This window comes from Cyclopterus lumpus, chromosome 5 (genome assembly GCF_009769545.1).
Source record: "Cyclopterus lumpus isolate fCycLum1 chromosome 5, fCycLum1.pri, whole genome shotgun sequence".
Taxonomy (NCBI): domain Eukaryota; kingdom Metazoa; phylum Chordata; class Actinopteri; order Perciformes; family Cyclopteridae; genus Cyclopterus; species Cyclopterus lumpus.
In genome coordinates, this window is record NC_046970.1 from 93,766 (window position 1) to 237,944 (window position 144,179).

The 144,179-nt window shown below is 46.9% G+C and overlaps 6 protein-coding genes across 9 annotated transcripts; 5 read left to right on the forward strand and 1 right to left on the reverse strand.

Annotated features, from left to right (window-relative positions):
• Positions 1-2,137: 2,137 nt before the first annotated feature.
• On the forward strand, positions 2,138-25,804 carry LOC117731222 (RNA-binding protein Musashi homolog 1-like). The gene is made up of 14 exons (XM_034533424.1): positions 2,138-2,345; positions 2,784-2,824; positions 3,370-3,451; positions 3,653-3,737; positions 10,060-10,101; positions 10,451-10,543; positions 15,642-15,690; positions 16,006-16,088; positions 16,215-16,332; positions 19,031-19,111; positions 19,273-19,329; positions 20,087-20,146; positions 22,874-23,028; positions 23,146-25,804. Exons 1-14 carry the CDS (start codon positions 2,281-2,283, stop codon positions 23,185-23,187), a joined length of 1,053 nt encoding a protein of 350 aa, XP_034389315.1. The 5' UTR covers positions 2,138-2,280; the 3' UTR covers positions 23,188-25,804.
• Positions 25,805-26,357: 553 nt separating this feature from the next.
• LOC117730359 (transmembrane protein 233-like) lies at positions 26,358-27,663 on the forward strand. The gene is made up of 3 exons (XM_034532036.1): positions 26,358-26,525; positions 26,944-27,101; positions 27,549-27,663. Exons 1-3 carry the CDS (start codon positions 26,358-26,360, stop codon positions 27,661-27,663), a joined length of 441 nt encoding a protein of 146 aa, XP_034387927.1.
• A 14,627-nt stretch (positions 27,664-42,290) lies between these two features.
• Positions 42,291-67,039, reverse strand: dnai1.2 (dynein, axonemal, intermediate chain 1, paralog 2). Its single transcript, XM_034533408.1, has 20 exons — positions 66,905-67,039; positions 66,741-66,806; positions 66,528-66,626; positions 66,348-66,428; positions 66,087-66,213; positions 65,787-65,842; positions 65,555-65,701; positions 65,354-65,413; positions 65,119-65,247; positions 64,862-64,952; positions 64,661-64,778; positions 64,451-64,494; positions 64,096-64,343; positions 63,847-63,936; positions 63,542-63,629; positions 63,306-63,385; positions 60,780-60,928; positions 51,788-51,887; positions 46,344-46,529; positions 42,291-42,570 (listed from the first exon to the last, which is right to left on the reverse strand). The coding sequence occupies exons 1-20, from the start codon at positions 66,938-66,940 to the stop codon at positions 42,469-42,471; spliced, it is 2,097 nt and encodes a 698-aa protein (XP_034389299.1). The 5' UTR covers positions 66,941-67,039; the 3' UTR covers positions 42,291-42,468.
• On the forward strand, positions 66,530-93,695 carry fam219aa (family with sequence similarity 219 member Aa). Of its 4 annotated transcripts, none has more exons than XM_034533440.1 (8): positions 66,533-66,603; positions 79,126-79,351; positions 79,683-79,881; positions 86,899-86,995; positions 87,444-87,537; positions 88,932-89,012; positions 90,990-91,044; positions 91,412-93,695. In XM_034533440.1, exons 3-8 carry the CDS (start codon positions 79,858-79,860, stop codon positions 91,568-91,570), a joined length of 510 nt encoding a protein of 169 aa, XP_034389331.1. In that variant the 5' UTR covers positions 66,533-66,603; positions 79,126-79,351; positions 79,683-79,857; the 3' UTR covers positions 91,571-93,695. The 4 variants fall into 4 exon arrangements, with proteins under 4 accessions (XP_034389328.1, XP_034389331.1, XP_034389330.1 ...); XM_034533439.1 differs by having other exon boundaries at positions 66,580-66,603; positions 79,786-79,881; XM_034533437.1 differs by lacking the exon at positions 79,683-79,881 and having other exon boundaries at positions 66,530-66,603.
• Positions 93,696-95,729: 2,034 nt separating this feature from the next.
• On the forward strand, positions 95,730-100,264 carry zgc:109965 (uncharacterized protein LOC619266 homolog). Its single transcript, XM_034533415.1, has 15 exons — positions 95,730-95,883; positions 97,136-97,326; positions 97,520-97,664; positions 97,743-97,840; positions 97,912-97,989; positions 98,069-98,172; positions 98,277-98,365; positions 98,443-98,582; positions 98,666-98,844; positions 98,950-99,037; positions 99,142-99,180; positions 99,667-99,839; positions 99,922-99,975; positions 100,042-100,120; positions 100,208-100,264. The coding sequence occupies exons 1-15, from the start codon at positions 95,730-95,732 to the stop codon at positions 100,262-100,264; spliced, it is 1,668 nt and encodes a 555-aa protein (XP_034389306.1).
• Positions 100,265-103,678: 3,414 nt separating this feature from the next.
• Positions 103,679-112,288, forward strand: myorg (myogenesis regulating glycosidase (putative)). The gene is made up of 3 exons (XM_034533410.1): positions 103,679-103,768; positions 107,891-108,243; positions 108,391-112,288. Exons 2-3 carry the CDS (start codon positions 107,981-107,983, stop codon positions 110,180-110,182), a joined length of 2,055 nt encoding a protein of 684 aa, XP_034389301.1. The 5' UTR covers positions 103,679-103,768; positions 107,891-107,980; the 3' UTR covers positions 110,183-112,288.
• The last annotated feature ends 31,891 nt before the right edge of the window (positions 112,289-144,179 follow it).

The window sequence follows — 144,179 nt, forward strand, 5'->3', positions numbered from 1 at the left end:
TTAAGGAGCTTGTAGTACCATATTGCCCCACTAGAGAGCTGATCACTAAATGCGGGGCTACTTGTGGTTCCTAGAGTCCTAAAAAGTAGGATGGGAGCCAGAGCCTTCAGTTATCAAGCTCCTCTTTTATGGAACCAGCTTCCACTTTCAGTCCGGGAGGCAGACACAGTCACCTCATTTAAGAATAGACTTAAGACTTTCCTCTTTAATAGTGCTTATAGTTAGGGCTGAATCAGGTTTGCCCTGGTCCAGCCCCTTGATATGCTGCTATAGGCTTATAGGCTGCTGGGGGATGTTTTAGGATACACTGAGCACCTCTCTCCTCTTCTCTCTCTCCTTATAGATGAATTTACATCTCTCCATTGCACCTTATTAACTCTGCTTCCTCCCCGGAGTCGTTGTGACTTCACGTCTCATAGGGTCCATTGGACCTGGAGGTGTCTGATGCTGGTGAGCCGGCCTCCCATTGGCCCTGCTGATGCCCCCCCCCCCCTCCTCTCTACCTCCTTCTGTTTCATGGATTGGAGTTCCATTCATACATTGTCATATTCATGTAATGTGTTTATGTAACTCTGTAACTCTGTTCATCTGGTCACATGACATCTATTCATCTGTCCATCCGGGGAGAGGGATCCTCCTCTGTTGCTCTCCTGAAGGTTTCTTCACTTTTTTCCCTGTCAAAGGTTATTTTTGGGGAGTTTTTCCTGATCCGATGTGAGGTCAAAGGTCAGGGATGTGTACAGATTGTAAAGCCCAAATTTGTAATTTGTGATATTGGGCTGTACAAAATAAACTGAATTGAATTGAATAATATAACATAACATATAACATAAGATAACATAACACAAGATAACATCATATAACATAACATAACAGGACATAACATAATATAACATAACAGGACATAACATAAGATAACAACATAACATATAACATAACATAACAACATAACAGGACATAACATAATATAACATAAGATAACATACAACATATCATTACAGGACATAACATAATATAACACAACATATAACATAACAGGACATAACAATATAACAGGACATAACATAAGATAACATAATATAACATAACAGGACATAACATAACACAAAATAACATATAACATAACATAAGATAACATATAACAGGACATACCATATTATAAGATATAATATAACATAACAGTAAATAACATAATATAACATAACTTATAACATAATATAACGTAACCTCCATGCAATCAAAGAATGACTTAATATCCATATCCTGTTTTATATTATATATGTGTACAGTTAGGTATAATGGAGCAGTCTCCTGATGCCTCAGCAGACCTGTTACCATGACATCATGTTCATCAGCAATACTAAACTACAACTATATAGAAATATATGTCTAACCACCGAGAGGCTCCAGCGGGCCACACCGTGCTGCACGGAGACCGGACATGTCTAACCACCGAGAGGCTCCAGCGGGCCACACCGTGCTGCACGGAGACCGCACATGTCTAACCACCGAGAGGCTCCAGCGGGCCACACCGTGCTGCACGGAGACCGCACATGTCTAACCACCGAGAGGCTCCAGCGGGCCACACCGTGCTGCACGGAGACCGGACATGTCTAACCACCGAGAGGCTCCAGCGGGCCACACCGTGCTGCACGGAGACCGGACATGTCTAACCACCGAGAGGCTCCAGCGGGCCACACCGTGCTGCACGGAGACCGGACATGTCTAACCACCGAGAGGCTCCAGCGGGCCACGCCGTGCTGCACGGAGACCGGACATGTCTAACCACCGAGAGGCTCCAGCGGGCCACACCGTGCTGCACGGAGACCGGACATGTCTAACCACCGAGAGGCTCCAGCGGGCCACACCGTGCTGCACGGAGACCGGACATGTCTAACCACCGAGAGGCTCCAGCGGGCCACACCGTGCTGCACGGAGACCGGACATGTCTAACCACCGAGAGGCTCCAGCGGGCCACACCGTGCTGCACGGCGGGGAAACACCACCGAGAGAGCGCCACCGGCGGCGAGAAGAAAGAGGCCGGCAACGTGCAGGGGGGCGGGGGGATGGGAGGGGGCGGGGGGATGGGAGGGGCGGTCCGAGGCCGGGGTAGACTACGGGAAAACGAGGTAGAGGCGGAGCTTATCTCCGAGCGTGCGCGCATGTACGTTCGTGTGTGCGTGTGTTTCCTCGCCCCCCCCTCGGCTTCCCGCCCCTGAGTCTGGAGCCTCGCTGCCTCTCCTCGCCTCACTGTGCGGGAATAAACCAGCGGAGAGCGGAATGGACACGGAAGGGAGCCCGAGCAGCCTGTCCTCCGGCACGGACAACTCCCCCCACGACCCCTGGTAGGAGCCGCCGCCGCGCGCCGCGCGCTCGCCCCTCGGCCCGATCCGAGTTCACCTTGGACTTTAGTGGAGTTCAGTGCGCGAGCGGAGCCGAGACAAAAGACGAGCACGCTGCGTGTGTGTGTCTGTCCGTGTGTGTGTGTGTGTGTGTGCGTGTGTGTGTGATGGATCCACTCCGCCGCTTTCCGCCTGTTTCCCCGGTGTTTGTTTATTTGTCCCGGTCGTCCTCCAGAAGGCCACATTGCAACTTCTCCCCCATCCTCTCGTGTGTTCCTCCTCTGGGGGATTATAACGGCCGATGGGTGACTTCAAACATGGCCGATGCTTTCTTCTGACTTTATTCATGCTATATTACACACACATCCTCCAGCCCCCCGCCCCCCACATGCATGTGTTGTTTATTACGTGTGACTTACAGCTTGTGTTTCTCTCATTCAGCAAAATGTTCATCGGGGGTCTGAGTTGGCAGACAACACAAGGTGAGCTGTCCCGCACGCTACTTTAACTACTCCTTGTTTTCTCCCATGCACACGCACGCGCACCCAGCGTCCATATGGAAGTTGAGGAGGAACCGCGTGAATAGTTCAAATCAAAGCCGGATTCTCTGGCGTTATTTTGTGATGTCGGTGCCCGCGCGCGACGGCTCAACACCGGATGGCCGTCCGCGGTGAGACGCGGTCGATCATTCGGCGTTAGAGCAGAAGTTCGGCTCGTAGCGATGGCCGGCGCGCGTGCGTGTTGTTTTCCTTATTGTCCATTCATTTATTGTAAGACGCGCGCGCGCAGGCTGATGCACGCACGCGGTGTTGTCGTATGCAAGTGTAGCTTTGTTTGTGGTCCGTGGGGCCTAATGGGCTGTTATGCTGAATGGCCAGATAGCCCGAGTCCAGTCTCCGAGGACCGGGGTGAAGAGGGGGGGGGGGGCACAACGTGGTCCGCCAGACCCCATTGTCTCTCTCCGGCCCCGGCCAGCAGCTCGCCCGGGCCCGTGTGGTTCATTCCCCCGTGCTGTGTGTCTCCGCAGAGGGCTTGAAGGAGTACTTCTGTAAATTCGGCGAGGTGAAGGAGTGCATGGTGATGCGGGATCCCGTTACCAAGCGGTCGAGGTAAGGAGGAGGCGTGTGCGCCCCGCCGGCCTATCACCGGGGGCCTCGTGCGCCCCATGCTCGTGCAAGATGTTGCAGAGTTGTAATGTATTCTTATATATATATATATATATATATATATATATATATATATATATATATATATATATATATATATATATATATATTTATATATATGTGTGTGTTCTCTCTTCCGCGCAGGGGGTTCGGGTTCGTAACGTACGCAGAGCAGGCCGGCGTGGAGCAGGTTCTGGCGCAGAACCGACACGAGCTGGACTCCAAAACGGTGAGTTCCACCTCCGAGGAGCCGGAGCTGCTCCGCGACTTGTGTTGGGCAACTTTTCCACACTTTTTTTTCTTCCTCCCTCTGTGCATTTTGCCTCCCACCCTATGGCTTGTAAAGTTGATGAGCCCCCCCCCCCCACCCTCTCTGCTCATTTCCCCTACAAATCCCAGTTCAGGGCACCAACATGAAAGCGTTCTTTCTTGGTCTTCATCGCCATGGTTACCTGGGGGAACTGAATGGGGTAGCAGCCCCTGCTAAACCCCTTACAAGGTATATGCAGACCCCTTGCAGGCTTTATGCAGACCTCTTGCAGGCTCTATGCCGAGAGCTTGCATGTTTTTCCTTCTTCATAGAAAATATCAGCAACAGTTTTCTAGTGGCAGCTCTCAGAGGAGAAGAAAAACAAACTTTTGAGGGAAGGAAGCCGTCAGACAAGCTAAAGCCGGGGGGAAGTCTGTGAGGTCCACATGAGTCGAGGTTTTGTTTGAACACACTTCTGTGATTTCCCCTCCTACACATCTTACACGGGGGTAAACGTGGGGTAAATGCAACAAACGAGATGCCGGATGGAGTTCACAGGGCTTCTGGGCTCGGCTACATAATCCAGACCCACGGGGACGGGGACTCGTAGGCGGGTGTGGATCCCTGCGTTGGATTCAGAGCCGCTGACTCGGATCAGAATATCGGTGACGGTGTACTTGTTGCTGTCTCCGTCACGTAGGTTAGTGGTGGAAATGGGGACTGGGTGTGTCACACACACACACACACACAATAGGATCATTTGAGAAAACCGGTGGCACAGAGAGGCAGCAGGGCCCAGGGGTGGAGAGAAAGGTGGAGTTGGTTAGTTGTTGGAGCAGGCCTGTTGCTCGGGTGACGCCAGCCACAGGAGACGCTGCACAGCCTGATGGGATTTATGTCTCCATAACAACTTCTGAGCTATTTAGAACTAACTTAAGACACTTGGCTCGGTTGGGCAGCGGAGCTTTGACACACACACGCACACAGATAATGTTTTATTACGACAGAATGTGTGCACGATCAGGGATGTTATTTGTGTGATTTGAGGTTTTTGAATGTTTGAATTTAATTGCGAAGCTGGATCTTTCTGCACAGTTGCTGTGAGGTTTATTACTAAATATGTGTTGCTGCTGGTAATTTGTCTTTTTTTTTTTCTTCAGTAAGAACAACTTACTCAGTGAGTCATATTACCTATTAAACCCAGGTAAAGAGCCAGAGCGTGCATGTGTGCCGTGCGGGGTTCAGTTGCCCTGTTATGAACCAAAATACAGCATAACAATACTAATGTGCAGCTTCGGTTGCTCCGGCTGTTGTGGCAGCAGTCTGTGGGGGAAGCACACCGGGGCAACGCTTATCCACCCGGGCTACGGTTGCCATTTTGTACTTCCATTTTTGGAAATAAGAACCTAGATTTCTGTCCGGCTCTCACATTTGCTCTATTGTTGAAGACCATAATAATGTTTTGGTATATATTGCATGTAGCTTAATTCTACGACGATACCTCAAATATGACCGATTCAACACGACAGCGAAACAGCTCATTCCTCAACAGCTCAACACGGCTTTGCTTCTGCTTCTGAATAATTAGGAATAAAGCCTTTCTATAGTATTTTTTATTTTATTTTATCAAAGCTTAGAGTCAACTGTGGGTCAAAGTCTGTGGCGTTGGAGCGAATATTTTTAATAACATGCGTGGCTTTATGGGATCAGTGTCAGCCTCTCTGTAACACCTGTCCCAGTTTAATTATTTTCCATATTTATTTATTTCCATGCACTTTGTGTGTGTCGTCCCCCCCCCCCCCCCCCCCCGTAGTTAGAGGAGGACGGACATTATTTGATCGGGAGATGTGAGAAGGACATTCCTCTCTGGAATGAGGACGGATATTCTGTGATTTTTTTCCCCTTCTTCTCGTGCGAAGCCTTCTAGTTTTGTGAGTAAAGAGGAAGACGAGGAGGGTGAAGGGTGTCATGGAGCAACAGGGTGAGAAGTAAATGCCGTCACCCGGAGCGGCCAGCTGAAGTGGAGTTACACACTTAGACTATTGTTTCATCCTCCATGACAACGCACACCGGACCTTATAGTCACTGTCAGTACCTGTTGGGGGGGGGGGGGGGGGGGTTGTTTTAGAGCGAGGTGGTTGTTTTGGTCGCAGGTTAGATTTCCTGTCGGCCGAGTGTGGCCTGAGGCCATGTTCCTCTGGACAGAGAAAAAGGGCACAACTGGTTCTGGTTTTCTTCAGGTGATTTTAGGTTATTTGTCGTGCAGTTTTCAGCTCGTGGCAATTTGTGACATGAAATCTGGCAACACACTTTTTCAGATTCTTTGTGTCCTTTTTTTTTTACGCCGTGTTAACTGTACAGAAGACGGTACTTGATGACGTTTTATCATCTGTAATATAGTATTCACTCTTTTTGTAAAGGCCAAAAATAACCCCGACACACATTACTTGAAAGAAGGCAAAAATAAAGGAACATGCAGAAGATAATTTGGCTTGGGTTGAGACCCAGTCAGCGTGTTGCAGTGGGAAGTAACTGGTCACCAGCGTGGTGTTAATGGAGCGGCTTTCTGCTGCATCAGTGCACCGTAGCGGCGAATGCCAGCGCCGGCCTCAGTGGACCGCTGCCGGGGCTCCTGGTCCAACACCTGGTACAGGGTTGAGCCACTCGCTCCCGACTGGAGATTAGCGGCAAGTGCTGACGTGGACAAAACCGGAGATGGGGGATGGAGAAGGTGGAGGAGCTCCCGTGTTGTAATGAGTATAGATCTGAAGAGGAGCTAATCCGATTGAGGGAAACAAACTGGATTGGGTGTCCGAGGTCTACGCTTGGCCTCAGATCCGGTGATAACGCAGAGACCTGCTCTGAAGGTGGATCCAGGGTTCTCTCTCCATGCCCCACCCCCACCCACCACACATGACCTGATGAGGCAGCAGGGTTACAGGGGTGGGGTGGGGGGTCCTCATTAGTGAGCTTCGTTAACTAATTACTGTGCCATTGTTCAGCGGTGCAGATTGACCCCGTTGGCCTGAGCCCAGACCCAGTCTCTCTCTCTCGCTTGTCCTGCGTGCATTGACAAGCCAACTGCTGTTGTCTCCTCTTGTTTATGGCTTTTTGTTTAGCTTATATTGACTATATCGCCATAATGGGGCGGCCTGTGGTGCCTTTTTGTTTTGTTTTTTATCAGTGGGGGGGTGTTATCCATTTTGGCAGATCGGCCAATGAGCACAGACGTCTATATGTCTGTGATGGCAATACACTTGTTGTTGGATTAGTGTGTATGTGTGTATAGTTTCTTATTTAATTACATATATCCGTCACTTTGTATACATGTGTTGGTGTGTGTGTGTGTGTGTGTGTGTGTGTGTGGGGGGGGGGGCCTCTACGGGCCCATCTGTTTTGTACTCTTTGTCCTGTTAATTAATGAAATCAGAGGGGCTGCCTGCTGGGCCGGCCCTGCCACACTGGACCGGCCCACTTTCTGATGGGCGGACCCTGTTTTCCAAATGAATGCCTGCTCTTTCCCCTGTGCTCCCTCATGTTCACTCTCTCTCTCTCTCTCTCTCTCTACTCATCTACCCATTGATTTGACTTCCGATCTTTTTTATTTTTGTTTTCCAGTCTGTAACGGTGGTGGACGTGCCGGGCCACACGAGGTGACTATTGGTCGTAGATTAGTCTCAAAGCTAAACCACTAAAAATCACATTGTCGGCTGTGCCGTCACCACGCGGCTCTCGATGGAGCGGAGGTTGGATGTCATGAAGCAGGACGTCAGTCAGACCAAGAACACTCAGTCATAACTCTTCGTCGGCAGTCTGGGGAGAGACACTCATTTTCATTCATGCAAATGTTTAACCGGCGATCGGCAGTCGGTACGTTTCCACCGGTGTGGATCGCGTCGCAGAAGAGCTATTTCTGAGTGTTACGGTGACCTGCGTCATTCACTTTGTGGCCTATCTGTCCACCTCCGGGCTGATAGATGCTTTAGTCTTCATCCATTATAGCCTTCCTTTGAGCACAGGCAGATTTAGAAATTAAATGTTAGATAGATTCTGTTTTTTCGCTGAAGTGGAATGATTTCTTAACAGCATGGCATGACTAGTAGTAGCACTACTACAGATACTGCATTAGGCTAACCTAGTCTAGTAACTGGTAACCTTCTGTTTTTTAGGAGCTTATGTTGATTTCAAAGCTTTGAAATATTGGTGTTTTGACATGTGAAATATGGGTGGAAAATATAAAGATATATACGACGAGACTGATTTTTAATGTGTCCAATCACATGAACAGGACTGTTGCTTCAATGTGATGAAGTCAGGTGTTTCATCTACCATATAAGGCAAAAAGAATATATATTTTCGAGGTTTAAGAAAAGTATACCACTCTATACTGTATACATATTTTTTTATATAATCACTAGTGCACGCCGTTTCCTCGCAGAACTGAAGAAGAAATATATCTCACAAAGACACAATAACATTAAATGAGACGGCTGCTGTGTGTTGGTCTGCGTTCGGCTCGGTGGAACCGACCCGGTGTCAGATGAGTTGGATTCTGACCGGCAGCCTCAGGGACAAAGCAAGGCGGTGTACACAGATATGTATTTACAACACATTTAGTCCTGAGGAGGAACGCTGCAGACATCTTCTCGTGCCCTCTGCAGCGTCTCCTTTCTTTTGTTATCGCTCGCTGTGTTTCTACCATGAAGTGCACGTGCGGCCTGGAAACAGGTGCACGAGACTCGTGCTGTAAACCGGGAGACTCGAACTATATAAAAATGGCTTCGTCTGCTCTTTCGCTATCATCTTTGCTGAAAAGCAGGTGGTGAGGTCACTGTCTGGGTAACAATCACAGAGACGAAGCCTGTTGTGTTGCGCTGTGATTGGACGCCCGCTTGTTGCACTGCTGTTGCCGATAGTTGCCGGTGGCGTTGCGTGTCCTTGTCACCTTTGTCTTTGTGATCAGACCAGCTGGAGGTGACACCACTCCTCTCGTCTTTGTGCCCCACTTCAAGGTGCAAAGACCTTCTGCAATCCCTCCCAAGGACGCTGCAGCTGCATCTTAGTGACGCCCTCAAAGCAGTGCTAAAGCTGGGGTACTTAGAGGTCCTCCTGGGGTATCTGTGTCCGTACATGTGTCATCAGAAGCAGGGAGATGAAAGGATTGTGAGAATATTGAATGAACACCCTCCCTTGAAATGTGTGTATTGTTCATGTTAAAAAGTACTTATTTCTGGCCGGTTGATAAGGCTCTCTTTAAGTTGCCAATATCAATTCAATACCTCTGATAGCGGCGGTGTGAGATACGAGGGCTTCACTTCACACATCCAATTATTAGAACAAAGATGGAACCCTAAGACCATAATACACTACAAGGTCCTGTGACCTGAAACCATCTCTCACGCAGGATTCCTCACACATTTAAAATGCCAGGCCAGGCTTTGCATATTTAGCATTATTAAAGGCCAGCTCATTCAAAACTCATTTGCTTCTAATTTTATCTGTAACCTTGACCACTGCGGAGACATTCCACTCGGGAGAAATATGGATACAGTCAAAAAGGGGCTAATCCAAAATGGAGGTTGTCTGGATTTTGTGAGATTTGCAAAATACATATCCCGTCTGCGATGTATTCAAAATATGAAATGCTCATTTTGGATGCCGGGCGGCCCCGCGCCGTCTAGTTAGTGGCGGAGATGCATTTAGTTTAGTCTCACACCGTTTAGAGAATGCACATATTCACGTCTCGCTGTGTATTTTGTTGGGCTGGTTTTTGGGGCTGGCATAAACAAGGGTCTACTATACATACGCACAGATTAGCATGCGTTCTATTTGTGGACCTGCAGGCCTTCAGATGGGCTCAGACTTACAGGCTCGTGTTGTAAGTCATTCTAGTTAGTTAACACACACAGCTACTGGACGCCTTGTCTTTGTTCTATTGTTTAAAATGGCAAAATTAGGAATATGATTCTGAACTGATTGCATGTTTAAAAAACAATAATAATTATGACACATTACTTCTCTTTGTGGTCTAAACTAAAGAAATTATGTACTGTACATTTATTAATGCATCTATAAAATATTTCCTTCCTGTGGTTTAGTGACAATGCATTTCTCTTTTTATACATTAATACTTTCTCACATATTGTATTTTAATAAAACAACACACCCTTCCTCCAGCAGTGGGGTCGACATTGAGATGTCAAAGCAGGCGTCAGCAATGTGTCACGCAATGAAGACGTTGTTTCAAGAGCAGCAATGTCCTCCTTTTAAAAACTCACCTGGCCTCGTCTCTCCCCTACAGATCGACCCGAAGGTGGCGTTCCCCCGCCGGGCTCAGCCTAAGGTGAGTGCGCCCCGAATGGGTTAACAGCCAGACGAGTAGTAATGATGTCATGGTGTGCGCCGCTCATCGCTCAGCCCTGGTTGGCTGGATTAGAGTCAGACAAGTGACCTAAAATGAGCGGCAATCCACTTGCCTGACCCCGTGACCCCATGACCCCATGCCCTGACCCCACCCTGCCCCCATCCACCAGCAGCCAATGTCACACACACACACACACACACACACACACACACAGAAAGGTATCAGCCTTAAACTGAAGTGAATTGAGACGTCTCTTGGTCTCCATCTTGGACCCCTTTGCCTCACGTGGTTAGTGGTAAACGATTCTTAATCCTTCTTCGTCCTCTAGCTGGTGACCCGGACAAAGAAGATCTTCGTCGGAGGACTGTCGGTCAACACCACCATCGAAGATGTGAAGCATTACTTTGACCAGTTTGGAAAGGTAACACTGGCACACACCTGGCGACCCACTCTGATAATCTCAGGTCTGTCACGTCCACGGGACACCCTGTTAGAAATGAGTATTATAAAGATTATAATTATATAAAGGTGGATATGATAATGTTGCAATCATTTTTCATTGATTAATAGGTGGGTTTTGTTCAGTTAGCATGTGTAGCTGTTAGCTATATTAGCTTTATCCATAACTATGAGCTGGTGTTCAATACTTTGAGCCACATGCTCACCTGTGCACACACTTAGTTGCAGCGTTCAGGTGCAAAGCTGACTCTGTATATCGTCGTGTTTTTTTTACAAATGAAAGCAAAATATCTTATTTGATCAAATTGCTTAAGCTACTCCGCAATCTTTCCCCCTGCTGACTGGCAACAGCAGAAGTGCCCCCTGGGGTCCAAGTACTGCAGCCCTGGTTGGGAAGCACCGCTCTAATGGACTGGACACCTTTGATGGATTATATTCATCTGTCGGCCCCTTTCATATCTCTTTGCTTTTAAAAAGCTTCTTTTGCTCCTTTTTGTTTTACTCCTTTTTTTCTCTATTTATTCGAGGAAAAAGTGCAAAAGAGGCCGAATGTGAGAGAACAAGCAGCAAACATTTAGGGGTCCGGAGAGAAAGAAAAGACCAAAAACTAAACGGATGAAATGAAACGCTCTTTGGTCATTGAGGATCTTCTTTGCCAGCTACAGTTCTAGTTAGTGTGTTAGTTTATCTCTTTTGTTCACTGCTTTGCTCTTTTACAATCACATCTTAGTTTCGGGGGGCTCTTCATTTGTCCCGCTCAGCTCCTCTGAATGAAACGTGGTGAAAGGCAAACATGCTGTGGAGACAGATGAGGAGCCGGGGAGGACGGAGAAAAGAAAAGAAAAGCTGCCAGAGGAGGGGAGGTGGTGGGGGGAATGAAAGGGAAGAAGCAACCCCCCGCAGAGAGAGAGGGAGGGCCGTTAGGAAGGGTTGAAGGGCAGAGAGAAGGAGGAATGTGGATATAGAGAGGAGGAAAAGTGAAAACAGCAACCTGAGGGGCCACAATGTATCAACGTGTCCCTCAAGCTAGTCGTGAGCTAACAGTGTGTTGAGTTCAGGCTCTTCAGCGTGAATTAATCAGATACAACAGCTGCTCCTGTAACCGCCCCCCTCCCCCCATCTCACCCCAAACCACGACCTAAGACACCAACTCCCCTCCCATCCCACACACACACACACACACACACACACACACACACACACCATGCTCCGGTCCCTCTCTGCTCGTTGCCGTGGTGACCTGCTTTCACCCATTGTCCCGCTGTAATCCAGTGGGGTGTTTTTTTGTTTTGTTTCCTTTCTTAAAAAAAAGGAAAAATGTGTAAGAAGTGTGCATTTGCATGAATGGAAAGAAGGGTGTGTGCGTGCATGAGAGTGTTACAGTGACACCGGCCAGCTCGCATACATTTGCACTGAGTGAGGCCCAGTGTTCACACACATGAAGTGTGTGTTCGTGCTGCTGGTCTGAACACCAACATGGCTTCAGAGTGTCCTCTCAGCTGGCCTCTGAATCACCGCCATGTTTCGGGTGCTGGTTCAGATTCACATAGTCTGGGTCCTGTAAAGGTGCTGTGACACTCGTATCTAAGACAACACTCCCTCCGCACAATGAGGGAACATTTGGACTGTTTGGACACGTGAGACCAAAGCTGTATCGTGGTCAGCGCCGACTCCACAGCGCATTCCTACCGAGCGGGAGGTATTTCTTGTTTATTATCTGAGACTGGTTACAAGCTGCAGGTTAGGATGGAGTGGGACTGCGAGTCCTGTTTGTTTTCATAGCGCGGCACCGCCTCGCAAAAGGAAAACACAGAATGCACTGTGCATCGGCTGCAGCTCTTTGATACTCGCCGTGGTTTATTTTCTGGAGGCCGGTTCTGCAGGCACACCTACACAAACTTCACGAGGCCGGACTGAGGCGGCCGCTCGGGGAGACGCAGGTGTCCAAGACGTGTGTTGATGTGAGGTATCCTATCGGAGCTCCTGGTGCTACATGTCTTCAGGCCGGCAGCCATGTTTGTATGAGAAAGGAGCCTGAATCCGGAGGTCTGGAAATGCCTTTCAACCTGTAGAGGGTGAAAACACCTCACTGGTTTTGGCCCGTGTGGGTCAGAGAAATGTGTTTTTTAATCAGGCAGTTAGGTAATATGATAATTAGCATTTCAAGCATGTTGTCCATACAGTCAGTTATGTGTAACCCAAAGGTTGCATGTGTAATTCTTTGTTGCCCTGCTTCTCTTAAACCCCCTCTTCTGAAATCAAGTGAGAGAATCAGAGCCGTGAGCAGAGGAAGGAGCGGATAAGATGAAAAATGCAGCATGGATGGGGCAGACGGGGAAAGTTGGGACTCCACTCACCCATGTGAGCTGGCGATTAGGAGGCTTGACTGAACACTTTGTCTGCTGGCCTGTTTAGAGAGCGATGGCTGGAGAGAGGGAGGGAGGGAGAGAGAGAGAATGAAAGAGGGAGATGTGAGGAGACAGAAGGGGGAACAAAATGTGAATGCCACCTTTCATAATCCCGCAGAAAGTGTAATGAACTTGTCAGCAGACGCTTGTTCTTTCAGACAATGGCTGCACGCTTCACTACAAACTGGATATTTCCAATGTTTCCCCGCGTATGATTGTGGCGGCTTCAGTGCATCCCATAATGTCACAACTTCATGAAAATATGACCGTAACTCTTCTTCGCCGCCTAGTTAGCGACCGAGCCGCCTTGGAGCCAATCTCAGACCCCCACGGCTTTCCAATCAGATTGTCTTACAGCACCCCGGGCGGCGGACATCGGAGAGCGTCTCCTTATTAGCTTTGGCAAGGGCGCGAGGGCCGGTGTGCGACCGTGGCGTACGCTCACGCACGTGACGCTCACGCACGTGACGCTCACGCATGTGACGCAATATCTCCCCAATCAGCACACCACCGTGTCGGCGTGACGGTGCAGCGTGTTGTCTTTGCTCTGGCTGCAAAGACGTGGCTGCACAGTCCAAAAGCTCGGCAGTGCTGACCGTCGGCCATCTCTTCCCGGATAGATGTTGCTAATGCTAACCCGCGCGCGCGCAGGGGGAAGGGGGGGGGGGCAACTCTACTCTTATGATAACATGTTGGCTTGCAGCTGTCTACTTACTGTCCTGTTCCCTCACTCGCTGCTGTGTCATTGAGTTTGGACGACCGGAAGGGTGGAAGGCATGAGAGGAGAGGACGGGCAAAAACTGAATGAAGGACAGAGGGAGGAGGGGGTGCTGTGTGTGCGTGCGTGTGTGCGTGCGTGCGTGCGTGCGTGCGTGCGTGCGTGCGTGCGTGCGTGCGTGCGTGCGTGCGTGCGTGCGTGCGTGCGTGCGTGCGTGCGTGCGTGCGTGCGGCTATATGGAAAAAGGAAGAGCGTTTAGAGGGTCAGGAAGGTTGTAGAAGCCACCTTGATGCTCTCCGTGTTGTTTATCCTTTACATTTAAAATCTGCGTGATGTGTTTCACGTCTCAGAGTAAAGGTCAGTACTCCGGTGGCTGGTCCTCCAGAGGCCTCACATTACAGCAGTTTGAGTTTCAGGGCCTGCTGCCCCATGAAAATAGCTGTGTAGTCATGCTGCTCATGGCTCTATGGGATGGAGGAAGATCTGTGAAGCAGATCATTGTGAATGTTGTCGCCATACTTAGAAAAAATAAAAAATGTCCGGTACAAACATCTCTCTCTATCTGTCTCTCTCTGTCTCTCTCTCTGTCTCTGTCTCTCTGTGTCTCTGTCTCTCTCTCTCTGTCTCTTTTTCTCTCTGTCTCTCTGTGTCTCCGTCTCTCTCTCTCTGTCTCTCTCTGTCTCTGTCTCTCTGTCTCTGTCTCTCTGTCTCTCTGTCTCTCTCTCTCTGTCTCTCTCTGTCTCTCTGTCTCTCTCTCCGTTTCTCTCTCTCTGTCTCTCTCTCCGTCTCTCTCTCTCTGTCTCTCTCTCTCTGTCTCTCTCTCTCTGTCTCTCTGTGTCTCTGTCTCTGTCTCTCTGTGTCTCTGTCTCTCTCTCTCTCTGTCTCTTTTTCTCTCTGTCTCTCTGTGTCTCCGTCTCTCTCTCTCTGTCTCTCTCTCTCTCTCTCTGTCTCTCTCTCTCTGTCTCTCTGTGTCTCTGTCTCTGTCTCTCTGTGTCTCTGTCTCTATTTCTCTCTCTCTATCTGTCTCTCCAGTGAAGAACAAGTGAGGGAGGGAGGAGAGAGGGTGAAAGGGGGAGGAGGAGGAATATGAATAGGCCGCGGAGTGAGAGTGGAGGGACAAGAAGAATGAAAGGAGAGTTGACAAAGAGTCTCGTTCACTTTGTTCTGATCCAAAATGTTCATTTATCATCAAAACTTCACCTGCTATGATTCTTCAGCTTCCCCCTTTTCTCCTCCTCTCCTCCTCTCCTCCATGCTTTCTTTCCCTCTACTTTTCTCCTTTCTCCTTTCCCTCCATTCTTTTCATTGAAATTAGTTTGCGAGGGAATGGGGGGGGGTCTAATTTAAATTCTTTACAGGGTCTCCATGGGAATAGTAAAGTTTGTTGAGAAGGAAAGAAAGACAGCAAGGGTGGACGAATGAGAGGGAGGGGGGGAGGGAGAGAGAGGGAGGGGGAGAGGGAGAGAGCAGAGAGAGAGGGAGGGGGAGAGGGAGAGAGCAGAGAGAGAGGGAGGGCGAGAGAGGGGGAGGGAGAGAGAGAGAGGGAGGGATGGGGGAGAGAGAGAGAGGGGGAGAAAGAGTCTGAGAACGACAGACGGAGCAAAGAATAGGAAAGAATTTCCTCCAGCGCCTCGAATGGGAAACTTCTCCTTCACCTTGATAGATTGTATTTCGTTTTATTTTTATACACCCCCCCCCCCCCCATTTCCACATCGCTTTCCTCCTTTCTCTCCTCTCATTCTTTCTTTTTTCTTTCCTCCTTTGTCACCTGTCACCCCTCCCTCTCCACCCTCTCCATCTGTTTTCCCCTCTTACCCCAGTGCTAAAGAGGGACAATGGCACCCCATGCTGTGTGTGTGTGTGTGTGTGTGTGTGTGTGTGTGTGTGTGTGTGTGTTAATATGTCGTAGCTCATCTTTGCTTTCGTTGTCACAGGTCGATGACGCCATGCTTATGTTTGACAAAACAACCAACAGACACAGAGGTACGTATGCAGTTATGACACACACACACACACACACACACACACACACACAGGAGGTCGGGGGGTGACTTCAGAGTCGGGTGGAGTGAGGCACATTGAGTGTGATGATTGGTAGAAGAGGGTGAATCCGGGCCACGCCCCCTCCCAGCTCCTCCATGATGCCAACGGCTTGATTGACAGGCGCCCTGATGTCTTTTAGCTCCCTGTGTTAGAAATGGCTTTTGACTGGTTTCTGCAGCACTTTGTATTTGTTTAATGGTCTTTGACCACAGCACACACTGGGAGAGGACTGAGAGTGAGTCTTTGTGTCTTCAGGCTTCGGCTTCGTCACCTTTGAGAACGAAGACGTCGTGGAGAAAGTGTGTGAGATCCACTTCCATGAGATCAACAACAAAATGGTACGCACGTCTGCAGCAACACAAATATGCCTCGCACACATTGATCTACTCCGGGGTGTGTGGATTTGAGTCTTCTGCCAGGTGGTGTTTTAATTATTATTAATAAACGCTGCTGCTGTGACTCAGGTGGAGTGCAAGAAGGCCCAGCCCAAGGAAGTGATGACGCCGACCGGTTCAGCCAGAGGCCGCTCCAGAGTGATGCCCTATGGGATGGATGCCTTCATGCTGGGCATCGGCATGCTGGGTAAGATTCAATATCAGATGTGCGTATCAGAAGCTTAACATAACAGACACATCAGTGGGTAGTTTTAGCTTCTATGTCTTTATGTAATGCCACATTTAGTCTGTAACTGTTTAAATTAAAGGGTAGTTAGGGTTATGACTGGGGGAGGAGGAGGGGTGGGGGGGGTCTACATTTCAAATGTTCATAATAAATATAGGCCGGTTTCCAGGCTGCAACAGAAATGAGTTGACGGCTAAATTTGATGTAAATGTGAATCGGTTTTATGTTCTGCTGCAATACAAAAGCTCCACGATGTCCTCTGTGACTCCTTCAGTTCTGGATTTCTTGACCCATTAAATGTTGAGGGGGGAAAGAAATCCAGTTCACTTGAACTAAAATGAGCTTCTTAATTGTGTTGATATGAATATATGAGCTGACTTCTACATGCTCATCTCCAGTGAATAAAACTAGGATCTACGGTTTCAAGATTTAGAGGTCACAGACTGAAGGGCGATGGAGGGAAATTTGAAAAGCATCCTCATTGAGAAAAACAACCCACCATGTGTCATGTGTGGTTGGTTGGCGCCCTCTAGTGGGTGTTAGGTGGTAACTCAGGAGGTTGTTGTCTGGTCCAGTGTATACAGTATTTTACATGTACATTACATTACATTACATGTCATTTAGCTGACGCTTTTATCCAAAGCGACTTACAATAAGTGCATTAAACCATGAGTCCAAACTCAGAACAACAAGAATCAAGCAAGTACAATTTCTTCAATAAAGTTAAACTACAAAGTGCCATCAGTAAGAGACATTTAAGTGCTACTAGAGTGTTAAACTACAAAGTGCTATCGGTAAGGGACATTTAAGTGCTACTACGGCTCTACCTTCCCTATTCAAGGTATAGTCGAAAAATGTGTTTTTAGTCTGTAGAGACTTCCTGTCCTGATGTCAATGGGGAGCTCGTTCCACCAATGAGGAGCCAGCACAGCAAACAGTCTGACTTTGAGTGTTTAGCTCGAAGTGAAGGAGCTACAAGCTGATTGGTAGAGGTTAGACCATGTCCTGGTGTGAGGTTAGACCATGTCCTGGGTGTGAGGTTAGACCATGTCCTGGTGTGAGGTTAGACCATGTCCTGGATGTGAGGTTAGACCATGTCCCGGGTGTGAGGTTAGACCATGTCCTGGATGTGAGGTTAGACCATGTCCCGGGTGTGAGGTTAGACCATGTCCTGGATGTGAGGTTAGACCATGTCCCGGGTGTGAGGTTAGACCATGTCCTGGGTGTGAGGTTAGACCATGTCCTGGGTGTGAGGTTAGACCATGTCCTGGATGTGAGGTTAGACCATGTCCTGGGTGTGAGGTAAGACCATGTCCTGGGTGTGAGGTTAGACCATGTCCTGGGTGTGAGGTTAGACCATGTCCTGGATGTGAGGTTAGACCATGTCCTGGGTGTGAGGTTAGACCATGTCCTGGGTGTGAGGTAAGACCATGTCCTGGGTGTGAGGTTAGACCATGTCCCGGGTGTGAGGTTAGACCATGACCATGTCCTGGGTGTGAGGTTAGACCATGTCCTGGGTGTGAGGTTAGACCATGTCCTGGATGTGAGGTTAGACCATGTCCTGGTGTGAGGTTAGACCATGTCCTGGGTGTGAGGTTAGACCATGTCCTGGTGTGAGGTTAGACCATGACCATGTCCTGGGTGTGAGGTTAGACCATGTCCTGGGTGTGAGGTTAGACCATGTCCCGGGTGTGAGGTTAGACCATGACCATGTCCTGGGTGTGAGGTTAGACCATGTCCTGGGTGTGAGGTTAGACCATGTCCTGGATGTGAGGTTAGACCATGTCCTGGGTGTGAGGTTAGACCATGTCCTGGGTGTGAGGTTAGACCATGTCCTGGTGTGAGGTTAGACCATGTCCTGGTGTGAGGTTAGACCATGTCCTGGGTGTGAGGTTAGACCATGTCCTGGGTGTGAGGTTAGACCATGTCCTGGGTGTGAGGTTAGACCATGTCCTGGTGTGAGGTTAGACCATGTCCTGGTGTGAGGTTAGACCATGTCCTGGGTGTGAGGTTAGACCATGTCCTGGATGTGAGGTTAGACCATGTCCTGGGTGTGAAGTTAGACCATGTCCTGGTGTGAGGTTAGACCATGTCCTGGTGTGAGGTTAGACCATGTCCTGGGTGTGAGGTTAGACCATGTCCTGGGTGTGAGGTTAGACCATGTCCTGGGTGTGAAGTTAGACCATGTCCTGGGTGTGAGGTTAGACCATGTCCTGGTGTGAGGTTAGACCATGTCCTGGGTGTGAAGTTAGACCATGTCCTGGTGTGAGGTTAGACCATGTCCTGGTGTGAGGTTAGACCATGTCCTGGGTGTGAGGTTAGACCATGTCCTGGTGTGAGGTTAGACCATGTCCTGGTGTGAGGTTAGACCATGTCCCGGTAACCAGTGAAGGTCGCGGAGGAGCGGAGGATTGTGGGTAAATTTCGGGAGGTTGAAGACCAGTCGAGCAGCTGCATTCTGGATGAGCTGTAGAGGTCGAATGGCATTAGCAGGTATATAAGGACATATGTGACCTCATAGAAGGAAACAGCTGATGGGAGGCGGCTCAGCAAACACACTAAATGATGCACAGGTTCATGGTGAAAGGAGGAGGCAGGTTTTTGAGTTGAAACTAGTTAAAAGTGCCCTAAAGTCTCCGTTATGTTCTGCCTCCAACAGGCTACCCAGGGTTCCAGACGACTACCTACACCAGCCGCAGTTACTCTGGGATTGCACCTGGTTACACTTATCAATTCCCAGGTAATTCCAAATGCATTCACATTTCTTGCACTCTTTGTGTGTCTTCTCACAGGTCGCCTATAAGATACAGGCTGTAGCGTGTGTGTGTGTGTGTGTGTGTGTTTATGTGTATGTGTGTGTGTGCACGTGCACTCAACGCTCTCTCTCTTCTCTGTTTCTAGAGTTCCATTTAGAGAGGACCCCCCTCATGACATCATCACACCCCGCTGAGCTGGCAGGTCAGTGGCAAGAACGTGAATCAGTTTACATTTAGATTTAAATTTCATGTAAACTGACAAAGCCATTGATGAAAATAGTCAGCGTGTTAATTTTTGAGGTGATAAAAGTGTTTATTCAGCCTTTTTTTAAATGCATCTTTAGAAACGCTACAAATTATCTTTTAAAATGACTTTCTGCTTTTTATTCCTGTGTTAACAAAGCGCCATATTTGACCACTAAGTCGTTTGAAAAGGTTTCTAGCAAAGTAAAATGTAATTAGAATAATCATTTGAATTCAATTTAAAACAAAGATTATAAAATAAATTAAATTATAAATTATATTTAAAATAAAAAATATTAACTCAAATAAAGTCAAACTTTAAATATATATAAAAAACATAACTTTATATTATATTGAATTAAGTCAATACAAATAAAACTTTAATTACATTACATTGAAATAACATGATCACTTTGACTAATTAGGAACAGGCCTTCACTGCCTCTAACATAATTCAGCCAGTGAGGAGTGTGGTGCTCTGTACACTGCCACCTACTGGCTTTGAGCTGAACTTGTTCTTATCGTGAGCTTTATTTCCTTATTTAAAACATACAACGTCAGATTTTATTGGATGCGATGGTTTTGATCCGTTGGATCTACCAGCTGGATTTAAACCGGGTGCCAGATGTTTGCACAGATGTCGAGTCGTGAGCTGCAGATCGTGATCTGATGTGAGCGCCACAGTGACGATGATTTGGTTTGTTTGTAACCCTCAGCCATTCCCCTGACTGCTTACGGACCAATGGCAGCAGCCGCTGCAGCCGCAGTAGTTAGAGGTATGTGTGTGGTGTTTGTGTGTGTGTGTGTGTGTGTGGTGTGTCTGTGTGTGTGTGGTGTGTCTGTGTGTGTCTGTGTGTGTGTGTGTGTGTGGTGTTTGTGTGTGTGTGTGTGAGTCTGTGGTGTGTGTGTGTCTGTGTGGTGTGTGATCTGTGAGTGTGTGTGGTGTGTGTGTGTGTGTGTGAGTCTGTGGTGTGTCTGTGTGGTGTGTGTGTGTCTGTGTGGTGTGGGTGTGTGTGTGTGTCTGTGTGTGTTTGTGTCTGTGGTGTGTGGTGTGTCTGTGTGTGTGGTGTGTCTGTGTGTGTGTGTGTGGGGTGTGTCTGTGTGTGTGTGGTGTGTCTGTGTGTGTGTGGTGTGTGTGTCTGTGTGTGTGTGTGTGTCTGTGGTGTGTATGTGGTGTGTCTGTGTGTGTGTGGTGTGTGTGTGTGTGTCTGTGTGTGGTGTGTCTGTGTGTGTGGTGTGTGTGTGTCTGTGTGTGTGTGTCTGTGTGTGTGTGGTGTGTCTGTGTGTGTGTGTGTGTCTGTGGTGTGTATGTGGTGTGTCTGTGTGTGTGTGGTGTGTGTGTGTGTGTCTGTGTGTGTGTGTGTGTGTCTGTGGTGTGTATGTGGTGTGTCTGTGTGTGTGTGGTGTATGTGGTGTGTCTGTGTGTGTGTGGTGTGTGTGTGTGTGTCTGTGTGGTGTGTCTGTGTGTGTGGTGTGTGTGTCTGTGTGTGTGTGTGTGTGTCTGTGGTGTGTATGTGGTGTGTCTGTGTGTGTGTGTGTGTGTGTGTGTCTGTGTGTGTGTGTGTGTCTGTGGTGTGTCTGTGTGTGTGTGTGTGTGTGTGTGGTGTGTCTGTGTGTGTGTGTGGTGTTTGTGTGTGTGGTGTGTCTGTGTGTGTCTGTGTGTGTGTGTGGTGTTTGTGTGTGTGTGGTGTGTCTGTGTGTGTCTGTGTGTGTGTGTGGTGTTTGTGTGTGTGTGTGTGAGTCTGTGGTGTGTGTGTGTCTGTGTGGTGTGTGATCTGTGAGTGTGTGTGGTGTGTCTGTGTGTGTGTGGTGTGTCTGTGTGTCTGTGTGTGTGTGTGGTGTTTGTGTGTGTGTGTGTGTCTGTGGTGTGTCTGTGTGTGTGTGGTGTTTGTGTGTGTGGTGTGTCTGTGTGTGTCTGTGTGTGTGTGTGGTGTTTGTGTGTGTGTGTGTGAGTCTGTGGTGTGTGTGTGTCTGTGTGGTGTGTGATCTGTGAGTGTGTGTGGTGTGTGTGTGTGTGTGAGTCTGTGGTGTGTCTGTGTGGTGTGTGTGTGTCTGTGTGGTGTGGGTGTGTGTGTGTGTCTGTGTGTGTGTGTTTGTGTCTGTGGTGTGTCTGTGGTGTGTGTGTCTGTGTGGTGTGTGTGTGTCTGTGTGGTGTGTCTGTGTGTGTGTGGTGTGTGTCTGTGGTGTGTGTGTGTCTGCGTGGTGTGTGTGTCTGTGGTGTGTGTCTGTGGTGTGTGTGTGTGTGTGTGTGTGTGTGGTGTGTGATCTGTGAGTGTGTGTGTGGTGTGTGTGTCTGCGTGGTGTGTGTCTGTGTGTGTGTGTGTGTGTCTGTGGTGTGTATGTGGTGTGTCTGTGTGTGTGTGGTGTGTGTGTGTGTGTCTGTGTGTGTGTGTGTGTGTCTGTGGTGTGTATGTGGTGTGTCTGTGTGTGTGTGGTGTATGTGGTGTGTGTGTGTGTGTGTGTCTGTGTGGTGTGTCTGTGTGTGTGTGGTGTGTGTGTCTGTGTGTGTGTGTGTGTGTGTCTGTGGTGTGTATGTGGTGTGTCTGTGTGTGTGTGGTGTGTGTGTGTGTCTGTGTGTGTGTGTCTGTGTGTGTGTGGTGTGTGTGTGTGTCTGTGTGTGTGTGTCTGTGTGTCTGTGGTGTGTCTGTGTGTGTGTGTGTGGTGTGTCTGTGTGTGTGTGTGGTGTTTGTGTGTGTGGTGTGTCTGTGTGTGTCTGTGTGTGTGTGTGGTGTTTGTGTGTGTGTGGTGTGTCTGTGTGTGTCTGTGTGTGGTGTTTGTGTGTGTGTGTGTGAGTCTGTGGTGTGTGTGTGTCTGTGTGGTGTGTGATCTGTGAGTGTGTGTGGTGTGTCTGTGTGTGTGTGGTGTGTCTGTGTGTCTGTGTGTGTGTGTGGTGTTTGTGTGTGTGTGTGTCTGTGGTGTGTCTGTGTGTGTGTGTGGTGTTTGTGTGTGTGGTGTGTCTGTATGTGTCTGTGTGTGTGTGTGGTGTTTGTGTGTGTGAGTCTGTGGTGTGTGTGTGTCTGTGTGGTGTGTGATCTGTGAGTGTGTGGTGTGTGTGTGTGTGTGAGTCTGTGGTGTGTCTGTGTGGTGTGTGTGTGTCTGTGTGGTGTGGGTGTGTGTGTGTGTCTGTGTGTGTGTGTTTGTGTCTGTGGTGTGTCTGTGGTGTGTGTGTCTGTGTGGTGTGTGTGTGTCTGTGTGGTGTGTCTGTGTGTGTGTGGTGTGTGTCTGTGGTGTGTGTGTGTCTGCGTGGTGTGTGTGTCTGTGGTGTGTGTCTGTGGTGTGTGTGTGTGTGTGTGTGTGTGTGGTGTGTGATCTGTGAGTGTGTGTGTGGTGTGTGTGTCTGCGTGGTGTGTGTCTGTGTTTTGTGTAGTGTGTCTGTGTGTGTGTATCTGTGGTGTGTCTGTGTTTTGTGTGGTGTGTCTGTGTGTGTGTCTGTGGTATGTCTGTGTGTGTGTCTGTGTGTATGTGTCTGTGCTGAAGCCTGACCTTTCTCCTCCATCTCTCAGGCTCCACCCCTTCACGCACAGCTGGTTTCCTGGGCACCAGCAGCCCTGGACCAATGGCTGAACTGTATGCTGCAGCCAACCAGGACTCAGGAGTCAGCGGCTACATCAGTGCCGCTAGCCCCTCCCCCGGTGCAGGGTTTGGTCACGGTCTAGGGGTAGGTCATATGCCCCCCCCCAAAGCGCACACACACACACTTCAATAAATGCACGGATGCACACATTATTCACCAATCTAATAGAAAGTATATCCCCTCTTGTCCATGTACCCCCAGGGCCCGCTGATCGCTACTGCCTTCACTAACGGCTACCACTGAAGCTGGGAGGGGCCTCTCTTCTGCTGATGAGCCAATCAAAATGCTGGCTGCCCTCTGATGGCACAACCTGATTGGCCGGCCACAGGCTCTACTGGCTCCCTGTGGCTCCGCCCACCGACTGAATATCTTTTTGAAATGCTGAACTGTTTTGCTGTACTAATCTCACTTCAACATAACGTCCCCCTCCCAGTTTGTCCTTATGTAGTGTTATAACTAGGCCCCGCCCCCTTTGTTATCCATTACTTTCTTTTGAAGCTAAGAGAAGAAAACTGAAAAAAAAGACAAAAAAAACTCTGAGGTTGTCATCTTTGACAAAGCCACAGAGGACTATTGTAAGTTTTTTTTAATTATAATTTTATTTCAATGTGATATGTCGCGTCATCATGAAATCCTTCAACGCCGTTATGTGAACAGAGAAGAAGAAGAAGAAGCGACATGTTTGTTTGTCTGTTTTTAACAAAGGAAGAACAAAATCCCTTAATGTCTCTTTTTAACTGAGCAGAAACATGGGAAAAAACAACCTAAAATGTATATTTTGGTAGTCTTTAAAAACAAAACATTTGTAATATTGTTATTAATATTGACATAATAATAATAATCTGTAAGGTATTTTATTCTGTAATTGGTTTTAAAGCAATGTTTTTATGTCTTCCTGTAAGATATTGTACATAGACGTTGGGAGGGGGGAGAGGGGGAGGGGGGGTTACCGAACCAGCTCGCATGTCATTGGTTGGTTTTAAGGGGTCAACAGCTGATTGGCTGTCATCTACTACTATGTGTGGTCATCTCACTTTTATCAGGATGCATCTGGAGGCGTGTGCACGCTGTCTCCAGCAGCTCATCTACACAACAGTTCAGATACACAACAGTTCAGATACACAACAGTTCAGATACACAACAGTTCAGCTACACAACAGTTCAGATACACAACAGTTCAGCTACACAACAGCTCATCTACACAACAGTTCAGATACACAACAGTTCAGATACACAACAGTTCAGATATACAACAGTTTTACTACACAACAGTTCAGATACACAACAGTTCAGATACACAACAGTTCAGATACACAACAGTTCAGCTACACAACAGTTCAGATACACAACAGTTCAGATACACAACAGTTCAGCTACACAACAGTTCAGATACACAACAGTTCAGCTACACAACAGTTTAGATATACAACAGTTTTACTACACAACAGTTCAGATACACAACAGTTCAGATATACAACAGTTTTACTACACAACAGTTCAGATACACAACAGTTCAGATACACAACAGTTCAGATATACAACAGTTTTACTACACAACAGTTCAGATACACAACAGTTTAGATATACAACAGTTTTACTACACAACAGTTTAGATATACAACAGTTTTACTACACAACAGTTCAGATACACAACAGTTTAGATATACAACAGTTTTACTACACAACAGTTTAGATATACAACAGTTTTACTACACAACAGTTTAGATATACAACAGTTTTACTACACAACAGTTCAGTTACACACTCGTCACTGCGTCTGTTTTTGCGTCGTCTTCATAATTCGATTGCCGTGACGACCCAGATTTCATCTTCACGACACTTCAGATTAGGGTTAGGGGTCACGGGGTTTGACTTGACTTCCTCTTTTTTGAAAATATATATATATTTTTGCGCGATTCACTCCTTAATGTTTGTGTTTTTATTGTTTTCTTTTATTTTCTTGTCTGCGGTGTTCTGCACCGTGAAAACAAATGAAGGACATTCTCAGAGAAGCAATTGTAGAAAACATCACAATCCTGCGTGTCCTCTTCACGCCGGTGAAGGTGCACGTGATGACGTGCACGTGATGAGCGTGTGCACCACATGTCATATGGAACTACTTTTGGCAACGAAGGAGCATTTCGATTGCCAGTTTTTTTTGGTACTGAAAAAAAAGATGCCCCTGTTCCATTGAGGCTCCGCCCCCATTTCATATTTAGGTTTAATACATTAGTGCAGCTCTGCGACCGACACGTTATTATTGTTTCTATGGGGGGGGGGGGGGGGCAGAGATGGAACAGGGTCTCGCTCCCAGCCGGCTCTGATACAGGACCTCAGTCCAGATGCCGCTGGCTGGCAGGAAAATAAATAAAAATAAAAAGTTGGAACAAATCCAGCGTTTGCAAAGCGGGCTATTTGTGCCGCCTGTTCGATGCCCGGCTTCCTGATCCAGCCGGTAGTTTCTCCGTCAGACCGCCTGGGACGCGACATAAAAAACTACTGCTGGACACCAACACTGTAACTTTTTAACTTACAATAAAGCAATAAGTTATTTTTTACCGTACAAATGAAAATAGTACTATTATTGGTAAGAGCAGACGACGTGTGGATAATTCTGCGGCATTAAGACTTATTTTCAGAAGAAAAAAAAAAGAAACTATATTTTTCTGTTTTGAGATCTTGTTCCACTTGTATATTGATTTTAATGATGTCTTCTGTTGTGTACGGGCGTGGGCTCAGTTGAAGTTTAACATTCGGGCTGTTCTCCGCCGAGCTTTACAACACTGCTTTTCTTTTTCCCCTTGTTTTATTTTTCTGATAATTTCAATTTTAAAATCCTAATAAATTATTCTAAAGTGTTTGATTTTTATTGTTTTTATTATTATTATAATAGAGTTGCCTTTATATGCTGATGTCACACGTGTTAAATCCAACTGGATCCAACTGAATCGAACTTCCTTCTGTCATCAGAGATCCTTTAAAACAAAGTGCATGAAGACATTCAGGATGTCTCAAAGGGTTAATGTGTGGCCTGATGGTTTCAGCAGTTTTAAATGGGACTAACTCAGAGAGAGGAACCTGGTCCAGCAGAATCTGAGCCACCGTGTTAACAACTCATGCATGTCTAATGGCACCGACCCACATCCAGGGATCACTTCCATGGACCGGCATGCCAGTACACAGAGTACGATCCCTCACACTTGGTCCTGGATGGAGGCCAGCAGGGAGAGCTCTGCCCACAAAAAGGACCAGCACTCAGCACATCACACTTATCAAGCAGACTTTTGCACTTCAGACATTTTGGTTACAAGTTGGATTCCATCTCTCCTTTTCCGGTTCTACCTCTTTTGCAGCCGGTCATCTTTTCATAATTTCTAGTTTCCTCCCTGACTGTTTCCTTCCTGTCGGGTACGATGGCTCTCGAGGGGCTCGATTCACACGGTAAACATTCCCTGAATGGAAGTGTATTTTTCGAACCTCCACCTTCACCTCCACTCCGCAGCTACCTCTGTTTGACTATTTTCACCTGTTTCTGTCCTGCTTACCCCATCAACATTGTGGCCCTGGTCTTCTCTATCATGGTAAGTGTGGCATTTCCTGAATATATATATATATATATATATAATGTACTGCTGTCATTAAAAATAGTTCTCTCTCGATTACTGTGATTCAGTTTCATAGTGTTAATGAATGTGTTAGGCATGAAGATGACACACACACACACACGTTCTGCCCATCAAAATAAACCGACTTCATCCTCCATTTTGGAAAATGAAACAAAATGTGCATGTTGCTATGTTTGATATGAACCTTCAGTGATGTTTCCAGTAATGTCTGCAGACCCGTTGAGTGTTGTTTTACATGTAAAGTATAACGTGTGACCGGGTCCCTTTAGATTATTAGACACCATAAAGTTTAAACTGATCATTAAAGCCATTCATTGTCTTTTTCATTTCTGTGACTGATCAAATGTTTTCTGTGTAACTTTCTTCTTCTCAGTCTAGGAACAGCTATTATCAGGGTGACTACGATGGGTCGAGGCGGCTGGGCAAGAACGCCCGTTTGGTTGCTGTTGCCTCCATAATCATTGGCCTTCTCATCATCGCTATCGCCTGCATCGTCCATTTCACCACCGTAAGACACTCCCAGGCTATATTGTGACCGTTACCATACGTTATCCTTCCTTATACCACCGTAAAATGCAGCGAGCAGGATAAAGACACCGTGGAGAAGAGAAGTCTCCTCGTATTTGTAATATGTATGATATAGCGTTATGCAAGACAACATATATCTAATAATAATCCATTTAATTAATATAGCGCTTTTCAAGATACTCAAAGACACTTTACATTATACACCGTAGAACAGCTACGGGGAGCAATGCAGGGTTAAGTGTCTTGCTCAAGGACACATCGACTAGGGCGGGGATTGAACTGCCAACCTCTTGATTGAAAGACGGGCATGCTAACCACTGACCCACAGTCGCCCCACAACACATGGCCTACACATATATATAATCATTTTGTGATATGACTCTAGCAAATGTGTCTCCTGTGGGTTCCGAATTTAAAAGATGTTCTTTAAATGTTCTGTTTGTGTTCCAGGGGGATTTTTGATGTTGTGGACGTTGAGAGGGAGAAAGCTGTGATGCCGTCTGGAAGGGCTCAGCTGGCTCGTCCTGAACCATCTGCCAATGAGAGGACTGTGACCTCATGTTGACTTCAATCTGTACATAACTTCCTCTCATGTTCAATATTCTTCATGTGGACACTATACAACGGGTGAATGTACACATTTTAAATAATGCTTTGGTTTTCACTGTTGTATTTTATCAGAATACCTATTTTATCCATAAAGAAATACTTGTATTTCCGTTAATATTAAGTATTATTAGACATATTTAGTAATTTAATCGATATTTCATGTACGCTATTTCTATTCATTGTTATTAATAAATTGATGAATAAAATAATGTACAGAACATATTTTTGCATCTAACCCACTTAGAACTGCCTCCAACCAGCAAATGAACTACACTTGTTGCATGTACCATTATCATTAAGAGAGGCAGACGAATAGCTCTACATGAGACACTCTGAGCAAGAGGGAGGGGGAGAAGAAAACATCACAAGCTGCTAAGCAGGCAACCGGAAGAGATGCAATACGCTTACCGGACGAGAGAGAGATGATGCGTTCAGGAGCACACTCTCCGATGTGAATGGACATGCCATGGCTCTTGGATCCAGACGTTGCCAAATTTGGCACAATATTGATATCATTTCCTATGAAAGTAAACACAAACCAGAAGATCACATTGCATATTAAGTCTTAGAGATTCACATCACCTGTTGCCTCTTACACCTTCACACCCCACCCCTCCTTCAACCTTTAAAATAGGCTTAAAGAATCATGTACAGAAACAGACTTCAGCCTATTTGCAATTTTTATTTTTCACACAAATTAATCCAGAAACCTCATTTGAACCCTGAAGTTGCCTTGCTGAGACATGTTTGTGTAGTTGTATATGTCACAGCATAACCCCAACTAAATATAGACCCCTGGGAGGTTCCCCGTCACATGGTCCAGCAGAACCGACCCTGTTGGAGGTAACTGAAACATATGAAGTGTCAGGAAATACAGAGATGGTTCAGATTGTTCAAGCAGGAGGGTCCTGATCCCGTGTGGCCGTTTCAATCACATCTCACTTGTTTACTTTGTTGCTAATAAATACATTCAGGCTCTCCATGGGCACGAAGGAGCTCTGCTGTGCTGAGCATATGAAACGGTAAGACCTTCAGGAACTTGTTGAGTCCCCTGAGATCTAGTACTGGGCGCAGTCCGCCGTCTTTCTTCCTTACGAGGAAGTAGGTTGAGTAGGACCCCCTGTGCCTACTTCGGCTTTTGCCGGGTCGGCGATGGTGGTCACCTTAACCCGGCTGAAGGCTGGGGGCCGACGTCGGAATTGAAGTTTGTAGCCCTGGGTTAGGGTGGAAACCACCCAAGGGTCTGGAGCATGAGCTGCCCAGTAGCTGATATGCTGCTGGGAGAAATAACCGACGGCGAGCCCAGAGACTTAATTTTCTGGCCCCCCTGACCCAGGGTCTGCGGGGTGCAGGCATGTTCCTGCGAAGACCAGAGAACTGCTGCCTGGTCTGACCAGCTTGCATAGTTCGCTGAAGCGCCTGAAGAGCAGCCGAGCCAAACAGCTCCCCGTTCTCAACTGGGACAGCACGGAGGATGCTTCTACAGATCTCCGACAAGGGTGACTGCGCCAGCCAAACCTGGCGGCGGGTTTGTACAAGGGTGGGCATCAAGCGCCCAAGTTCCCTGGACATGAGCGCAAACGCCTGCAGTGAAGAGTATCACTGAGGCTGGTGGCAGAAGCGTCGAAAGTAGTCTGCTGCAGAGAGGCTGAGAGGGCAAGCATGAGATGAGAGAGAGAGTTTCCAATACGGCCCATGCTCGCTGCCGTGTTATAAGCCCGGGAAAGCTGGTCATGTGTGACCCGACACTGGGGTCAAGGGCACCTGGCCTCTGGCCTCTGAGTCTCCGCAGGGGGCACTATGAGGGACGCAATAGTCGGCTCAATGGCTGGCATGCGCTCAAGGCCATATTTGGTCGTGTCCTGCATGGACGCCAGGGTTCGGCCATCCGTCGTGAGAGCATTGGTGTCCCTCCAGCATACGTGCAACTCCCTCAGATACTCCTCAGAGGGACAGAAAAGGTGGCAGGGGTGGGAACGTGCCTAAAGAACGCACTAGAATGTGGGGGTTCCGGCTGCTGTATATCCAGCTGCAGGCGTGCCAGTGCCACGCGAATGACAGGCCCCATGGAGCTGTCGACTGCCCCCTCTGAAGGGCTAGGGTCTGAGGAATGGGAACCAGGCCCAGAAGCATGGGTGGGCCGCTCGTCGCTGTGAGCTTAAGCGAGAGCACTCGACTACTGTGGACCGCGTCCTGTGGAATAGGTCGGAAACAGTCCATCTAGTGAGAGGGGAGCGAGGACACTCTTCACTAGTATGGTAGCTGTGATTACTTTACATTACATTACATGTCATTTAGCTGACGCTTTTATCCAAAGCGACTTACAATAAGTGCATTAAACCATGAGTACAACTCCGAACAAGAATCAAGAAAGTACAATTTCTTCAATAAAGTTAAACAAAGTGCTATCAGTAAGAGCCATTTAAGTGCTACTAAATTGCTACCACGGCGCTACCTTCCCCATTGATCACTCGTGCACTAGCAGTAAGCCTAAACGAGAGCACTCAGCTACTGTGGAATCAGGTACTCTGGAGCAGGTCGGAAACACTCCGTCTAGTGAGGGGGGAGCAAAGACTCTCTCGTCACTAGTACGGTAGACTACTCATGTACCAGCAGTAACCCTAACACCTAGCACTCGGCTACTGTACTAACCAGGTCCTGTGAAAACAGGTCGGGAACAGTGTGTCTAGTGAGGACACCCTCTTCACTAGCCTGGTAGCTGTCGGAATTAGCGTGGTATCAGTTAGCCTGAGTGGAGACACTATGCTAGCTATACACGGCGGAAATGCTACCAAGGTTAATGCACACGCTATCCGAATCGCTCATCGAAAGCCGGTCACGCCAGGGTAGCAATCTGGCCACACCGTGCGGACACGCTCTCGTTAGCGCTCCACTCAATTAGCAGGAGCGAGAGCGCTCCGCCAACCGTGGAATCCGCCTCGTGGAAAACAATGTTAGTCGATCTCACCTGTTTGATGCTTCACGGTGTAAAGATGGCCAACCTGGTGAAGACCGAAGACAGACCTATGCGTCCTCCGGTCCGGCTCGATGGTCCGACGTAGAGAAACGCACCGTCTCCCTCCTAAGAGGGACAACTTGTCGCAGCCTTTGGAGGGCGAGAGACCCGCAACTCCGACCAGTGGTCACAAGGCTACACGCGACTTCAGAATTATTATTTGTACAATTTCAGCTTAGCTGATGCTAACATAATAGTTAGACTGCGTAGCGAGAAGATGAAAAAGGATTGATCTCGGGATGACATCGGAACTTATACCTGGCCGGGGGTCACCCGAGGTCACACGTGACTTTGTTGTTATTAAAACTCGACCTGTGTGTGCACCAGACGGAAGATATCCAGTGCTAAGCACCGCCTCTGGCGGTCAGGAAGGATGAAATAGAACTCCCATTACTTGAAAGAGTATCGCAGTGCGTCATGTGGTGCGACCTCTTTGATGTCACACCAAAGCAAAACTCCAGAGAACAAGATGTAACATGAAGTGCAGGGATTAGTGGACTGGAAAGCACATAGTTCAGGGTCAAGGTGGACTTTGTTTACCTTACTATAAAATGAAGCTCCTTTGTAGTTAATGTAGTAATTATTCTTTTTTTTAAGCATTCATGCATCAGATTCCAGCATTGTGAGACAACTGATTTTTCTGTTCCAGAATAATGAATTATATTCTTTTTTCTGGCATTCACAGCCCAAACCCCTGGAGAGCTCGCCGGCGGCTCCATGGTGAGCCAATAGAAGCAGCTGCTCATGGGCGCTCAAACCCGTGAGACATTCCTCAAAGGGAGCAGCAGCTTGGTCTGAATATGTGAAAGACAGTAGTAGACAGTGGGGGGCAGGTAGTAGACAGTAGTAGACAGTGGGGGGGTAGGTAGTAGACAGTAGTAGACAGTGGGTGGCAGGTAGTGGACAGTAGTAGACAGTGGGCGGGTAGGTAGTAGACAGTAGTAGACAGTGGGTGGCAGGTAGTGGACAGTAGTAGACAGTAGTAGACAGTAGAAGACAGTAGTAGACAATGGGGGGTAGGTAGTAGACAGTAGTAGACAGTAGTAGACAGTGAGGGGTAAGTAGTAGACAGTAGTAGACAGTGGGGGGTAGGTAGTAGACAGTAGTAGACAGTAGTAGACAGTGAGGGGTAGGTAGTAGACAGTAGTAGACAGTGGAGGGTAGGTAGTAGACAGTAGTAGACAGTAGTAGACAGTAGTAGACAGTGAAGGGTAGGTAGTAGACAGTAGTAGACAGTAGTAGACAGTGGGGGGTAGGTAGTAGACAGTAGTAGACAGTAGTAGACAGTGGGGCATAGGTAGTAGACAGTAGTAGAGAGTAGTAGACAATGTGGGGTAGGTAGTAGACAGGAGTAGACAGTAATAGACAATGGGGGGTAGGTAGTAGACAGGAGTAGACAGTAGTAGACAGTAGTAGACAGTGGGGGTAGGTAGTAGACAGTAGTAGACAGTAGTAGACAGTGGGGGGTAGGTAGTAGACAGTAGTAGACAGTAGTAGACAGTGGGGGGTAGGTAGTAGACAGGAGTAGACAGTAATAGACAATGGGGGGTAGGTAGTAGACAGGAGTAGACAGTAGTAGACAGTGGGGGGTAGGTAATAGACAGTAGTAGAGAGTAGTAGACAATGGGGGGTAGGTAGTAGACAGTAGTAGACAGTAGTAGACAGTAGTAGACAGTGAGGGGTAAGTAGTAGACAGTAGTAGACAGTAGTAGACCGTGGGGGGTAGGTAGTAGACAGTAGTAGACAGTAGTAGACCGTGGGGGGTAGGTAGTAGACAGTAGTAGACAGTAGTAGACAGTAGTAGACCGTGGGGGGTAGGTAGTAGACAGTAGTAGACAGTGGGGGGTAGGTAGTAGACAGTAGTAGACAGTGGGGCGTAGGTAGTAGACAGTAGTAGAGAGTAGTAGACAATGGGGGGTAGGTAGTAGACAGGAGTAGACAGTAATAGACAATGGGGGGTAGGTAGTAGACAGGAGTAGACAGTAGTAGACAGTGGGGGTAGGTAGTAGACAGTAGTAGACAGTAGTAGACAATGGGGGGTAGGTAGTAGACAGTAGTAGACAATGGGGGGTAGGTAGTAGACAGGAGTAGACAGTAATAGACAATGGGGGGTAGGTAGTAGACAGGAGTAGACAGTAGTAGACAGTGGGGGGTAGGTAGTAGACAGTAGTAGACAATGGGGGGTAGGTAGTAGACAGTAGTAGACAGTGGGGGGTAGGTAGTAGACAGTAGTAGAGAGTAGTAGACAATGGGGGGTAGGTAGTAGACAGTAGTAGACAATGGGGGGTAGGTAGTAGACAGGAGTAGACAGTAGTAGACAGTGGGGGGTACGTAATAGACAGTTGTAGAGAGTAGTATACAATGGGGGGTAGGTAGTAGACAGTAGTAGAGAGTAGTAGACAATGGGGGGTAGGTAGTAGACAGGAGTAAACAGTAATAGACAATGGGGGTAGGTAGTAGACAGTAGTAGACAGTAGTAGACAATGGGGGGTAGGTAGTAGACAGTAGTAGACAGTGGTGGGTAGGTAGTAGGCAGTAGTAGACAGTGGGGGTAGGTAGTAGACAGTAGTAGACAGTGGGGGGTAGGTAGTAGACAGTAGTAGACAGTAGTAGACAGTGGGGGTAGGTAGTAGACAGTAGTAGACAGTAGTAGACAGTAGTAGACAGTGGGGGTAGGTAGTAGACAGTAGTAGACAGTAATAGACAATGGGGGGGTAGGTAGTAGACAGTAGTAGACAGTGGTGGGTAGGTAGTAGACAGTAGAAGACAGTGGGGGTAGGTAGTAGACAGTAGTAGACAGTGGGGGTAGGTAGTAGACAGTAGTAGACAGTAGTAGACAGTGGGGGGTAGGTAGTAGACAGTAGTAGACAGTAGTAGACAGTGGGGGTAGGTAGTAGACAGTAGTAGACAGTGGGGGTAGGTAGTAGACAGGAGTAGACAGTAGCAGACAGTAATAGACAATGGGGGTAGGTAGTAGACAGTAGTAGACAGTGGGGGTAGGTAGTAGACAGTAGTAGACAGTGGGGGGTAGGTAATAGACAGTAGTAGACAGTGGGGGTAGGTAGTAGACAGTAGTAGACAGTAGTAGACAGTGGGGGTAGGTAGTAGACAGTAGTAGACAGTAGTAGACAGTGGGGGTAGGTAGTAGACAGTAGTAGACAGTGGGGGTAGGTAGTAGACAGTAGTAGACAGTGGGGGGTAGGTAATAGACAGTAGTAGACAGTGGGGGTAGGTAGTAGACAGTAGTAGACAGTAGTAGACAGTGGGGGTAGGTAGTAGACAGTAGTAGACAGTGGGGGTAGGTAGTAGACAGTAGTAGACAGTAGTAGACAATGGGGGGTAGGTAGTAGACAGGAGTAGACAGTAGTAGACAGTAATAGACAGTTGGGGGTAGGTAGTAGACAGTAGTAGACAGTGGGGGGTAGGTAATAGACAGTAGTAGACAGTGGGGGTAGGTAGTAGACAGTAGTAGACAGTAGTAGACAATGGGGGGTAGGTAGTAGACAGGAGTAGACAGTAGCAGACAGTAATAGACAATGGGGGGTAGGTAGTAGACAGTAGTAGACAGTGGGGGTAGGTAGTAGACAGTAGTAGACAGTGGGGGTAGGTAGTAGACAGTAGTAGACAGTAGTAGACAATGGGGGGTAGGTAGTAGACAGGAGTAGACAGTAGCAGACAGTAATAGACAATGGGGGGTAGGTAGTAGACAGTAGTAGACAGTGGGGGTAGGTAGTAGACAGTAGTAGACAGTAGTAGACAGTGGGGGTAGGTAGTAGACAGTAGTAGACAGTAATAGACAATGGGGGGTAGGTAGTAGACAGTAATAGACAGTGGTGGGTAGGTAGTAGACAGTAGTAGACAGTGGGGGTAGGTAGTAGACAGTAGTAGACAGTGGGTGTAGGTAGTAGACAGTAGTAGACAGTCGGGGTAGGTAGTAGACAGTAGTAGACAGTGGGGGTAGGTAGTAGACAGTAGTAGACAGTGGGGGTAGGTAGTAGACAGGAGTAGACAGTAGTAGACAGTAATAGACAATGGGGGGTAGGTAGTAGACAGTAGTAGACAGTAGTAGACAATGGGGGGTAGGTAGTAGACAGTAGTAGACAGTGGGGGGTAGGTAGTAGACAGTAGTAGACAGTGGGGGTAGGTAGTAGACAGTAGTAGACAGTGGGGGGTAGGTAATAGACAGTAGTAGACAGTGGGGGTAGGTAGTAGACAGTAGTAGACAGTAGTAGACAGTGGGGGTAGGTAGTAGACAGTAGTAGACAGTGGGGGTAGGTAGTAGACAGTAGTAGACAGTAGTAGACAATGGGGGGTAGGTAGTAGACAGGAGTAGACAGTAGTAGACAGTAATAGACAGTTGGGGGTAGGTAGTAGACAGTAGTAGACAGTGGGGGGTAGGTAATAGACAGTAGTAGACAGTGGGGGTAGGTAGTAGACAGTAGTAGACAGTAGTAGACAATGGGGGGTAGGTAGTAGACAGTAGTAGACAGTGGGGGTAGGTAGTAGACAGTAGTAGACAGTAGTAGACAGTGGGGGTAGGTAGTAGACAGTAGTAGACAGTAGTAGACAATGGGGGGTAGGTAGTAGACAGGAGTAGACAGTAGCAGACAGTAATAGACAATGGGGGGTAGGTAGTAGACAGTAGTAGACAGTGGGGGTAGGTAGTAGACAGTAGTAGACAGTAGTAGACAGTGGGGGTAGGTAGTAGACAGTAGTAGACAGTAATAGACAATGGGGGGTAGGTAGTAGACAGTAATAGACAGTGGTGGGTAGGTAGTAGACAGTAGTAGACAGTGGGGGTAGGTAGTAGACAGTGGGTGTAGGTAGTAGACAGTAGTAGACAGTCGGGGTAGGTAGTAGACAGTAGTAGACAGTGGGGGTAGGTAGTAGACAGTAGTAGACAGTGGGGGTAGGTAGTAGACAGGAGTAGACAGTAATAGACAATGGGGGGTAGGTAGTGGACAGTAGTAGACAGTAGTAGACAATGGGGGGTAGGTAGTAGACAGTAGTAGACAGTGGGGGGTAGGTAGTAGACAGTAGTAGACAGTGGGGGTAGGTAGTAGACAGTAGTAGACAGTGGGTGTAGGTAGTAGACAGTAGTAGACAGTCGGGGTAGGTAGTAGACAGTAGTAGACAATGGGGGGTAGGTAGTAGACAGTAGTAGACAGTGGGGGTAGGTAGTAGACAGGAGTAGACAGTAGTAGACAGTAATAGACAATGGGGGGTAGGTAGTAGACAGTAGTAGACAGTAGTAGACAATGGGGGGTAGGTAGTAGACAGTAGTAGACAGTGGGGGGTAGGTAGTAGACAGTAGTAGACAGTAGTAGACAGTGGGGGTAGGTAGTAGACAGTAGTAGAGAGTGGGGGTAGGTAGTAGACAGGAGTAGACAGTAGCAGACAGTAATAGACAATGGGGGGTAGGTAGTAGACAGTAGTAGACAGTGGGGGTAGGTAGTAGACAGTAGTAGACAGTGGGGGTAGGTAGTAGACAGTAGTAGACAGTGGGGGTAGGTAGTAGACAGGAGTAGACAGAAGCAGACAGTAATAGACAATGGGGGGTAGGTAGTAGACAGTAGTAGACAGTGGGGGGTAGGTAATAGACATGTGACTGTATTAATGAATGTTACAACACCGTAATATGACAGCCAAGTCAAAGTGATACCCGCTACGCTAACTGCCGTTTAGCTGCATGGCTGTCGAGAGTGATCTTAGTATTGTGTTACACTTTGTAAGACAAGCTCATAAGTCAATGTGGCACTTTGCAGGAAGCACTGACTTGAGTTCCTAAAATCAAAGTTTTGATTGAAACATTTTCTTTTACTGTTTCCAACATGGTGCAGAATTAAATAAAACAATTTAACACTTGTAAAAATACTGAACACTGCTTCTTCTCTTGGTAGCCTGAAATAAGATAAAATAAGATAGAAGGCAAAATAAAATCCCTAAAACAGAAAGCTCAGTTTTCAATTGCAACAGAACATGACGTCCTATGGAGCGATGCTGTGTGTAAACACTCTTTTCAGTCTTGAATAGATCTCGGTGAGTCACATTGATATTGGTTCCTAAGAGAGCTGCTTACTGGAAACCTGCTGCAGGGATCGAGTTGCAGCTCACATGAGAAATAAGATGGAAGAAAAAACAGAAATAGCAAACAAGGACACGTTCTGTAAAAACTGAGCTTTGTACCATTTGTAAGATGTCCTAAATGTCTCAGACTGAGCCAAGCCGAGAGGCAGGTAGGCAGGGAGGCAGAGAGGCAGGGAGGCAAAGAGGCAGGAGGCAAAGAGGCAGAGATGCAGATAGGAAGGGAGACAGAGGGGAAGAGAGGCAGAGAGGCAAAGACGGAGGGAGGCAGGGAGGCAGGGAGGAAGAGAGGCAGGGAGGCAGTGAGGCAGTGAGGCAGAGAGGAAGAGAGGCAGGGAGGCAAATAGGAATGGAGGCAGGGAAGCAGAGAGGCAGAGATGCAGAGAGGCAGTGAGGCAAAGAGGCAGAGATGCAGATAGGAAGGGAGACAGAGGGGAAGAGAGGCAGAGAGGCAAAGACGGAGGGAGGCAGGGAGGCAGGGAGGAAGAGAGGCAGGGAGGCAGTGAGGCAGAGAGGCAGAGAGGAAGAGAGGCAGGGAGGCAAATAGGAATGGAGGCAGGGAAGCAGAGAGGCAGAGATGCAGAGAGGCAGTGAGGCAAAGAGGCAGAGATGCAGATAGGAAGGGAGACAGAGGGGAAGAGAGGCAGAGAGGCAAAGACGGAGGGAGGCAGGGAGGCAGAGAGGAAGAGAGGCAGGGAGGCAAATAGGAATGGAGGCAGGGAAGCAGAGAGGCAGAGATGCAGAGAGGCAGTGAGGCAGAGAGGCAGAGAGGCAGGGAGGCAGGGAGGCATTGCGTTGGAAGGCGGAAGTTCTTGTTTTGTCTGACTAGCGGCTTTCCTTGTTCTCCGTAACAACCTCCACCTCCCCGCCCCCCTCCACACACACACACACACACACACACACACACACACACACACACACACACACACACACACACACTGTCTGCAGAAGAAGCCCTGTGTAATTACATCCAACCCATTCCCCTCTCCCTTATGCTTGATATCACTGTTGACATCGACTCTCTCTCTCTTTCCCGCCCCCCTCTCTCTCCCTCTCTCTGTCTCTCCCTCCCTCTCTCTCTCCCTCTCTCTCCCCCTCTCCCTCTCTCTGTCTCTCCCTCCCTCTCTCTGTCTCTCCCTCCCTCTCTCCCACCCTCTCTCTCCCCCTCTCCCTCTCTCTTTCTCCCTCTCTCTGTCTCTGCTATTGAAGCCAGTGTGCAGTCCTGTCTCGTCTTCTGTTGTGTGCCTAGTGCAGCGGAGAGGAAAGGAAGAGGGTGAGACAGAGAGAAGAGGAAAGAGGGACGAGGAACAACTGAAGAGGGAACTGTAATCTGTGTGAACCAGAACGGAGGATGGAGGAGGACTGAAAGGATACAGCGGTTCAGGAGAGAAAGTGTTGAGCCTGTGAGGTAAGTGAGCCGCTGTGATAATCTATCTGAGACTTTGAGACCATGTGGAAGGTCTGAGTGAGCTGAAGTAAACATCGGAGAGAAAGATGTTTCCTCCACAGGACCGGAGGCAACCTGAGCCTCTTAAAATGTGATGTAATTAGACACAAGCAACGATACACAGGGGAGACTTTCAGGGAAAGTTCTAAATTGTGATGAATAACAATCCAGCTTAATCTCTTAAGAGTGCAAAGAGGGACGCTCCTCTCCACCTGAGGGGCTAAGGCTGCACCTGCACCACATCCAACGATCCGGGGCTTTATCAAATCCACCTGTCACCCTCCGAGGCAGCAGGTCTCATTAGAGTTGTGTGTGTAGAACTCACTGAGCCCTCTGATCAGGGGAACCGATCAGAGGGATTGATCAGAGGTGATCAGGGGTCTAGGGGTGATAGTGCTGTCAAGGTTTCTGCTTGTGTAACAGGTAAACGTTTTTATGTGTGTTGTTTTGTGTGACCAGTAAGAAAAAGACAAACAGGAAGTCAGGGATCCAAGTTCAGTGAATAATTGATTTGGGATACGTCATTGTGATTCAAAAGCTTTGTCGAGCAGGAAGTGACTGCCCTCATGCTATTGAATAATCCAGAGCAAGACTTCTGAATTGAAACTCAATATACTAAATATTTGTGTAAAATAAATACATCCATCAGAGGCGCAGAATGCATATCTCAAGTCATTCAGAGACGCTGAGGATTTCTTTGATCGGTTCTCAGAAGAAGTGATTATTGTTTTTCTAATCCAGCTGGTCACAACAACAGTAACTCAGCAAGTATTTTTCTGATGTTGTTTCGATGTTTTTATGAATTCAAAATGAGGGAAACACTATCTGTAGCCTGAGTTCATTGTTAACTATTCACACTACAAGTGCTATTCCAATGTAAATGTAGGGATATGCAAATGTCCTAATGGGAGTGCATTTTCACATATGAGCAGATGGGCCGTCTGTACTACAAATGTTAATCTGAAGGATTATGAAGAAAGATGAGTGCATCAAGTGTGTAGACGCATGTAAAAGTGCAGGATAGTGCATGTGAAACAAATAGAAAAGCTGTGTCACAACCGTCACTAGACGGTAGTGCTTTTATTTTTGTTGTCTTGTCACTTCCTGTTTTACTTTGAAATCCTCCTCCTGTGTCATGTCTGCTGTCTTTACTTCCTCATATGTGATTACCTCTCCCTGCCCTGATGTGTTTCACCTGTGTCTCGTTAACTCCCCTCCCAGTGTGTATATATACTCTGTGCTTCACTTGTCTCGTTGCCAGTTCGTTTTTCTTCACCTGTGAGTCAACTTACCAGCGTTTTTCCTGCCTGATATCCTGTTCTGATTCCGACGTCCCTTCGTTTCCGAGTAAGCCCGATCCCTGCCTGTACCTCTGCCGAGTTTGACTGCCTTCCTGTGAATGACCCCGGACTGTTTACGTTGACGATTCTACTCTCCCCTGAGTGAGACAGCTGCTCTCACCACAGCGGGTCAGAGCCTTGCCGACCGGCCTCAGTCCCTCCCCAGTTACATCGGGAGAACCTTCGGCGGTCCTTCTCCAGAGACTCTATCCTGTTGCAATATTACCTTTATCATAAAGGAATCCTTGTGAACTTTACTCTCTGCCTCGGGTCGTGCATTTGGGTTCTTTCATTAGTGCTCCGGCGTGACTAGTGGTGAAACAGGACAGCAGACTGTTGTGATAATGGAGTGGAGAGATCAGCATCTTTTTCTTGTGTGTTCGTGTGCATGTTTATTTTGCAGCAGCATCAATGTGGTTGTGTTAAAGTTAACGAGCTAACCATATGTACGCCCATCTGAAGGAACAGGGGAACACCGGGGAGCTGGTGAAGTGTGTTAATGTTAACACAAAGGGTTCCTACTCTGCTGGTGTTCAATGAGCCCTCGTTCTTCTATCTGTCCCTCGTTTACAGGCGCTGGGAGGACTTTATGGATCCTCATCTCTTGATGATCTCAGGAAAGGCCACGAGGCTCATCTGGAGTGGTGGCATGTCCCCCTCGTGAAGCTGAAGAGGAAAAAGGTTCATCCACAAGTGCACAAGGAACACGCCCCTTTAATAAGACAGTGAGATATCTATGCGTAATCATAATCACAAGGATTCAAGACATTGCTGAGGTTCAGTCTCATCCCATAATGATGCACTAAAGAAGTCCTGGAACCATCTTAAACTTCCATAATCTGCAGTCCAGTCTTCACAATGGAGTCTGAAGAGAGAATGACTGGCCTGTCCACAGCGGCGTTGGTGGCCATCGCCTGCAACACCTTCATCGCCATCCTCCTCCTCCTCCTGTGTCTGATCCTCTACCGAGCCTGCGGGGTCCCCTCCAGCCCGGCGGTGGCTCCCAGTGAAGGAGAAGCCCAGCAGGGGAACGAGCACAAGCACCTGCTGACCTCCTGACTGCAGAGGGGATGAGGAGACCACGAGGATGAGAGACTCGGTACACCGGCCTGTTGTTGAAGCTTTCTAAATATATCCTCTTATTCTGAAAAGAAAAAAACAATAGCAGTATATTTCTGAAAACAGGGACTTCTGCCTGTGTGTAGTGTGTGCGTCATTGTCACTCATAGAAAGCCAAACTGTGAGGGTGTTGCATAAGGACCAGAGAGGCTTAGTGGAGATGTGTGTCCTCTTCAGCTGACATCTGGCTGCACGTGGTGGCCCACTCGCTGTGGACTGAATCACAGCCTGAAACACACCGAGGCATCGATCACCTGGAATTACACACGTCACACAAAGAAACTGCACACAGATTATCAATACATGGGTATTTAGCCTGCATCGCCAGTGCTACAACTCAGACTCAACAAGGCATGTTGTAGAGTTAAAAGATATTACGAATAGCACGCTGTTTAACCCAGAGTAAGGAGAAAGTAAGCAAAGATTTGTGGATATGTTGGTGTCAATCACATGGAAATATGTCTGTTAAAGCTACGACTTTGAAGATGATGGACACTGAAACAGAGAAGCAATACATACACTACTAACACACACTTTGGTCATCAGAATAACTCATAGGAGGCGATGATCACTTAAATATTGAATAGAAACACAATGTCTGCATCTATAGGACCATATTGTCAGGTTGTTGGAGAATATCAGAATCAAAACACGAGAAAAAGACCACAGCCATAAAACCTTATGCTAAAAGAACAAGAAGTAATTTATGTTATTAGAATAGTTGACTAAAGTCAATGTCAACATCACAAGAGATACTTAAAAACCGACAATAGGCTACTAGTGCCCTTTAAATAACATATATTAAAGATATGAAAGAACTTGCTCTGGGAATACAACAACTTTTAAACCTTAGACTCTAAACCTGTGACTCTAAACCTTAGACTCTAAACCGTAGACTCTAAACCTTAGACTTAGACTCTAAACCTTAGACTCTAAACCCGAGACTCTAAACTGTAGACTCTAAACCTTAGACTCTAAACCCTAGACTCTAAACCTGAGACTCTAAACTGTAGACTCTAAACCTTAGACTCTAAACCCTAGACTCTAAACCTTAGACTCTAAACCTGAGACTCTAAACCTTAGACTCTAAACCTTAGACTCTAAACCCGAGACTCTAAACCGTAGACACTAAACCTTAGACTTAGACTCTAAACCTGAGACTCTAAACCGTAGACTCTAAACCTTAGGCTCTAAACCTGATACTCTAAACCTTAGACTTAGACTCTAAACCTGATACTCTAAACCTTAGACTTAGACTCTAAACCCTAGACTCTAAACCTTAGACTTAGACTCTAAACCTGATACTCTAAACCTTAGACTTAGACTCTAAACCCTAGACTCTAAACCTTAGACTCTAAACCTGATACTCTAAACCTTAGACTTAGACTCTAAACCATAGACTCTAAACCTTAGACTCTAAACCTGAGACTCCTCTTCCAACCTATCTACACAACAAAAGTGACAAACAGTTATCTAACCCTAACCCTAGAATGCAGTAACGAGGGAACAACCGTCCTCTCATCACCGCCTCATTGGTTAAGCTTTGTCTGTAAAATTAACAGCTTGATGAACAGCTTGAGAGTGATCAGACAAAAAAAGATTTTAATAAAGATATAGACACATTTTTTCTTTTAAGTTGATGTTGTTTACTGTTACACTGAGCAGAAGACATGTTGTTGTTTTCAATGGAGGAGAAGGAAGATTGTTCCATGTTGCTGTGTTGAGGGCCTCAGAGGCCTTGGGGGCCCCGCTAAGCTAAGCTGGGCCCAGCTCGGGTTCCCTCAGCAGACTCAGGAGCTTCTCCATCTTGGCTACTTCCACTTCTGGATTCTTCGGCTGCTCCTGACCCTTCTTGACCTACACACACACACACGCACGCACGCATGCATGCGCACACACACACACACACACACACACCACACACACACACCACACACACACACACACACACACACACACACAAACACATTTAGTAATTTCTTTCCACCATATTGTGATGTTCTTTAAAGACATGAAGCTACAGGACTCCATTGCACATTAAAATGATATCTTCCAGTTGGTGTGTTGTTATTCTATATTGACATATTAAACACTGTGCATTGAGAAGCACAACCACTGAAGAGATCCAGCTCCACATTGCTCCTCTTTTACTGCAGGAGGGACGTCAGGGAACTTCCTGTGTTCCTGTGTCCTGAACCACTTCCACACAGACAGTGTGACTTTGTGCAGATGTAACTAAGAGCATGAACTGCAGCGTAGATCTCTGCCATGTGTGTCTGACTATACTGCTGTGTCGTGTTAGAGGCAGAGCTGCACACAGCTGTGTGGCTCCTCTAGTGGCGGAGAGGCGGCGCTGCACACAGCTGTGTGGCTCCTCTAGTGGCGGAGAGGCGGCGCTGCACACAGCTGTGTGGCTCCTCTAGTGGCGGAGAGGCGGCGCTGCACACAGCTGTGTGGCTCCGCTAGCGGCCTGACGCACCAGTTAAAAGCAGCGAGTGAGGCGTCAGCACGCCACCAATGGCAGTTTAAAGAGATCCTTGAGAATGCACCCAGAACTGGCATCCCATAATATTTTGACGAATGCGAGATTAGCTGTGGAGGGACACACACACTCATGACACTCATACACACACTCATACACACAACACCAGGACGGCCTGAATGGAATGGAGCCGTCACTAAAGTTATTAGATATACGTGTGCTTTTCCTACAATGACATCCCATAATGAATGCTATGCAAACTAATCATTTATTGTGTGTGTGGTATTTTTGCATTGAAGAATGAGGGTTAAAACTACCAGTATGCATACTAACATATATTTCATATGTATATTTTTAAGTGCAAGGTTGACATAATGGAATAAACAATAACCAGCACAACACTACTGGCTTCTTTTGTTGTCTGTGCACCTTTTACCATTAAATCAAACTATTGTATATTAACAATCACACACATAACGTCATTGTTATTGATGTAAGTATAGAAGTGTTACAGTGTGACCGACACCTCCACACTAGAACAAATGATGGGTGACAGACTGTATATCGGTATTGTTTGAAGTCTGACATGGAGGCAGCGAGTGGGTTGATGCAGACAGCTGAGCATCAGATGAAACATAATATCTCTATGAAGCTCTATGGAGAGAAAGGCTGTCCGGGCACAAAGCAGCGCTTATGAATGATACAACTAATCATCTTCTCTCAAGATGTCAAGATGAACATGTGTTATGATTTATTTTCTAAATTCCTTGCTGGCTTGCAGCAGTAAAACCTCATTTTCTAGCCTTCAACACACACTCTGTAATGCCACAGTTTTGATTGACAGGCCACTGTGCCAATGTGTTGAGTATATTGGGCCACCATGCCCACTGTGCACGTTTTAGAGGGCTTTAGAGTATTACTAATAATACTACTAATATTTGCAGTGGTAGTTGATGCCTGATGCATATTGGCCACACTGCGTTCCAAAAGGCTGACCGCTGTCTGCGGTGCTTAACGATACAATTACACCTAGTCTGAGGTCGCTAATGAGGTACCACTGGATGTGTGTGTGTGTGTGTGTGTGTGTGTGTGTGTGTGTGTGTGTGTGTAAGTGTTGATATGCTCATCCAAACTGGGTTCATGTGAGTGGGTGAATGAGACTTCTTCATGCGTGTTGCAGTATATATATATATATATATATATATATATATATATTGTGATGTCATGACAGGAAGTGTCATTAATGGGATATACATCCACTCCCAGTGGTTGCAGCAGAGACTACAACTCATCATGGCAGCTGGGTAATGAACTACAATTCCTATAGTCAGCAGGGAAGGCGGAGCCAAGGCTGTCGCCCAGCTGAAAGAGAGCGGGCTGATTGCCCTGAAGGGGCTGGCATGAGGGAGAGGAGCAGAGGAGATGAAAGAGAGTGTTTTATGTTACGTTGAAGACAAAGAACCAGAAGAAAACTAAAGAATACTTATGTTTGTTTTGTGTACGGCTTTTCTGCCGGAGTTAAGTTTATCCTTTTCTAAATACAGAATTTTGAGTTAGCAACCACTGCTTGTCGTCCTGATTTGTGCACCCACGCCTCACAAGCCGATCCCGACCTCTCAAGACATCACACTATAGTGTTGTGAAATAAATGTGCATTGCCCTGGTCATTAGATATTCTAGTTGACATGAGCAGCACAGGAACACAGAAGGCTGGAGTGTTCTGGGTAAAGTGTTGTGAGGTTTCCTCCTTAGTGGGAGCGCCGTGTTACTCCACAGCTCATTAACCAGGCGCCTTCAGGGACTCATCACTTGTGAACGGAGGAATGTGGAGTTTAGTTTCACTGTATAGCTACAACTTGCTTTTCTTCAGGATTATTTCTGTAAAATGTCTAATACATGACAATTTATGTTTTGCTTCTCCTTCCAGTTCTAACAAGCCTACAACGACTCGTCTGTGGCTGATTGTTAACTGGCCTAAATGAACAAGGGGGAGAGTAACCGGTGATTAGTGTCTCTGATAATGAGCTGCCGAGGAGGAGGAGAACCGGGGCCTTCATCTCACTGTCATCTGGTGACCTCAGCTCGAGACCACTGATGTGGAACAATAAGACAGGAGGGCAGACAGATCCTTTACAAGAAGGCATGTGGAGGGCATGTGGGGTGAAAGAACCCCCCATTGTGAATGTTATCAGCTGGTTTCATGGGCGCTCATCACTATCAAGTGATAAGTAATCACTAAAGGAAGTGACTTCTGGTTTCCCACATGACTCAAACAATCGTCTACCAGGTGAAAGTCCTGTGAATGTTTGACCCATCGCCACTGACCTGCCTCCAGGAAGAGGACCAGGCTTTGATCACATTCCACATCGGGGCCTAAGCTCTTTCCTCTAGACTAACATTGGGAGACGTCGGGAACCCAGCGGATAGTTTCTGGTGTGAAATATGTCTTAAAACTGGTAAACGCAGTAATAGTCGATTCCAGAGTTATCTTCCTTCCACCGTTCATGTGAATGAGCCTGAGACTGAGGCTGGACCGAGGGCCGGGAGGCGGGGCCAAAGGAAGCTTGTTCTATGGGCTCCGTGATGGTAGAACTTATTTCTTCTTCATGTGTCACTGAACTACTTTCATAGGAATGAAAGGGGCGCTGCCTCCAGTCTCTTTATACATCCATCATGTTATCGCTCTACTACATCACCTCACTTCCACCTTAAGTCCTTTCATAATTATTACTGTGAATAGGGGTCAGTGCGTCTGCTTTTTTTCGTATCGGTGATCGAGTACGTGATAACCCTCTGCACCCTGTGCAACCTTGTGCACCATGTAGGTGTAGCAGGCCCATCTAACCCATGTCTATGACACCACCCATCCACCTGGCTGTGAACATCCAAAGCGGGGACAAGAACACAACAGGCCATTCAAATGCAGAAGACGTGGTAGTACTTTTGTAATGTTATCAGCTCCATTCTTATGGGCCTTAGAGCCTCATTATTGAGAGGAAGCCGCAAGAGAAGAACAGAAGCTGCATTTGAAAGCATGATATATTTAGTTTGACCACTTATAGGTAGGCTTAAGGCATAGTTTAGGAGTCAATGAGTTCAAACCAGTGTGATGGGAATGATCTCTCCTGTAATTCCTTTGGAGTGTTACCTTGGGCTTCTTGCGCAGGTTCGGGGAGAGCTTGAAGCTCCTGACAGAACCTCGATCGTCACCCACGATTAGGATGGGGTGGATGGGATTGAACTCAACGTGGGTCAGCTTGGTCTTCTTCTTGGCCACCACCGGCTGCTGGCAGATGGCCTCATATTTGTTGACGTTGAGGTCAAAGACATGAACCTGAAAAAGATGAGTGATCAAAAGAATAAACGTGTTGTTTATTAATCATATTTCTTTTAATAATTCTGACCTGTTGATCTGAGATTTGCTTCAGCACTAACACCGACTGAAGGTTTAACCGTTATTTATGCTGCAGGACGGACAGAATGTCTGCAGAGTGAAGGTTATATCTTGTTTGTGTGAGACAGAGCCTGATGGAGCACCAGCCTGATGGAGCACCAGCCTGATGGAGCACCAGCCTGATGAAGCACCAGCCTGATGGAGCACCAGTCTGATGGAGCACCAGCCTGATGAAGCACCAGTCTGATGGAGCACCAGCTTCATGGAGCACCAGTCTGATGGAGCACCAGCCTGATGGAGCACCAGCTTGATGGAGCACTAGTCTGATAGAGCACCAGTCTGATGGAGCACCAGCCTGATGAAGCACCAGCCTGATGGAGCACCAGCTTGATGGAGCACTAGTCTGATAGAGCACCAGTCTGATGGAGCACCAGCCTGATGAAGCACCAGTCTGATGGAGGACCAGCCTGATGGAGCACCAGCCTGATGGAGCACCAGCTTCATAGAGCACCAGTCTGATGGAGCACCAGCTTCATGGAGCACCAGTCTGATGGAGCACCAGCCTGATGGAGAACCAGCTTCATGGAGCAGTAGTCTGATGGAGCACCAGCTTGATGGAGCACTAGTCTGATAGAGCACCAGTCTGATGGAGCACCAGCTTGATGGAGCACCAGCCTGATGGAGCACCAGCTTCATAGAGCACCAGCTTCATAGAGCACCAGCCTGATGGAGCACCAGCCTGATGAAGCACCAGCCTGATGAAGCACCAGCCTGATGAAGCACCAGCCTGATGGAGCACCAGCATGATGGAGCACCAGTCTGATGAAGCACCAGCCTGATGGAGCACCAGCATGATGGAGCACCAGTCTGATGAAGCACCAGCCTGATGAAGCACCAGCCTGATGGAGCACCAGCATGATGGAGCACCAGCCTGATGAAGCACCAGCCTGATGGAGCACCAGCATGATGGAGCCCCAGCATGATGGAGCACCAGTCTGATGAAGCACCAGCCTGATGAAGCACCAGCCTGATGGAGCACCAGCTTCATAGAGCACCAGCCTGATGGAGCACCAGCCTGATGAAGCACCAGCCTGATGGAGCACCAGCTTCATGGAGCAGTAGTCTGATGGAGCACCAGCTTGATGGAGCACTAGTCTGATAGAACACCAGTCTGATGGAGCACCAGCCTGATGGAGCACCAGCTTCATGGAGCAGTAGTCTGATGGAGCACCAGCTTGATGGAGCACTAGCCTGATGGAGCACCAGCCTGATGAAGCACCAGCCTGATGAAGCACCAGCCTGATGGAGCACCAGCCTGATGAAGCACCAGCCCGATGGAGCACCAGCCTGATGAAGCACCAGCCTGATGGAGCACCAGCTTCATAGAGCACCAGCCTGATGGAGCACCAGCCTGATGAAGCACCAGCCTGATGGAGCACCAGCCTGATGGAGCACCAGCATGATGGAGCACCAGTCTGATGAAGCACCAGCCTGATGAAGCACCAGCCTGATGGAGCACCAGCTTCATAGAGCACCAGCCTGATGGAGCACCAGCCTGATGAAGCACCAGCCTGATGGAGCACCAGCTTCATAGAGCACCAGCCTGATGGAGCACCAGCCTGATGAAGCACCAGCCTGATGAAGCACCAGCCTGATGGAGCACCAGCCTGATGAAGCACCAGCTTCATAGAGCACCAGTCTGATGGAGCACCAGCTTCATGGAGCACCAGTCTGATGGAGCACCAGCCTGATGGAGAACCAGCTTCATGGAGCAGTAGTCTGATGGAGCACCAGCTTGATGGAGCACTAGTCTGATAGAGCACCAGTCTGATGGAGCACCAGCTTGATGGAGCACCAGCCTGATGGAGCACCAGCCTGATGGAGCACCAGCCTGCAGGACGCAGACCGGCCATCTGCTGCAAAGAAGGTGTTCCCAGTCATTCAATGAGTGTGCACTTGTGTATAAATGGGGAATGGACTTCCATTTATAGCGTGCATGTCAACATTCACACAGAGGCTGCCATGAAAAGTGCCACCTGCCCATCAGATGAAACTAATGCACTCAAACCCCGATGACTCAGCCCTCTGGAGCTGTCTGCCCTTCAGCATCTTGACAGTCCACACTTGGACATGTGGACGAGCAGCCGGGGGCCCGAGGACGACCCGCTCTCCCGCTGAGCCACAGCCGCCCTGTGTTTGTCTGTGCATATGAATAATAAGCATTATTAAGGAACCGGATCACAGCCTATAAGTGCATTCAGACCACTGCTCTTCCCACAGAGAGGCAGTGTGAGGGTTCACACTGCCTATGTGTACCAACACCACATAAACCAGTCCTCATCTACAGGGTTTGCCTTTCTGTGACCTCTATTACTCCATCTTTACCTGCAGTGTCTTTAGAAATTATCTAGAAATTATCTAATAATAATCCATCCATCCATCCATTATCAGCCGCTTATCCGGGGTCGGGTCGCGGTGGCAGCAGGTTCAGCAGGCCGACCCAGGCTTCCCTCTCACCCGCAACACTTTCCAGCTCATTCTGGGAGATCCTGAGGCGTTCCAAGGCCAGCCGGGAGATATAATCCCTCCAGCGTGTCCTCGGTCTTCCCCGGGGCCTCCTACCAGTTGGACGTGCCCGGAAAAGCTCTAATGGGAGGCGTCCAGGAGGCATCCTGACTAGATGCCCGAACCACCTCAGCTGACTCCTTTCGACACGAAGGAGCAGCGACTCGACTCCAAGCTCCCCCCTGATGTCCGAGCTCCTTACCCTATCTCTAAGGCTGAGCCCGGCCACCCTACGGAGGAAGCTCATTTCGGCCGCTTGTATCCGAGATCTCGTTCTTTCGGTCACGACCCAGAGTTCGTGACCATAGGTGAGGGTTGGAACGTAGACCGACCAGTAAATGGAGAGCTTTGCCTTCCGGCTCAGCTCCCTCTTCACCAAGACGGACCGGTACAGCGCCTGTTTTACTGCTGCAGCCGCACCGATCCGCCTGTCGATCTCCCGCTCCACCTTACCCTCACTCGTGAACAAGACCCCGAGATACTTGAACTCCTTCGCTTGGGGTAGGCAGTTTGTCCCCACCTGGAGGGAGCAATCCGCCGGTTTCCGGCAGAGCACCATGGCCTCAGATTTGGAGGTGCTAACTCTCATCCCTGCCGCTTCGCACTCGGCTGCAAAACGCCCCAGTGAATGCTGGAGGTCACGGTCCGAGGAGGCAAACAGGACCACATCATCCGCGAACAGCAGAGAGGCGATCCCGAGACTCCCGAACCGGATCCTCTCCGCCCCCTGGCTGCGCCTAGATATCCTGTCCATGAAGGTCACGAACAGGACCGGTGATAAAGAGCAGCCCTGGCAGAGGCCAACACCCACCGGGAACGTGTCTGACTTACTACCAAGGAGACGAACACAGCTCCTACTGCAGGCGTACAGAGACCGGATGGCCCGTGCCAACGGGTCCGGCACCCCATACTCCCGCAGCACCCCCCACAAAAACCCCCGAGGGACCCGGTCGAAAGCCTTCTCCAGGTCTACAAAGCACATGTAAACTGGTTGGGCAAACTCCCAGGACCCCTCCAGTAATCTTGCGAGGGTAAAGAGCTGGTCCACTGTTCCACGACCGGGACGGAATCCGCACTGTTCGTCCTGAATCTGAGGTTCGACAAGCGGTCGGAGCCTCCTCTCCAGCACCCTGGCATAAGCTTTTCCCGGGAGGCTGAGCAGTGTGATACCACGATAGTTCGAGCACACTCTCCGGTCCCCCTTCTTGAAGATGGGAACCACCACCCCGGTCTGCCAGTCCATGGGCACTGTTCCCGACCCCCATGCGACACTGAAAAGGCATGTCAACCAAGACAGCCCAACAATGTCCAGCGCTTTCAGCATCTCAGGGCGGATCTCATCCACCCGAGTGTCCAAGACATACGGCCGCAGATCAGATGATACGATTACAAAGTCGATCATTGATCTCCGGCCTAAGGTGTTCTGGTACCAGGTACACTTATGAGCCACCTTATGTTCGAACATGGTGTTTGTTATGGACAAACTGTGGCTAGCACAGAAGTCCAACAACAAAACACCATTCGGGTTCAGATCGGGCAAGCCGTTCCTCCCAATCACCCCCGCCAGGTTTCTCTGTCATTGCCCACGTGAGCGTTGAAGTCTCCCAGGAGAACTATGGAGTCGGCAGGCGGCGCCCTTTCCAGGACCCCTCCCACCGACTCCAAGAAGGCCGGATACTCCGAAATGCTGTTCGGTGCATAAGCACAAACAACAGTCAGAGCTCCCCACAACCCGTAGGCGCAGGGAGGCGACCCTCTCGTTCGGAAAACTCCAACACAGCGGCGCTCAGCCGGGGGCTCGTGAGTATCCCCACTCCCGCCCGGCACCTCTCACCCTGGGCAACTCCAGAAAAGGACAAAGTCCAACCCTTCTCCAGGAGCTTGGTTCCAGAGCCCATGCTGTGCGTGGAGGTGAGCCCAACTATATCTAGCTGGTACCGCTCCACCTCCCGCACCAGCTCCGGCTCTTTCCCCGCTAGTGAGGTGACATTCCACGTCCCTAGAGCTAGTCTATGCCGCCGGCGATCGGCCCGCCCAGGTCTCCCGCCTGTTTGCCTTGGGAGACCCTACCAGGGGCTGATGCCCCGGACAACATAGCTCCCAGGATCACTGAGCCACTCAAACTCCTCCACCACGTTAAGGTGGCGATTCATAGGAGGAAATAATAATAATGAAAGTATTACATTGTCACATGACAGGCAATTTTTATTGCTTTGGGTTGATGCTGCTGGATCTAAACATCTGAGGTGATGCAGGTATTATAAATGTGGAGCAGTCCATGTGCAGAAGGTCAAGAGGAGCTAAGGAGAGCAGATATGGATTTGTGGACCAATCCTTGGAGGATGAGCAGGACTTCTCATTATTTCATCCTGACACTTTATTCCCTCATTAGTCATCTGAGATGGAGAGACAGTGTCATCTTTACACCTCAGCATATGTTTTTTTTTATACAGATATTTAATAAGGAGTCCTGTCCTCTAATCCGACACTGGTTCTGTATTGCACGTAGACAGTGTAGCTTTCTTCAAGTATAAAAGTAAAACCCTTATCAATGAAGAGAGGTTGTTAATACATCTAACATCGAGTCTGAAGGCAACACGTCGAGCTGCAGAAGGTGAGTTCAGTTCACTTACTGTTCCATCCGTTGTGACGGCAGCGAACACGGTGGAGGAGTACGGAGACCAGGCCACATCCCCGACCGCTGCATTCAGGTCAAAGGTGAACATGGGCGTGCTGAAACACACACATCCAATGTCACCCAGGATCAACTGCTGCTCATCTCTAAAGTCAGAGAAACATCCATCTGTCTGATTCTGCACCGATAAACAACTGTGACCTTCATTCTTAAGGTCAAAGGTCTGGGGGTTCAGTGGTGTGTGTGTGTGTCTGTGAAATAAATAAATGCAGTTATATTTCAAGAGGTAACACAGAAGAAGCAATTTGCACTCTCAGTTTGTTGTTAATGGTGTTTTATTTACCGAGGTAGAAACTCACACCTGAGCCGGCCTTCTGGGCCTGTTAGTGGGAGTAGTGGGACACCAGTATGTCCACCATAAGCTCAGAAGAACACGTCCACATGGAGCAACGTTGAAATGTGTTATGAAGAATGCATAATTAGGGCTTTGTGAATGTTAAATACACACAACTATGATGTATAGTGTAGTGGCTCTTTGTTTCTCAATAGCTCCACTATTTACTTAATTAAATGCATACACTCATACATATTCACACATTTTCAAAAGAAGTGGAGTCTTAACGAGTATAACCAGTCACAGGTCTCACTCCTCTTTCAATGCACCAGACAACCATGCAATTATAGTTAATAGAGACACAGTCACACGTCTCACTCTTTCAATGCACTACCAGCCAATTAGAGTTAGTAGAGACACAGTCACACGTCTCACTCTTTCAATGCACTACCAGCCAATTAGAGTTAATAGAAACACAGTCACACGTCTCACTCCTCTGTCAATGTGTGACAGGTTGGAATGCGTGCACTCTTGAGCAGAGTGTAGGGAGATGTCATGGTCTGTTGTGCTTGATTGTGATTGTTCATACATGACATGATAGGTGTTTAGAAGACTACGGTGTTGACTATGGTGTTGTTCTTACATTATTTATTTCGTTCTTTATTGTGCAAGTTAATATAATAGTGTAAAGAGATAACAGATCTACATAGCAGTCTGGATCTTGAGTCTGAGATCGATTGCTTTAGTCTCCGCCCACATACCTCTGGGAAAATCGCGATCTTTTCCTCCTGATTCACAGAGATCAAGCTATTTTGTGTTTAGCGATATATGTATGTATATAAATAATTGTGTTGTACAAAAGTCAAAAGTAAAGCCTTGCTGACGAAAAGACACCAAATCACTCTCGTGATTATTTATCCCCCCTTTTAGGGGTGTAACAAATGCACCAGACAACCAGCCAATTACAAACACTCATACATATTCACACATTTGCAAAAGAAGTGGAGTCTTAACGAGTATAACCAGTCACAGGTCTCACTCCTCTTTCAATGCACAACCAGCCAATTAGAGTTAATAGAGACAGTCACACGTCTCACTCTTTCAATGCACAACCAGCCAATTAGAGTTAATAGAGACAGTCACACGACTCACTCCTCTGCCAATGCTCCAGACAACTTGCCAATTAGAGTTAATAGAGACAGTCACACGTCTCACTCCTCTGTCAATGCACCAGACAACTAGCCAATTAGAGTTAACACACACGCATGTAACAAACCTGGCACACCTCGGTCTACAAGCAGGGGGTGACCAACACCTTCATGGCCTGTGGCGTGCTCTACGCGACACGGTACGTCAACAAAGAAGTGGAGGAGATCTTCTATTCATTTGACACCGCAACGGGGGAGGAGAGGTTCAATGTTGGCGTCTTCATCAACAATCGGATCGGAGAGAACGCTGGCGTAGTTTGTTCGCCGCTTCTCCATCTGAGACTTTAAACTTTGGTTTCCACCGAGAGGCATTCGGGCTAGCAGCTAGCGTGGCTAGGCAACATCCTTCGTTGGTCAGCATGGCTTTCTGCTATTCTCTCTCACAACTCCGCCAACTAAAACCCGCAACTACTCCTGGACTCAACATCCTCATCGTCAACGAGCTTGGTCTTCTACGCCGCCCTCGTTACATTCACAGAGGCTCCGGTCGAAAATTAATTAACCAGCCGAGCTGCTCTGCTATAAACATCCCGTCTCTATGGTCGAGATCCCGGCGCACTGGGTTGGATGAAATTCATGGAGCAGATTTCAGTGTTCTGCGACCTATACAGAGATTCATCCCACATTCATTGGTCAAAATCGAACTATTCAATGCTCAATCCATCAGCAATAAATCCACCCTGATTGAAGAACACATCAGGGAGAAAGGACTGGACTTAATGTGCCTAACTGAAACCTGGCATCAGCCAGAGGTTTACTCTGCCCTCAATGAAGCCTGTCCCCCCGGTTACAGTTACCTGGAGGCAGCACGCAGCACTGGCCGTGGTGGTGGCCTAGCAGTCATCCACCGACAGGACCTGGAGCTGTCCCCCATCCCGCTGCCCACAACAACATCTTGTGAGTGTCTTGCATTTAAATGTAAGCCCCCCTTTCCCATGACTGTTCTCCTCATCTACCGGCCCCCTAAACCCAACTCCACTTTTATCCCGGAAATGTCTGATCTCCTCACAACGCTCTGCACTACATCTGCAAATACCATAATCCTGGGAGATTTAAACATTCATGTCGACACCCCTTCATGCCACTACGTTGCTGATTTCCTTCAGCTACTGGACTCCCTCAACCTACAACAACATGTTGATGTCCCCACACACCCAAGGGGACACACACTCGACCTGGTCATCACAATCTCCGCCCCCATCACCAACCTACTGTTTTATGATCTTGGTGTGTCTGACCACAAAATAATATCAATGGAGTTGCCCTTCTCTTCTCCCCACACCAAACCCATGCGGCAGATACATTTCAGAAATCTGAAAAACATTAACATGGATGCCCTGGCTCTGGACCTTCAACTTCTCTCCTCTGGCTCTACCGACTTCCTCTTTGGCACTGACTTAGTGGATTCCTCCAACCAGTCCCTGAGCACTTCTGGATATTCACGGCCCCATAAAATCCAGGTCAGTCTCCTTCTCGCGCTCAGCACCCTGGTACACCTGCGAGCTGCACAATATGAAGGCTGCTGGGCGTGTCATCGAGCGGCGGCTCAAGGCTTCTGGACTGACTGGTCACAAACAGGCATATAGAGAGCACAGGAAGGCCTATGCAGAAGCTCTGAGAGATGCACAGTCCAAGTTTTATTCCACCATTATCAACAACAGCCCCGGAAACTCTAAACAACTTTTCTCTACTGTAAATCATCTTCTCAAACCGCCTTCACTTGTCCATCCTGAGGCCACTGAGGATAGGTGCAATATGCACATCACTTTTTTCTGACAAAAAGTTGAAAACATCCGTTCACACCTCTCTGCCACTGCTGTCCTGCCTCTCACAACCACAGACCCACCATCTGAGTTTGCCCAGCCTATTTGCTCCTTCTCCATTGTCACACAGGAGGAAGTGGAGGATATGATCAAAAACACAAAGCCAACCTCCTGACCAGCCATATCCCATCTGCATTAAAACCTGCTGTCATCAGACCACTACTAAAAAAAAACACCCTGGATCGAGAAGTTTTCTCCAACTACAGGCCCATTTCAAATCTTCCATTTCTGTTCAAAGTTCTGGAAAAAACAGTTGCAGCACAACTTCACGATCACCTCAAAGACAATAACCTTTTTGAGAAGTTTCAGTCTGGTTTCCGCCCTGGCCATAGCACTGAAACAGCCTTGGTCAGGGTCACCAATGACCTCATGATGGCAGCAGATACCGGTTCCCCATCTCTACTCATCCTCCTGGACCTAACAGCTGCTTTTGATACAGTTGACCACAACATCCTCCTTCACCGTCTGAAATACACCATTGGACTCTCTGATAAAATACATAACTGGTTCACCTCATATCTGTCCGACCGAACGGAATATGTTACCCTGGGCAAAGCAAAATCATACACCCACAAGGTCACCTGCGGTGTCCCTCAGGGCTCAGTGCTGGGCCCCACTCTCTTCACCCTCTATCTGCTTCCCATGGGTAATATAATCAGCAGGCATGGGGTATCCTATCACTGCTATGCTGATGACACACAGCTCTATAGGAGGACAACCCCCACTTCTTCTGCTTTACACTCTATAGCCACATTCACCACCTGCCTGAAGGACATAGAGGCGTGAATGAAACTCAATTTTCTTCAGCTAAACAGTTCAAAAACAGAAGCCATCCTAGTTGGCACACCACATCAGCTCCGCTCTTCCACCATCACCTGTATCACCTTCTCCAGTCAAAACGTCCCTCTTTCCACATCCGTCACCAACCTAGGTGTTAAAATGGACCCCAAGCTCACTTTTGACACCCACATCAAACACCAAGACAGCTTTCTATCACCTCAGGAACATCGCCCAACTCCATCCAACACTCACCCTGACAGATGCAGAGAAGCTTGTCCACGCCTTTGTCTCGTCCAGACTGGATTACTGTAATGCTCTCCTCATCGGAATCTCTAACAGGAACATCCAGAGACTGCAACATATTCAGAACAGCGCTGCCAGGATCCTGTTAAGAGTCTGCAAATACGACCACATCACCCCCGTTCTGAAATCATTACACTGGCTCCCCATCCCACTCAGAATTGAGTATAAGCTCTCCCTCATCACTCATCAGTGCATTCACGGACATGCCCCCCAATACCTAAAAGAACTACTCACCCTCCAGACCTCCTCATTCACCCTCCGTTCTGCAACCAAATACACCCTCCAAGTCCCCAGAACCAAGCTCCGCACTATGGGCGATCGGGCCTTTTCCTCTGCAGCTCCCCGACCATCTGAGGGCCCCACAGACTGCAGAGGCTTTTAAACGTGACCTGAAAACTCACCTTTTTAAGAAAGCTTACTGCTAAAATATCCTTTATAGGCTCTGCTTTTAAATTTATTTAAATTTTCTGCTCTGTAGCACTTTGAGATTGTTAAAATATAAAGTGCAATACAAATAAAATGTATTATTATTATTATTATTATAGAGACAGTCACACGTCTCACTCTTTCAATGCACAACCAGCCAATTAGAGTTAATAGAGACACAGTCACACGTCTCACTCTTTCAATGCACAATTAGAGTTAATAGAGAAACAGTCACACGTCTCACTCTTTCAATGCACAACCAGGTAATTAGAGTGAATAGAGACACAGTCACACGTCTCACTCTTTCAATGTACAACCAGCCAATTAGAGTTAATAGAGACAGTCACACGACTCACTCCTCTGCCAATGCTCCAGACAACTTGCCAATTAGAGTTAATAGAGACAGTCATACATCTCACTCTTTCAATGCACAACCAGGTAATTAGAGCTAATAGAGACAGTCACACGTCTCACTCTTTCAATGCACAACCAGCCAATTAGAGTTAATAGAGAAACAGTCACACGTCTCACTCTTTCAATGCACAATTAGAGTTAATAGAGAAACAGTCACACGTCTCACTCTTTCAATGCACAACCAGGTAATTGGAGTTAATAGAGGCAGTCACACGTCTCACTCTTTCAATGCACAATTAGAGTTAATAGAGAAACAGTCACACGTCTCACTCTTTCAATGCACAACCAGGTAATTGGAGTTAATAGAGGCAGTCACACGTCTCACTCTTTCAATGCACAATTAGAGTTAATAGAGACACAGTCACACGTCTTACTCTTTCAATGCACAATTAGAGTTAATAGAGAAACAGTTACACGTCTCACTCTTTCAATGCACAACCAGGTAATTAGAGTGAATAGAGACACAGTCACACGTCTCACTCTTTCAATGCACAACCAGCCAATTAGAGTTAATAGAGACAGTCACACGTCTCACTCCTCTGTCAATGCTCCAGACAACTAGCCAATTAGAGTTAATAGAGACAGTCATACGTCTCACTCTTTCAATACACAATTAGAGTTAATAGAGACAGTCACACGTCTCACTCTTTCAATGCACAACCAGCCAATTAGAGTTAATAGAGACACAGTCACACGTCTCACTCTTTCAATGCACAATTAGAGTGAATAGAGACACAGTCACACGTCTCACTCTTTCAATGTACAACCAGCCAATTAGAGTTAATAGAGACAGTCACACGACTCACTCCTCTGCCAATGCTCCAGACAACTAGCCAATTAGAGTTAATAGAGACAGTCATACGTCTCACTCTTTCAATGCACAACCAGGTAATTAGAGCTAATAGAGACAGTCACACGTCTCACTCTTTCAATGCACAACCAGCCAATTAGAGTTAATAGAGACAGTCACACGTCTCACTCTTTCAATGCACAATTAGAGTTAATAGAGAAACAGTCACACGTCTCACTCTTTCAATGCACAACCAGGTAATTGGAGTTAATAGAGGCAGTCACACGTCTCACTCTTTCAATGCACAATTAGAGTTAATAGAGAAACAGTCACACGTCTCACTCTTTTAATGCACAACCAGGTAATTGGAGTTAATAGAGGCAGTCACACGTCTCACTCTTTCAATGCACAATTAGAGTTAGAGACACAGTCACACGTCTCACTCTTTCAATGCACAATTAGAGTTAATAGAGAAACAGTCACACGTCTCACTCTTTCAATGCACAACCAGGTAATTAGAGTGAATAGAGACACAGTCACATGTCTCACTCTTTCAATGCACAACCAGCCAATTAGAGTTAATAGAGACAGTCACACGTCTCACTCCTCTGTCAATGCTCCAGACAACTAGCCAATTAGAGTTAATAGAGACAGTCATACGTCTCACTCTTTCAATGCACAATTAGAGTTAATAGAGAAACAGTCACACGTCTCACTCTTTCAATGCACAACCAGGTAATTAGAGTGAATAGAGACACAGTCACACGTCTCACTCTTTCAATGTACAACCAGCCAATTAGAGTTAATAGAGACAGTCACACGACTCACTCCTCTGCCAATGCTCCAGACAACTTGCCAATTAGAGTTAATAGAGACAGTCATACATCTCACTCTTTCAATGCACAACCAGGTAATTAGAGCTAATAGAGACAGTCACACGTCTCACTCTTTCAATGCACAACCAGCCAATTAGAGTTAATAGAGAAACAGTCACACGTCTCACTCTTTCAATGCACAATTAGAGTTAATAGAGAAACAGTCACACGTCTCACTCTTTCAATGCACAACCAGGTAATTGGAGTTAATAGAGGCAGTCACACGTCTCACTCTTTCAATGCACAATTAGAGTTAATAGAGAAACAGTCACACGTCTCACTCTTTCAATGCACAACCAGGTAATTGGAGTTAATAGAGGCAGTCACACGTCTCACTCTTTCAATGCACAATTAGAGTTAATAGAGACACAGTCACACGTCTTACTCTTTCAATGCACAATTAGAGTTAATAGAGAAACAGTTACACGTCTCACTCTTTCAATGCACAACCAGGTAATTAGAGTGAATAGAGACACAGTCACACGTCTCACTCTTTCAATGCACAACCAGCCAATTAGAGTTAATAGAGACAGTCACACGTCTCACTCCTCTGTCAATGCTCCAGACAACTAGCCAATTAGAGTTAATAGAGACAGTCATACGTCTCACTCTTTCAATACACAATTAGAGTTAATAGAGACAGTCACACGTCTCACTCTTTCAATGCACAACCAGCCAATTAGAGTTAATAGAGACACAGTCACACGTCTCACTCTTTCAATGCACAATTAGAGTGAATAGAGACACAGTCACACGTCTCACTCTTTCAATGTACAACCAGCCAATTAGAGTTAATAGAGACAGTCACACGACTCACTCCTCTGCCAATGCTCCAGACAACTAGCCAATTAGAGTTAATAGAGACAGTCATACGTCTCACTCTTTCAATGCACAACCAGGTAATTAGAGCTAATAGAGACAGTCACACGTCTCACTCTTTCAATGCACAACCAGCCAATTAGAGTTAATAGAGACAGTCACACGTCTCACTCTTTCAATGCACAATTAGAGTTAATAGAGAAACAGTCACACGTCTCACTCTTTCAATGCACAACCAGGTAATTGGAGTTAATAGAGGCAGTCACACGTCTCACTCTTTCAATGCACAATTAGAGTTAATAGAGAAACAGTCACACGTCTCACTCTTTTAATGCACAACCAGGTAATTGGAGTTAATAGAGGCAGTCACACGTCTCACTCTTTCAATGCACAATTAGAGTTAGAGACACAGTCACACGTCTCACTCTTTCAATGCACAATTAGAGTTAATAGAGAAACAGTCACACGTCTCACTCTTTCAATGCACAACCAGGTAATTAGAGTGAATAGAGACACAGTCACATGTCTCACTCTTTCAATGCACAACCAGCCAATTAGAGTTAATAGAGACAGTCACACGTCTCACTCCTCTGTCAATGCTCCAGACAACTAGCCAATTAGAGTTAATAGAGACAGTCATACGTCTCACTCTTTCAATGCACAATTAGAGTTAATAGAGAAACAGTCACACGTCTCACTCTTTCAATGCACAACCAGGTAATTAGAGTGAATAGAGACAGTCACACGTCTCACTCTTTCAATGTACAACCAGCCAATTAGAGTTAATAGAGAAACAGTCACACGTCTCACTCTTTCAATGCACAACCAGGTAATTAGAGTGAATAGAGACAGTCACACGTCTCACTCTTTCAATGTACAACCAGCCAATTAGAGTTAATAGAGACAGTCATACGTCTCACTCCTCTGTCAATGCTCCAGACAACCAGCCAATTGAAGAGAATCACCAACAGCTTCCCACCGGTCAGCACGTCCAGTTGTGTTTGATAGGGCGACTTTACTCAATGAACTTAATGTTTCCAACACGAACCACAACGTGTTGGTCATGGACACGGTCTTATAATGTACAACTGGAAAAATAAGATATGGACATGATAGAATAATCTTATAGCGGTTATTCGCTATAAGATTAGATGGAAAAGTCTCAGATGGAGAAGCGGCGAATCTACAGGAGCTGCACGTTTCACTTGGTTCTCTTACTTGATGGTATGGTCCCAGATCTTGACGGTCCAGTCTGAACTGCAAGAGATGAACACCTTGGGGTGGAAGTGGTTCCACTTGATAGCATCCACTGCCATGCTGTGGGCATCATATGTCTCCAAGAACTGGCTGGAGTAGGTTTTGGAGCACTAGAGGATAAAGGCATCAAGGCAAAAGTTCATGGTATAAACACAGACTTTCACATTTTGTTCCTCAAATTGCCCTAAAAAATACTATGTGATAGCGTTGTTTTGTGTTTATATAGTACGGTTAGTAAAGAAACACTGTGTGGGAATAAAAGACAAACAGAGACCCAACTAGACGTCACTATGACGTGAGAAAGGAACCTCCAGTGCTTCAGAAATCATTAAAAAACTATTTTTAGAAGCTGAGTAGAAGTCTTCACGAATAGTAAACAGACATAACTTTTAACTTAATTTCGTAAGGAACTCTTAGGAGAACTTGATTTCAATATTTCTTTAGAGTGTTTTATGTATCCGAGCACATGAAAAAGAGTCTTGCGTGTCGTTGCTGATTGGAGAACGGCGAGAGGTCAAATATACAAGGCACTTTAAACCCAAAGAGAGGAACGCAGCTTCTGGGCTTCAGTGTTTAGTTGCCCGATACATTTCCAGTTTGTTTGCAATCGACAGAATTGATTTTCCCAAAAGCACCAAAACAGCAGCGGAGTTACATCGAGCACATTAACTGGACTATGAAAAATAAAACCGCTGTTGCACTTCCAAACACCGACAGTTTGATTGAGTCCTAATCCGGCCTCTCCCGGGGCTCCTGTGCCACCGACCCTTGAGGTGACAGACGGAACACATTCCATCATGTGTGTGTGTGTGTGTGTGCACCTATATGTCTGCGAGGAGGGGGATGTACATTTCACGTGGTGTGTGTCCCTGACATCTCCTTTAATTGTGTTGAAGGCACAAAGCCACGAACAAGGCAATACAACAGCTGTTAAAGTATACAGGCAATATATGTCATATCAAAACAACAACTCTTCTTTGACTGTTCATAGACGGGTCAAGTGCACTGGACACGAAGCCAGCATCAACATCACTGATGGAGACGAGAAAGTTCGCAACACAAGTGGGCGGACAGCTCTTTAACGTCTAAAACACTTTAAAAAGTGAAGGTTTAAGACCAGTTCACCCTTCATGATTCTCACAAGATACACATATGAATTATTCCTACAATAGTAGGTTGAACGATAGTAAACATCAAAGTATTTCAGACGCAGCCTTAAATGTATTCCAATGCCTCATCAACATTAATACAAGCACATGGTATCTGATTGTCTCTCTAATATCAATGGCTACCTGTGTGTTCATCTACAACTCCTTATTATCAGGCTGCTCTAATAAGTCTCTTAAATCCCTCCAGTTGATCCAGAATGCTGCAGCTCGTGTACTCACAAAAACTAAGAAAAGAGATCACATGACTCCTGTATTAGCTGCTCTGCACTGACTCCCTGTAAAATCAAGAATCACATTTAAAATTCTTCTCCTCACCTACAAAGCCTTGATTGGTGATGCACCATCATATCTTAAGGAGCTTGTAGTACCATATTGCCCCACTAGAGAGCTGCTCACTAAATGTGGGGCTTCTTGTGGTTCCTAGAGTCCTAAAAAGTAGGATGGGAGCCAGAGCCTTCAGTTATCAAGCTCCTCTTTTATGGAACCAGCTTCCACTTTCAGTCCGGGAGGCAGACACAGTCACCTCATTCAAGAATAGACTTAAGACTTTCCTCTTTAATAGTGCTTATAGTTAGGGCTGAATCAGGTTTGCCCTGGTCCAGCCCCTTGATATGCTGCTATAGGCTTATAGGCTGCTGGGGGATGTTTTAGGATACACTGAGCACCTCTCTCCTCTTCTCTCTCTCCTTATGGATGAATTTACATATCTCCATTGCACCTTATTAACTCTGCTTCCTCCCCGGAGTCGTTGTGACTTCACGTCTCATAGGGTCCATTGGACCTGGAGGTGTCTGATGCTGGTGAGCCGGCCTCCCATTGGCCCTGCTGATGCCCCGCCCCCCCTCCTCTCTACCTCCTTCTGTTTCATGGATTGGAGTTCCATTCATACATTGTCATATTCATGTAATGTGTTTATGTAACTCTGTAACTCTGTTCATCTGGTCACATGACATCTATTCATCTGTCCATCCGGGGAGAGGGATCCTCCTCTGTTGCTCTCCTGAAGGTTTCTTCCCTTTTTTCCCTGTCAAAGGTTATTTTTGGGGAGTTTTTCCTGATCCGATGTGAGGTCAAAGGTCAGGGATGTCGTATGTGTACAGATTGTAAAGCCCTCTGAGGGGAGTTTGTAATTTGTGATATTGGGCTATACAAAATAAACTGAATTGAATTGAAATTGAAATGTTACACAATGATACAAAGTATGTCACTGGATGAAACTGGATAGTTTAAAGTACGACAATGAAGTGATTCATATTTATTAAACAACTATTTTGATAGAAGTGACCGCATCAAGAACAGCAGCATCGTAGATACAGACCTTGTGCATCTTCCCCTCCTCCGTACCAACAAGGAAGAGATAGTCGATGTGTTTGTGGAAATCGAACGACGTCCCACAGGCTGCGGATCAGAGACACGCACTATTACGGACGGGCCTAAACTGATCTGGTGTCAGTGTGACATTTAAAGCTCTGTGCATGAGGAGCAGCAGTTCAAACAGTATGCTAGTTGCATACATTCTTACATAGAGGACGTTGGGAGTAATGGAGGTCTTACCGATTCCAAGCGGCTGAGCAGCTTCTGGCCCCTCGGAGAAGCCACCTTGTAGCGACAGTGTGATGATGTCTGTGAAGACCAGCTCGTTCTGCAAGTGTGCAAACACACCGTGATGCAGGGTGCATGTCTCATGCACACGCATTCAAATGACGTATAAACACAAACAGGAACTATTGCAAATGTGACAAGGGCACACTTGTCCAGAGTGCACACAAAAGTGTCATTGTATTTGAATTATGCTGAGATAACAAGAGAAAATGACCTTGGTTACAGAGAGAATAAGTAACTATGAGGCTTCAGCTGACCTTGACGAGTGTCCAGGACACAACTCGGCCATCAGATGACACAGAATAGAAATTGTGGTTATTGTCCATGTCATCGTTCTGCCAGCACACCTGAGTCATAAAGAAGAAATTCAGGTAGAAGGTCATGGTATCAGAACTGTTGGGACAAGTCTCAAAATGGCAAAACGTCAGAGTAAAACAAAGACATAATGCGAGGGCGGAGTGACTAGAACTAAACACACGCCCAGACCTCCCATCGCCTCCTCTCACCTGCCAGACTGGGTCCGTGTGTTTGCCGGTCTTAGCTGTGCTTTCATACATCGGCTCCAGTCCCTCGTTCTTCAAGTTGTAGACCGCCACGCAGCCGTCGTAGAAGCCCACCGCCACCAAGTAGGAGTGCTGCTCGTGGATGTGAAGGCACAGGACGCCCGAGTCTGTGGGGTAGATGTACTCTGGGAAGGCCGAGTTCTTCAATGAGTAGAACACCAGCATGCCGCGGCCCTGCTGGCGGAAGTCGTCTGGGAGGAGGAGCAATGGTCAAATATCAAAACAGTTACAGGGACACTTTAAAATAGTCTCCGAAATGTTAACATAACGTTGCACTTTTTTTATCCTGTGTACTTACACGACCCCATTCCCACAGCAAAGAGGTCCTGGTATTTCTTGTTCCTGTGGCCAGAAGAGATGACGTGCACACCTTATTATGCAAACACTGATCATCGAGCTATGCAATCAAGGACATCTTTAAAAGTTGGGGCAGTAGCGACTCCATAATTCCCTCAAAGAATAATACTGAACATCATTAGAAGTTAACAGGACAGTTACACCGACCTACCAGCAGAGGGCAGTGACAGACAGTCCTTTGGCTTGGTCGTACTGAAACTTCCACAAGGGCAGGAGAGTGCCCTTCTGGTCCCTGAACTCATCAGATGCATCCTCAAAGTATTTGAAATCTAAAAAGGCATGAAAGGAGCAGCTTGAGTATCAAAGACTGCAGTTCGTGAGCGTGCCACTCGACGGATGCACCTGAACATACCTTTTGCTATGTCATCAAAGATATTCTGAGTGACCATTCGTTCAAGGATCTTGGCCACCTCTCCCATTTTGGTGAGGTCATCGTTCTGAAACTGAAACACGACACATACTTTGTGAATGATAGAGCTATATCACATTACTGTGAACAACGTGAAGAATCTTAATGTTATTGTTAGCAGATGTAACTGTGCTCAGATACAAATATGACATCCATGTTCAAACTGGGAGGAAAGGGAGTGAACATGGGACTCTTTTTACCTGAGTTTCCATCAGCAGGGTTTTCTTCTTGCTTTTCTCATTTTCTTTCTTCGAAGTTGCAGCTTTCTGCTTTTCTTTATTTCTCTCTTGTTTCTGCAGCTCCTCTGCATAGGCGTCGTAGATCTCCCACTGCAAAGAGAATATGGTTATTGCAGTCAGCCATGTGAGCGCATATATCCACTGCAACGAGCCGGGCCTAAGCACCGCTTTGAACCGGTAATCAGTCACTCAGCACCTGGTTGGCAGTGGCCCCGAAGGTGCTGCGTGGAGGAGGTTCAGTCTGGCAGCTTCTTTGCTGCAGGAATATAAAAAATGACTAGGCGATTAATATGTTATCATACACATCAATATTATGTTTTTCATACCCGCCAATATTAAAATGTTCCTCTTTGAAATGTGAGAAGTAAAAGCTGGGTGTTGAGATGGTCCTTCCTACCCTGAGGGGGTTGTTGAGGGTCTGCGAGGCCCTCTCGCTGAAGTTGAACTGGTTGGTGACGTTGGCCTCCTTCATGTCCGCTTTGGAGGCCACGCTGTCCGGCCTGTCCTCTTCATCCACTTCCCCTCCTCCCTCTGCAGGTGTGGCCTGTGGAAAGACAAGTAATGCTCAAAATAACACATTCTGTTCTGCACATCAGGTCTCTGACTGTGGATCAACAACATCTTTTTACCGGGGTTTGCGGTTTCCCGTAATCCGGTTCTGCTCCGGTGTCCACTGTTGATGTCCCTGGACACATTGATATTATATTTAATCATAATTTGACTGTCGAGAAAATGAACACGTCACTCTTTTCTGTGTAAACTTTGGCGTGTTTTACATTTGATGACAGATGTTGAAAGTGACACCTTGTGGCAGCAGCTGTGTACTACACCAGAGAGGAAACACTGCACCACAGTGTGCAGTTGTTATGGAGGAGAATGATATAAGTGTGACGTGTAAACACAGAATGCAGCCGGCTGCAGGCCCTGACCCTTCTGGAGATCCCCCTCGGCTCTCAGCCTACGAGCCTCATCAGAGTCCTGGTGCAGGAGGCTGCCCTCCAACACAAAGTGAACCGACATCTGATCCACAACGCTGGTAGTCATGTAGGACCGCTCCTGGGGAACAACATGAGCCACAATGTTATTAATGAACCACTCACATGGTATCGAACACAGAAACATTGGTGCCTTCAATATGACGTGCTTCAGTATTAAGGTGATGCATCTGTAGTGAGCGATAACTGTGTTACCTTGAAGCTGTAGCGGACAATGTTTTGGGGAGCGTGGGGGTTGTTTGCAGTTAGGATCCTTGTGACTTCCTCTTTCAGCTCCTGATGATGACGTCATAGATACAGCAGAGCACAGGTTACACATGGCCAGGTATTAATGATAATAATAATGACCACGAGATGAAGATGCAGATGTCTCACAGCCTCGGTGAGCTCCAGCTGATCTGAGGGCTTGACAAGTGCTTTCCCAGAGGACCACTCATCGCACCCATCGCCGGTATCCACTCCCTCCTCCTCATCCTGGAACGGTACAAATGACGTCACGCTTTCACAGCGCTGACTCACTAGCGCACATCTTTCAGCCATGTCTGTAATGTGGTCACATGTGTGTTATTGTTCTGGAAGTGCGCCCACCTTGTTCTTACTCGCCGCCTTGGTGGTCTTCCCCCCGGGTGGCGCGGCCTTCGGGGCCACGGAGGCCTGCGTGGGAAACAAGCGGGTTTATTTGTGACGTCGTGCCACGGAAAAAAACACGTTGAGCAAAATATTAGTCGCGAGAGGAAAGAGTTGTCCTTCACCTTTCTGCCTGACGTCGCGGCGATATTGTTCGGCATTGTGAAAGTACAAAAACACGAAGTCAAAGAAAGCTAATAGTGACGTGGGCAGAGCAACCGGAAGCTAGCTGCCAGTTGGTGTGTATATGTTGCCAAGACAACCAGCAGTCTCGGCCAGTCCTCTGGGTCAGTTATCCAACTATAGTGCTAGAAATATATATAAAGAATATAATATATATCTAAATAAAGAATATATATATAATGATGTATTTACATTATGTTTATGTATATGTTATATATGTTCTTTAATATCATCCATATTATATCAGGATTTATATATATACTGTATATATTAAATATATATATTGAATATTTATATATATATATATATATATATATAAAGAACATATATATAAATATTTATATATATTTATATAATATATATATAAAAAGAACATATTAATAGTGTGTCATACTGTAGACAAAGAGGCTATATTTTTTCCTGAAATTATACAAATATATCGGTAAGTTAAGGTAATGCAGAATTATATTCAACAACTGTTTGTATTAGTAAAGAGTTAAATTCACCGTCAATGCATGAAATTGCTTCCCTATCCCCATCCACATCCATCAGGCTCCCACCCTATACACATTCAAGACCCTCCACTACAAGACTAACTCCTGTACCCGACCCTCCACTACATGAATAACTAACTCCTGTACCCTACCCTCCACTACATGACTAACTCCTGACCCTACCCTCCACTACATGAATAACTAACTCCTGTACCTGACCCTCCACTACATGAATAACTAACTCCTGTACCTGACCCTCCACTACATGAATAACTAACTCCTGACCCTACCCTCCACTACATGAATAACTAACTCCTGACCCTACCCTCCACTACATGACTAACTAACTCCTGCACCCTACCCTCCACTACATGAATAACTAACTCCTGTACCTGACCCTCCACTACATGACTAACTAACTCCTGCACCCGACCCTCCACTACATGACTAACTAACTCCTGCACCCGACCCTCCACTACATGACTAACTAACTCCTGACCCTACCCTCCACTACATGACTAACTAACTCCTGCACCCGACCCTCCACTACATGACTAACTAACTCCTGCACCCTACCCTCCACTACATGAATAACTAACTCCTGACCCTACCCTCCACTACATGAATAACTAACTCCTGTACCTGACCCTCCACTACATGAATAACTAACTCCTGACCCTACCCTCCACTACATGACTAACTAACTCCTGCACCTGACCCTCCACTACATGAATAACTAACTCCTGACCCTACCCTCCACTACATGAATAACTAACTCCTGTACCTGACCCTCCACTACATGAATAACTAACTCCTGTACCTGACCCTCCACTACATGACTAACTAACTACTGACCCTACCCTCGACTACATGACTAACTAACTCCTGCACCCGACCCTCCACTACATGACTAAATAACTCCTGCACCCGAACCTCCACTACATGACTAACTCCTGTACCCGACCGTCCACTACATGACTAACTCCTGCACCCTACCCTCCACTACATGACTAACTAACTCCTGACCCTACCCTCCACTACATGAATAACTAACTCCTGACCCTACCCTCCACTACATGACTAACTCCTGCACTCGACCCTCCACTACACGACTAACTCCTGTACCCGACCCTCCACTACATGACTAACTCCTGTACCTGACCCTCCACTACATGACTAACTAACTCCTGACCCTACCCTCCACTACATGACTAACTCCTGCACCCTACCCTCCACTACATGACTAACTAACTCCTGCACCCGACCCTCCACTACATGACAAACTAACTCCTGTACCTGACCCTCCACTACATGACTAACTAACTCCTGACCCTACCCTCCACTACATGACTAACTCCTGCACCCTACCCTCCACTACATGACTAACTAACTCCTGACCCTACCCTCCACTACATGACTAACTCCTGCACCCTACCCTCCACTACATGACTAACTAACTCCTGCACCCGACCCGCCACTACATGACAAACTAACTCCTGTACCTGACCCTCCACTACATGACTAACTAACTCCTGACCCTACCCTCCACTACATGACTAACTTCTGCACCGACCCTCCACTACATGACTAACTCCTGTACCCGACCCTCCACTACATGACTAACTAACTCCTGCACCCTACCCTCCACTACATGACTAACTAACTCCTGCACCCTACCCTCCAATACATGACTAACTAACTCCTGCACCCGACCCTCCACTACATGACTAACTAACTCCTGTACCTGACCCTCCACTACATGACTAACTCCTGTACCCGACCCTCCACTACATGACTAACTAACTCCTGCACCCGACCCTCCACTACATGACTAACTAACTCCTGTACCTGACCCTCCACTACATGACTAACTCCTGTACCCGACCCTCCACTACATGACTAACTAACTCCTGCACCCGACCCTCCACTACATGACTAACTAACTCCTGCACCCGACCCTCCACTACATGACTAACTCCTGTACCCGACCCTCCACTACATGACTAACTCCTGCACCCGACCCTCCACTACATGACTAACTAACTCCTGCACCCTACCCTCCACTACATGACTAACTCCTGTACCTGACCCTCCACTACATGACTAACTCCTGCACCCTACCCTCCACTACATGACTAACTCCTGTACCTGACCCTCCACTACATGACTAACTCCTGCACCCGACTCTCCACTACATGACTAACTCCTGTACCAGACCCTCCACTACATGAATAACTAACTCCTGTACCCTACCCTCCACTACATGAATAACTAACTCCTGTACCTGACCCTCCACTACATGAATAACTAACTCCTGTACCTGACCCTCCACTACATGAATAACTAACTCCTGACCCTACCCTCCACTACATGAATAACTAACTCCTGACCCGACCCTCCACTACATGAATAACTAACTCCTGCACCCTACCCTCCACTACATAACTAACTAACTACTGACCCTACCCTCCACTACATGACTAACTAACTCCTGCACCCGACCCTCCACTACATGAATAACTAACTCCTGACCCTACCCTCCACTACATGAATAACTAACTCCTGACCCTACCCTCCACTACATGACTAACTAACTACTGACCCTACCCTCCACTACATGACTAACTAACTCCTGCACCCTACCCTCCACTACATGACTAACTAACTACTGACCCTACCCTCCACTACATGACTAACTAACTCCTGCACCCGACCCTCCACTACATGAATAACTAACTCCTGTACCTGACCCTCCACTACAAGAATAACTAACTCCTGTACCTGACCCTCCACTACATGAATAACTAACTACTGACCCTACCCTCCACTACATGACTAACTACCTACTGACCCTACCCTCCACTACATGACTAACTAACTCCTGCACCCGACCCTCCACTACATGAATAACTAACTCCTGTACCTGACCCTCCACTACATGAATAACTAACTCCTGCACCCTACCCTCCACTACATGACTAACTCCTGCACCCGACCCTCCACTACATGACTAACTAACTCCTGCACCCTACCCTCCACTACATGACTAACTAACTCCTGACCCTACCCTCCACTACATGACTAACTAACTCCTGCACCCTACCCTCCACTACATGACTAACTAACTCCTGCACCCGACCCTCCACTACATGACTAACTAACTCCTGTACCTGACCCTCCACTACATGACTAACTCCTGCACCCGACCCTCCACTACATGACTAACTAACTCCTGCACCCGACCCTCCACTACATGACTAACTAACTCCTGTACCTGACCCTCCACTACATGACTAACTCCTGTACCCGACCCTCCACTACATGACTAACTCCTGCACCCGACACTCCACTACATGACTAACTAACTCCTGCACCCGACCCTCCACTACATGACTAACTAACTCCTGACCCTACCCTCCACTACATGACTAACTCCTGCACCCTACCCTCCACTACATGACTAACTAACTCCTGCACCCGACCCTCCACTACATGACAAACTAACTCCTGTACCTGACCCTCCACTACATGACTAACTAACTCCTGACCCTACCCTCCACTACATGACTAACTTCTGCACCGACCCTCCACTACATGACTAACTCCAGTACCCGACCCTCCACTACATGACTAACTAACTCCTGCACCCTACCCTCCACTACATGACTAACTAACTCCTGCACCCTACCCTCCACTACATGACTAACTAACTCCTGCACCCGACCCTCCACTACATGACTAACTAACTCCTGTACCTGACCCTCCACTACATGACTAACTCCTGTACCCGACCCTCCACTACATGACTAACTAACTCCTGCACCCGACCCTCCACTACATGACTAACTAACTCCTGTACCTGACCCTCCACTACATGACTAACTCCTGTACCCGACCCTCCACTACATGACTAACTCCTGCACCCGACCCTCCACTACATGACTAACTAACTCCTGCACCCGACCCTCCACTACATGACTAACTCCTGTACCCGACCCTCCACTACAAGACTAACTCCTGCACCCGACCCTCCACTACATGACTAACTAACTCCTGCACCCTACCCTCCACTACATGACTAACTCCTGTACCTGACCCTCCACTACATGACTAACTCCTGCACCCTACCCTCCACTACATGACTAACTCCTGTACCTGACCCTCCACTACATGACTAACTCCTGCACCCGACTCTCCACTACATGACTAACTCCTGTACCAGACCCTCCACTACATGAATAACTAACTCCTGTACCCTACCCTCCACTACATGACTAACTCCTCCACCCTACCCTCCACTACATGAATAACTAACTCCTGTACCTGACCCTCCACTACATGAATAACTAACTCCTGTACCTGACCCTCCACTACATGAATAACTAACTCCTGACCCTACCCTCCACTACATGAATAACTAACTCCTGACCCGACCCTCCACTACATGAATAACTAACTCCTGCACCCTACCCTCCACTACATAACTAACTAACTACTGACCCTACCCTCCACTACATGACTAACTAACTCCTGCACCCGACCCTCCACTACATGAATAACTAACTCCTGACCCTACCCTCCACTACATGAATAACTAACTCCTGACCCTACCCTCCACTACATGAATAACTAACTCCTGCACCCTACCGTCCACTACATGACTAACTAACTACTGACCCTACCCTCCACTACATGACTAACTAACTACTGACCCTACCCTCCACTACATGACTAACTAACTCCTGCACCCTACCCTCCACTACATGACTAACTAACTACTGACCCTACCCTTCACTACATGACTAACTAACTCCTGCACCCGACCCTCCACTACATGAATAACTAACTCCTGTACCTGACCCTCCACTACATGAATAACTAACTCCTGTACCTGACCCTCCACTACATGAATAACTAACTACTGACCCTACCCTCCACTACATGACTAACTACCTACTGACCCTACCCTCCACTACATGACTAACTAACTCCTGCACCCGACCCTCCACTACATGAATAACTAACTCCTGTAACTGACCCTCCACTACATGACTAACTAACTCCTGCACCCGACCCTCCACTACATGACTAAATAACTCCTGCACCCGAACCTCCACTACATGACTAACTCCTGTACCCGACCCTCCACTACATGACTAACTCCTGCACCCTACCCTCCACTACATGACTAACTAACTCCTGACCCTACCCTCCACTACATGAATAACTAACTCCTGACCCTACCCTCCACTACATGACTAACTCCTGCACCCGACCCTCCACTACACGACTAACTCCTGTACCCGACCCTCCACTACATGACTAACTCCTGTACCTGACCCTCCACTACATGACTAACTAACTCCTGACCCTACCCTCCACTACATGACTAACTCCTGCACCCTACCCTCCACTACATGACTAACTAACTCCTGACCCTACCCTCCACTACATGACTAACTTCTGCACCGACCCTCCACTACATGACTAACTCCTGTACCCGACCCTCCACTACATGACTAACTAACTCCTGCACCCTACCCTCCACTACATGACTAACTCCTGCACCCGACCCTCCACTACATGACTAACTAACTCCTGCACCCTACCCTCCACTACATGACTAACTAACTCCTGACCCTACCCTCCACTACATGACTAACTAACTCCTGCACCCGACCCTCCACTACATGACTAACTAACTCCTGTACCTGACCCTCCACTACATGACTAACTCCTGCACCCGACCCTCCACTACATGACTAACTAACTCCTGCACCCGACCCTCCACTACATGACTAACTAACTCCTGCACCCTACCCTCCACTACATGACTAACTCCTGCACCCGACCCTCCACTACATGACTAACTAACTCCTGCACCCTACCCTCCACTACATGACTAACTCCTGCACCCGACCCTCCACTACATGACTAACTAACTCCTGCACCCTACCCTCCACTACATGACTAACTAACTCCTGACCCTACCCTCCACTACATGACTAACTAACTCCTGCACCCGACCCTCCACTACATGACTAACTAACTCCTGTACCTGACCCTCCACTACATGACTAACTCCTGCACCCGACCCTCCACTACATGACTAACTAACTCCTGCACCCGACCCTCCACTACATGACTAACTAACTCCTGTACCTGACCCTCCACTACATGACTAACTCCTGTACCCGACCCTCCACTACATGACTAACTCCTGCACCCGACCCTCCACTACATGACTAACTAACTCCTGCACCCGACCCTCCACTACATGACTAACTAACTCCTGCACCCTACCCTCCACTACATGACTAACTAACTCCTGCACCCTACCCTCCACTACATGACTAACTCCTGTACCTGACCCTCCACTACATGACTAACTCCTGTACCTGACCCTCCACTACATGACTAACTCCTGCACCCTACCCTCCACTACATGACTAACTCCTGTACCTGACCCTCCACTACATGACTAACTCCTGCACCCTACCCTCCACTACATGACTAACTCCTGTACCTGACCCTCCACTACATGACTAACTCCTGTACCTGACCCTCCACTACATGACTAACTCCTGCACCCGACTCTCCACTACATGACTAACTAACTCCTGCACCCTACCCTCCACTACATGACTAACTAACTCCTGCACCCTACCCTCCACTACATGACTAACTCCTGTACCTGACCCTCCACTACATGACTAACTCCTGCACCCCACCCTCCACTACATGACTAACTCCTGTACCTGACCCTCCACTACATGACTAACTCCTGCACCCGACTCTCCACTACATGACTAACTCCTGTACCAGACCCTCCACTACATGAATAACTAACTCCTGTACCCTACCCTCCACTACATGACTAACTCCTGCACCCTACCCTCCACTACATGAATAACTAACTCCTGTACCTGACCCTCCACTACATGAAGAACTAACTCCTGTACCTGACCCTCCACTACATGAATAACTAACTCCTGACCCTACCCTCCACTACATGAATAACTAACTCCTGACCCGACCCTCCACTACATGAATAACTAACTCCTGCACCCTACCCTCCACTACATAACTAACTAACTACTGACCCTACCCTCCACTACATGACTAACTAACTCCTGCACCCGACCCTCCACTACATGAATAACTAACTCCTGACCCTACCCTCCACTACATGAATAACTAACTCCTGACCCTACCCTCCACTACATGAATAACTAACTCCTGCACCCTACCCTCCACTACATGACTAACTAACTACTGACCCTACCCTCCACTACATGACTAACTAACTACTGACCCTAGACCTCCACTACATGACTAACTAACTCCTGCACCCTACCCTCCACTACATGACTAACTAACTACTGACCCTACCCTCCACTACATGACTAACTAACTCCTGCACCCGACCCTCCACTACATGAATAACTAACTCCTGTACCTGACCCTCCACTACATGAATAACTAACTCCTGTACCTGACCCTCCACTACATGAATAACTAACTACTGACCCTACCCTCCACTACATGACTAACTAACTCCTGCACCCGACCCTCCACTACATGAATAACTAACTCCTGTACCTGACCCTCCACTACATGAATAACTAACTCCTGTACCTGACCCTCCACTACATGAATAACTAACTACTGACCCTACCCTCCACTACATGACTAACTCCTGCACCCGACCCTCCACTACATGACTAACTAACTCCTGCACCCTACCCTCCACTACATGACTAACTAACTCCTGACCCTACCCTCCACTACATGACTAACTAACTCCTGCACCCGACCCTCCACTACATGACTAACTAACTCCTGTACCTGACCCTCCACTACATGACTAACTCCTGCACCCGACCCTCCACTACATGACTAACTAACTCCTGCACCCGACCCTCCACTACATGACTAACTAACTCCTGTACCTGACCCTCCACTACATGACTAACTCCTGTACCCGACCCTCCACTACATGACTAACTCCTGCACCCGACCCTCCACTACATGACTAACTAACTCCTGCACCCGACCCTCCACTACATGACTAACTAACTCCTGCACCCTACCCTCCACTACATGACTAACTAACTCCTGCACCCTACCCTCCACTACATGACTAACTCCTGTACCTGACCCTCCACTACATGACTAACTCCTGCACCCTACCCTCCACTACATGACTAACTAACTCCTGCACCCTACCCTCCACTACATGACTAACTCCTGTACCTGACCCTCCACTACATGACTAACTCCTGTACCTGACCCTCCACTACATGACTAACTCCTGCACCCTACCCTCCACTACATGACTAACTCCTGTACCTGACCCTCCACTACATGACTAACTCCTGCACCCTACCCTCCACTACATGACTAACTCCTGTACCTGACCCTCCACTACATGACTAACTCCTGTACCTGACCCTCCACTACATGACTAACTCCTGCACCCGACTCTCCACTACATGACTAACTAACTCCTGCACCCTACCCTCCACTACATGACTAACTAACTCCTGCACCCTACCCTCCACTACATGACTAACTCCTGTACCTGACCCTCCACTACATGACTAACTCCTGCACCCCACCCTCCACTACATGACTAACTCCTGTACCTGACCCTCCACTACATGACTAACTCCTGCACCCGACTCTCCACTACATGACTAACTCCTGTACCAGACCCTCCACTACATGAATAACTAACTCCTGTACCCTACCCTCCACTACATGACTAACTCCTGCACCCTACCCTCCACTACATGAATAACTAACTCCTGTACCTGACCCTCCACTACATGAAGAACTAACTCCTGTACCTGACCCTCCACTACATGAATAACTAACTCCTGACCCTACCCTCCACTACATGAATAACTAACTCCTGACCCGACCCTCCACTACATGAATAACTAACTCCTGCACCCTACCCTCCACTACATAACTAACTAACTACTGACCCTACCCTCCACTACATGACTAACTAACTCCTGCACCCGACCCTCCACTACATGAATAACTAACTCCTGACCCTACCCTCCACTACATGAATAACTAACTCCTGACCCTACCCTCCACTACATGAATAACTAACTCCTGCACCCTACCCTCCACTACATGACTAACTAACTACTGACCCTACCCTCCACTACATGACTAACTAACTACTGACCCTAGACCTCCACTACATGACTAACTAACTCCTGCACCCTACCCTCCACTACATGACTAACTAACTACTGACCCTACCCTCCACTACATGACTAACTAACTCCTGCACCCGACCCTCCACTACATGAATAACTAACTCCTGTACCTGACCCTCCACTACATGAATAACTAACTCCTGTACCTGACCCTCCACTACATGAATAACTAACTACTGACCCTACCCTCCACTACATGACTAACTAACTACTGACCCTACCCTCCACTACATGACTAACTAACTCCTGCACCCGACCCTCCACTACATGAATAACTAACTCCTGTACCTGACCCTCCACTACATGACTAACTAACTCCTGCACCCGACCCTCCACTACATGACTAAATAACTCCTGCACCCGAACCTCCACTACATGACTAACTCCTGTACCCGACCCTCCACTACATGACTAACTCCTGCACCCTACCCTCAACTACATGACTAACTAACTCCTGACCCTACCCTCCACTACATGAATAACTAACTCCTGACCCTACCCTCCACTACATGACTAACTCCTGCACCCGACCCTCCACTACACGACTAACTCCTGTACCCGACCCTCCACTACATGACTAACTCCTGTACCTGACCCTCCACTACATGACTAACTAACTCCTGACCCTACCCTCCACTACATGACTAACTCCTGCACCCTACCCTCCACTACATGACTAACTAACTCCTGACCCTACCCTCCACTACATGACTAACTTCTGCACCGACCCTCCACTACATGACTAACTCCTGTACCCGACCCTCCACTACATGACTAACTAACTCCTGCACCCTACCCTCCACTACATGACTAACTCCTGCACCCGACCCTCCACTACATGACTAACTAACTCCTGCACCCTACCCTCCACTACATGACTAACTAACTCCTGACCCTACCCTCCACTACATGACTAACTAACTCCTGCACCCTACCCTCCACTACATGACTAACTAACTCCTGCACCCGACCCTCCACTACATGACTAACTAACTCCTGTACCTGACCCTCCACTACATGACTAACTCCTGCACCCGACCCTCCACTACATGACTAACTAACTCCTGCACCCGACCCTCCACTACATGACTAACTAACTCCTGTACCTGACCCTCCACTACATGACTAACTCCTGTACCCGACCCTCCACTACATGACTAACTCCTGCACCCGACCCTCCACTACATGACTAACTAACTCCTGCACCCGACCCTCCACTACATGACTAACTAACTCCTGCACCCTACCCTCCACTACATGACTAACTAACTCCTGCACCCTACCCTCCACTACATGACTAACTCCTGTACCTGACCCTCCACTACATGACTAACTCCTGTACCTGACCCTCCACTACATGACTAACTCCTGCACCCTACCCTCCACTACATGACTAACTCCTGTACCTGACCCTCCACTACATGACTAACTCCTGCACCCTACCCTCCACTACATGACTAACTCCTGTACCTAACCCTCCACTACATGACTAACTCCTGCACCCTACCCTCCACTACATGACTAACTCCTGCACCCGACTCTCCACTACATGACTAACTAACTCCTGCACCCTACCCTCCACTACATGACTAACTAACTCCTGCACCCTACCCTCCACTACATGACTAACTAACTCCTGACCCTACCCTCCACTACATGACTAACTAACTCCTGCACCCTACCCTCCACTACATGACTAACTCCTGTACCTGACCCTCCACTACATGACTAACTCCTGCACCCTACCCTCCACTACATGACTAACTCCTGTACCTGACCCTCCACTACATGACTAACTCCTGCACCCTACCCTCCACTACATGACTAACTAACTCCTGCACCCTACCCTCCACTACATGACTAACTCCTGCACCCTACCCTCCACTACATGACTAACTCCTGTACCTGACCCTCCACTACATGACTAACTCCTGCACCCTACCCTCCACTACATGACTAACTCCTGCATCCTACCCTCCACTACATGACTAACTCCTGTACCTGACCCTCCACTACATGACTAACTCCTGCACCCGACTCTCCACTACATGACTAACTAACTCCTGACCCTACCCTCCACTACATGACTAACTAACTCCTGCACCCTACCCTCCACTACATGACTGATTCCTCATAGGTTCTCCATTTTTTTTCTTCTTTTTACCTGAAATGTTCTGTTTGTTTTGTTTGCTCCTTGTCTTTCTATTTAGTTTTGTCTATGCCTTATTTAAAGCATCTTTGAGTGGCTAGAAAAGCTATATAAATTCGAAGTATTATTAATATTGTTATGCGTTTCAACGTGATCTCCTCTGTAATTGGTCAGCCCTCTCGTGAATATTCTAGAGACTCTGTGATTGGTCAGTCCTCTTGAATATTTGAGATACTCTGTGATTGGTCAGCCCTCTCATGAATATTCTAACGACCCGGAAGTGGGGCGGTACTGCTGTTTTGCTGTCGAGTCACCTCTGTCAGGATGGAGGAAAACGAACTGCTATCATGCTGAAACACGAAGGATCCCGACCACCGAGCATCATCTACTGGGACCGTTAGACACGAGGCTCCGTTCACCTCGACTTTTCTATAACGCTTTGTTAAAATGATGGAAGAAACCGACCGGTTCCAAGTACCTCCAGTCAACGGAGAGACGCAGCCTTTGGTAAGAAAAAAATAAATAAACACACACCCCGTTTATGCAAATCATTGTATTAACTGCAAGCGGCATCTCGCTCGTGGGTTTATCTTGACAGCTGTGTGACTAAATCTGCGCGTGAGAGCTAACCGATAGCATTTAGCAGCGTTGGCCCTCACGGAGCCTTTGGGATGGGTGTAGAGATGAGAGGATGGCGGCTAACGTCATCTCTTTCTCCATAGAGCACATCAGTAATGCACGTTAACACGCATTGTGTCACTGTATTGCATCCCAGGACTTAAACCACGCTTTTGACTAATATATTGTTGTTGTTGTTGTTGTTTTTAATCCACGTCAGTATGTGCGCATTAACGTCAATAGGCCACGGAGCCCACTGTGTGTGTGTGTGTGTGTGTGTGTTGTCTATGTGGTGACGTGTTATTTGGGTCGGGGGGCTGTAGGTGCTGTGAGCCCCATGAGCGCGTGAACAGGAGCTCTGTCCACACCGACACTGCAGACGTCCACCCCTCAGGATGGCTAGCCCGAGCAGGCCCATAGTAAGAGATATATAGCCTCTCCTTCATGGTTTATTATTGGACCTGCCAGTACACTTAAATCATTCTGTGCTTCATCCTCACTCTATTATAGTTATATATTTAGTTATTATAGTTTATAACACTGGGGTATGTTTCTCCAGGTTTGAATGCATAATACTGGCCACTGGACAAGATATGAAATAACTTACTGAACCACTGCTCTTATTCGCTATACATTTTGAGACATTTCTCCTTATTTCAGCAACCCATCGTATTATTACCATAGATAGTTCTGATTTTCTCCATACTTCAAACCAAGCAGCCTCAAACAGCTGGCCCTTTTCGTTTGTTGCCTTTGGGTTTTCAGCTAAAGCAGAGCTCCCAGTTGTGCTGTTCATGACAGTACCCGTGCTTCCCCAGCCCTCCTACCCCTGAGGCAGAAATCACCGAAGAACATACTTTCTGTGGTACAGAACGTCTCTTTTTACGCAGCAGCAAAGGCCTCTCCTTGTGAAGCATTGATCAGTCTGCTCTCATGTTTCCTCCAGAGAGACTTGGATTGTGGCTGCAGTTTAACGGTTACTAATCGTATAGTTCATTCCTTATTATCGGGCCGTGGCCTCCTAAATGTTATCTATTATCTTGCCCTAGTCCCAGCCTCTGAAACAGTCCCTCACTTTCCATTCAAGCCATGTCTAATTGTGTCAGAATCACACACATCGCTGTGTATTTTAATGGTAATAACTTCATTGTGGTTGATAAAATGCATGAATGCACCTGCCTTCTAGTTGAGAATGAATGTCACACAAATACAATAGCTGTTTATAGAAGACAATGGAGTGGAAGCGTTGCAGTGTCTTTGTGGTGAATGATCAGCTCCAGGTGCTTATTCCATCTTGTGAAGGGCTCATCGGTGGAAAAGGGTGTTAGAAACTGATTAAAGCCACACTGGAGGGTTTGTGCAAAATAAAAATATTTCATGGCAATATGTACTTCAAAGGACCCTGCTAACGATGACCCGGATGAAGACATTACTGGGTGCATTACTACCTCCACCCCCCCATTACTATCAGGGCGACTGTGGGTCAGTGGTTAGCAGGTCACTCTTTCAATCAGGGGGTTGGCGGTTCAATCCCCGCCCTAGTCGATGTGTCCTTGAGCAAGACACTTAACCCTGAATTGTTCCCTGTAGCTGTGTCTAAAGTGTATGAATGTAACATGATTGTAAGTCACTTTTGATAAAAGCGTCAGCTAAATGACATGTAATGTAATGTAATGTAAAGTCACGTCCATTTAAATACACATTCACATGTCAAATACAGGCATTATGAGACCATATTACACCTATGAAATCAGTCCTTCTTATGATGGAAGAATTTTATAGTATTTTAAATGACTTGAATCACTGAGTTATTGTCTTTTATCATAAATGTTTCACGCTTTAGATTGTGAATGTTAACTTGAATTTATTTTTTTTATTTTTTATTAAACACATTGTCCCAAAAACGGCCATTTTCACAAACTGGCCCACCGTCCAGCAGAAGGACCTTTGAGAATGATTAGTGTCATCTAAATGTAATGATGACAGACAGCCCAGCCCTGACGTTGTCATACGGAGAACATGCAACAGTTTTAATGGTCACCTGATGGACCAGTCGATAATGCCAGTGGGAGTCCGCCATGTGTAATCCTGCCAATCGCTTGGTGTGTGTGTGCTGTGTCAGCGGCCTTGTGGCTCTTCATCATCAGAGGCAGTAAAGGAGTCTCAGGACAGGCTGATGAACAGGCTGTGTGTGTGCGCAGGTGTCTTTGAATGCATGTTGAAGGTCAGAGCCAGTGGCCCTGTTTGACCTTTACATGCATCAACATCAATGTGCCACATCATCTATAGGCTCCAGGTGCATGTTTTATATGGCCTATCCAAAGGTGCATATAAGGATTTATTTGTAGGTTTGGGAACTTCTGGTTCTTTTCGGCCAAACTTTAAAGTGATGCAGTGTAAGCTGGTCTATTTTAAGATGAACTGCAACTTGTTTATTATGGGCTACCCGCTAGTCGCGATCAGTAATTTATTGTCGTCTTACAGCCGAGAAGTGGCGGTGGATTCTGTCGCATTCACTTTAATATCCAATCCCTTTCATTATGAACTGGCAGCGCTGCTGAGATATTTCAAAGGGATTTACTCGACACACAACGTGACCCTACCTCATCACAGTATCCGCCCGTGGTGCAAAGGGACGTGTGCAAAACAAGAAGGAGAAAAGAAGATTCTGTGTGTAAGCCTCGATGATCCTAGGGAAGGGCCTGTCACTGGGAATGCCTCATCCGTGTGCTGTCATGGCAGCACTCATTAATTATTCCAGTTAAATGGATAATGCTGTATCGTCACATGAGAATGAGACTATTGAGAGCATTCAAGGGGCTTTTGGCCGAGAGTTCTGGGGCTGGTGGACAAATGGAGGGAGGTCACCTTTCCATCACAATAGGAGATGCATTGGTCGGGATGGCAGCTGAGGAACATGGAAAAGATACAACATTAGGTCTGATGGCAATAATGTATCTTGTTGCTTTAGTTTGGCTTGTGCATGACTACCTCCACCCCCCATTACTACCTCCACCCCACATTACTATCTCCACCCCACATTACTATCTCCACCCCACATTACTACCTCCACCCCCCATTACTACCTCCACCCCACATTACTATCTCCACCCCACATTACTACCTCCACCCCACATTACTATCTCCACCCCACATTACTATCTCCACCCCACATTACTACCTCCACCCCACATTACTACCTCCACCCCACATTACTATCTCCACCCCACATTACTATCACCACCCCACATTACTACCTCCATTACTACCGCCACCCCACATTACTACTCCCATTACTACCTCCACCCCACATTACTACCTCCATTACTACCGCCACCCCACATTACTACTCCCATTACTACCTCCACCCCACATTACTACCTCCATTACTACCTCCACCCCACATTACTATCTCCACCCCACATTACTATCACCACCCCACATTACTACCTCCATTACTACCGCCACCCCACATTACTACCCCCATTACTACCTCCACCCCCCTTTACTACCGCCACCCCACATTACTATCCCCATTACTACCTCCACCCCACATTACTACCCCCATTACTACCTTCACCCCCCTTTACTACCTCCACCCCACATTACTACCTCCACCCCCCATTACTACCCCCATTTCTACCTCCACCCCACATTACTACCTCCACCCCCCATTACTACCCCCATTACTACCTCCACCCCCCTTTACTACCACCACCCCACATTACTATCCCCATTACTACCGCCACCCACCTTTACTAGCTCCACCCCCCATTACTACCCCCATTACTACCTCCACCCCCGTTTACTACCGCCACCCCACATTACTACCCCCATTACTACTTTCACCCCCTTTACTACCTCCACCCCACATTACTACCTCCACCCCCCATTACTACCCCCATTACTACCGCCACCCCACATTACTATCCCCATTACTACCTCCACCCCCCCTTTACTACCTCCACCCCACATTACTACCCCCATTACTATCTCCACCCCCCATTACTACCGCCACCCCACATTACTATCCCCATTACTACCTCCACCCCACATTACTACCCCCATTACTACCTTCACCCCCCTTTACTACCTCCACCCCACATTACTACCTCCACCCCCCATTACTACCCCCATTACTACCTTCACCCACCTTTACTACCGCCACCCCACATTACTATCCCCATTACTACCTCCACCCCCCCTTTACTACCTCCACCCCACATTACTACCCCCATTACTATCTCCACCCCCCATTACTACCGCCACCCCACATTACTATCCCCATTACTACCTCCACCCCACATTACTACCCCCATTACTACCTTCACCCCCCTTTACTACCTCCACCCCACATTACTACCTCCACCCCCCATTACTACCCCCATTACTACCTTCACCCACCTTTACTACCTCCACCCCACATTACTATCCCCATTACTACCGCCACCCACCTTTACTACCTCCACCCCCCATTACTATCCCCATTACTACCGCCACCCACCTTTACTACCTCCACCCCACATTACTATCCCCATTACTACCGCCACCCACCTTTACTACCTCCACCCCCCATTACTATCCCCATTACTACCTCCACCCCCCTTTACTACCTCCACCCCACATTACTACCTCCACCCCCCATTACTAACCCCATTACTACCTCCACCCCACATTACTACCTCCATTACTACCGCCACCCCACATTACTACCTCCATCCCCCATTACTACCCCCATTACTACCTCCACCCACCATTACTACCTCCACCCTCATTGCTACTACCACCCCCCATTACTACCTCCACCCTCATTGCTACTACCACCCCCCATTACTACCACCACCCTCCATTTCTACCTACACCCTCCATTACTACCTCCACACCCCAGTACTACCTCCATCCCCCATGTGTGTCTCAGTGTTGTGTTTGGTTTTTGGACCAGATGTTTGGATGTTTTTGGCAGCTTGTTTTTTAAACGTGTTACATGAGGATTGATATTCTCACTGTTCCTGCTAAATGCTCATGAATGTTTTATCGGGCCCTGTGAGATGGGATCAGCCCTAAATTCTTCTAGTATTTCATAGTGACACCATGGAAGTGTTTTTGATCAAATTGATCCAGGCGTATCTGTGTCTCCATCCATCCATCCATCCATTATCACCCACTTATCCGGGGTCGGGTCGCGGTGGCAGCAGGTTCAGCAGGCCGACCCAGGCTTCCCTCTCACCCGCAGCACTTTCCAGCTCATTCTGGGGGATCCCGAGGCGTTCCAAGGCCAGCCGGGAGATATAATCCCTTCAGCGTGTCCTCGGTCTTCCCCGGGGCCTCCTACCAGTTGGACGTGCCCGGAAAACCTCTAATGGGAGGCGTCCAGGAGGCATCCTAACTAGATGCCCGAACCATCTCAGCTGACTCCTTTCGACACGAAGGAGCAGCGACTCGACTCCAAGCTCCCCCCTGATGTCCGAGCTCCTTACCCTATCTCTAAGGCTGAGCCCGGCCACCCTACGGAGGAAGCTCATTTCGGCCGCTTGTATCCGAGATCTCGTTCTTTCGGTCATCTGATCCAACTCACCACCAGGTGGTGATCAGTTGACAGCTCTGCTCCTCTCTTCACCCGAGAGTCCAAGACATATGGCCGCAGATCAGATGATACGATTACAAAGTCGATCATTGATCTCCGGCCTAAGGTGTTCTGGTACCAGGTACACTTATGAGCCACCTTATGTTCGAACATGGTGTTCGTTATGGACAAACTGTGGCTAGCACAGAAGTCCAACAACAAAACACCATTCGGGTTCAGATCGGGCAAGCCGTTCCTCCCAATCACGCCCCGCCAGGTTTCTCTGTCATTGCCCACGTGAGCGTTGAAGTCTCCCAGGAGAACTATGGAGTCGGCAGGCGGCGCCCTTTCCAGGACCCCTTCCACCGACTCCAAGAAGGCCGGATACTCCGAAATGCTGTTCGGTGCATAAGCACAAACAACAGTCAGAGCCTTACTCCCCGCAACCCGTAGGCGCAGGGAGGCGACCCTCTTGTTCCCCGGGGAAAACTCCAACACAGCGGCGCTCAGCCGGGGGCTCGTGAGTATCCCCACTCCCGCCCGGCGCCTCTCACCCTGGGCAACTCCAGAAGAGGACAAAGTCCAACCCTTCTCCAGGAGCTTGGTTCCAGAGCCCATGCTGTGCGTGGAGGTGAGCCCAACTATATCTAGCTGGTACCGCTCCACCTCCTGCACCAGCTCTGGCTCTTTCCCCACTAGTGAGGTGACGTTCCACGTCCCTAGAGCTAGTCTATGCCGCCGGCGATCGGCCCGCCCAGGTCTCCCGCCTGGCCCGCCGCCCGGTCTACAGAGCACCCGACCCCGATAATTCTCCCTGCGGGTGGTGGGTCCACAGGGTGACTGCTGCTCCATGATGTTTTTTCGGGCTGAGCCCGACTGGGCCCCATGGGCGAAAGCCCGGCCACCAGATGCTCGCCGACGAGCTCCCCTCCTGGGTCTGGCTCCGGGAGGGTGCCCCGGTTTCCCTTGTCCGGGCAAGGTAACTTCAGTCCGTGGGCTGCTTATCATCAGGGTTTATTGAACCGCTCTTAGTCTGGGCTCTCCCCCGAGACCTGTTTACCTTGGGAGACCCTACCAGGGGCTGATGCCCCGGACAACATAGCTCCCAGGATCACTGAGCCACTCAAACTCCTCCACCACGTTAAGGTGGCGATTCATAGACATATTTATTTAGAAATCCCATCAATCCCCCTGCAATCTTTAAATACCCTTTATGAAGTATAAAGATGTGAGTATAGAGCAGTGGTCTTTCAACTTTAAAAATACAAAAAAAGTTCAATGTCCAGGTATTTAATGGAGGATAGTTTAAATACGACAGCCACCCCACCTCACCTCTTGTGAGAATACAGAGCAATTGAAAGCCTGGTGGTCCGTGTGGAGACCCTCAGAGTGCTACAAGGGGAGGTCTGTCGGATCAACATAATGTGGAGCTCTGTCAGCAGAGCGGGCCCAGCGCGGCCCAGCTCCCCTCTCTCGATCTGGGGAAGCCGTGGCTCCAACAGCAACCCCCTCTGTTCCCTCACAGCCTCCTCCCCTCGACGTCACCGCTCACACAGAAAGAGACGGAGCCGAGACGTAGAACACTCGAGCCTATTGATGCCGAAAACCAGGCAGCTATAGTGGCTCACGGGGGGGGTACTGAGCTGGTGGTGCCCTCCGCTCTGTGTTCTGTCCTCAGCTCTGTGTTCTGTCCTCAGCTGGAAGTATAACACAAGTTGATTTGAACTGTTTTACCTGAAACAACTTTGGTCCAAGTTTACTCCTGTCTACAGCCACTAGAATAATTCATTCTATAAAACACAACACAGGCAGTGAGTTGTTGGTGTTGTTATTTAGTGGCAGCCAAGCTGACATGCTCTGTTCTGTGTTCTAGGACCCCGCAGCATCCTCGACCTCAGAGGCCAATGCTGACACCAAGGGAGAGACCGTGGCCATGAACTACAAGCCCTCCCCTCTGCAAGTCCAAATAGGTATCACAAGAAAACACACAACCTCACCCTTCATAAGCAGGAAGCAGTAACACAGCCCTTTAGAATGGAAAAAGTTACACAAATGAACAGCAATGTGCAGTATGCAGATGTGTGTGAATTAATATCATAAAAGGTAAAAATAGGCCGAAATATTCTGAATGTTATTAGTCATTTAATTATATGCATTGTAATTTACTTCTCCAGTCAAAGGTGCCTCGACACTGTCACATTTATTTGGTCCAAAGGGAAAATATTGTTTCCTGAAACTCCACATGCACAAAATGTTCAGCTACGTCTTCTCAAACTTAAAGTTAACGTGTTGTGTTCCGTACAGCAGTTGTAGAGCAGATAATATGACTGACACACTAAATCATATTAATGGGCATCTGAAGGTCATGAAGGTTTATTGAAGCATTTACTGATGACCTCACACCCTGTGGTTGCCCAGAGAAACAGAGGGACCTCGCCAGGAAGGCATCCGTGAAGAACGGCACCGTGGGAAGTCCAGTCAATCAACAGCCCAAGAAGAATGCCCGGACAAGGTAACCGCTCCACTACCTCCTTGTTTCTTGTTGTGTCGACACTTTGCTTCAATTAGCATCTCGAGCATGTTTCTGTTTCGGGACGCCGTCAGACACGCCGTCAGACTGCCGGGACGCCGTCAGACACGCCGTCAGACACGCCGTCAGACACGCCGTCAGACTGCCGGGACGCCGTCAGACTGCCGGGACGCCGTCAGACACGCCGTCAGACACGCCGTCAGACACGCCGTCAGACACGCCGTCAGACACGCCGTCAGACTGCCGGGACGCCGTCAGACACGCCGTCAGACACGCCGTCAGACACGCCGTCAGACACGCCGTCAGACACGCCGTCAGACACGCCGTCAGATACGCCGTCAGACACGCCGTCAGATACGCCGTCGGACACGCCGTCGGACACGCCGTCAGACTGCCGGGACGCCATCAGACACGCCGTCAGACACGCCGTCAGACACGCCGTCAGACTGCCGGGACGCCATCAGACACGCCGTCAGACACGGCGTCGGACACGGCGTCGGACTGCCGGGACGCCATCAGACACGCCGTCGGACACGCCGTCGGACACGCCGTCGGACACGCCGTCGGACACGCCGTAAGACACGCCGTCAGACACGCCGTCAGACTGCCGTCAGACACGCCGTCAGACACGCCGTCAGACTGCCGTCAGACACGCCGTCGGACACGCCGTCGGACACGCCGTCGGACACGCCGTCGGACACGCCGTCGGACACGCCGTCGGACACGCCGTCGGACACGCCGTCGGACACGCCGTAAGACACGCCGTCGGACACGCCGTCGGACACGCCGTCAGACTGCCGTCAGACACGCCGTCAGACACGCCGTCAGACACGCCGTCAGACACGCCGTCAGACACGCCGTCAGACACGCCGTCAGACACGCCGTCAGACACGCCGTCAGACTGCCGTCAGACACGCCGTCAGACACGCCGTCAGACACGCCGTCAGACACGCCGTCAGACACGCCGTCAGACACGCCGTCAGACTGCCGGGACGCCGTCAGACACGCCGTCAGACTGCCGGGACGCCGTCAGACTGCCGGGACGCCGTCAGACACGCCGTCAGACACGCCGTCAGACACGCCGTCAGACACGCCGTCAGGCTCATCCGTCTAATCCCACTCACTGGTGGTGGATTAGTGAAAAATAAGAACGGCCACCGAGTGGTCTGGACTCTGAGTCTCACTGGGGGGGAAATACTCTAGAAACGCCTGCAGATCAGTGTTTCCTTGGGGCCTGTGAGAAGAGCACCACATTCAGGACTCCCCCCCCCCCCCCCCCCCCATCCTTTTCCTGCCTTGATTTTAAATGTTTGGAACTGTGCCACTCGGTGCAGAGATTCCTGTGTTGTGTTTTAAGTCTTCTGTGTCATCTCCAGGCTAGTGGTGCCAAACAAAGGCTACTCCTCTTTAGACCAGAGCCCAGATGAGAAGCCCCTGGTAGCCCTGGACACTGACAGGTATGTACTGTATATCACACATCTAGAACGTTTAGCTAACTGGCAGTTTAGTCGGTCTCAATCTGCCGGGTTGCACATTAATAATCCAGAGGGCAACTTGAGAGAGTTCTTAACAGAAGAGATCCTAAAAGGGGACAAAGCCTCTCCCGGGGCGCGGGATTAGAGGATAGCGGGGTGAGGATTTGGGCAAGGAAAAGCTGCTCAGAGGGAGTGCTCCCCCCCCCCTCCCCATGCACCAGCAGGTCTTCATTTGCCACAGATGAGTCCCTCCCTTTGTGTCCTCCATACGCTGCTCCATGAGGAAGACTCATGTGAAATGAGAGCTGAAGTATTGCTTCATCTGACTCACGCAGAATGTCGCCCTGTTCGCTGTTTGAAAGGCAGATTATTCATTTAGGGGGAAATGAAGCCCGTTTGGTGCATTTGCCTGATATTACTACTCAGATTTCATTTAAAAAACTTTGTTATTGTCATTTTCAGCCTCATTGAAAAACAGACAATAATTTTGGAGATGTTTCATCTATTAGGAACAAATAAATAATCACAGACTAAATAACCCCAATAGAGAAAAAAAAAGTCTTACAAACTAGAACCACAGCAGGGGACGAAAGAGTAGTAGTTGCATCATGGGAAATGTAGGATCCAGCATTTACTCCCCCTAAAAGTCAGGATATCTGAACCGCTCCCAGTCTCCCAACTTCCCCTTTCAGACATCTTATCTCACTGTTCTCTTGAACCTGTCTCACTGCTCACCTCACCTGTCTCACTGCTGACCTCACCTGTCTCACTGTTCTCTTGAACCTGTCTCACTGCTGACCTCACCTGTCTCACTGTTCTCTTGAACCTGTCTCACTGCTCTCTTGAACCTGTCTCACTGCTGACCTCACCTGTCTCACTGTTCTCTTGAACCTGTCTCACTGCTGACCTCACCTGTTTCACTGTTCTCTTGAACCTGTCTCACTGTTCTCTTGAACCTGTCTCACTGCTCTCTTGAACCTGTCTCACTGCTGACATCACCTGTTTCACTGTTCTCTTGAACCTGTCTCACTGCTCACATCACCTGTTTCACTGTTCTCTTGAACCTGTCTCACTGCTCTCTTGAACCTGTCTCACTGCTGACCTCACCTGTCTCACTGTTCTCTTGAACCTGTCTCACTGCTCTCTTGAACCTGTCTCACTGCTGACATCACCTGTCTCACTGTTCTCTTGAACCTGTCTCACTGCTGACATCACCTGTCTCACTGTTCTCTTGAACCTGTCTCACTGCTGACCTCACCTGTCTCACTGTTCTCTTGAACCTGTCTCACTGCTCTCTTGAACCTGTCTCACTGCTGACATCACCTGTTTCACTGTTCTCTTGAACCTGTCTCACTCCTGACATCACCTGTTTCACTGTTCTCTTGAACCTGTCTCACTGTTCTCTTGAACCTGTCTCACTGCTCTCTTGAACCTGTCTCACTGCTGACATCACCTGTTTCACTGTTCTCTTGAACCTGTCTCACTGCTCACATCACCTGTTTCACTGTTCTCTTGAACCTGTCTCACTGCTCTCTTGAACCTGTCTCACTGCTGACCTCACCTGTCTCACTGTTCTCTTGAACCTGTCTCACTGCTCTCTTGAACCTGTCTCACTGCTGACATCACCTGTCTCACTGTTCTCTTGAACCTGTCTCACTGCTGACATCACCTGTTTCACTGCTCTCTTGAACCTGTCTCACTGCTGACATCACCTGCTTCACTGTTCTCTTGAACCTGTCTCACTGCTGACATCACCTGTCTCACTGTTCTCTTGAACCTGTCTCACTGCTGACATCACCTGCTTCACTGTTCTCTTGAACCTGTCTCACTCCTGACATCACCTGTTTCACTGTTCTCTTGAACCTGTCTCACTGCTGACATCACCTGCTTCACTGTTCTCTTGAACCTGTCTCACTCCTGACCTCACCTGTCTCACTGCTGACCTCACCTGTCTTTCAGTGACGATGACTTCGACATGTCCCGATACTCCTCATCAGGATACTCCTCAGCCGAGGTGAGATGTCTGAGGGACCAGGTATCTATACACACATTATACTGTTTGGTGAACCCACACCTGATCACCCAGTCCCATTGTCACACCACTCACACCAGGTAGATGACCGTATGGCTCCTCCCAGCATTCATAGCCACAGTCATCTGTAACGATTTCTCATAGTTCTCATTCAAATTCCTTTTCATGTCTTTCTCTCCGAGTAGAATCTGTTTTTGTTATGCTTCTTATGACCTGCTAACATCCTATGGCTGCCCTCTGTAACGGTTCATCACAGTGAGATGGTCCACACGGGAAATAGTTCACCTCACACGGTGGTCAACGTTGTCCTGAAGCTCTGCTGATGTCTCCTCTCCTCGGCCTTTCTCAGCAGATCAACCAGGACCTCAACATCCAGCTCCTGAAGGATGGGTACCGGCTCGATGAGATCCCCGACGACGAGGACCTGGATCTGATCCCTCCCAAAGCGGTCAACCCCACCTGCATGTGCTGCCAGGCTGCTCCCTCCACAGCCTGTCAAATCCAATAGCCCCCCCACCCCCACAGAAACCCTCCCGCCTGCCACCTGCACTGACAACGACTGAGTAGAGTGGCAGCGAGGAGGAACAACTATCAGCTGGCAGGAAACCATCGGTTCTTAATGCGAATTTGAAGAGATGGAGACCGGTCGTGAGAGAAGAGCCACTCTGCGCGTTCCTCCTATGGTTGGATCTGTACATCCTGCTTCGTTGACTGATGGCACAAACAGGACCTCCAAGGATTTGTCTGACTTCCATCTCATGCTTGTGGATATGCTGGCTTACGAGGACCTCGGGGGGGTTGTGCTCCATCGTCGAACAACGGACACAAAATCAGCTGGAACCAAAAGCTGAAATCACCGTGACATCACCGTGACATCACAGTGACGTCACGGTGATGTCACGGTGACGTCGTCCACGGAGTCGACTGCTTCCACCGGGGTGTCATTGAAAGAGTCGGATCGAAGGACAAGGAGAGATTGGAAGTGTTGTAGTGGCCATTGGTTTTCTTTCTCTTTCTGCAGTCTGCTTCGTTCTCCTGTGTGTGTGTGTGTGTGTGTGTGTGTGTGTGTGTGCACATGACCTGTGCGTGTCTAAATGTGTCGCTCTGACCCATCGAGCTGCTGGTGAAACTCTAACGCTCGACGCGATGGAGGAACTCCACATTTCGGTTTCTAGTTTGTCAGTTACGCCTCTATGCCGGTCGTGCTGCATAATCGTTTCACATTCAGTTCAAAGGAGCTGAAAACATATTTTTGCATGTTGCCTGTTAACTCTGCGTCCCGATGGCCAGCTGGTGCAGATGATTCACCAGTTTGTGTCCTCTGAACACTTTGAGACACATGAGGAGTATTTAGGTCCTCTGTAACGTCAGACGTGCGTGCGTGCGTGCGTGCGTGCGTGCGTGCGTGCGTGCGTGCGTGCGTGCGTGCGTGCGTGCGTGCGTGCGTGCGTGCGTGCGTGCGTGCGTGCGTGCGTGCGTGCGTGCGTGCGTGCGTGCGGAGCACACGGGAAGTCACCACCAGTGAATGTGGTCACAAAATACTTCTACTAATAATAATAAGAGAACGTGTGCAAATACATAGAACGTTGTGCAGTTTAGGCCCTATGTTAGTTTTGGTCTATAAATTGATTCCATATTGCTTGGATGGAAATGATATGGATTATTAGTTTTATTGAGAAAAGAGACACACACACTTTTAGTTCTAGTGCTTTGGGGTTGAATGGTTGTCCATCTGCTCGTATTCCCCTCGACCCGTCTGATCTGGGGTCTGTACATGTAGCACCGGACACGGCTGTGTATTGTCGATGCTTTATGCCAATGATGTGGAGGAGGAAGAATTTAAAGCATCCTGGTTATTTGTTTACATCTCTTAATGTCTACAGATGATAAAAGTCACTTGCATGTGGATCTGTTTCCCCCATAACACCAAATGCACATTTTGACACCTGTCCATCATAACTTAAACATAGATAGACACACGCCTCTTAGAGTTATCCAGGAAGCATGGTCAAGAAAGACATATTTATTTTAGTGAATGAATAATAAGAGCTAAAAGCTACTTGGATATAATTTTACTTTTTGTTTCCCTTCCGAGTCCCCTTTCTGTCATCATTGATGTACTTTATCATACGGCCTCAATGCATTTGAGTGACACAAGACAACAAGCATTAAAACAGGTGTGCCATGTGTAGGTGATGAAATGTATTTAATATATCAATACCAGAATAGAGAGTAGAGCAGGTACAATGTCACTCGTGAGCTACGAGTACATGTAACATTAACATGTTTAACTGGACTATGGTGCTGATATTATTTAATATCATCATCCCAATAGATTCTCACATGGGGAGGCGTGCTCTCCTCCAGCCCAAGGGGCGGAGCTTCACTAATCTCCTGAGTTTAGTATTAATTAATGCATTGTAACAGAAGATATTTATTTGTGTGTTTTTTTAAATTTATTTTTACAAGAATGGGAAATATTTCACGTGCAGACAGATTTTTTTTGTACATTTTATTTGTCAGGTGCTTATTAAGATGATTGTGAACTGGTTCCATTTAGATTTTAACAGTGTCAAAGTTCTGTGTATAGTGCAACATATCAAAAAAATAAATATTCGATATCTGAAGTGTGACGGCGCCGTGCGTTTCTTTTTAATTGCAAGTTTTGCACAAGTCTCTTTTTTTATGTTTTCCACATTTCACCAATAGATGGGTGGAATTATTGGGGTGGGGGGGTAGACTGCTTCAGACATGAGGTCCAACACATGTGAAACACTGCTGGTGATGAAGTGACTGAAGACACCTTTTCTGCCAGGAAAGAGAGAATGGGAGGAGGGATGCATTGGGGGGGGTTGGGTATTTGTGATTAGCTCTGCGCTGATCCCTTGGGAGCAGATGGTGAGTGCTGGCTTACCTCCAGAAGACGCCTTGAATCCCAGGATCTACTTTGAGTCCACACTGAAGGGAGGAGCACTGAAGCAAGACGTGGTACGAACAGCTCATGAGACGGAGCTCCGGACTCAGGTGAGGCCCCATGTGGGTTAGGGTTAGAATGAGTGAGACCGTGTCCTCTGGTGTGTCTGGACTCAGGTGAGGCCCCATGTGGGTTAGGGTTAGAATGAGTGAGACCGTGTCCTCTGGTGTGTCTGGACTCAGGTGAGGCCCCATGTGGGTTAGGGTTAGAATGAGTGAGACCGTGTCCTCTGGTGTGTCTGGACTCAGGTGAGGCCCCATGTGGGTTAGGGTTAGAATGAGTGAGACCGTGTCCTCTGGTGTGTCTGGACTCAGGTGAGGCCCCATGTGGGTTAGGGTTAGGGTTAGATTGAGTGAGACCGTGTCCTCTGGTGTGTCTGGACTCAGGTGAGGCCCCATGTGGGTTAGGGTTAGAATGAGTGAGACCGTGTCCTCTGGTGTGTCTGGACTCAGGTGAGGCCCCATGTGGGTTAGGGTTAGATTGAGTGAGACCGTGTCCTCTGGTGTGTCTGGACTCAGGTGAGGCCCCATGTGGGTTAGGGTTAGGGTTAGAATGAGTGAGACCGTGTCCTCTGGTGTGTCTGGACTCAGGTGAGGCCCCATGTGGGTTAGGGTTAGAATGAGTGAGACCGTGTCCTCTGGTGTGTCTGGACTCAGGTGAGGCCCCATGTGGGTTAGGGTTAGATTGAGTGAGACCGTGTCCTCTGGTGTGTCTGGACTCAGGTGAGGCCCCATGTGGGTTAGGGTTAGAATGAGTGAGACCGTGTCCTCTGGTGTGTCTGGACTCAGGTGAGGCCCCATGTGGGTTAGGGTTAGAATGAGTGAGACCGTGTCCTCTGGTGTGTCTGGACTCAGGTGAGGCCCCATGTGGGTTAGGGTTAGAATGAGTGAGACCGTGTCCTCTGGTGTGTCTGGACTCAGGTGAGGCCCCATGTGGGTTAGGGTTAGAATGAGTGAGACCGTGTCCTCTGGTGTGTCTGGACTCAGGTGAGGCCCCATGTGGGTTAGGGTTAGATTGAGTGAGACCGTGTCCTCTGGTGTGTCTGGACTCAGGTGAGGCCCCATGTGGGTTAGGGTTAGAATGAGTGAGACCGTGTCCTCTGGTGTGTCTGGACTCAGGTGAGGCCCCATGGGGGTTAGGGTTAGAATGAGTGAGACCGTGTCCTCTGGTGTGTCTGGACTCAGGTGAGGCCCCATGTGGGTTAGGGTTAGATTGAGTGAGACCGTGTCCTCTGGTGTGTCTGGACTCAGGTGAGGCCCCATGTGGGTTAGGGTTAGGGTTAGAATGAGTGAGACCGTGTCCTCTGGTGTGTCTGGACTCAGGTGAGGCCCCATGTGGGTTAGGGTTAGATTGAGTGAGACCGTGTCCTCTGGTGTGTCTGGACTCAGGTGAGGCCCCATGTGGGTTAGGGTTAGAATGAGTGAGACCGTGTCCTCTGGTGTGTCTGGACTCAGGTGAGGCCCCATGTGGGTTAGGGTTAGGGTTAGAATGAGTGAGACCGTGTCCTCTGGTGTGTCTGGACTCAGGTGAGGCCCCATGTAAGTTAGTGCTAGAATGAGTGAGACCGTGTCCTCTGGTGTGTCTGGACTCAGGTGAGGCCCCATGTGGGTTAGGGTTAGGGTTAGAATGAGTGAGACCGTGTCCTCTGGTGTGTCGTCCAATTTACCGTCCGTGTCCCTCAGGTTGAGACACCATGCGGCCCAGAGACCTGAGTGTGGCTGGCGAGCTGCTGATGCTGCTGCTGCTCGCCGTTCTGCACCTGCAGGGCGCCGCTCTGCCGGCCGTTTCCTCCTACGAGTTCACCGCCTACAGGATGCAGCAGTTCAACCTGGTGCAGAAGAAGCACGGTGAGTTCCTGAAGCTCTGAGCTGTCTGCTGGAGGTTGTCCCTTTGATGGTTGTTGTGCTCCTCCACTCCATTTCAATGGGAACTACTTCCTCCTCCACTCCATTTCAATGGGAACTACTTCCTCCTCCACTCCATTTCAATGGGAACTACTTCCTCCTCCACTCCATTTCAATGGGAACTACTTCCTCCTCCACTCCATTTCAATGGGAACTACTTCCTACTCCACTACATCTAGTTACTTCATCCAGTATTTAAACCTCTTATAGCTGAGTCTGCTTCATGTTTCAGATGAAAGGGAGAGTTCCTCTCTGAACATCTTTTATTGAAATAACCCTACCCATCAATCATCTCACGAGTACTCCTAATGCATAATGGTTATATATATATATATCTATATATACATATACATATATATCTATATATACACATACATATACATATATATCTATATATACACATACATATATATATATATATATATATACACATACATATATATACACATACATATACATATATATATATACACATACATATATACATATATATATACACATACATATATACATATATATATACACACATACATATATATATATATATATATATATATATATATATACATACATAAATATATATACGTGTATATATATATGATATATATATATATATATATCTATATATACACATACATATATATATACACATACATATATACATATATATATATATATACACATACATATATATATATATACATATATATACATACATATATATATGTATATATATATATATAGTAGTGTAGAAGTATATACAATATAAAGTAGTGTAGTAGAAGTATATACAATATAAAGTAGTGTAGGAGAAGTATATACAATATAAAGTAGTGTAGGAGAAGTATATACAATATGAAGTAGTGTAGGAGAAGTATATACTATATAAAGTAGTGTAGGAGAAGTATATACAATATAAAGTAGTGTAGTAGAAGTATATACAATATAAAGTAGTGTAGTAGAAGTATATACAATATAAAGTAGTGTAGGAGAAGTATATACAATATAAAGTAGTGTAGGAGAAGTATATACAATATGAAGTAGTGTAGGAGAAGTATATACAATATGAAGTAGTGTAGGAGAAGTATATACAATATAAAGTAGTGTAGGAGAAGTATATACAATATGAAGTAGTGTAGGAGAAGTATATACAATATGAAGTCCAGCCCAGACGTTCACGTTCTCGTGGTTGCAGGTTGCCGTGGCGCCATCGTGGTGGCCGAGGCGCGCTCGGCGGATGAGCCGGTGCTGACCCGGCGCTGCGTCATCATGAAGGTGCTGGATTTCACCACGGAGAGATACCTGGAGGCCCAGAGGCAGAGCGCCGCCGCCATCCTGATCCTGCTGCCCGGGAACATCTCCGCCATCCCACATGATGCCGTGCAGGTAACCGGTTATCCACAAACACTTTTCTGGCTCTAGGATGTGCTGCTAGGCAACAAGGAATTATGACTTCCTGCTCCTCTTCTGACAGGAGACCGTTTATGAGTATGATATCTTGTATCCTCGTGCTGCAGGGGTCAGGGAGCAGCATTCTGAATGGTTATGAGCATCCTTCATATCTTTGTCCCCCTCGCAGTCCTTCATGCTGAGTGAGAGCGAGGTCTTGCTGAAGGAGACCCTCATGCCGGTTTACGTGGTGCCCGAGGATGAACAGCTGCTCTGCATGTATGAGGAGGTGAAGCGGGCTGCAGCCACCAGGACCTCGTCCATATTCGTCAGAGGTGAGCGGAGCGAGAGGATGCTCCATTAATAACCTCGACAGCGTGTCCTCATCGAGGTGTGTGTGTTTTCCCCCGCAGTGCTTCGTAGTATGGTCACAGCGACCGCCTTTCAGATCCTTGTGAGCAACAACGGCCCCATTAAGGGCATCACCGACAGTATCATCACCACCCTGGAGGTGAGTCCTGAACCTGCACCTCGAGGTGGTCCTCAGCTCTGCGCTCTATAACGGGTGATGCTTCTTTCAAGGGGGTGCTTCCCGGCGTGGGGGAGGATGCACCCACGGTCGTCATCACGGCCCACTACGATTCCTACGGGCTTGCACCGGTGAGTCCCGTGATGGTGACGGCGCCCTCTGCAGTGTCGTGCTCTTTGTATTTACTGTTTGTGTTGGTGTGGCACACAGTGGCTGTCCTACGGAGCAGACTCCAACGGGAGTGGGGTCACCATCCTGCTGGAGTTGGTGCGTCTCTTCCAGAAGCTCTTCAGCAGCCCGAGCACCAGACCACGGTGAGTACCAGTCCACCATCACCTCCCCTGTAGGTAGATTACTGAGCATCATCTGGCTCCTGTCAAAACAACAGACTACTAAACGCTTGATTGCTCTTTTAAAGATATCATTTAATGTTCTCCTTAACCGGAGGAGGAAAGTACAATTTCCTTGGCACGAAGAGATGGATTGAAGATAATCTGGACCATGCCGGTGAGTCTCCGGTCCACCGCGTCTGAACATGAGAAGCACGGAGTTATGTCCTCCAAACCTTTCTTCTCCTTCTCCAGAGTCCAGCCTGCTGCATGACAACGTGGCCTTTGTTCTGTGTCTGGATACCCTGGCCAACAGTGATGAACTGTACGTGCACGTGTCCCGCCCCCCTAAACCCGACACTTCCATGCACGCTTTCATCCAACAGCTGGAGGAGGTAACACCTTCACTGCCGTGTCGAGAATGTGGAGGAGGCCTTTCTCGGCCTTCACAGGCGTAACCGTGTGATCTCTCCACCAGGTGGTGTCCTCCAGATTTCCCTGGGTGAAGGTGGGGTTGGTCCACAAGAAGATCAACCTGCTGGAGTCCTCGGTAGCTTGGGAGCACGAGCGCTACAACCTGCGCAGGATACCCAGTTTCACTCTGTCTCATCTGGAAGACCCCAAATCTGAGCTGCGTGGCTCCATGCTGGACACCATGTGGGTCCTTTATGATGACTTGGTGCCTTGTTTATTGTGCGGTGAGATGATATGAAGAGAAGCTGCCAAGAGACGCATCACCGTTGTCTTTGTGTCGTCTCACAGGTCGCAGGTGGACTTCAGGAAAATGAAGCGAAATGGCGTCATCATAGCAGAAGCACTGGCACGTTACATGTACAATATCTCTGACGAGGTGATTAAAAAGCATGCACATAGAATGTGTCCAAATACATAGACTGTGCTTTCATGTTGTGTCATCTTTTTAATGTGTGCTTCATCTGTATTGTCTTCTACAAGGTTTCACCAAAGGATGTGCAGGTTTTCAAGGGCCAGTTGGTGAGTTGGCTGCTGGTTGTTTTGGTCAATAAACAAGTGCTGCCCTCTGGTGTTAGTTTACAGGCATTGCAGTGTGTCCCCGGCCTTCATTTAAAGATTGGGGATAAAACCATTTATTAAGATAGGCCGTCCTTCAAAGGTTTTGAGTCACCGATCTGTGTTTTTCTTCTTTCCTTCAATAGTGACTATTTTACCAGAGACAAAAAATGTATAATTCAGACAAAAAAATAAGAATTTAATTATTCCTTTAGTTTTTCCCATCCAGAAAAGCAGAAGTGAGCCAAGCTTTTTATTGAACCATAACGGTACCTTCCTCTGGGCTTTATGTATATTATTTAGACCCTCAGTCTCCTGCTGAAGCAACACACATATTACAGCTTGTTATTGACTGCATTATTGCATACGTGACACTGAAACAATCTGAATGAAATGAAAGCTTCCACTTTCTTTTGCCCATGAGTCTTCCTCTCTAAACTCTCCATGCAGGACTTTCACGACGGCCGCATGTCCAGCCTGATGTCCGTCCTGACGTCGGTCCCTCGAGCAGCCCAGCTGCTGGACAAGGAGCCCAGCCACATCCTGCTGGTCAACTCCCTGGAGCACGAGTTCAAACGTTACCTGCAACAAGTTCACCGACACGCCTACCGACAGGATCGCAGGTAGAATGTAGCAGCAGCAGCAGAAGAAATGTCTTCCCAATGCAAACGTACCACCTGTCATTAACTCCACGTCTTCATGCAGGGACCCTGACATCACTTTCTTTGATCAAATGAACCAACCGATAGTGATGCACAGGTAAATATGTCCACTCGTATGCATGTTGTGCGTGTGGTCGTCTCACTGACACAACTTTTCTTCCAGAGTGAAGCCTGCAGCTTTTGATCTGTTCCTCGGAGGCTGCATCGCTGCTTATTTGGGGATCGTTTACTACTCCATCCAGGTGCGTTCATGCACCTTTTATTGTATTGTTGTCTAATACTCTTAATGGATTTGTTTTCTCACACCACATCTCTGTTCTGTCTTACAGAACTTTGGTTATCTTTACTCGAAGCTCAAAGCGGCCGTGAAGTCCAAGCACGAGTAACGAGAGAAGACTGAGGATGACGATGAAGTCTGCAGCGCACACGCTGGACACGAGAACCTTCTACAAGCAATCATGTGCACGACGTACAATGTGTGCATTGGCTTTGAAATGTATATTGTTTTCGTAAATACACCGTATTGTAAACCATTTCTCAGACTGGATTTGTTTGTTTAGAGGAGACGTAAAGTAAACAATCCCCAAATAAAGGAGGGGTCAAAGTGCACTGAAGGAAGGAACACTTCCTGTAGAGCCCCGTGAAGGACTCTGCTCTGCATCGGCCAAACGAGGCCCAGCCAGATGAACACTTCCTGTCACAGATAACCCGGTGACAGCGGTGAAGACACAACGGCACCCTGCAGCGCTGCAGTGAATTATTGATGCTCGTGTGGCATGCTGACAGCGGATGGAGGTGGTGGTGCTGACAGTGGATGGAGGTGGTGGTGCTGACAGCGGATGGAGGTGGTGGTGCTGACAGTGGATGGAGGTGGTGGTGCTGACAGTGGATGGAGGTGGTGGTGCTGACAGCGGATGGAGGTGGTGGTGCTGACAGTGGATGGAGGTGGTGGTGCTGACAGTGGATGGAGGTGGTGGTGCTGACAGTGGATGGAGGTGGTGGTGCTGACAGTGGATGGAGGTGGTGGTGCTGACAGTGGATGGAGGTGGTGGTGCTGACAGTGGATGGAGGTGGTGGTGGTGACAGTGGATGGAGGTGGTGGTGCTGACAGTGGATGGAGGTGGTGGTGGTGACAGTGGATGGAGGTGGTGGTGGTGACAGTGGATGGAGGTGGTGGTGCTGACAGTGGATGGAGGTGGTGCTGACAGTGGATGGAGGTGGTGGTGCTGACAGTGGATGGAGGTGGTGGTGCTGACAGTGGATGGAGGTGGTGGTGCTGACAGTGGATGGAGGTGGTGGTGGTGACAGTGGATGGAGGTGGTGGTGCTGACAGTGGATGGAGGTGGTGGTGGTGGGAGATATTGGTAGAAATCCCATCCCTCTGGTTTGTTCACGTTCTGTAGATCTGATCGTAGATCTGATCCGACTGATTCTGTGTCCACTGTGAGCTGAGCAGCTGGTCTGTGGGAGGTCATGCACAGTGACCCCAGGTATGTGTGTCTCTGCAGGGGGCCTCGGGCTTTAGGGGGGTTAGTGGCCGCCTGCTCAGGTAGCACAAAGAGTTGTTCTGGTCCAGCGAGGATGCTCTCAACCTTTCTCTACTCTACTTGTAGATACACCACAATAGCTACACGTTAAACACCGTTGTTTACCACGTATTTGTTTGTTGATGGATTTGTAGCGACTGACTCATGCACACTTTTGCTGTTGGGATTCATTAAATGAAGAAGGATTGATATACATTGACTTAGTAGGTGGCATCCACAACCCAGCAACCATTCTAAGAGGAATAAACACACACTTGTTGATGTTGTTGTTGTTTCTGTTGCGGTGTGAGTAAAAGAACAACAGACAGCATGAGGGAAAGGGAGGAGCCACCAGGTGACGGGGGAGGAAAGGGATGTGCAGGGAGCAGTGGCAAACAGGTGAGGCGATAACGAGATGGCTCCCCAGCTCTACCTCACCGCCTACAAGGAGCAGTTCGCCTCTCCCGGCCGAGCGAAGCGAGAGCGTCTCCGGCCCACCTCGGCCCACCGCAGGAACAACCCCCAGCCCCGGCCGGTAAGAGGCACCGCCACCTGGAGACAAACAATTATTTATGAAGAAAATGAGGGAAATCTATATATTCCTCCAATTAATGTAATTCAGCGAATAATAATAATAATAATAATGTTCCTCCAAAATAAACACATTTTTAAGGATCACTTCTTATTGGCTCTCTCTTTATGGCTCTTCATGCAAGAGAAGGGTCTTCTTACACTAATTGGCGACTGGTTATTTCTTTGCCTGTGAAAGCTGCATAACATCTATTATTCAGTACTTCCTGCATGTCTATTTATTAATCCTGACGTGGAGTAAACAGAGCTACAAACAGAGCGCATTACCCGACTCTACATCAACACCTACTCTACAGTGTTCGTTGTGTTTTAATGATAATCACACTAATTGGAACGTCCTAAACCTGAAAGCTCTTTACTTTCTGAGCTCTGAGATACATGAATACTCTTGGATGGCACGATGTGTTCAATGAGAATAAAGAAATAAATACAAAAGGTGACTCTCACAAACCATATTAAATGCGAGATACTGTGTATGGTGCATGTAAACAGGAATGTTCATATTCTATTTCCAGGACTTTCTGTTTCCCCGGAGCCTTCAGCGCTGCACACCCCCACGCCCCCCCCACTCCCCGCCCCCCACTGGCCGCCCCCTCTTCCCCCCTGTCAGACATCTATCATTCCACAGTCCACTCACGACATGTCCAGACCTAAGCTCAGTGGCTAAAGCAAACCACGTGGCCCCTGTCAGCCTGACCAAGGTGCGCGCTCTGCCCTCTGCTGGCGGCCTGCAGCCACTGCAGCGGACTGAGCCTCCTTCAGCTCTGAAGAACCCAGCAAGGTAACAATAGATGAGTCAGTGGTCCAAAGATGACTCTATACACAGAGATGGTGATTGGTTGTCTTTGCATCAGCAGAACGAGTCATCAGAGGAATGTGCACCCACTCTCAGCACAGCAACACAGGTGAGAGAATGACCTCTGACCTCTGCTCGCAGCTTTTAGAGCCTTCAAATATTTTTAAACGCCATACATTGCCGAGCATTATTGAGCAATACTTGACTGATTCTTAATGAATGACATTGCTTTTCACAGGCAACATGCAGGAGCGCCGCTTCGGACCAGACCACAAACCAGCAACCCTCCACACCTCTTCCCATGGACACAATACCGGAGGTCCAGTTCTATAACAGCCAGGATTATTGGTGAAAATTATGTTATGATATGTCGTAAATAACAACAACCAGGGAGGTCTAATGGTTTCTCTCTGATGGTCTGTCAACAGTGGGTGCTCCAGCTGCTTCCACGTGGTGAAGCCTTTCCAAGCGGGACACTACATCATCCACCCGGAGTTCCTGTCTGAAGGTCTCCGTTAGGACCATGACAGCCTGGCTTCTGAAGAGCCTTGGCCTCTGTTACCTCCCTACGCACTTTGACACTTAAGTCCTGAATCCGCAGCAGATCCTCCCGTCGGGGCTCGTGGGGATCCAATAACTCCTCATGTGTAACTGTCTGTGGCTTTAACACTATTACAAACATTTGATATAGTTCTTTATTGCATGAATAGACGGTAACAAATAAATATTATGGTCATTATTATAGGTCATTTATAGTGATGACACCATATACCAGTGCATAGTGTTATTCTTTCTGACTCCAGTTCTGTACCCCGTGTTGTTGCTCTGCATCTCGTGTCTGTCAAGTGGACTTCACTCGTGAAGGACTACATTTCCCATGGTGCAGTGCGCGTAGCCGAGGCGGACACGCAACAACATGCATGTCTTGGTCTGTTTCTGTGAACCGAGGTGAACGGAGGCTCCGCTGCTGCTGACCGGTAGGCACCACGCCGTTTGACCCCCGGCGGGGCGTCACGCGCACGCGCGTGAAGGAGAACGACCTCATTCACTTCGATTATTTATTCCGTTAACTTTGTGGTCCGAGCAGCGCGCGCACAACGACTCAATGACTCCACGCAGGCGACTCGCCAACGTGCGCGAGCATCAGCATTGTTTTCTGTCCCATTGTTGACTCATAAACGCGTGTTTGTATGCACTGTACGTTGTTTATTAAATACATAAATGTGCACAGTCGGCAGGACGCATTGCAGGCTCGTTCAGAAACACTCAACGTGGAGGTCGTTGCTCTGTAAACGTTTTAATATTCAGGTTTATTAGCAGAATATAGGCCCATAACTCAAAGACTGATATAACCAGTGTGCGCTGTGACATACCGCACGCACGCGCACGCACACGCACACACTACTTGTTGAGGCAGCGAGCCCCTCAGACTTCCGACTGCATCAGCACTTCTGTGTTTATTCTCTGCATGTCGAGTAGATAAGAGGCAGATATGAATCAGCCATAAACACAGAAATGCTTCAGTCTGAACGTTTTCTCGAGTTGAATATTTACTTCATAACAGCCTCTTTATGTTTGGAAGGACACCGATGTATCGATCCATCAATATTAGTGTGTACAAATTGTGATGCTGATTTATCATCTTGTCTGTATTAGATATAGAGTTTAGGTCATTGTAGCCCACTGTTGGATTTTTTATTGCAAAAAAAAAGATTAATCCTTCAAGTAATTTTAAGCACTTTTCATTATTTTGAGATGTTTTATTGACAAAAAGATTAGTTGATTGAGAAAATAATCAACAGATTAATCAAAAAAACAATTATTGTTGGTTGCAACCCTAATTTTCTAGACTTAATAAATGAATTATCTTTGGGTGTTTGCTCTGTTGGATGATGAATATAATATATATTAAGCTGGATATTTGACCGAGTTGTAGCCTGATGTGAAGAATGTAAATCATACATTGTAATATGTTAAATTCTTATACCTGTCGTTGCACTTTTCCTTTAAAACAGAATGGGGAAAAAAAGACATGAACAAATAAAAACTGTAAATCTTCTGCTGACCTTTTCTGGTCGATTTCTGGATGTCTTAGTAACCACCAGTAGGTTCTCTGTTAATTCATGACGGACTCACGTTATCGCTCCTGTTGTTGGGGGAAATCCATACTCGGGTGGTTGAACACAGAATTAGTCAATTAGATTGCTAATTGATAGCAAGCATTTTGTATTATCGACCCTTGCTGCCAGGGCGGACCACGAGGGTCAGTTGCAGTTAGGACTAGTCAGCAAACAGGATGGGGAGAGGACTGAGCTCCCCTTAATCTAATCTATTATGATTAGATTAATCTACAATAACTAACATCAACTAGTTGATTACCCAAATAGTGTTTGCTGTCTCCCTGCTGGGAGGGGCCGCCAGGTCTAAATGTCTGAAGGTTCTTCTGGCGTGAATGAACCAGGTTACTTCCAGTCCAACGTTTAGTATTCTTTGCTCTCCTTCCCAGCATTGGCATAGCTTTAAGGCCAAAATCCCCTTTTCTGCTCCTCTACTTCCTTACATACAAATGAGTCTTCTTTCAATTAAACTCATATGTTAGAATTACTGCTGGGAACAACCACTTTGTCCTCTTATGGGTAATTATCGATTTGTTTAGTTAAATCTCAGACACATCTTTAAAGTGTACATCCTGACACTGTAATACCTCTAAGTGCTGTGGAATCACCTAGTGCATCAATGCAGAGCATGTACGACAATGTTAGAGATGTAATGGAGGCTTTACACGGACAAGGAAACAAGATAGACTAGAGATGTAATGGAGGCTTTACACTGACAAGGAAACAATATAGACTAGAGATGTAATGGAGGCTTTAAATATGTAATGGAGGCTTTACACTGACAAGGAAACAAGATAGACTAGAGATGTAATGGAGGCTTTAAAGATGTAATGGAGGCTTTACACGGACAAGGAAACAAGATAGACTAGAGATGTAATGGAGGCTTTACACGGACAAGGAAACAAGATAGACTAGAGATGTAATGGAGGCTTTACACTGACAAGGAAACAAGATAGACTAGAGATGTAATGGAGGCTTTAAATATGTAATGGAGGCTTTACACTGACAAGGAAACAATATAGACTAGAGATGTAATGAAGGCTTTACACTGACAAGGAAACAATATAGACTAGAGATGTAATGGAGGCTTTAAATATGTAATGGAGGCTTTACACTGACAAGGAAACAATATAGACTAGAGATGTAATGAAGGCTTTACACTGACAAGGAAACAAGATAGACTAGAGATGTAATGGAGGCTTTAAATATGTAATGGAGGCTTTACACTGACAAGGAAACAATATAGACTAGAGATGTAATGGAGGCTTTAAAGATGTAATGGAGGCTTTACACTGACAAGGAAACAAGATAGACTAGAGATGTAATGGAGGCTTTACACGGACAAGGAAACAATATAGACTAGAGATGTAATGGAGGCTTTACACTGACAAGGAAACAATATAGACTAGAGATGTAATGGAGGCTTTACACGGACAAGGAAACAATATAGACTAGAGATGTAATGGAGGCTTTAAAGATGTAATGGAGGCTTTACACTGACAAGGAAACAAGATAGACTAGAGATGTAATGGAGGCTTTACACTGACAAGGAAACAAGATAGACTAGAGATGTAATGGAGGTTTTACACTGACAAGGAAACAATATAGACTAGAGATGGAATGGAGGCTTTAAATATGTAATGGAGGCTTTACATGGACAAGGAAACAAGATAGACTAGAGATGTAATGGAGGCTTTAAATATGTAATGGAGGCTTTACATGGACAAGGAAACAAGATAGACTAGAGATGTAATGGAGGCTTTACACTGACAAGGAAACAATATAGACTAGAGATGGAATGGAGGCTTTAAATATGTAATGGAGGCTTTACACGGACAAGGAAACAAGATAGACTAGAGATGTAATGGAGGCTTTACACGGACAAGGAAACAATATAGACTAGAGATGTAATGGAGGCTTTAAAGATGTAATGGAGGCTTTACACTGACAAGGAAACAAGATAGACTAGAGATGTAATGGAGGCTTTACACTGACAAGGAAACAAGATAGACTAGAGATGTAATGGAGGCTTTAAAGATGTAATGGAGGCTTTACACTGACAAGGAAACAAGATAGACTAGAGATGTAATGGAGGCTTTACACTGACAAGGAAACAAGATAGACTAGAGATGTAATGGAGGTTTTACACTGACAAGGAAACAATATAGACTAGAGATGGAATGGAGGCTTTAAATATGTAATGGAGGCTTTACATGGACAAGGAAACAAGATAGACTAGAGATGTAATGGAGGCTTTAAATATGTAATGGAGGCTTTACATGGACAAGGAAACAAGATAGACTAGAGATGTAATGGAGGCTTTACACTGACAAGGAAACAATATAGACTAGAGATGTAATGGAGGCTTTAAATATGTAATGGAGGCTTTACACTGACAAGGAAACAATATAGACTAGAGATGTAATGGAGGCTTTAAAGATGTAATGGAGGCTTTACACTGACAAGGAAACAAGATAGACTAGAGATGTAATGGAGGCTTTACACTGACAAGGAAACAAGATAGACTAGAGATGTAATGGAGGCTTTACACTGACAAGGAAACAAGATAGACTAGAGATGTAATGGAGGCTTTACACGGACAAGGAAACAATATAGACTAGAGATGTAATGGAGGCTTTAAAGATGTAATGGAGGCTTTACACTGACAAGGAAACAAGATAGACTAGAGATGTAATGGAGGCTTTACACTGACAAGGAAACAAGATAGACTAGAGATGTAATGGAGGCTTTACACTGACGAAAGCTGTCTCCGATAATTCAGGGTTTTGAAATATGTATATTATTTTTACTAAACAGAACTGGTAAGCAACATTAGGTGAATCCTCTGCACAGAGGCTCATAGTACAAGCAGCCTTTTTGTTCTTTTATGAACCCATCTCGTATTGAGATAAGAAGAGCAAATACTCCGTGAAGACCTTGACACTGACTTTTCAAAGCGTTGTTATTTCTCTCTCATGACAGGCCGAGTGCAACAATCAAGGTTCCCTAGAAAACCTTTCTCTGGTCTTTAGAGCAGCAACTGTCAGATTTGCCCGCTGAACGGCACAAGTCATGTACCAGGTGGTTCCCGGAGGAGCGGGAGGCACAATTACAGATGTTATCCCCAAGCAGAAACGCAGCAAGGACACTCGACCCTTGGTCGGGGCTGGAGTAATCGGCTTGGTGCTGGTAATTGCAGCAGTGACTGCATGGTGTTATTACATCGCTTCACTACGCAAAGCTGAGCTGCTTAAGACTCAGCTCCTGGATCTGAATAAAGATGGCTACATTATCCGCAACCAGGGAGGGTCTATTGTCTTTAGAATGGATTTCAGGTTAGTATTTTTTCAGTGTACTTGTGCATATTTCAGATGCATCAGAAAATGTATGTCGTATGCAAGTCATTTCAGTGTTTTTTAACTGACAAAATAAATGTGAAATGTGTGCGTTGCGAGAGTGTAATTATATGTCAATGTTGGCAGGTCGGGTACGCTGGATTTGGATTCCTGCTCCAAAGAAGGGGAGCTTCTGAGCTGCGGACGCACCACTGACAGACAACTGAACTTCTTCATTGAGACCGTGCGACCCAAAGACACAGTGCAGTGCTACCGTGTGCGCTGGGAGGAACTGGTTCCTGACATTCCTGTCGAGCATGCCATGACATACACGTTTGCACACTGGTATGGTGGCGCAGTGTCAGCTATTCAACACTGGCCTATTTCTATTCACGGCCAACAGCCTCCCAAGCCCTTTGTCACCGGTGACATCTACTCTAACCGCAATGAATTTGGCGGAATCTTGGAAAGTTATTGGCTTTCATCCAACGCTACGGCCATCAAGATAAATAATTCAGTGCCCTTCCACCTGGGCTGGAATGACACGGAGAAGACCATGTCCTTCCAGGCGCGATACAACGACAGTCCCTTCAAGCCAAACCCAGGAGAGGCCCCATGCGCTGAGCTGAGCTACAGAGTGTGCGTGGGTTTGGATGTGACGTCCATACACAAGTACATGGTCCGCAGGTACTTCAACAAGCCAAACAAAGTGCCAGCCAAGGTCATGTTTCGCCATCCGATCTGGTCGACCTGGGCGCTCCATAAGACGGACATTGACCAAGAGAAAGTCTTGATGTACGCCGCCAACATTCGCAAATACAAGTTCAACTGTAGCCACCTGGAGGTAGACGACCGCTACACCAGCCGCTACGGAGAATTTGAGTTTGACCAAACCAAGTTCCCCAATGCCTCGTCCATGTTCCAAAGGCTGAAATCTGATGGATTTCTGGTGTCGCTCTGGACTCACCCTTTTGTTAACTATGACTCTGAAAACTTCCACACTTGCGTCGAGCGGGGGCTGTTTGTCCGGGAGCCCACAGGCCGGCTGCCGGCCATGGTGCGCTGGTGGAATGGCGTCGGTGCTATTTTGGACTTCACCAATCCAGAAGCCCGCGATTGGTTTTCCTCCCAGCTTCGTTCGCTGCGCTCCAGGTACGGAGTGTCCTCTTTTAAATTTGACGCGGGGGAGACCAACTACTTGCCATGGAAATTTAGCACCAGAACTCCCATTCGGGACCCGAGTTTCTTCACAAGACGTTACACGGAAATGGCGATTCCCTACAACGACAGAGCGGAGCTGCGCAGTGGCTACCAGTCCCAGAACATATCCTGCTTCTTCAGACCAATTGACAGAGACTCTGTTTGGGGCTACGAGCTGGGCCTCAAGTCTCTTATCCCCACCGTGCTCACCATCAGCATTCTGGGCTATCAGTTTATTTTACCAGACATGATCGGAGGGAATGCATATCTGAACCGCACAGACGGGAACGGCGTCTTACCCGATCGAGAACTCTACATCCGCTGGCTGGAGCTGTCGGCCTTCATGCCGTCCATGCAGTTCTCTATTCCGCCATGGGCGTACGACAACGAGGTGGTTGAAATTGCTCGTAAATACACAGCCCTCCACGAGAGTATCGTTGCGCCTCGGGTCCTGGAGCTGGCCGGCGAGGTGCTGGACACCGGGGACCCAATCATACGGCCCCTGTGGTGGATCGCCACAGGGGATGAAACGGCCTATAAAATCGACTCCCAATTCCTGATTGGGGATGACCTCATGGTAGCCCCAGTTCTAGAGCCTGGAAAGCAAGAACGGGACATCTACCTGCCTGCTGGCCATTGGAGAAGCTACAAGGGGGAGAGGTTTGATATCAAGGAGCCGCTGCACCTCACGGACTATCCTGTCGATCTGGATGAAATTGCTTACTTTGTTTGGGTGTAGCACAGCCGAACAGACTGGATAAGCCTCTGCTGCAATTTGCTTGTAAGACAAGCAACACACATTTTGCTTTTAACCTTGTATGAAACAGTTCTTCGAAAAACCTTTTCTAAAAGAAGACTTTTTTAAAATTATAACTACATAACATCACAAATGTGAAATGCTCAAATCCTCATCTCATTTTTGTATTTCATAATAATAATAATGCATTTTATTTGTAAAGTGCTTTTCATTCAAAAGGAATCTCATCGTGCTACAGAGCCAGTAGATATGTTAAAAACAAACTAGAATAGGAAAGAAAAAAGCTGGCAGGGATTTAAAACAATGTCAAAAACGCCTCCCTGAATAAAAAGGTTTTTAGGCCGGTCTTAAAAGAGTCCAGTATCTGTGTGTGTTTGTGTGTGTGTGTGTATGTATATAATGTTTCTGGTTTATTGGAAATGTAGCTAGTTACGGTTCAGAGTTTTTAAGGAGAGACTGTAGCTTTTGCTAACTGGCTGTATGTGGCCACTGTGGGCAGATGATGAATGTGATATAATAGTAGCATAAGCAGAAGAGTTATACAAAGTTTCTGTGTTTAGAGTTGAACCCATAAGCTTCTGGTCATACCAGCATGACAGTTTAAAAGTTACATAGTCTCACTTTAAAGCCACGTATATGAAACATTTGTCAAAAAGGGAATATGCAAACTGTGAATTAGATAAGGCATATTTGTCATTGTGTGCCTTTTAAAGAGGACGTTACATTTAAGCCAAACCGATTGTACAGCGTCGTTAGCGCCATTACGCCACAGAAAACTTCTCTATTGACTTCCTTTGGATTTCCCTTTGACACTAATGCCTTCTCGACTCTGCTGCGAGATGCTTTTCAGGAAGTCTGGTTTTATGCTCCGCTTATGGGGATGAAGGCTTGAAGTGTAATCATTACAAACTGCAAGTGATCTCATCTGTGGAACACAGTGTCATGTAACTCCTCTCAGTCCAGGAGAAGAGGCCTTTTATTAGCCACTAAATATGTGTTGCTCCTTCTCAGGTTACAGCGTCTTCTGGTGTGTCTTGAGGTGTCTTTCTTTTTGCTTTGCTGACTCCAAATCCTGCAAAACAACTTGTGTGTAATACATTGATCACAATAACGAATCGATAATGGTCCGGTTACTTTACACTTATTGGCATGCAGAATGAAAGTCTATCGGTGCAATGAATTTAATTATCAAATTTAATGCTACAATGTATTTTGTCACCTTTTTTTTTTTTTTTTGTTAGGCGATATCTAAGTGCCATGTGTTAATATTTAATCCACATATCTATGTAATGTGTTACTATGCTATATATTTAATATTTTACGTTGATTGTATTGTACATTTATTAAGTGATCTTTTTGTTAATTTAACCCTTAATGGGCTGAGTTAACAATAATAATAATAATAATAATGCATTTTATTTGTAAAGCACTTTTCATTCATAAAGAATCTCAGAGAATCTCAGTCTCTAGTTAACCCTTCTTGTGCAATTGTATGGTCAACAGATTGTTCCACAAAATATAATTTAATATTATGAATATTGCTGCACACGTCTAAAAAACAATGCTTTCAGTGCATCGTGTGATTTTGCAGACGAACAGAGGAAACTCTGTATTGATTGTCTCCTCAAACTAAGTCACATATTTCAAAAGTGAAAGCAATAAAGAATAAAATTGGGAAAAATTAACATTTTCTTCCTGTGGCTTCTGCAATGATAAAACTAACGTATATGAAATAACGAAAAGGAAACGTCCACATTCTTTTGGTCCAATATATTCTCATTTGTTAATGCTTTTTTAAATATATTTTTGTCTCCCGCTGCCTGTGTGGCATGCAGTTGTGTGTGCCTTCTGACAGTTTCTTCACAACAACCTATGTATAGCAGTTGTCACTCAGCATCTGGGCCGACCTCGCAGGCTATTTCTGTCTCAGCCTGCATATCTCGGACTGACTCGCTTTGCTTTTGGCTCTTTTGACCCGGGGTGTGCCTCCTGTTATTGCAACTAAACATTGCACTAGTTTAGTTGAGTGTGCAAATTTGATGTTTGTTGTTTTGTATGAATGCATTAAAAAGAATCAAGTTTGTGAGCATTTTTTCTTGTGCTTAATTTGAATATACTAATTAGAATAATAATAATAATGCACTATTGCCACCTCCAATATCTCTCCCAGATGACACCTGCACATAAAACACAAGAAGAAAAGACACATGGACATTACATCCAGGTCAGTAAGGACCAGTGAGCCAATGACAACCTGTAACCTCTCATGAGTGCAATACATGAAAACTAACGTGCCTATCAGCTCAATATCGAAAGAGTAACCCATGAGGGACTTTTCCAACTTTCAGAGCGCGGCTCATTACGGGCCAATAATGACGAGGTGATGAAACAATTGCGCAGGTTATTTGGAGGCTGTTGAGATCAATAAATCATCTGGTGGCTTGTGGTGTGTGGACAGAGAGCAAGTGATGAAATGAGCAGACACCAGGAATAAGAAAGATAAACTTGAGCAGGAGATAATAGCCACTATATTTATTAGAATAAGAGCCTGAAGCATGATTGTTTGTCTGGGTTCAAACAGCCGGGCAGCTCCATCTTCTTACAGCTGGAGTCGATCTTTCAGAGGTTTGGGGAATTCACTCCATTTCAAAACAGCGGGATATGCTTAAGAAGTACTTCACTTTATTTGCCAATGCCTCATCTTTCTGCAGAATTGATCTGGACTTGCAGCCTGTGCGGGGAGGACATACATTCATTGATTAGCTGTCTGTGTGTTCAATAGATCAATATTATTTGTCGGTTTGCTTTCTGCAATCATATTGTTTGCTTCTGCCCATCTTTTCATAGGCTGGACAAGTTAGTTATGGAGGAGCTTTGAGGGGGAAAAAAGACCACGTTACTCAAAGTAATAAAAGACCACGTTACGCCAAAGTAATAAAAGACCACGTTACTCAAAGTAATAAAAGACCACGTTACTCAAAGTAATAAAAGACCACGTTACGCCAAAGTAATAAAAGACCATGTTACTCAAAGTAATAAAAGACCACGTTACGCCAAAGTAATAAAAGACCACGTTACGCCAAAGTAATAAAAGACCACGTTACTCAAAGTAATAAGGGATTTTAATTCAATATAGTGTCTGAGTCTCTTCATGTGTTGAGGCTGTTAACCAATTTGTTGAATTAAATGAAGGAAAACAATATTTACTCGATGGTGATAGTAGTACGAGTGGAGGAAACATTATGGAAGTATAATAGTGTTTTGAAAGAAAAAAGTAAAATATTCTTTTTTAACAGACATTGAAAATGAGACAAACATGAACTCTTTGAACTGTTTTGTTGCAGACGTCCAGAAGGGTGCAGTGTAGCTTCATTGATATTCTCTCTGTCATGTCAGTGGACCATTGTCCAGATGTTAGATGCATAAACACACACACACACACACACACACACACACACACACACACACACACACACACACACACACACACACACACACACACACACACAGACAGACACACAGACAGACACACACACACACACACACACACATACACACACACACACACACACACACACACAGACACACACACACACACACACACACATACACACACACACACACACACACACACACACACACAGACACACACAGAACTGGCAGCGCTCCTCTCCCCACCTGTGAGCCCACCTGCGTGTCCATCTGCAGACGAGAGACGCCAGTTGTTCTGGTTCAGAGCCAGAGTGTCTCAAGTATCTTCCCATATCATCCTTCCAGGAGCCTGTCTACTGTCTGTTCTGCCCAGTATATATATATATATATATATATATATACAACCATAAAACACTAAAAAGTAGAGTCATCTTTTGCAGTTGTTTGGAATTTAAATAATGACCGCGATCAAAAATCAAGTGTAAAAATTAGTTATTTAATCACAGCATTGTATTGTATGTTTTTGTGACTTGAAGTGCCAAAGGTTGGACATAACATTACCCTAATTCTTGTTGTAATTTGTACAGCTTAATTCAGCTAGACTTGACTTAACAACGGCTACAATGAATGATATATATAGCAAACAACTTATTAAACATGGTCACTAACATTAAAACTCCTGAATCCATAATGAAAGTTGCTGTTGGATCACAATTATAAAGCCAGATGAACCAGAGACAGACTATGATGAATACGCTTCAGGTTTTATTAAAAAAGCCCTTCAGCTTCTTGGAGGCAGAATGAGCGTTTATTGTCAAGGGCCGCAAGGGAAATAAAACCCCTCGGCTGTCTCTGGTGTGAAGGGGGAGTCCTGGTCCTGAACCCCAGCTTCTCCCTGCGTAAGTAGAGTGACCTCTCATCTGGTGCTGCTGACAGGAGTGTGTCTGTACTCGGTAACAAATGGACCCCACACCCCCGAGACTGGTCTGGCATCTGTTTATATATATTCTTTAACCTGTCGGTACGCTGCTCTGCAGCCTTTGAGGATTTACTGTTACACTGTTCTTTATTTATTGGCTTCCTTTAGTATTTCTAAATTGGTTGTTTTTCCAAAATCTGAGCTTGAGCTGAAATGACAAGTCAATTAATTGATTACTCGAATTAGAAAAACATTCTGTAATTATTCTACTTTTGGTTTTAAGACTGACAAAACAAGCAATACGATGACATCACCTTGATCTTCAGGACATTATTATGGGGCTTTTCCCTATCTTCTGACATCTTAGACCAACTTAACCAAGAAAATAATTGGAAAACAATTCGTTAAAGAAGATCACGAGTCGTAGCCGACGACGTTGCACCTGACTGCAGCGGTAATTTAGTCGTTGCGGACGATAAACATGAAGCTCTCTGGAGTCTATGCAGATTAAAGTTAAGGAAAATGGGAACAGATATGCTGAAACAATACAATGAAGGACTGTGGGGAGGACAACAATCAGGGCACTTGCTCTGTGCCTTGGTGGGCGAAGAGGTTGAACCGCATGTCAGCCACTGAGGAGCAGATGTGTAATTGAAACATTGCGCTGCTGCTGCAGTCGTGCAGGAGGTTGTTTGATTGATACCGTTTGAGAGCACTCCTGTCCCCTCGTGCTCATGGGGTTTACCTGGGGAGAAACCAAGGGAGGGGGAAGGTGCTTAGGTGGCTCATCTGGGTTTTGGAGGGAAATTGGTGCCATCCATCAAACAGTGCATTTAACAAACGCTAACACAGCCCGGCCAACAAAGGATTCATATATAAAGCAGCGAACCTGCTGAGGGTCTATCAATCAGCCAGTCAGCTCCTTTATTTAACAAGCGAGGGCCACAGACCCCGAGGGCCACACTCCATATTCTGGCTGGTTGGGCTCGCAGTCTTCTCCAGTGAAAGGATGAAAAAAGGGGAAGAGATGAACGAAGGGAGGAAGGAAAGAGGAGCATGAAGGGATTGGGGTTGGGGGGCAATGGAGGTGCACAAGGGTTTGGCCCCTGTCCCCTGGCGTGCTGCCGTGCTTCATCTTCTCAGTGCACGGGCCTGGAACTGCTGCTTGATGGGATTTTCAGCCCTGTGGCCTCCACCGTCCCAGCATCCATCTGGAGGGCTGCCGTGTGCACAGCTGAGAGCCAGCCACTCAGCGACTCAGCCATAAAGAGCGACCCGCGGGCCAGCCAATGCCACTGATCTGAGGCTCTGTTCAGTGGACAGGCCAACACTCGGTGGCACACACTCCTGTCGGGAACCCGGGCTGATCCCTGAGCTACTGTGTGCTCAGTGGAACAGCAGACACGCTCTGGGAGGCAGCCCACATCCACCCACTGACTCCTTCAGAGCGGAGACAATTGGAATGGAACAAGAACTTCACTATTCAGCATCCTTAATGAAGAGGACCATCTTCCTTCTCTCAATGTGTGTCACAGCTTTCAAATGGATGTGACCAAGAACACACTCAATGACGTAATTTCAGTGCACCATAAAAAGTAAATTGTTTGTTAACCGCACACAATATGAAGAAGAAAAAACACATTTCCAATGAGCAGGCTGGATGAACTACCAATATTAATGTTGTATTTATCAACTGAAGTTACAACACTGACAACATGCTCAGTCAGTTACTAATGTAAGTTCAGTTCAGCTCTGTGTCCTCACAAGGCCATCAGAAGTCATGTGACTCCAGTCTGTGACCTGTCTGTGAGCTTGTAGTTGGGCTCATCAGCACAGACAGTCTGAGCCCATATAACACTGGTTCTCAAACTTTTTCTGTCACGCCCCACTTCGGAGGAAGAACAATGTTCATGCCCCACCGCCCCAACAAAAATACTTTTATTGAAATCACTATTTGTGACTCCTGCATCGTTGCTTTTCAAATAATATAATAAATAAAATTGCAATCACTTTGTTAGAACAATGCAAACTATCTGTGCAAAAAATAACTAATATTTGGCAAAAAATTGCTTATTGTGGCTGCAATTAATATATATTAATATCCTTTCAAGATAATAACAATAAAGTGCAACCTGTGAAAAACTAAACTAAACAAGTTCAAATATTTGGTGTTTTATACTGAATCTAAAAACAACAATATGGTGCAACCTGTGCAAAACAAAATGAGTACAGATATGTGTGAGCCATCATGTTTTATCAGCATTAGTGGCAATGAGCTGCTTTCCACTACAACTCTTTTTAAAACGGGGTGTGAGGCTTGATACGCATACATTGTCATATTCATGTGATGTGTTTATGTAACTCTGTAACTCTGTTCATCTGGTCACATGACATCTATTCTTCTGTCCATCCGGGGAGAGGGATCCTCCTCTGTTGCTCTCCTGAAGGTTTCTTCCCTTTTTTCCCTGTCAAAGGTTATTTTTGGGGAGTTTTTCCTGATCTGATGTGAGGTCAAAGGTCAGGGATGTCGTATGTGTACAGATTGTAAAGCCCTCTGAGGATAATTTGTAAGTTGTGATATTGGGCTATACAAAATAAACTGAATTGAAAGAAATACGCCCACTCTCAATTCATGCTCAATGTTGAGCTTTTGTTTTGAAAGGCAACAGCAGAAAAGCCACTCTCAAGTCATGCTCAATGTTGAGCTTTTGTTTTGAAGGGCAACAACAGAAAAGCCACTCTCAATTCATGCTCAATGTTGAGCTTTTGTTTTGAAAGGCAACAGCAGAAAAGCCGATCTCACGGAGGTAGGACCTGGCGGGTCGCCAAGAATCTTGGCCGTCGCGCATGCGCAGCGTCACCTGTTAACGCCGTAACGTAAACATTTACACGAAGGTACAGGCACTTCAACATGTATATTAATGACTTAGTTTCATGTCCGTGTGCTTTGTAATTTTGTAATATGTGAAGTTCTCAATAAAGGTCTTTCTCATGTCCAAGACTACGTTCAGCTGAGAACACTTCGGCTGAGGAAGAACCCATTTACAGGCGTTCATGAATCAGGCGTTCAGAGATCTTTCTGACGTTGATCTTCTGAAGTCCGTAAGAAAACATTTCAGAAGACACTTCAGAAATGTTCGAGAATGAGGAACAATGTGTTTCTGAATTTATTTGCATTTTATTTTGGAGAGCGACAGGGAACGTCTCCGAGATCGACCTCTGATGTAGATGATGCACATGTCCACTCTGTGGAATGTGGGCCTTAATGAAATAATCCTGAAAAGGATCCTTGCCTGATGGGGATGCATTTTCTAATCTTAGGTTGTGTTCACGTGCTAACTGTAAAGAAGGGCTACCATGTAAATGAACTACATTATCATGTATGATTAGTAAATTACAGGTTTGAGCTCAACATCCCGTGAGTATTTACCAAAAATACACAATCCATCCATCCATTTTCAATACCGCTTATCCTCATTAGGGTCGCGGGGCACTGGAGCCTATCCCAGCTGACATAGGGCGAAGGCAGGGGACACCCTGGACAGGCCGCCAGTCCATCGAGGGCACATGTAGGGACATACAACCATTCACTCTCACATTCACACCTATGGGACATTTAGAGATCAATTAACCTGCAGCATGTCTTTGGACTGTGGGAGGAAGCCGGAGAGCCCGGAGAGAACCCACGCTGCCACGGGGAGAACATGCAAACTCCACACAGAAGGACCGCTCCGACCGGGAATTGAACCCGCGGCCCTGTTGCCGTGAGGCGACAGTGCTTGCCACTACACCACCGTGCAGCCCAATACACAATCCATGTAATCTTATTTCCATCTTTTTTGTTTTCATCTTATTTTGAAAACCAGACATATACCATGTCCACCTTTGTCAGCAGATGATTTGACCGAAATATTTAAAATAATATGAGAAAACAATCTTTTGCTTTCTTGTTATCTCGAGATTACAATAATATTGTACTTGGCGTTTAGATTTTGTGACATGTTTTAAAGAAGCCAAATGTTCTTCTTATCATATCAACAAACAGCTGAGCTTTTTATTGCATCTGATAATCTGGTAAAAAGTGTTATTTTTATTGATCACACTTTGGTCCAGCTCATCATCATTTTCCTTCTCTGGCTTTGGGTAAATGTTACGCCATGTTCCTACTGTACTAAAGTTACAAGTGAGTTCAGTTACTTTTGTTCTCTATAGACCTTTAGAAGTACATCTTTGAAATGCCTTGTATTATAAAACCTAAATTCTCAATTACAAAAATGAATCGTGTGTTAAAATTCCAGTTTGTATTTTATTATATTTTATTCCACGTCTTGTGTTTTCACAATGCTGACGCAGACATCTCTGGATTGTGGGAGGAAACCGGAGGATAACCATGAAAATAATGATGGCGAGTTTATGTAAATTAGTCAGAACAAATGAATCACTTGCTCTTTCTTTCAGTGACAGATGCCAGGTGGTGCTCCCAGCATCCAGGACGTGGTCCTCTGGCTGACCACAGTCTTCATGCTGTTGTATGTTGAGTTACCAGAGAAGATATAAGAGATATAAGGGTACATCCCAGTCCCCACGTGTCCATGGCTTCACATATGGGGAGGCCCAAGTCCACCTCTGGAGCCCTGGACCCACAAGGTTGCATGACCATGCCTTCCTTGACTTCGGAGTCGATTAGTTTAACCTTGAAGGGCTCATCTTTGTGATTCACCAGCATCACATTGTCAGGTTTCTGTGTGGATGAGACCGATGCTCTTCAGGGCTTCCAACGCTATCAATAGCTGACGTGCTATGGGACGTATCTCTTTAGGGGTCAGTGGTGTCTCTGCAGAGGCTCCTGTGGAGCATCTCGAAGGCCACGAGGAACATCTCGAATGATGAAACTGTCGATGTATTCCAACAGGTTGTCTCTGGGTCAAGGGCCCTCAGTTGCTCCAGCATCTTGACCTCTTCTTGGTGATCTTTAATATCTTTGAAGATGTTTATGGCCGTAGTTTCGGTGGTTTTTAAATTGATACATTTGGCAACTTTGCCAAAGCATCCCTCTCCAATGAAGTCCAACACAATTGTGTCTTCACTGGCTTATACTATACAGCAGTGGTTCTCATCCTTTTCATTGACTGTGATGGATACACAGCGCTGTGCCTTCAGTGTCTGATTTAATATAGAATATATCAAATTAAGTTCATGAACTTAAACTTATATGTTATTGAATATTTATGAAACAATTATTTTTTTAAGGATTTTTTAATGGATATTCATTTTAAATATATTTTTTACAAATCTGACGTACCCCCTGGAGTGCCTTTATGTACCTCCATTTGAGAACCACTGGTATATAGTATTATATATAGTAGATATATGAGGTAATATTCTATAGTATTGCCAAAGTTTCCCATATGCCTTAATACCCCGAGGCAGGGCACCCAGAACGATAATATCAGCAATATATATTTGAAAATCAAGACCAAACATTAAAAAACAATCATGACTGCCTCTCATTACTGGATTATGAATGTCCCAGGGGACAGTGTCGCAAATAATGGTTGAGAAACTGTGTACGGCAGATTGGTGGAGAATAACCGGTACGCACGTGTAAAGTTTGGATTAAACATGCTTTAGTTTCTCCTCAGGCTCCGCGGCTCATTAGCATATCCTTCCTCTCCTGACGACTGTAAATCCAGTGGATGTAGCCCAGTGGTGGGTGAGGTGGGCAGACGGCAGACTGTATAAATAAACAGTCTGTCTGAGGGCAGCACTGTGGCCCCCACCTGCCCACCATCAATCAATATTACAGCAGCCACTGGCAGCCCAATCACCCTTTTATAGGCCTGTGAAATGATCAAACATCTGCTCATAACCCACCGTGCTTCATCTATAGACGGATCATACATACACTATCCAACTCTGATGATGTCACGCTGCACAACAACATGTAACCACGACAACGCAACACATTTACTCAAAAGTGTGATCAGGATCAGCAGGCTTTTTTTTTAAGGCTCACAAAATGCTTTGGATCAATAAAGCCAAAATTGTTTCCCAATAATCACATGCAGTCGCACTGGTCCTCGGGGGAGAAAGCACTGCTCAGCGTCAACGTCTTCCTGGTTGGCTGTTTAAAAGTCGTCCGTGTTGATGGAAGCTCCGTGAACACGATGAAAGTTGAGCCCAGGAAGGAGTCTGGCAGCTGCAGCAGACAAAAGGTTGCGGGGGCCCGGTCCGCGGAGAGAGGGAACGAGTCCAACTGGTCCAAGGTTAATGGTGGCCTCGGACAAAATGGATTCAATGCCAGGGACGTGCTGACAGGTGATTTGACACGAGTGAAGGTGGGCCATCAATCTGCAGTTGGCCCCTCTGACCCTCAGCAGCCAGGGGGCGCCAGGTATCACGGCGCCCTGACCCGTACGGGTCTCCAGATAGCCCACCTGCCGTCTGCCTGAAGCCCCCCTACAGCGAGGAGAGACTCCCATCACTTCACGCCCGGCTGTTGTAATGAAAGTGTGATTGGGAGATACTGAACTGTGACAGTCTTCTAGCCAAATGCAGGATTCCTTTGACGGCTCCTCTTCTCTCGAGCCGCTCGGACCGTTTAATGGAGCAGAAATGATAATCTGCCAGAACTATCTTCAATATGCTTTCATATTCGGTGTGGCTACACCTGCGTGTGCTGCTCATTCAATCCCAGGAGGAATATCAGGTAAAGTATGCCGAGGCAGGAACTACTTTGTGTAGTGTGAGTGTCATTGTGTGCATGTGTGTGTACAGCCCCCCCCCTCCAGGGAGGCTCGCCTTCACGTTTAAACCTGACATAAATTCCCTATCACAAATCCCTCAGGCAGCCAGGCTTGTAGGCACAAAAGCAAATATTTCCGTTCCTGATCATGGCCAATCCCCCCCCCCCCCCCCCCCCCCCTCCCCCCCCACTGACCACGTTCCCCCCCTCTCAACCTACCCGAGCACCGCAAGCCAGCCATTTGTCACAAAGTAATTATAGAATTATCGATTGGCAAGCAATTAACACCTTTCTTCTCTTTTTCCACCCTCCTCCTTGCCCCACGCGGCCCCCCACCACCCACCACCCCATCCTTAATTTGAACTCGGAGACAGAGAGAGAATAAGAAGAAAAAAGCTGTGGGAGTAGCACATTTAATCCTGCAGGCATTTCCTAGTTCTCCTCAAATGAATAGGGCGACAGGGACCAAACAGCTTTTCTCCTTCTCCTCCGTTTGCTCTGTTATTTCTCTGCTTGTCTCTCCTGCTGATCTGTCTTTAACAGACAGGGAAACAAACACTGTTCAAGCTGGCAAGAAGGAAAACGTCATTAAACCTCCTTTCCAAAAGAACACCTTGCATGCCTCATAAGAGCATAACAATAAAGGGGAAAACACCAAACTAGAACACAGACTATTTCCTCTTCATATCGGGCGGTCACACTATGCCTCCTCCTCCTGTCCTGTTTTGCAGCTGTCACTGGTAGTGCTGGTCCAGATGGACGTGCAGGGGAACCGAGCTAGAAGCTCCGGCTGGCAGGTGTCTGAGTCAAGATGGATGTCATGGAACATCACCTTGGTAGCATATGGACGGGGACAGGGGAGTTGATTCCCCTTCTGGCTGCTTTGAGAACACATATCCTCTCTCTGTTTATTAGTCTCTCTCTGCTCGCCGCGTCCACTAACAGGGATTTAATGTCACTGAGATCTTATTTTATACAGCTTATTTTTTAATACCAGGATATTTTGCCGCATCTGACATGGAGCATAATAAATGTATATATATATTCTTAAAGTATGGATCAGACCCAAAGTGGGTCACGGCTCTACTTTTAGTGTCTTCCGACAAAGTAAAAGTACCAATAAATATTAATGAGTCCGTATCCTAGGATGAGAGACCACATTTCTAATTTGGGTTTTGCAGTGAAAAAGAAACCCCTGAGTTACAGGATTTCATTTCCTCTGCTTCCTTAAGTCGGGGCTGCAGAGCGACTTCAAATCACGATTCATGGCACCACGGCCGCGTCGGTTCTTTATGTGGCGAGCAGATAAGATTGAGCTGCTGTTGTCTCTGATCACGTCATTAGTGATGCTTATTGAAATAAACAGCAGTAACGAAGCTTTAACTTTCTCACTTACACGACCTGGTTAATAATGAATAACTCTTTTATTTTGGTAAGTATTTATTCATGCATATATGATCAGAGTTTAGATGTATAGGGAACATCAAGAAGGTCACGGATACAGAAAAAACATTTGATTTCATATTAAATAACGGTAAACAACCTCTCCCTCCAAACGCAGCTCATGCGACATTCATTTGACAGCAATTTAGGAACAATTTGAAGCCGACGCAGGACTTTTCTTTCTCATGCTGTACTGGTGATCAATAAATCCCCTCCGGGTGTTATTCAAGCATCCATGCAGCCATATTCCTTCCTGAAGAACACTGTGATATTGACCCTGCAGGCCTTCTTACGTTCTCCAAGCACCCAGGAGACGGACCTTGTTGTGGCCCTCTGCTTTCATGGCTCTCATGGCGCTCCGTCACTCTTTTTCAAAGCCTCCTCACAGGCTTTCTGTTCCTTTGGCGTTTGAGAGGAAACGTGGGACAATCTATGAGCTCGGGAGTCCGCCTCGGTCTGGTTTTAGCTTAAGACTTTTGGGATCTTCTGCAATCATCGTAAAAGTCATCATTTAGCATCTGTAAAAGTATTGAGAAGAAAACACACACAGAGACTCAATAATTCACTCTCAAATGTTTTCCTCAGTGAATTATTCCTTTCTCCTCTGAACAGCTGATTATGTGAAATAATAATACAGAAGGACATATTGGTACCAAGTCAGTTGGGATGTCAACAGAAATCCATCCCAGCATGATCTTTAGTCGGTGTTAAGACGTCGTGCTCATTTTGTCTAATTATGTGACTGGTGTCACGTTTTTATGGAACGACGGCACGAAATATGAAAGCTCGTAGTGACAAACCACAGACAATGATCCACTATGAACCACGATCTCTCACTAAACTTAACCACGCAGTTCAAACTGCTGCTGTCATCTCCAAACCTCATTTACATTTCAGTTTAGTTTTGTGTGAACTTTATAATACTTTATAATATGTTGCGCATGCACCGCTAGGGAAACAACCCACTTATTGAATAGTAGACATAAAGCTGCATTAATAAGCAACAGTGAGCGCCACGTAGAGACTGAAAGTGTCGCTGTCTCCGGAGAAACACATGATAGTCACTGACGATGGCTCAGAGCTGCTGTTGTTCATCATTATTGTTATCAATAACACATGTTGTTCTTCACAGTAAGTGTCACTCACTCACTCTTTAGGTAAACTGAAGGTACAACATCTCTCCTTCTTCCAGCCTAAATGTTTGAAGAGAACAGGCCCTCCTCGATATCTTTATAGTAAAAGTAGTTTTTAAGAAATCCAGCACTGAAGCGCTTCTTCTTGCATTTTTGTAATGATGATTTTAAGGAGAAACACAATAAATAAATGGTTAAATGGTCCTCCTAGTTATTTGTCTATTTTCGACCTTTTGGAAATGTGCACAAAAGACTTGTGTGAGCTTTCAGGTGGTGATGAACGGATCAATTTCATAAGTATTGATCCTGTAATACTGTGTCATTTAGCAAACTATTGATTTTCAAAAGAGGCAGATCAATGTGATAAATATAAAGAAATGCTGTCTCCCTCCTGTGTTTCGCACAAAAACACTGATCCCATTTATTTTTCCATTTGCTGCTAAATCGTTACAGAAGCACATAATTAGAATCACCTCTGGTCAAAGAAGAGATCTGCTGTTGTCCAGCATTACAAACCCGCAGCTTATGGTGGCTATTGTTAGCATCAACTATTGCTTTCCGTTGTGGCTGCTGTTCATTAAAAGTTACACTATCACGACAGATCTCGATCAACAATTAGCTGCCTTGTGGGGTCTCAATGCCGCTCCATGTTGCTGCACTTGCATAATGACTTGTTGATTTGTTCAACATAATGAACAAAGGGCGGACAGTGTATCGACCCAGCGGGTTGGTTACAATATCATTCGTCCTCTTCATTTCGGCGTAGTGACTCCATGAGGTCTTCTGGATTAGTTAAATGAGGATAAGAGAAGGCTCGCCGAGCAACGGGTCGGCCTCCAGGAGGAGGTGGGAGGAGCCTGGATGGAGAATAGAGTTGTGGAAACGGGGGCAAGCTGGCTGACTGCACGGAGGACCGCGACGCTGGTATGTTCCCAGTCGGGCCAAGACCTGTGAGCACGAGGTGGACACCCCTCATCAGCCCCCATCCACACCCCTACACTTGCCTTCCAGGCTCTCATTTTCCACATGATTAGCTCGCCACCTGTCCTCCGGCTGGCCCCTGGCCTCCGGGCCGCCCGCGTCACAGCACTATTTAGCACCGGCAGGATTTCCACTGCGACATGCTTCATCACTGTGGACCTGGAGGACATAAGGTCTCCACAATGAATTCATGGATTCATGTGATGAAACCTGAGGCTCACGAACTGGTGGGATGCAAAAAACCTTCTAATCAAATAATAGATTGGATCTCTCTGAAACATACAATCTAAGGGTCCGAGGTTTATGGAATCACAACTCCAAACGCAAAGCTTGGTCATAAATTACACCCCCCAAATATATAAGACTGTGGCCTGGAGTTCTGAGTTTGGGAAGACCTGGTCCTGTCAGTGCAGTTCTCCCATGAATCAGCGGAAGGCACTGTTTACTACCGAATGCTCCTCCTGTGATGCTTCTGCTCATGACACTAATGTGAATGCATGGTGAGATCAGAGCATCCCCATATAGCATTAATGCATATATATATATTAACATTTGATGGTTTTTAGTATGTGGCCCTTTTTTGTGAAAAACAAACACACCCTGTAACAACTGTTTAGACCTCATTGTATCTGTCAACAATTGAGGTGAAATTAATCTTGGTTTGCATCTTAAACTCGCCGTTAAAAGTTCCTCCAGTTGGATTATGTTGTGACGGAGGCTAATTGTATTCCTCTGAATACATTCTCCACCTGTTTGAAGCTGTTGTGTGATGCAGGGTGGCGTGGCTGTGTTATCCCTTGGTAATTCAGCCTGCCGGTAATACGTTTATGCTCCGTCAGAGCAGGAGATTGGCCCTGACCCACGTTGGCCTCGCCTCTGATGTCGGTGGCTTTGGACAGCGGGACAAAGGGGGGCCGACTAAAGAGGGATGGAGGTCACGGTGGGGGAAGAGAAACCTCCTGCATTTAAAATGATGACATGCCAGTGCAGTTCATAAATCGACCATCTCCACGTTCGTTTTCAGGCCTGCGTGATCATACATAATAAGTCGAGTTTGGGTTAACAGAGTGATCTTCACGAGTATTTGAAGAGGCCATTTGTGAAGAAAGAGCCACACAGAATGTTACATTTAGGATTCTTTGAGAGGATTAAATAGTGAAACTGAATTGTGAGAATAATTCAAATGTTTTTATGTATGCTATAAAGCAATAAATTGACGGCGGTAACAGAAGTTCTTTAGGACCTTGAGGTCGCGGTCCTTTAGAGTCCTCCAGTGAGCTCATTATTCAATGCAGATCCAGGCTTAACTGAACACAGGTGACAGTTTAGCAGCAGGGAGAGGGAGGAGGAGGAGGAGGAGGAGGAGGAGGAGGAGGAGGAGGAGGAGGAGGAGAGCGTCAGACAGAGTAAAGTTTTTCAAGTCTTTGTCCCTCCTCAATTTGCATGCCTAATGAAGCCGAGCAGGAGTTAATAGCGGGTGTAATGACTTCTGACTGGCTGGGCTGTGGCTGCTGCCGGGCCGTGGAGGTGGAGGTGGAGCTCTCTGTGGGTGACGGAGCAGAGGAAGCTGCACTCACTCCTCCAGAAGGAGGAACTCCACTCAGCTATTCTTCAGCGTTTATGTCAAAGATTATAATTGAACTGTTACATTTACGAGCATTATATATGCGGCAGGAATATTTACCACGTGTTCATACAAAAATAAATGCTCTTTATGCTCTAAAGTAGCATGTGTCTGTCTGGGTTTAATTAAAATGTTGAACCTCTCCGGTTAAAGTCCTATTCATATATCCTCACGATACAACATGCATACGAGTTGGTAGACGTTTATTTACTGTGAAATAGAATAAGTAAGGTAGAGAAACGTCTTCATTTCACATACGAGCATCCTGTAGCATAATATCTTCAGAAGATAACTGGATCCCATGAGGCCTGAGACTCGAACACTCAACATATGGATAGAGGTCAGCAGCTCGATGACCCTTGACCCTTCTCTTCACACAATGTAGACTCCTCCCTCGCTCCTCTGTTGCACTCCATTTACATTTGCAAGGAAAGACTGGCAGACCTTTAGGGTGTAGTTACCCTTTAATACACTTAACTATATTTACCCATTTATTTCATCTTTATGTTGACAACGTCTTTTCAAAGTAATATTAATGAACTTTTCATTGCTTTAATTAATACGATTGTAAGCAGTGCATTTTAATGGTTGCATTGCCCGACCATCTGATCGTCAAACCTGCCTTTATTAATGTTTATATGTTTCTCTACAGTGGTGTATTTATTTATTTACACTGGGCCTGTATTTGAAATGTTAATTGCAAACATTTCTTTATGTCTTATTGTTCCTATATGGTTGTGTTGTCGGCATTGAGCCCATTAGAAACATTTCCATAACTAACGTGCTGTATGAAGAGGACCTGAAACATTAATGTGGTTCAGATACGCCTCACATCACATGATCTCTATTCTAAGAATGGAAATGAGCTTCTCAAAACAAACTGGATCAAATGTTTCTTGGATACAAAATAGAGGGAAACAAAAGTTTTGAAAGAGAGTCAAATCTGGCAGAACAGACAGCAAATATTTCCACAGCTGTCTGAATCTTTTTTCTTCGTTTTGCTTCTTTGGCTCATCTCAGAATTCAGGTTGGCACCATCACCCACACACACACACACACACAGAAACACACACACACACACAGAAACACACAGACACACACACACACACAGAAACACACACACACACACACAGAAACACACACACACACACACAGAACACACAACACACACACACACACACACACACACACACACACACACACACACACACACACACACACAGAAACACACACACACACACACACACACACACACACACAGAAACACACACACCCACACACAGAAACACACACACACACACACACACACACACACACACAGAAACACACACACCCACACACACACACACAGAAACACACACACACACACACACACACAGACACACACACACACAGACACACAGACACACACAGAAACACACACACACACACACACACACAGAAACACACACACACACACACACAGACACACACAGACACACAGACACACACAGAAACACACACACACACACACACACACACAGACACCCCCCCCCCCACACACACAGAAACACACAGACCCACACACACACACACACACACACACACACACACACACACACACACACACACACAGAAACACACACACACACACACACACACACACACACACACACACACACAGAAACACACACACCCACACACACACACACACACACACACAGAAACACACACACACACACACACACACACACACACAGAAACACACACACCCACACACACACACACAGAAACACACACACACACACACACACAGACACACACACACACAGACACACAGACACACACAGAAACACACACACACACACACACACACACACACACACAGAAACACACACACACACACACACAGACACACACAGACACACAGACACACACAGAAACACACACACACACACACACACACACACACACACACACACACACACACACAGCAGGCGCAAAAGAAAAATCCCAAAACAAACTGCTTTTTTCCGGCATGCACAAACAAATATAAATGTAGTAGTCGCAGAAGATCAGTTGCAGTCTCATGTTTGCTACATATTTCTTCATCATGTCTTTTTTCTTTCGTCTTTCATTGTCTCTCTTTATCCCATTAATTTTTCTGGAATGGTTAATTCAGCAATATTTCAGCTTAATCCATTTGATCACATATCATTCGTTTGATGGTGGGTGATTTAGTTTGACAATAAATCATCCTCCGTTAACCAGCTACATTTCCAGCTCACGCTTTTATTAAACTTCAGTGCAAGAATAACTACTGACGTCAAATGAATCTTTAGATCGCACAAGTTTACTTCCATTTAGACTGAAGACGCCTCTCTGAGGCATTAGTATAGCATTGCCTGTGTTATAATCATAATTGTATAATCATAATTAATCACACTCTCCAGTATCACAATAATGTTGTTTACTTGCAAAAGTGAACCCGGGATTGGAGTCGCATGCATCCGATCCTAATAGCATTGTTTAGGCTCAGTGATCCGTCATCCCACCAACAGGTAATACGATAGTCGAGGAAACAGGCAGCGCAATTAGATTTGTGTTGAACAGCGGGGCGTGTATTTCTCCACCGCATGCTTGAATTTTTAATAACAGTTCTATTTTGGAAAACACCTGCCTTGACGCAGCGCTCCAGTGTCTGCGAGAGAGCAAAAGGTCGCCCCCTAAAAGTGATCAAGAGATGGAGACGCTCATCACCGGCTCATGCATATTTAAACTTTATTTAATTATATGTAATGAGAGGGTGTATTTGATCTGCACCGTGCTCTTAATCAAGAGCTCGGGATGATTTTCTAGTCTACCAAACGCAGGCGTCTTCTAAGCGCTTATGGTAATTTGATATTTGAGCTGTAGACTTGGGGCTTATGTGGGAGTAACGGCACAGATTCCTTACGAGTAACCGTATAAATATAATGAAGCTCCAGTTTTACATTAAATGAGCATATGTGAGCATACATGAGCATACATGAGCATATGTGAGCATACATGAGCATACATGAGCATACATGAGCATATGTGAGCATACATGAGCATATATGAGCATACATGAGCATATGTGAGCATACATGAGCATATATGAGCATACATGAGCATATGTGAGCATACATGAGCATATATGAGCATACATGAGCATATGTGAGCATACATGAGCATATATGAGCATACATGAGCATATGTGAGCATACATGAGCATACATGAGCATATATGAGCATACATGAGCATACATGAGCATACATGAGCATATATGAGCATATGTGAGCATACATGAGCATACATGAGCATATATGAGCATACATGAGCATACATGAGCATATATGAGCATACATGAGCATACGTGAGCATACATGAGCATATGTGAGCATACATGAGCATACATGAGCATATATGAGCATACATGAGCATATGTGAGCATACATGAGCATATGTGAGCATACATGAGCATATGTGAGCATACATGAGCATATGTGAGCATACATGAGCATATGTGAGCATACATGAGCATACATGAGCATATGTGAGCATACATGAGCATACATGAGCATATGTGAGCATATGTGAGCATACATGAGCATACATGAGCATATATGAGCATACATGAGCATATGTGAGCATACATGAGCATATGTGAGCATACATGAGCATATGTGAGCATACATGAGCATATGTGAGCATACATGAGCATATGTGAGCATACATGAGCATACATGAGCATATGTGAGCATATGTGAGCATACATGAGCATATATGAGCATACATGAGCATATGTGAGCATACATGAGCATATATGAGCATACATGAGCATATGTGAGCATACATGAGCATACGTGAGCATACATGAGCATATGTGAGCATACATGAGCATACATGAGCATATGTGAGCATACATGAGCATACATGAGCATATGTGAGCATACGTGAGCATACATGAGCATATGTGAGCATATATGAGCATACATGAGCATATGTGAGCATACATGAGCATACATGAGCATATGTGAGCATATATGAGCATACATGAGCATATGTGAGCATACATGAGCATACATGAGCATATGTGAGCATATGTGAGCATACATGAGCATACGTGAGCATACATGAGCATATGTGAGCATATGTGAGCATACATGAGCATACGTCAGCAATCGTTTCTATTCGAGGTCGTCGATCTGAAGTCGTGGCTGATTTCAGCTCTTGAGAAGTTGACGTTATGGAGAAAAGTTAGAAACTGGACAGCATCTTCATATTTATTCCAGACCAGCTGCTCTTTGTGTAAACATTAACTGATCACCTCCTGGGCTGCGGAGGATTCATTCTCAGAGATTTCCTTTTGGGGCGAGTGTTTTATACAGCGAGCATAAAAGCTTTCATTAGCCGGCTAAAGGCTGGAGGAATGGGCTTTGATCAAAGTAGTAAAAAAATCTATATCAAAACATGCTGATTATTGGTTTGCTTGATGGTTCATCTGGCATTGGCACATCAGAAAGAGAGGAAGGCCATCTGTGGTGGCCAGTGACTCCTTCCTCCTCTCTTTCATCTCCTACCTGCTCCCTGTTAGAAGTGTTCCTTAATCTCTCCTTGGTACCCGTCTCTTTCTCTTTCTCCCCCTGCATCTGTCCGCATGTCCGTATGCCAGCTCTCACCTCCTCCTCCTCCTCCTCCTCCTTCTTCTCCCCCCAGTCCTCCGCCACCAGGAGATGAATGGTGCTCTGTCACTCGCCAGGCTCTTCAGAGGGCCGGCACTCCGTATGAGGAAAGTGCCAGTCATTAACAGGAGAGGGAGGAGGGAGGAGGCAGGATGAAAAATGAGTTCATTTACGGGCAAGTCCTGTGAGCCGGGTAACGTCAGCAGGAGCAGCCCCCCCTCTCCTCCTCCTCCCTTCTTCCTCTCATCACTTTCTGTAGGTGCCCAGTGTGTGTGTAGGGGGGGGGGGGGGGGGGGGGGGGGGGGGGGGGGGGAGTTACTCAGCAGTTTTTCAGCCCTGTAAAAAAAAAGAAGGTATATAGCCACTTCCTGTGAGAAGAAGCCGACACAAGATTAAACCGTACCCAATGTACCGCCGTACATTGGGGGAAGAGCTGAAGCGCAGGAGAGCGTTAGCAGGTGGGGATTAGACCAAGGCTCATTATTCAGACCTGAAGGACCGGGAGGAGTTTTAGCCAAAGATGAACGCCTCTGAACATCCAGAGGGTCAAACGGCCTCCAGTAGAGTTTCAGTAACTGTTACCTGGGCAACACAAAGCAGAGGCATGCAGTTACCTTCTTATATAAAACACACCTTTAGTTGAGATGTAGGCTACTATATTTGTAAAGGAAGATACATGAACTCATGCAACAGGTGTTCAAAAGGCTTTTCACTACATGGTATATGGAGGAGACATCATATGCACCACAGAAAAGCATAATTAAGATCCTTTAATGATATAACGTCTCAAATTTATAGAAATACCGATCATACTCATCAGAATAAATGAGCTTCTGTGCCCAGAAGTGTTCCTCCAATGTTCTCTTGATGTGTTCCTACTGGGTTGTGAGCCGATGCCCAGCAGACTCCGATGTGGAGCTTCTCTCCCGGTGCAGCAGCCGCTGTAGACGATGGCCTTCACAACTTAAATGATAACTTCATGACTGAGGGCAGCACAACAGCCCGTGGTTTTATGACCGCCAACTCGGCAACACAGGTAACATGAAACATTTCATCGACGTGATTACGAGTGATGGTAATACATATCCCACAGGCTGTAAACAGGGATAGTGTGTAGGAAAGTACAAGAGGCTACAGTGAGTCTACCTACACCAGGAACGCCAACCTATCATATTCATATTCACCATCTTAGTTATTTAACACAGTCCGGGCTGATGGGAATGTGTTTTGCAGCTATTTGACCTCTGGTGGTATTTGACCTCTGATGGTATTTGACCTCTGATGACGTGAGATGAAGAGTCAGGATATCCGATGTCGTGGTCTCCAGAGGATGAATCCTACTGAAAAGGTGAACAGAAGCCTGTTGATAGCAGATAGCGTCCTTTAAGCACATGCTAAACCAATAATAACAATAATAACTTGTAGTTTAGCTTTCAGTTGACCTGCAAACTGTGCTTTTGGTAAACTAACAGTGGGACAACCCTCTGGCTATCTAGCAGCTGTAGTGCCACTGAACTGGAGCTGACCCTCTGAGCCACCTGGAAGGAGAGAGCATGAAGCACATTTCTCAGCTGGGATCCATAAAGTGTGACATCATTACTTCTCTTCTTGTGGATGTTCTCGTCTTTACTGCATTCCCTCTCTGACCACTAGCATTGGCCTCTAGTTTGAACACTTTATTCAAATCCAATCATCTTTCGTCTGGTTCCAAGTCAACAGATGAGGCGGTGATCATTATCGATATAAAAGAGTGGATTTCACCGCATACATGTTTACTCCTCTTGACAGATTTATGTTGATAACACTCGCTGGAAGTCATCAGACGTTGATCCCAAACCAAGAGCCCCAAAATAGGCCTCAGTTTAATTCACAAGATTAATTTGATTTCCTTTTTCTTGTTACGTTCTGCAGACGGTGAAGAAATCAGCAAAAGGAGATAGATCTGTAGTTTGTGTGTCTGCTCTCTGAGTGTCAGTAGTTTGTGTGTCTGCTCTCTGAGTGTCAGTAGTTTGTGTGTCTGCTCTCTGAGTGTCAGTAGTTTGTGTGTCTGCTCTCTGAGTGTCAGTAGTTTGTGTGTCTGCTCTCTGAGTGTCAGTAGTTTGTGTGTCTGCTCTCTGAGTGTCAGTAGTTTGTGTGTCTGCTCTCTGAGCGTCAGTAGTTTGTGTGTCTGCTCTCTGAGCGTCAGTAGTTTGTGTGTCTGCTCTCTGAGCGTCAGTAGTTTGTGTGTCTGCTCTCTGAGCGTCAGTAGTTTGTGTGTCTGCTCTCTGAGCGTCAGTAGTTTGTGTGTCTGCTCTCTGAGTGTCAGTAGTTTGTGTGTCTGCTCTCTGAGCGTCAGTAGTTTGTGTGTCTGCTCTCTGAGCGTCAGTAGTTTGTGTGTCTGCTCTCTGAGCGTCAGTAGTTTGTGTGTCTGCTCTCTGAGCGTCAGTAGTTGTGTGTCTGCTCTCTGAGCGTCAGTAGTTTGTGTGTCTTGCTCTCTGAGCGTCAGTAGTTTGTGTGTCCTGCTCTCTGAGCGTCAGTAGTTTGTGTTGTCTGCTCTCTGAGCGTTCAGTAGTTTGTGTGTCTGCTCTCTGAGCGTCAGTAGTTTTGTGTGTCTGCTCTCTGAGTGTCAGTAGTTTGTGTGTCTGCTCTCTGAGCGTCAGTAGTTTGTGTGTCTGCTCTCTGAGCTGTCAGTAGTTTGTGTGTCTGCTCTCTGAGCGTCAGTAGTTTGTGTGTCTGCTCTCTTGAGCGTCAGTAGTTTGTGTGTTCTGCCTCTCTGAGCGTCAGTAGTTTGTGTGTCTGCTCTCTGAGCGTCAGTAGTTTGTGTGTCTGCTCTCTGAGCGTTCAGTAGTTTTGTGTGTCTGCTCTCTGAGCGTCAGTAGTTTGTGTGTCTGCTCTCTGAGCGTCAGTAGTTTGTGTGTCTGCTCTCTGAGCGTCAGTAGTTTGTGGTCTGCTCTGAGCAGTCATGTGTCTGCTCTCTGAGCGTCAGTAGTTTGTGTGTCTGCTCTCTGAGCGTCAGTAGTTTGGGGGGTCTGCTCTCTGAGCGTCAGTAGTTTGTGTGTCTGCTCTCTGAGTGTCAGTAGTTTGTGTGTCTGCTCTCTGAGCGTCAGTAGTTTGTGTGTCTGCTCTCTGAGCGTCAGTAGTTTGTGTGTCTGCTCTCTGAGTGTCAGTAGTTTGTGTGTCTGCTCTCTGAGCGTCTGTAGTTTGTAGACATGAAGGGAACAAAGGAAAAGAAGTCTCCATCCTCTCTGCACCGGTCTGAATAATGTTCATTCTGCTCACTAAGACACAAAGTTTGGAACGCTGGGACTCGAACAAAGAACGACGTCTGCTTTCAGCAGCATCACGCTGCACACTGTACTTCAACTGTGAATGGTTGTGAATGCTTCATGTTGCTTGACTAATAGCACTAAGCGTTTTGACAATGCTCTTAAGTGCATCGTAGATCTGGAGTTTATGGCCCCGGTGTTCAGTGTTCCTCCTCTGTGTTTATGAGTGAACTTTCCCCCAGGGCTCTGCCATTAGGGGCCGATTTCCTCCAGCACTGTTTAATTCCAGGATCCAATTCAAAGTTAATGGTTAATGTAGTTATTGATTTTAAGATAAATAACACACATAACAATACAGGCCCGCTTTTGATTTTCATGTACCTTTTTTCATTACTTCACACCCTCCTCCCTTCTGTTATGCTTGTTTGTCTGCTGGGCTTTTTGCTCTTTTTCTTCACAGATCACAACTCATCCTGTATCTTCGCAATTTTTTTACAGTTCTGCTCATTTCACTGGTGGATCAGTGAGATAGACCTGCTGTGAAGAAGATCTGCCCCAGAGCATCGAGGCCACATGTGCGTCTCGGCTCGCACCGCTGGCTCTTCCCAGCCGGCACCAGCGGTCTGTCAGCGGGATAAATGATTATTTATGATATGCCACCTCCCATCCTCTCAGCCATCCCCAGGCCCCATTCATTACTGCTGCAGGCTGCCACACTCACACACACACACACACACACACACACACACACACACACACACACACACACACACACACACACACACACAGTAAATACTGTAGCGAGTGCACACATGCTCTTTTGGATACTGAGCCCACGCAAACAAACAAACAAACAAACAAACAAACAAACAAACAATCAAACACACACACACACACACATGCACACACGCACACACACACACACTCTCACACACAGACACACACACACACACACACATGCACACACGCACACACACACTCTCTCACACACACACACACACACACACACATGCACACACGCACACACACACACTCTCACACACACACACACACACACACACACACACACACACACACACACACACATGCACACACGCACACACACACTCTCTCACACACACACACACACACACACACACACACACACACACACACACACACACAGTAAATACTGTAGCGAGTGCACACATGCTCTTTTGGATACTGAGCCCACGCAAACAAACAAACAAACAAACAAACAAACAATCAAACACACACACACACACACGCACACACGCCTCATTCTTTCCAGTTAAAAGCTACATATTTCAGGCCCAGTGTGCGTTCATGTGCACCGTGCTACACAACAGCAGTGGGCTCTCCTCCCCGGAGCATCCCATTCACCGCTATGGCAATCTGATGTTTCACTTCTCTCGTTCCCCGCTCTGCAATAAGTGGCACATGGCTGATGAGTCTCTGTGGTATTTGTCTCTTTCTCTCTCCATGCATCATGTTTTTCATTGTGCCAAACTTCCAGCAGCTGGACCTAATAAATCCTGGAGAGCTCAAGGTAGCTTAAATAATTGATCAGAGCGAGCATGCAGCCCGGCAGCCGGCAGCCTAAAATACAAGGAGATCACAAGGAGATAGAGAACGCTGCATGTCGGAGTTCGCTTGTGTGTTTGTGCATGAGTTTGTGTACATTCTTTGTGAAACACAAAATCAATAACCTTGGTGGATTTTTGTAATACAAATTTCAAAGCAACATGTACGCATGAAAGCACATCCAGACCAGGGATGTGCAGTCAGGGGAGGCAGAGCCTCACCAACACAAAGGCTCATGTATTGTTGAGACATTTATTGATACGTTCTTCAAATTCTCAATTCACATTTATTTTAAATATGTGTATATATTTCATGGCTCATAATTTGTCTTCAGTAAAACCCGACAGAATAGCATCGTACGAGGAGGTTGGAGACAATCTGTCAGTCCTCCTTATGCATTATGATCTGCAGCGTGTCACACTGTGTCACATCAAAGTGATTTAGCAGCGCGCACAATGCAAAGGTATCTGGGAAAACATGGAGGAGAAACTGTGGCATGTGTTGGTAGAAGAAGACAAAGAGTTGTCCACACAGTCAGGCTCCTCCTCCAGGGTTCACCGGCCAATCGGGTCGAAGGTCAGGAGTCACTGACGTACAAGCAGCACCTTAAAGAAGTGGATGACACCCAGGATTTCACAAACAAGCTTCCAATATCACGGGTGTTAAAAGCCTTTTTGAGAAATGTGTCAATAACAAGCCTGTCCAGATATGCAGAATTATTGGATGGAATTAAAGAGACTTCTTTCAAGCCTTTGACATCTTGGCCCATGGACTGTGTCTCCAAATATACATATATGGGTACTGAATAGTTCAAAGCTTCATTCATAATGTTGACATTCAAATTATTGTTATGAATAATTTATAGGAATATTACACACAATGGACCCTTTTCACAGGAGCCATTTAGACATGTTACTGGACACAGGACATGGTCTAACCTCACACCAGGACATGGTCTAACCTCACACCAGGACATGGTCTAACCTCACACCAGGACATGGTCTAACCTCACACCCAGGACATGGTCTAACCTCACACCAGGACATGGTCTAACCTCACACCCAGGACATGGTCTAACCTCACACCCAGGACATGGTCTAACCTCACACCCAGGACATGGTCTAACCTCACACCAGGACATGGTCTAACCTCACACCAGGACATGGTCTAACCTCACACCCAGGACATGGTCTAACCTCACACCCAGGACATGGTCTAACCTCACACCCAGGACATGGTCTAACCTCACACCAGGACATGGTCTAACCTCACACCAGGACATGGTCTAACCTCACACCAGGACATGGTCTAACCTCACACCAGGACATGGTCTAACCTCACACCAGGACATGGTCTAACCTCACACCAGGACATGGTCTAACCTCACACCAGGACATGGTCTAACCTCACACCCAGGTAGCCCAGGACATGGTCTAACCTCACACCCAGGACATGGTCTAACCTCACACCAGGACATGGTCTAACCTCACACCCAGGACATGGTCTAACCTCACACCAGGACATGGTCTAACCTCACACCAGGACATGGTCTAACCTCACACCAGGACATGGTCTAACCTCACACCAGGACATGGTCTAACCTCACATCCAGGACATGGTCTAACCTCACACCAGGACATGGTCTAACCTCACACCCAGGACATGGTCTAACCTCACACCCAGGACATGGTCTAACCTCACATCCAGGACATGGTCTAACCTCACACCAGGACATGGTCTAACCTCACATCCAGGACATGGTCTAACCTCACACCAGGACATGGTCTAACCTCACACCAGGACATGGTCTAACCTCACACCAGGACATGGTCTAACCTCACACCAGGACATGGTCTAACCTCACACCCAGGACATGGTCTAACCTCACACCAGGACATGGTCTAACCTCACACCAGGACATGGTCTAACCTCACACCAGGACATGGTCTAACCTCACACCAGGACATGGTCTAACCTCACACCAGGACATGGTCTAACCTCACACCAGGACATGGTCTAACCTCACACCAGGACATGGTCTAACCTCACACCCAGGACATGGTCTAACCTCACACCAGGACATGGTCTAACCTCACACCCAGGACATGGTGATGGTCTAACCTCACACCCAGGACATGGTCTAACCTCACACCCAGGACATGGTCTAACCTCACACCAGGACATGGTCTAACCTCACACCAGGACATGGTCTAACCTCACATCCAGGACATGGTCTAACCTCACACCCAGGACATGGTCTAACCTCACACCCAGGACATGGTCTAACCTCACATCCAGGACATGGTCTAACCTCACACCCAGGACATGGTCTAACCTCACATCCAGGACATGGTCTAACCTCACACCCAGGACATGGTCTAACCTCACACCCAGGACATGGTATAACCTAACACCAGGACATGGTCTAACCTCACACCAGGACATGGTCTAACCTCACACCCAGGACATGGTCTAACCTCACACCAGGACATGGTCTAACCTCACACCCAGGACATGGTCTAACCTCACACCAGGACATGGTCTAACCTCACACCCAGGACATGGTCTAACCTCACACCCAGGACATGGTCTAACCTCACACCAGGACATGGTCTAACCTCACACCCAGGACATGGTCTAACCTCACACCAGGACATGGTCTAACCTCACACCAGGACATGGTCTAACCTCACACCCAGGACATGGTCTAACCTCACAACCAGGACATGGTCTAACCTCACACCCAGGACATGGTCTAACCTCACACCCAGGACATGGTCTAACCTCACACAGGACATGGTCTAACCTCACACCAGGACATGGTCTAACCTCACACCAGGACATGGTCTAACCTCACATCCAGGACATGGTCTAACCTCACACCCAGGACATGGTCTAACCTCACACCAGGACATGGTCTAACCTCACACCCAGGACATGGTCTAACCTCACACCAGGACATGGTCTAACCTCACACCCAGGACATGGTCTAACCTCACACCAGGACATGGTCTAACCTCACACCAGGACATGGTCTAACCTCACACCAGGACATGGTCTAACCTCACACCAGGACATGGTCTAACCTCACACCAGGACATGGTCTAACCTCACACCCAGGACATGGTCTAACCTCACACCCAGGACATGGTCTAACCTCACATCCAGGACATGGTCTAACCTCACACCCAGGACATGGTCTAACCTCACACCCAGGACATGGTCTAACCTCACATCCAGGACATGGTCTAACCTCACACCCAGGACATGGTCTAACCTCACACCCAGGACATGGTCTAACCTCACACCCAGGACATGGTCTAACCTCACACCAGGACATGGTCTAACCTCACATCCAGGACATGGTCTAACCTCACACCCAGGACATGGTCTAACCTCACACCAGAACATGGTCTAACCTCACACCCAGGCCATGGTCTAACCTCACACCAGGACATGGTCTAACCTCACACCAGGACATGGTCTAACCTCACACCCAGGACATGGTCATGGTCTAACCTCACACCAGGACATGGTCTAACCTCACACCAGGACATGGTCTAACCTCACACCCAGGACATGGTCTAACCTCACACCCAGGAAATGGTCTAACCTCACATCCAGGACATGGTCTAACCTCACACCCAGGACATGGTCTAACCTCACACCCAGGACATGGTCTAACCTCACACCAGGACATGGTCTAACCTCACATCCAGGACATGGTCTAACCTCACACCCAGGACATGGTCTAACCTCACACCAGGACATGGTCTAACTTCACACCCAGGACATGGTCTAACCTCACATCCAGGACATGGTCTAACCTCACACCGAGGACATGGTCTAACCTCACACCCAGGACATGGTCTAACCTCACACCAGGACATGGTCTAACCTCACACCCAGGACATGGTCTAACCTCACACCCAGGACATGGTCTAACCTCACACCCAGGACATGGTCTAACCTCACACCAGGACATGGTCTAACCTCACATCCAGGACATGGTCTAACCTCACACCGAGGACATGGTCTAACCTCACACCCAGGACATGGTCTAACCTCACACCAGGACATGGTCTAACCTCACACCAGGACATGGTCTAACCTCACACCCAGGACATGGTCTAACCTCACACCCAGGACATGGTCTAACCTCACACCCAGGACATGGTCTAACCTCACACCAGGACATGGTCCACCAATCAGCTTGTAGCTCCTTCACTTCGAGCTAAACACTCAACAAAATCACGACTGTCTGCTGTTCTGGCTCCTCATTGGTGGAACGAGCTCCCCATTGACATCAGGACAGCAGAAAGTCTCTACAGACTAAAAACACATTTTTCGACTACACCTTGAATAGGGAAGGTAGAGCCGTAGTAGCACTTAAATGTCTCTTACTGATGGCACTTCGTAGTTTAACGTTATTGAAGAAATTGTACTTGCTTGATTCTTGTTGTTCTGAGTTTGGACTCATGGTTTAATGCACTTATTGTAAGTCGCTTTGGATAAAAGCGTCAGCTAAATGACATGTAATGTGATGTAATGTAATGTAATGCATGTCGGTGCATGGATGCACTAAACGGCCCATAATGCATTTCAGTTTCTCCTGTGTTTACACTGACGGGTCAACGTGGCGGCTGTGAAGAGGAGCTTTTAAAGCCCCGCCCCTTTCCCTCACCCTCTTTCACAGTCCTAATGTATTGAAAAAAATTCCATTCCAATTTTCCTGATTTTATCTAAACTGTTTGCACACAAATGGGCGGTCAAGCAGCAACATCACAGAATCATGTTTTTCTACAGCCCTGATATATTTCCTTCATTATTATTATATGTATTTTAAACATTTGTTAAACCCCTTTATTGCCTTTGTTTATGTTGTTTCTTTCTCTCGCTTCTTTTTCCTGCTGCGCTGTCACAAAGTTATGCTGTTGTGCGCTTTGACCATTTTGTAGAAGTGAATAACTCCCAGTTCTCTACGGGTGAGCTGCCACAAAGGGGGGTCTCTCTCTCTCTCTCTCTCTCTCTCTGGACATTGGAGACCACAGACTGATGTCGATTGGGGGAACCCTACCGTGATAACTCACATTGACCGTCCACAGCAGATCATTTAACAGGAGGCGGGGGGGGGGGGGGGGGGTTAACATGGTGCGTACGGATGATGAATCAATATATTGGATGATAATATATGAAGGTGAGGAGATGAGACCAAAATGACGCTCCATCAGGGAGCCATCATCCATCAGGGTCTTCCACAGGCTGGAGGTACTTCACAGAGGTCTATAGATGGACTGCTGCTCAATATATAAGCCATATGATATAAACCATAAGACTCATTATTGCTCCTTTAAGTTAGACACCTCATCAGGTGTTGAACAGTTCAGAGTGGATCATTCTTTTCCTTTGACCAGAGATAGCTTGGTATCAGTTTCCTGCCTCACACGAACCATCTTGTTTCCATGGACGCAGCACACCCATCACCTTAACCACTGCATACGTTAATGAGTATGAGAACACTTTACATAATTCAGCCATTTCCAATATTAATAAGAACTTTGTTCTTTTAGAAATGACGTTCATATCCGACTAATGCGGACCGGATTGTGTTTTCCATTAATATTAGGAAGACATGTTCATCATTACGGTTTAATAGAACAACAACATGCTTGTTGACTTTAAAGTGGTGCTTTGGTTGGCTCCACCTTCTGGGAGACGGGGTTGCTGGTGATGGTGTTACCTGCTTATTGCACCGTCCACCCATAGTGCATCTCTTATGTGAAGGGGTGTGTCATTAAATAATAATTGGGTAGTGTGACACAGCTAATATTATAGCCTTCTCCACGTTGGACTCTCCGTGTCTCCTTCTTCCTCAAAGGTGGAGGTCCAGGTGGTTTGCATGAACTGTCAGACTTGAGGCTCCTCCAGGAACTGATGCTGATGTTACTATGGTGGCTGGGGCGTGGTTAGGCTCAGCTGCGGAGGGGTGTGGGGGAGTGGTTCAGGGAACAGGTGCCGGGAATAGGCCTAATTGGCCTCAGCTGCAGGGAATCAAGGCCTGAGTGTCTCTGCCCTATATATGGGGCATACAGTTGGAGGCATGAGAGAGGGGAGACACTGTCTGGACAATAAAGAATATTCCTAAACATATTCAGTTGTATGCTCATCCTTTGGTGCTGGGGGAAGAAACCTGCATGTGACAGCCTAGAACATGTTACAGTTACATTTATGTCACACATGCTGGAGTAACAGCTGATGTTTCCTCAAATCACAGTGATGTTATAAGAAAACCAACATAATTGCCCATTTATGACATTCCTGCACTCCCGTGGAGAACATCTGGCAGTAATACAGTGAAGGCTGCTGGAGAAAAGCCTCATTGTCACCTTTCCTTGTTTATATCCTCTTTCCCAGCAGGAGGACGCGTTAATAATCACACACAGACTCCCCCCGCCTTAAGACCTCTCTGGCTCTCTCTTTTGATTTCCTCTCCTCTGCATGTCAACACTGTCAGGTCCCTTGGCACCCACAGAGCGATCCTCCCTCCCTTCGCCCCGTCCCATTACAATGACAATAAGAGATAAGAATATTTATTATGTTGGCTCACCACTCCCCGTTCCTCCAAACATCTCTCAGGGGAGCGGCTCCTCACTATCACCCTCCAAAGCCTCATTCAGTTAACAGAAAGGAACACATCCACTCCTTTCCTTTATCAGCCAGTGAAAGGAGAGCCGGAGCATGAAGGTGTCTCATCTCCTCGCCTCCTTTTCTTCTCTCACAACTCTCCCTCCCCACTTTTTAATTTCCATCTCTCTTTTCCTACTCATTTCAGAAAAAAGGGGGGGAAATGCAAAGGAGGGGGGTGTCGGAGCAAATGAGAGTGGGACGCTGGCTTGTGATAACTGCCATGCAGAATGGACATCTCCCTTGTTTATTGGCTTTTGAAATTCAATCCATTGTCTGGGCCGGGAAGTGATAAAAGGAAATACAGACGCTCTTATCGAGCCTGCTCAGTGAAAGGAACTTTCTTTCCCTTCTCCAGATGCCTCCGTTTGTTGTGCGCTGCGTTTGTTGTGCGTGCATCGCCACATCCGAATAATGGCTTCTGAAAAATGCATTTCATTCGGCTGATTATTTGGACCCGGCTATGCCACTTACTATTGTGCGTCCTCGTTGTGTGTAGTCATCACATTCAGAGAGGGTTAGTCACACTTGTCTCAAGCTTTTTTTACATGAGGCGAAGTCCCTCACATGAGGCGAAGTCCCTCAACTGAGGCGAAGTCCCTCACATGAGGCGAAGTCCCTCACACGAGGCGAAGTCCCTCACACGAGGCGAAGTCCCTCACACGAGGCGAAGTCCCTCACACGAGGCGAAGTCCCTCACATGAGGAGAAGTCCCTCACATGAGGCGAAGTCCCTCACATGAGGCGAAGTCCCTCACATGAGGCGAAGTCCCTCACATGAGGCAGTCCCTGAGGCGAAGTCCCTCACACGAGGCGAAGTCCCTCACATGAGGAGAAGTCCCTCACATGAGGCGAAGTCCCTCACATGAGGCGAAGTCCCTCACACGAGGCGAAGTCCCTCACATGAGGAGAAGTCCCTCACATGAGGCGAAGTCCCTCACATGAGGCGAAGTCCCTCACATGAGGAGAAGTCCCTCACATGAGGCGAAGTCCCTCACATGAGGCGAAGTCCCTCACATGAGGCAATGTCCCTCACATGAGGCGAAGTCCCTCAACTGAGGCGAAGTCCCTCACATGAGGCGAAGTCCCTCAGCTGAGGCGAAGTCACCTGTCCATATATATTACAATGTGATCTAAAAGACCACACATATATCTATATATATATACTATGTTTTCTGAAGGCTTAAATTTATTTTCTCCTCATTGTGGACCATTTTATTAATTTCCTCAGCCCAGTTGTTGGTGCACTCCTTCACTGTTCACCTTCCTCGTTGGTCACATGACCTCCCAGCTGCCATCACCAGTCTGACCACAGGATGACATCACCAAGAGAAGACAGAGGAACAACAACACATCAAATTATGGATGCCTTTCTAAATAATATATTGTAATTGATTCACTTCTTGTGTTATTGATTGGAACTGATAAATCCCTTTATCCCTCACCTGAGACGAAGTCCCTCACATGAGGCGAAGTCCCTCACATGAGACGAAGTCCCTCACAT

What these genes read in the sequence shown, in the direction of transcription:
- LOC117731222 (XM_034533424.1), top strand. Translation starts at nt 2,281, where the DNA reads ATGGACACGGAAGGGAGCCCGAGCAGCCTGTCCTCCGGCACGGACAAC. An exon ending in CCCGTTACCAAGCGGTCGAG is followed by an intron (nt 3,452 to 3,652) that starts GTAAGGAGGAGG and finishes TCTTCCGCGCAG; the next exon opens with GGGGTTCGGGTTCGTAACGT. An exon ending in TTACACTTATCAATTCCCAG is followed by an intron (nt 19,112 to 19,272) that starts GTAATTCCAAAT and finishes CTCTGTTTCTAG; the next exon opens with AGTTCCATTTAGAGAGGACC.
- LOC117730359 (XM_034532036.1), top strand. Translation starts at nt 26,358, where the DNA reads ATGGCTCTCGAGGGGCTCGATTCACACGGTAAACATTCCCTGAATGGA. An exon ending in CCCTGGTCTTCTCTATCATG is followed by an intron (nt 26,526 to 26,943) that starts GTAAGTGTGGCA and finishes TCTTCTTCTCAG; the next exon opens with TCTAGGAACAGCTATTATCA. An exon ending in AGACACTCCCAGGCTATATT is followed by an intron (nt 27,102 to 27,548) that starts GTGACCGTTACC and finishes TTTGTGTTCCAG; the next exon opens with GGGGATTTTTGATGTTGTGG.
- dnai1.2 (XM_034533408.1), bottom strand. Translation starts at nt 66,940, where the DNA reads ATGCCGAACAATATCGCCGCGACGTCAGGCAGAAAG. An exon ending in CCGCGACGTCAGGCAGAAAG is followed by an intron (nt 66,807 to 66,904) that starts GTGAAGGACAAC and finishes TTTCCCACGCAG; the next exon opens with GCCTCCGTGGCCCCGAAGGC. An exon ending in TCGGGGCCACTGCCAACCAG is followed by an intron (nt 65,248 to 65,353) that starts GTGCTGAGTGAC and finishes TTCTCTTTGCAG; the next exon opens with TGGGAGATCTACGACGCCTA.
- fam219aa (XM_034533437.1), top strand. Translation starts at nt 79,292, where the DNA reads ATGATGGAAGAAACCGACCGGTTCCAAGTACCTCCAGTCAACGGAGAG. An exon ending in AAGAAGAATGCCCGGACAAG is followed by an intron (nt 87,538 to 88,931) that starts GTAACCGCTCCA and finishes TGTCATCTCCAG; the next exon opens with GCTAGTGGTGCCAAACAAAG. An exon ending in GTAGCCCTGGACACTGACAG is followed by an intron (nt 89,013 to 90,989) that starts GTATGTACTGTA and finishes CCTGTCTTTCAG; the next exon opens with TGACGATGACTTCGACATGT.
- zgc:109965 (XM_034533415.1), top strand. Translation starts at nt 95,730, where the DNA reads ATGCGGCCCAGAGACCTGAGTGTGGCTGGCGAGCTGCTGATGCTGCTG. An exon ending in TGTACAATATCTCTGACGAG is followed by an intron (nt 99,038 to 99,141) that starts GTGATTAAAAAG and finishes GTCTTCTACAAG; the next exon opens with GTTTCACCAAAGGATGTGCA. An exon ending in GCCTACCGACAGGATCGCAG is followed by an intron (nt 99,840 to 99,921) that starts GTAGAATGTAGC and finishes GTCTTCATGCAG; the next exon opens with GGACCCTGACATCACTTTCT.
- myorg (XM_034533410.1), top strand. Translation starts at nt 107,981, where the DNA reads ATGTACCAGGTGGTTCCCGGAGGAGCGGGAGGCACAATTACAGATGTT. An exon ending in GTCTTTAGAATGGATTTCAG is followed by an intron (nt 108,244 to 108,390) that starts GTTAGTATTTTT and finishes CAATGTTGGCAG; the next exon opens with GTCGGGTACGCTGGATTTGG.